Source organism: Neltuma alba, unplaced genomic scaffold (genome assembly GCF_004799145.2).
Source record: "Neltuma alba isolate B1F8T4 unplaced genomic scaffold, ASM479914v2 tig00012918_pilon, whole genome shotgun sequence".
Lineage (NCBI taxonomy): Eukaryota > Viridiplantae > Streptophyta > Magnoliopsida > Fabales > Fabaceae > Neltuma > Neltuma alba.
In genome coordinates, this window is record NW_021637285.1 from 1 (window position 1) to 118,788 (window position 118,788).

General features: G+C 37.6%; 18 protein-coding genes, 2 non-coding genes and 2 pseudogenes across 37 annotated transcripts; 13 read left to right on the plus strand and 9 right to left on the minus strand.

Moving 5' to 3' along the window:
- Positions 1–6: 6 nt before the first annotated feature.
- On the plus strand, positions 7–9,221 carry LOC114732557 (uncharacterized). 7 transcript variants are annotated; one of them, XR_003738999.1, is made up of 7 exons: positions 7–1,934; positions 2,109–2,290; positions 2,455–2,545; positions 2,687–2,736; positions 4,866–4,961; positions 8,604–8,714; positions 8,814–9,221. XR_003738999.1 is itself a non-coding variant. In XM_028919850.1 (4 exons), the coding sequence occupies exons 1-3, from the start codon at positions 45–47 to the stop codon at positions 2,534–2,536; spliced, it is 2,154 nt and encodes a 717-aa protein (XP_028775683.1). In that variant the 5' UTR covers positions 7–44; the 3' UTR covers positions 2,537–2,545; positions 2,687–3,032. The 7 variants fall into 7 exon arrangements, 3 of the variants coding, with proteins under 3 accessions (XP_028775683.1, XP_028775682.1, XP_028775681.1); XR_003738996.1 differs by having other exon boundaries at positions 2,455–2,539; XR_003738998.1 differs by having other exon boundaries at positions 2,455–2,539; positions 4,902–4,961.
- Positions 9,222–10,739: 1,518 nt separating this feature from the next.
- On the plus strand, positions 10,740–12,930 carry LOC114732559 (uncharacterized). The gene is made up of 3 exons (XM_028919852.1): positions 10,740–11,122; positions 11,221–11,263; positions 12,419–12,930. The coding sequence occupies exons 1-3, from the start codon at positions 10,853–10,855 to the stop codon at positions 12,568–12,570; spliced, it is 465 nt and encodes a 154-aa protein (XP_028775685.1). The 5' UTR covers positions 10,740–10,852; the 3' UTR covers positions 12,571–12,930.
- Positions 12,931–13,365: 435 nt separating this feature from the next.
- On the plus strand, positions 13,366–15,116 carry LOC114732560 (mitochondrial import inner membrane translocase subunit TIM10-like). Of its 5 annotated transcripts, none has more exons than XM_028919855.1 (6): positions 13,366–13,450; positions 13,690–13,740; positions 14,066–14,118; positions 14,348–14,386; positions 14,526–14,595; positions 14,820–15,116. In XM_028919855.1, the coding sequence occupies exons 2-6, from the start codon at positions 13,696–13,698 to the stop codon at positions 14,877–14,879; spliced, it is 267 nt and encodes an 88-aa protein (XP_028775688.1). In that variant the 5' UTR covers positions 13,366–13,450; positions 13,690–13,695; the 3' UTR covers positions 14,880–15,116. The 5 variants fall into 5 exon arrangements, with proteins under 5 accessions (XP_028775688.1, XP_028775690.1, XP_028775686.1 ...); XM_028919857.1 differs by lacking the exon at positions 13,366–13,450 and adding an exon at positions 13,458–13,610 and having other exon boundaries at positions 14,526–14,628; XM_028919853.1 differs by lacking the exon at positions 13,366–13,450 and adding an exon at positions 13,458–13,610.
- A 215-nt stretch (positions 15,117–15,331) lies between these two features.
- Positions 15,332–19,726, minus strand: LOC114732558 (serine/threonine-protein kinase BSK5). Its single transcript, XM_028919851.1, has 10 exons — positions 19,392–19,726; positions 19,082–19,293; positions 18,811–18,946; positions 18,316–18,449; positions 18,100–18,205; positions 17,839–17,924; positions 17,444–17,632; positions 17,129–17,293; positions 16,071–16,184; positions 15,332–15,771 (listed from the first exon to the last, which is right to left on the minus strand). The coding sequence occupies exons 1-10, from the start codon at positions 19,471–19,473 to the stop codon at positions 15,529–15,531; spliced, it is 1,467 nt and encodes a 488-aa protein (XP_028775684.1). The 5' UTR covers positions 19,474–19,726; the 3' UTR covers positions 15,332–15,528.
- A 3,812-nt stretch (positions 19,727–23,538) lies between these two features.
- Positions 23,539–27,825, minus strand: LOC114732561 (uncharacterized). The gene is made up of 3 exons (XM_028919859.1): positions 27,458–27,825; positions 24,324–26,435; positions 23,539–24,234 (listed from the first exon to the last, which is right to left on the minus strand). Exons 2-3 carry the CDS (start codon positions 26,301–26,303, stop codon positions 23,941–23,943), a joined length of 2,274 nt encoding a protein of 757 aa, XP_028775692.1. The 5' UTR covers positions 26,304–26,435; positions 27,458–27,825; the 3' UTR covers positions 23,539–23,940.
- A 5,568-nt stretch (positions 27,826–33,393) lies between these two features.
- LOC114732551 (UDP-glucose iridoid glucosyltransferase-like) lies at positions 33,394–36,071 on the minus strand. 3 transcript variants are annotated; one of them, XR_003738995.1, is made up of 3 exons: positions 35,499–36,071; positions 34,088–35,403; positions 33,394–33,987 (listed from the first exon to the last, which is right to left on the minus strand). XR_003738995.1 is itself a non-coding variant. In XM_028919836.1 (2 exons), the coding sequence occupies exons 1-2, from the start codon at positions 35,971–35,973 to the stop codon at positions 34,505–34,507; spliced, it is 1,374 nt and encodes a 457-aa protein (XP_028775669.1). In that variant the 5' UTR covers positions 35,974–36,053; the 3' UTR covers positions 34,065–34,504. The 3 variants fall into 3 exon arrangements, 2 of the variants coding, with proteins under 2 accessions (XP_028775669.1, XP_028775670.1); XM_028919836.1 differs by lacking the exon at positions 33,394–33,987 and having other exon boundaries at positions 34,065–35,403; positions 35,499–36,053; XM_028919837.1 differs by lacking the exon at positions 33,394–33,987 and having other exon boundaries at positions 34,065–35,379; positions 35,499–36,052.
- A 3,867-nt stretch (positions 36,072–39,938) lies between these two features.
- Positions 39,939–40,580, plus strand: LOC114732552 (copper transporter 6-like). The gene has a single exon (XM_028919838.1). The coding sequence runs from the start codon at positions 40,003–40,005 to the stop codon at positions 40,537–40,539; it is 537 nt and encodes a 178-aa protein (XP_028775671.1). The 5' UTR covers positions 39,939–40,002; the 3' UTR covers positions 40,540–40,580.
- A 4,995-nt stretch (positions 40,581–45,575) lies between these two features.
- On the plus strand, positions 45,576–52,972 carry LOC114732568 (uncharacterized). The gene is made up of 2 exons (XM_028919867.1): positions 45,576–45,580; positions 52,092–52,972. Exon 2 carries the CDS (start codon positions 52,143–52,145, stop codon positions 52,710–52,712), a length of 570 nt encoding a protein of 189 aa, XP_028775700.1. The 5' UTR covers positions 45,576–45,580; positions 52,092–52,142; the 3' UTR covers positions 52,713–52,972.
- On the minus strand, positions 46,419–49,340 carry LOC114732566 (uncharacterized). The gene is made up of 5 exons (XM_028919865.1): positions 48,555–49,340; positions 48,133–48,399; positions 47,716–48,031; positions 47,210–47,320; positions 46,419–47,029 (listed from the first exon to the last, which is right to left on the minus strand). The coding sequence occupies exons 1-5, from the start codon at positions 48,849–48,851 to the stop codon at positions 46,917–46,919; spliced, it is 1,104 nt and encodes a 367-aa protein (XP_028775698.1). The 5' UTR covers positions 48,852–49,340; the 3' UTR covers positions 46,419–46,916.
- Positions 51,858–51,929, plus strand: TRNAD-GUC (transfer RNA aspartic acid (anticodon GUC)). Its single transcript has one exon. It is a non-coding gene; the product is annotated as a tRNA-Asp (tRNA).
- Positions 52,973–56,896: 3,924 nt separating the features above from the next.
- On the plus strand, positions 56,897–59,130 carry LOC114732567 (ras-related protein Rab11C). The gene is made up of 3 exons (XM_028919866.1): positions 56,897–57,120; positions 57,222–57,402; positions 58,289–59,130. Exons 2-3 carry the CDS (start codon positions 57,238–57,240, stop codon positions 58,772–58,774), a joined length of 651 nt encoding a protein of 216 aa, XP_028775699.1. The 5' UTR covers positions 56,897–57,120; positions 57,222–57,237; the 3' UTR covers positions 58,775–59,130.
- A 1,226-nt stretch (positions 59,131–60,356) lies between these two features.
- LOC114732565 (metal tolerance protein B) lies at positions 60,357–62,516 on the minus strand. Of its 2 annotated transcripts, none has more exons than XM_028919864.1 (2): positions 62,323–62,516; positions 60,357–61,629 (listed from the first exon to the last, which is right to left on the minus strand). In XM_028919864.1, exon 2 carries the CDS (start codon positions 61,614–61,616, stop codon positions 60,489–60,491), a length of 1,128 nt encoding a protein of 375 aa, XP_028775697.1. In that variant the 5' UTR covers positions 61,617–61,629; positions 62,323–62,516; the 3' UTR covers positions 60,357–60,488. The 2 variants fall into 2 exon arrangements, with proteins under 2 accessions (XP_028775697.1, XP_028775695.1); XM_028919862.1 differs by having other exon boundaries at positions 60,357–61,674; positions 62,323–62,515.
- A 1,544-nt stretch (positions 62,517–64,060) lies between these two features.
- On the minus strand, positions 64,061–64,134 carry TRNAV-CAC (transfer RNA valine (anticodon CAC)). The gene has a single exon. It is a non-coding gene; the product is annotated as a tRNA-Val (tRNA).
- Positions 64,135–64,211: 77 nt separating this feature from the next.
- Positions 64,212–68,439, plus strand: LOC114732564 (chromosome partition protein Smc). The gene is made up of 15 exons (XM_028919861.1): positions 64,212–64,305; positions 64,503–64,590; positions 64,706–64,752; positions 64,838–64,927; positions 65,005–65,058; positions 65,385–65,462; positions 65,543–65,611; positions 65,747–65,902; positions 65,982–66,108; positions 66,586–66,623; positions 66,854–66,943; positions 67,056–67,160; positions 67,557–67,706; positions 67,909–68,018; positions 68,109–68,439. The coding sequence occupies exons 1-15, from the start codon at positions 64,270–64,272 to the stop codon at positions 68,182–68,184; spliced, it is 1,314 nt and encodes a 437-aa protein (XP_028775694.1). The 5' UTR covers positions 64,212–64,269; the 3' UTR covers positions 68,185–68,439.
- A 751-nt stretch (positions 68,440–69,190) lies between these two features.
- On the plus strand, positions 69,191–69,990 carry LOC114732569 (protein doublesex-like). Its single transcript, XM_028919868.1, has one exon. It carries the CDS (start codon positions 69,302–69,304, stop codon positions 69,635–69,637), a length of 336 nt encoding a protein of 111 aa, XP_028775701.1. The 5' UTR covers positions 69,191–69,301; the 3' UTR covers positions 69,638–69,990.
- Positions 69,991–73,585: 3,595 nt separating this feature from the next.
- Positions 73,586–75,844, plus strand: LOC114732550 (eukaryotic translation initiation factor 3 subunit G-like). Its single transcript, XM_028919835.1, has 2 exons — positions 73,586–74,046; positions 75,228–75,844. Exons 1-2 carry the CDS (start codon positions 73,674–73,676, stop codon positions 75,758–75,760), a joined length of 906 nt encoding a protein of 301 aa, XP_028775668.1. The 5' UTR covers positions 73,586–73,673; the 3' UTR covers positions 75,761–75,844.
- Positions 75,845–78,458: 2,614 nt separating this feature from the next.
- On the plus strand, positions 78,459–80,931 carry LOC114732563 (methylsterol monooxygenase 2-2-like; annotated as a pseudogene).
- Positions 80,932–83,151: 2,220 nt separating this feature from the next.
- Positions 83,152–84,685, minus strand: LOC114732556 (senescence-associated protein 13). Its single transcript, XM_028919846.1, has 5 exons — positions 84,570–84,685; positions 84,121–84,328; positions 83,664–83,880; positions 83,459–83,565; positions 83,152–83,370 (listed from the first exon to the last, which is right to left on the minus strand). Exons 1-5 carry the CDS (start codon positions 84,638–84,640, stop codon positions 83,194–83,196), a joined length of 780 nt encoding a protein of 259 aa, XP_028775679.1. The 5' UTR covers positions 84,641–84,685; the 3' UTR covers positions 83,152–83,193.
- Positions 84,686–88,168: 3,483 nt separating this feature from the next.
- LOC114732555 (tropinone reductase-like) lies at positions 88,169–89,852 on the minus strand (annotated as a pseudogene).
- Positions 89,853–91,893: 2,041 nt separating this feature from the next.
- LOC114732553 (probable transcriptional regulator RABBIT EARS) lies at positions 91,894–92,394 on the plus strand. The gene has a single exon (XM_028919839.1). It carries the CDS (start codon positions 91,894–91,896, stop codon positions 92,392–92,394), a length of 501 nt encoding a protein of 166 aa, XP_028775672.1.
- A 4,223-nt stretch (positions 92,395–96,617) lies between these two features.
- Positions 96,618–101,596, minus strand: LOC114732554 (serine/arginine repetitive matrix protein 1). Of its 5 annotated transcripts, XM_028919842.1 has the most exons (14): positions 101,430–101,596; positions 101,224–101,287; positions 100,952–101,041; positions 100,656–100,778; positions 100,372–100,539; positions 100,184–100,270; positions 99,918–100,045; positions 99,513–99,563; positions 99,373–99,429; positions 98,295–99,131; positions 97,959–98,141; positions 97,725–97,868; positions 97,406–97,606; positions 96,618–97,319 (listed from the first exon to the last, which is right to left on the minus strand). In XM_028919842.1, exons 2-14 carry the CDS (start codon positions 101,242–101,244, stop codon positions 96,701–96,703), a joined length of 2,709 nt encoding a protein of 902 aa, XP_028775675.1. In that variant the 5' UTR covers positions 101,245–101,287; positions 101,430–101,596; the 3' UTR covers positions 96,618–96,700. The 5 variants fall into 5 exon arrangements, with proteins under 5 accessions (XP_028775675.1, XP_028775678.1, XP_028775676.1 ...); XM_028919845.1 differs by having other exon boundaries at positions 98,295–99,125; positions 99,513–99,560; positions 101,224–101,596; XM_028919843.1 differs by having other exon boundaries at positions 99,513–99,560; positions 101,224–101,596.
- Positions 101,597–109,425: 7,829 nt separating this feature from the next.
- On the plus strand, positions 109,426–114,719 carry LOC114732562 (transcription initiation factor IIA large subunit). The gene is made up of 11 exons (XM_028919860.1): positions 109,426–109,773; positions 110,033–110,203; positions 110,319–110,471; positions 110,640–110,691; positions 110,820–110,878; positions 112,010–112,135; positions 112,660–112,803; positions 113,648–113,711; positions 113,819–113,979; positions 114,079–114,162; positions 114,270–114,719. The coding sequence occupies exons 1-11, from the start codon at positions 109,651–109,653 to the stop codon at positions 114,291–114,293; spliced, it is 1,161 nt and encodes a 386-aa protein (XP_028775693.1). The 5' UTR covers positions 109,426–109,650; the 3' UTR covers positions 114,294–114,719.
- The last annotated feature ends 4,069 nt before the right edge of the window (positions 114,720–118,788 follow it).

Sequence of the window (118,788 nt, forward strand, 5' to 3'; positions counted from 1 at the left end):
TTGCATTATCACATAACCCTCAGTCCAATCAGTCTCAAAATGCCATGGGGAGGCCTTTGTTGCCCAATCATACAGTGCCATCACAACCATTTGCACAAACTGCTAATGTCTCCCTGGTTAGGCCGACGCATGCTGGTGCTGGCCACTTGCATGGAAATCAGAATATGATTGTTGGGCCCAATAATCAAGTACAGGCCTCTTCGGATCTGCTGTCCAGATCTTCAGATCCATATGGCAAACAAGGTGCTCTCAATGAGAAAAAATCTGATTCTGCTTCTGGAATACCTGGTAAAAGCGTGAAGGATGTGGATAAAATGCCTTTATCAGAATCAGAAGTAAAAATTGGAAAAGAAATTAAGCAAGATGAAGTTGCGAATGAGCAAAATGGTGAAGGTGTGCAGCCTGGGCAGACAACAGGCATGAATGCCAGTGCACTAGGAAATGCTAATGTGTTGAACAAAAATTCTGTGAAGGAAGAGGCTGCTGGAAGTAGTTGGCAGCCTTTAAATGGAGATAAATCAGGTGATGCGGTATCTGGGGTTCAGAGCAATACTGTCAATGACCATTCTGGTGTGAAAGACAAGGAGATTCAAGATGATCATCGGCTGAATGATTCACAACCTGGTAAGCAGCAGAATGATGATATGCCCACTTCAAAACCTCCTTTGGATGCTGATAATGCTGCCTCAGCTGTCGCCCAAACCCCTGGTACTCCTCAAGGTCCTGGGGTTAATGAACACAGAAATATAACTCCACTTGGTCATGGGCAGTCTGGTGGATGTCAGCTTTCTCGCCCAGATCTCTTTGCTGATCAGGGCAAGTATCGTAGCCCTGCCGGCCAAAGTTTTCTGGCTCATTCTAGTGGAATTCCAAGTCGATACAACCAAGGTCAAGCACCTTTTCATCTTGGTGCATCCAATTTGCCAAGTGTTGAATCCGGTGTAAGGCCACAGTTTGGTACTGGAGATGTGCGTGGTGGAACAACAATTTTACCACCACATGCTTCTGAATCCTACCCGCATCCAAGGCCTGGTTACTTTAATGGTCCCCATGGTGTTGGATCAGATGAAGAAAGGTTCAAGCCTTTCCCCATTCCTGGCCAACACAATATTGAACGAAGAGAGTTTGAAGGTGATCTCAAGAGGTTCCCTGCGCCTTATGCAGATGCTGAGCCCATTTCAAAATATGGGGGCCATTCTACAGGTCCACATAATAGAGGTTCCCATGAGTTAAATTATAGCAGTGGGTCAAAGTTGAATCCTGCAGATGGTGTTACCTCAAGATTGTTTCCTCCCCCTTTTTCTTTAAATGATGTTGGAGATAGACCAATTGCTTTCCATGATGATGCCATGGTGAAATCTGATACTCATCGCAGTGATTATCTTGGAATAGGTTCAAGACATGGGATGCATCACATGGATGGTCCAACTTCGCGAAGTCCTATTGGTGAACATGCTGAAATGTATTTGGGGAGAGCTGGTGTCCATTCTGTTGGTATTGCTAGTAAGTCAAGCGTGTATGACTTTGATGGAAGAGATCCACGTCATTTTGGTGACTCATTTGGCAGTGCATTCCGTGATAGTAGATTTTCTAATTTGCCGAGCCATTTTCATAGAGGTGAGTTTGAGGGTCCTGGTAGCATGCGAGTTGGTGAACATCCAAGGGGTGAATTCATTGGTCAAGATGACTTTACTGGGCATTTTCGGAGGGGTGATCGTTTGGGTCCTCATAACATGCCAAGACATTTGCCATTTGGGGAGCCTCTTGGTTTTGGTGCCCCTGCTGGTCATGTGCGAGCTGCTGAACTTGGTGGTCGTCACAGTTTTGAATCTTTCAATAGAGGTAACAGATCGGGTCACCCGCGGCTTGGTGAGCCTGGGTTTAGGAGCAGCTTTTCCTTTCCAGGGTTTCCTAATGATGGTGGACTAATAACGGTTAAGTATTGACTCATTATATATTTATTTTCTGCCCATTGTACTTGAAGAATGATTAAGACTCGAGCTATAAAGTTGGGTCAATTTAAATTTTAATATTTTTGAAACTTTTAAGATTTCTTCCCCTTGCTATTTATATATACCTTTGTGCGTGTTTTCTTTTGTGTTTTTCAGGGAGATATTGGATCCTTTGATAATCCGAAGAGAAGGAAGGCAAGCATGGGGTGGTGTCGGATATGTAAAGTTGACTGTGAAACTGTTGAAGGGTTGGACATGCATTCTCAAACAATGGAGCACCAGAGGATGGCCGTGGATATGGTTAAAAGCATCAAACAGAATGCTAAAAAACAAAAATTGTAAGTTTATTTTCTGATTGTTAGAGTAATGACAACAATAATCTCTAACAGTTGTCATTTTGGAGACAACGATTTCTTTGATTCTTCTAGAAAACTTAAATTTTCCTTGGGAAGATAAACCCCTTTATTGCTTTGTAATGTGATTTATTCACTAATTTTTGTAGAACACCTAGTGAACAATCCTCAATTGAAGATGGGAGCAAGTCAAGAAATGCTAGCTTTGAGGGCCGTGGAAATAAGCACTGAGCTGTAGGGGTTTGCTGCAACTCTAGTCTTGTGTCTCACTTGTGCACTTCTCATCAAAAGATGTTCCTGTGGCATTATTGCATTTAGCAATACTCATCTCTCTATGCCATTTTCTAGTTGAGGTGGTTTATGTTACTTTTGTCATTTCAGGTTGCTGCCATGTTAATGGGGATGGTTTTTGGATCTGGAGTACTGTGGCAGTTAAGTTTAACGGCTTTTGAATTTGAAATCTATAATTTGAAACTAGGATAGTTTTCTCGATTTGTTATAGCAAAGAGTTTCTACCTTCTCGTTTTGCGTATGATGAGGTACAATTTTTCTAGATAGCAATTATGCCCTATCTTTATAGCTGCTCCATGATAATTTCACGTTTATTGTAACTGAATATTCTAGTCTAGATTGTCTTGTTCCTTGATGCAAAGTTTGAATCTTCAGATTTTCTATGCTTATGACTGCACCATGTGTAATTATTTGAGTAATTGGATATCTGATAATAGAATGTTACCCTGTTGTAGACTGCAGTACACTCATTCATAAAGGGTTCTTAAATTGCATCATAATTGTCAAATTAAGCCTTAGAAACCTACCAAGGAATTTGAATTTATCCACCGGATCATTTGGAGAATAAATTTGATGATGCAAATTTGCTTCGGAATTCTTACTAACAGGATTTCCATAACGAGCTGCATAATTACAAAAGTAGAATTGGTTTCATACTGTCAAGTCGTACTCTCAATTTAGTTCAATTCAGTTGTTAGCAATAGATAAAACACCTGATATTTAGCTAACGACTACTTAACACGTGTTAAAATGGAAAGGAGGAATCCAAAATTTTAAAATTTGTTTCTTTTCTACGAAGAGGGATTTCCTTGGTGACTTGAAAGGAACAGGATTTGACCGAATCCTTTAGAAACATGGTGATTGACAGCGAATTTTCCATCTAAAATCTTCCTAGATTTCAACCTATGTATACACGTGGAACCTGATAAACTTGCTTAGGTGGGGATGAACTGAAACATGGATCACCATTTCAGGAGAATCAATATTTGCCCCTGTTTTCATAGGAAAAGCATTCACTAGGTTTATCTGGAGACTTTTCCCTCCTAGTAATGAGAATTTTCTTTTTTTCCTTTGTGAGAGATGCGACTGTTTTCTTATTCCCTATATAATATGATCACACAATTCTTTAATGCCCCTCCTAATTGTTGGAGGTAAGGTGGAATTCTTTATCGTTTTAAAAACTCATAATTAACTGTTCTACACCAAACTGAATATCAGAAGTTTATGATTTATCCTGCCCTTCTATTTCTTTCCTGATTAGCCATCCAACAAGAAGTTTGTCCTTTTCCATTCCTTATTATTGGTTGCCTTTTTCTTTTCATGCCTTCCTATTCGAGGCTTTTTATACTTTGCTAGACTTTTTAAATTGGGTCGCTAGACCTTATTGTGATCCTGTGTAGTTCTTCAATTGGACTGCAATATGTAAATGAAGGTTTACAATTGTTAAACACTCCAGATTTTTAATAATTTTGGACTCTATTGTTACTTAGCCTCGATGTTGTAATTCTGCTGCCAACAATTTTGATATTTTTATCAATGACAAGACTAGTCTTAGCATTCTTGTTGCTAAGGAGAACGGTGTTGTGTGCCAGATTGGAGTGCCATGTAGTGGTACTTCCATCGGATGTGTGAGGGTTTTGGAGTAGTCATTGGTCAATTTGGAGTAAACAATAAAACAACAATAAGGATGCCTGTGATTGTTTGTTTGAAGCATGAAGTAGAAGAATTGTGTGCCTTAAGTTTTGGAGTATTTGTTGCGTTTGAGCAATATGAACTACTTTTCTTGTAAATAGTGCAATATTATATTGGTGCAGTGCTGTGTTGTTGTTGTTGTAGAGCAATGTGTTCTGATGCTTCGTTTGAAGGAGTTTAAATGGAATAGTGGCTGGGTGAATCAATTGGTTTTAACAGATGTTTGTTAACTAGGAGACTTAGGCCACATCAATCTTCGATGCAATGTGACGCAATGTGACATCAGCTGTTAGCTTTTGATGGTTCTTTGGAAAGTATAGTTGTGAGTGATGTTACAAATTACATTCATTTAGGTTAAAGCTTGGAGAAGTCATTTTTTAAAGTAATATTGGGAAGAAAATGAAACAAATATACTGGTCAAAATAGGATGCGTTCCCCAAGTAAAAGTCACCTTTAGTGCATTTCTGTCCTTTCATTAATTTGAATTGCATACCAAAATTTCTAAGTTAGCTATGCTTTTTGATGTGATGTAAGTAAATTTTTTTTTATTTGTGGTAAAATTTCTTTTCTATAATAGATTTTGAATTCATCCTATCTTTGTTCGGGGGAGCAGACAACAAAAGGCTGAAACTTCAGTGGAACAATTTACCTGGTCGTCTTTGTATGTGCTGTGGTAAGAATTTGCTGGTAGCCAACTTACAACCTAGTGTTGAATTCTATGCTTGGTGAAATTTTTTGGCGCTTTCCTTTTGCCTTTTTCAACAAGTTATTGCATAGTTCGTACTCAAGGCTAAATTGCTGGAGTTGAAAGCCTGATATTAGTATTATTTATGAAGACTGCAATAACAAAAAATACTTGTGTGGTTTTTATGTAATCTTTTACATGATTGGGATCTAAATTAGCTGAGGTGAACGCGTTTGTCTAAGCCAAACCCGAAGCCTGACAGAAACAATTGGTTTTAATGATTATAAGTGGGCTAATATCTCTGGTTTGAACTTGCTTGGGTTATTAATCAAAGAAAGGTGAGCGGGATTTTATCAGTGAAAAAAAAGAGGGGGGGGGGTTAGGGGGTGGGGATGAGTGATCTGAAAGTGTGTTGGTGTATTTTTTATGACTTGGAACTTGGAAGTAGTACAGGGTCCTTCATATAGAATGGTAAAACATACTAACAGACAAAATACTCTTAAATATTATGAAAGGACACAACAGCCTAACAGACTTGAATTCCTTCAACACCTGTCAATTCGAAGCACTCTTCTACAACTCATATGCACCTAGATGAGTTCTGAATTCATCAAGAACAGTGCTTGGGGTTCCCTTTGTGATTGTTGCATATTGTGATGCAACAACCACAGATCTTTACAAATGAGAATTTTCCAACAAATCAGTACCTTGCTTTCTTGACTTCAACCCAGAAGCCACATGATTGGAAATGCCCATCGCATTTTTCTTGTCATCCCTTTCAGAGGGTCTTTCACATACTTGATCTGTAACAGCTTAATTGAGCCATCCTTTTGAGGGCCTTCACTTCAATACCTTGAAAATAGCTAAGTGAGCCAAGATATTCGATGAAAATCCCCTTCCCAGCTTTTCAATCGTATCTTTAATTCATTGATCTGTGGAACCTGTGATGAGTATGTCATCCGCTTAAACCAAAACGTAAGTTGCATCAGTAGGTGTGACTCTAAATGAAAATTAACGGTCACGTTTGCTCAGCTGAAACTTGTATTTAATCAAGGCAGCACCCAATCTTTCAAACCAAGGGCTTGTTTCAGGCCATATATAGCCTCATTGAGTCTACCCAGTAATTGATTGTTGCTGCTTTCAAAGCCTGGGGCTTGTTGCATATAATCTTCCTCTTGCAACAGTCCTTTGAGGAAAGCATTATTCCCATCAATTTATGAAAAAGGCCATCCTCTAGTGTGAGCTATAAGGACAAGACTTTATAACTGGACCGAATGCTCCTTTGTAATCGTGCCCCCCTGAAACCCTTTTGTAACCACGTGGACGTCTAGCAATTGAGCCATCAACATTTTTCTTGATTTTGAACGCCTTTATACATCCTACTGCTTCTCTTCCAGGTGCTAAATTTACTAGTTACTGGGCATCATTGTTCATTAGTGCTTTATACTCTCCTTCCATAGCTTTCTTCAACTGAGGAGTATTGGGGGCGTCAATAACAGAGTTAGGTTCTGTTCTTCAAATACCCTTTCAATTTCCTGACATGGAGCAAGTAACAAGATTGATAAAACATTGTGAGAAGTCCCTGGGCTGCTGTGAGACAAATCTGAACTATTACAACGTTAACTTGTACACTGTACAACTCCGGAGGCTAATCTATTTGATTCCTCTCATTCATTTGTTGATTGCTGAACAGAAGAGGAGCTTTGCATGCCTGATTGGTGTGAATCATGATTTCTGGATGTCTGATTTTTTGAAAAGTCCAGAGCTGCTGCTTCTGTTAGGTTCTGATTCTGAATATTTGGAGCCTGAAAAGTTAGGATAATTTGAAAAAGGAAACTAACTATTGTACCAGGCTCTTGTTCACTGGTTGTTGAACAAGTGCTTCGATTTAATTACTTCTACACTCCTTAACAAAATTCAGCTACATACTATGAGCAAGGTTTCTATTTTTGCCTGTTGGAACTGGTGCTTCAACAACTGACCGAGTTTGTGGAGTGGGGGTGAGTCATATGCTTTCTGTTTTATGGCTGTAAATCACTGTTTTGACATGATTTTTTTTTTTATGTTGAATGATCATAATGGAATCCTTCTAGCGCAATGCTTGTGATAACCTTTGTATTGGTCTGATGTGATAGAATGTTCTAGTTTTGCTTTTCATGCTATCATGTTGGAAATAACATTTAGGGTGTCAGCTAGTTTTTTTGACTCACAAGGAGAGAATATATCCTGATGGTATAGTGGTGTTAGATAAAATGGAGTAATTAATTTGTCTCCTGTTATTCCCATGTTGTTGAATTTCACGTACTATTGCTAAAATCTCATTTTGCTAGTTAAGATTTTGTATCATCTTTCAATATTTTGATCACTGTCTTTTGGGCTCTAATTGAATCTGAGGTATGCTTATTTGCAATTATGGGCTTCAATCTGTCCCTCGCCATATATTTTTTATTCAGGTTTGCGCCTTTTAATACTTAATTTTTGTTACTAGACTCTATTTGAACTGTGAAAAATATCCTGTTGCCTTCGCGAAATATATGTTATTGGCCCATTGGTTCAAATATTTATTGAGTCTATCATTTGTTGACTGCCCAAGTTGTGTAGTCTGATGTTAGTGCCGAGTGCCCATGATTTATTTTTTTGCTGTACAACTGTGTAATATAGTAAACAAATGTCTGGATCAAAGTTCTTTCCCTTGCAATTTGCCATGATTCTACAATTAGTTTTACTCACTCAGAACTTCAGAAGCGAAGGTTATATTCTAAAATCATAGAAAAGCCTTATTTTTATATGGTTATCAAATTAAGGATTACCTCTAGTTAGGCATGCCTTTAGTTAACTGGCCTGGAAATCTGTAATCAGTCAAACAAGAGATCAACTTTTTATAAAATTGGCTAATAGCTAGAAGAATCGCTCTTACTGTTATTGCGTAGCTCCTCAAATAGACTTGGAGCGTGACATCAAACCCTTCGAGAGCCTTGCAGTAGTTACTGGAAACTTTGGAAATAGCTGGAATGCTGGTTAATTGGATGCAATGGGCTAAAGAGAAATGATTGCACCATCTGATGCTTTAGTGATGTGTTAGGGTTTTAGATGTTATACAGATAGTTGCAGGGAAATATGCGTCTAAGCTCTACCATTATCTGAGTAAGAAACAAGTTTAGGAACATCTAATTCAAAATTTTTGCATGCCTAGGTAACAATTTTTTCTTTCTCTGTGAAAAGGATGCATTTAGTAGACCAGGTCATGTTTAGCAAATATATAATCCCTTGATATGTATGAAAATCAGTAGTGTCATGAGGGTATATAGTCCGGTCCTTGGCGATGGGAAAGCAATTTAGAAGATAATTTAGCAGGATTATATCTCATTTTACACTAAAATGAATCGCTTGTGAAGTTGAAATTGATAATAGATAGGATTTTGTCAATCGTACAAGTCTACCTAAATATTGGGTTGGAACATCGGTTTAAAGAAGCATTAGCATAACTCAAGGCGGGGCCAAAGCAAGTTTTGCATGACCAAAAGAAAATTGCTCAGGTGATTGTGTGGCCCCTCATGTGCGAGGTATTATTCCATTATATATTCAGATCTAACATATTATTTTGAAGTTGGGAAAGAATTTTTTTGCAAGGAGCATGTGAATGAAGAATCTTGCTTGTTTGGGCATTCTGTGGTGTGTCGTATCATTTGTGATGTGGCCGGTGCAAATTTATCATTGTTTTATTCTGCTACCGGAATTGATGTAAGTATGCTGAACGATGGTGAATGTGATGCTTAATTGAGAGCAACGGGAGATGTGTGTTATTGTAAATTGCTGATTCCCCGTGTCTCCGACGGACAGTCATTAGCATGCCGGTGGATAAAGTTAAGCGAAGGGGTGTGAAGAGGAAACTACATAGTACATACGGAGTACTTTCGCTATGTTTCGAGTAATAAGAAGTTGAGGTGTTAAGCAACCTGCTGCCCAAGGAGTTGCCATTCTCCATCACCTGAACTTGCTACAGCCGTGTCTCCCACAATTTTCTCTTTTGCTATCAAAAATAATAGTCAGTAGTCACTTAATGCAGATTTGAATCTCCTCGAGGGACACTCAGATCAAAAAAATAAAATAAAGAAAAAATAGCGATATTTACCCTAAAGGGCCCCCTTTTTCTGTTGTAATTGTATTTTCAGTGACAAAAAACAATGGCAGTGTAATTTTCTGGCCTTGTTTAATGTTACATTACTCCATTCATGTTTTCCACCTCCACTTTCACATGCTGAATGTTAATCGTTCTTCTTTTTACCTTTTATTCCTCCGCAATGTATAATGGGCTCCAGGTGTTCTGCAGGGGCAAAATTTCTTTTTTGAAAAAAAAAAAGATCTCACGGCAACCTTGGAATTAGGGTGCAACGGTCATGCTATGGAGAAATGGAAACGTCGATTTCTCTACTATTATTTTGGGTTCTAATTATAAAAACTAATTGATTAATTTGAGGAGATTAAAAAAATAAGTTAGTTATCTGTAATAAATAGGTGTTTTTTTAAAATATTCTTGCTAATCAAATGTGTTGGTTAGAAATACTATTAGTAGAAGAATTATTTGGAAAAAAATGTATAAATACGAGAGATAAAGTGGATTAGGGTCTTATAATTATGATCAAATTAAAAGTCAAACGAGGTCTTATATTAAGGACCGGAGATAGTAGTATATTGTGGAGACATATATTGAAAATACTAGAGGCCCCACAGTGATGAATTCTAAATAATTTTGACCATTTAATTGTCAAATGTCCATCTTATCTACAAAATTTAACTACACGCGTACTTTGCGGGCAAATAAAAACTAGGTCTTGTTGTTTTAAAAAAGAAACTATGTTTAATGTGTATATATAATTGTAATATTTTATCTTTGGGGGAGCTGGACAATAAAGGATAATTTATTCTTGATTTCTTTGGTACATTTTTTTGGCCAGCAATTTCTTCCATATATACTATCTCCAATTTTTAATATAAAAGCTTATTTAATTTTTAATTTGATCTTAACTATAAAATCTCAATCTACTTTGTCTTTTATACTTATCCACTTTTTTCAAAGTAGTTCTTGTAATAGTTATACATGTTAAGGTTTCCATCAAATGATAATTCTAGCTAATATACATGATTAGCAAGGATATTTTAGACAAAACAATACTTATTTATTATAAATAACTGACTTAACTAATTTTTTTAATTTCTCCAAATTAGTCAATTAGGCCTTATATTAAGAACCAAAGATATTACATCTTAAAATTGTTAGTAGTTACTGCTTTAGGAGGAGTATTTAATCATTACAATAGAGCCTAGAGATTGCAAACCTTTTTAATAAGGAATCCTAGTAAAAGGCGGCAAAAATTGCAAAGTGATTGCTAAGGATTACGTGACAACGCAAGGTGTTAGTCCTTGATCTTGGTGTACCTATTGGTGGCAATTAAAGGATTGGAAGCTGGAGATTTTCAAGAAAAATATTTTAAAAGAAAAGGTTTGGGAGTCACATGAAAATGCTTCTTTAATAATTATTTGCTAAGGATATGGTCATACTATTTTTTAATTCAAATGAAACACGTCTGATCAAATTTACAACTTTTTTCGTTATAGGAGATTTTTTGTGCCAATAAGCTATAGGACTATTGGTGATGTGATCCTAAATTTTTCTTTTGTGGTCCTACGTTGTGCTTTGCAGCATGCAAAGCGGCCCGTTTCAGTTGCGTTTAAAACGCCGGCGTTTAGTTCTCACACCTGGTGCGTAGGCATCCACGCACGGAATCCAAATCCGGGAAAGTAAGAAGTGAGTTTGGGCAGCAGCCGCCGAAGGGAGGAGAGGAGTGATCTCAGCTTGGCAGGGAAGCGAAGGCACCAGAATGGGGACTGCTCTTGCTAGGACACCCCAATCTCTTCGAAACTCTCATTTCGTCAGATTCTCATTCAGCCTCTTCAGAAACTTGACCTCTGCTTCGTCTTCGGCTTCTTCTGCTTCTCAGAACCCTACATCCTCCAAGAAATCCAAGAAAAGAAAGAAGAACTTTTTCGAGGTCGCTCAGTTCTTGCCTAGCTGGGGAATCGGATACCACATGGCCAAGACTCACTGGACTGACGTCTCTTACGAAATCACCAAAATCAATCTCTACAAGGTCTTTTTCTCCCTTTGAACTTTACCCTTCTCCACCAAATGCACCTTTGCATTGTTTTGTTCAGTGGCTTACATTATATGTCTCTACCGCTTTTGCAGGATGGAAGGCATGGCAAGGCATGGGGCGTAGTTCATAAAAATGGTCAGTCCTAAGTTTCCTACCAGCACTTTATTCAAATAATTGTTGGTCCCCACCCCCTCTTTCGCTATTGTCATCTTAGTTTTGCCTATCATACTGGTAAAACGATTATCTCTGCCAGTACATAAGTGGATCCTGACAATCGTTGAAGTCAGTAATTATATGCTGCACTACCATCCTTCAATGGGACTATAGGTCAAGATCGCCTTTCTGATGGATGAATTGTCCCATTGTCAGTGATTATGGCTCTGCAACCTCATTTTCTCAGAGATATTGTTAGGGCTGGGGAGTTTTCCATCTCTCGTGTTCAAGAATTTAATCGCATTTGTATAATGTGTCTCGTAACTTTTTGTTCCTTATATAATCTTTCTTGCTACATGGTAGTATTTACAGTTCGTACCATTAGCAATGTCTCTCAATCTCTTTAGTGCAATCTATAAACCACAGAGAAATAACTGAATGGATGATGAGTATATAACTTTTGAACTCCTTTTGGCTAATATTACATTCGTTACTAATGCTGTTTCATTCTCCCCTGGGAAGCTTTATATTCATCCAGACTTAATCGGTTGAATTGATGCTTAGTTGAGTTTATTTCTGTTGCTTATGGGTTTGACTTTGAGTAAGGTGCTAGTTCAAGTTATTTTCTTCTTTAATTTTTTTGATAAAAAGTCAAAGTTATTTTTCTACCATAAAGTATATTACGTGAATGCTGAAGGAAAAGATGGCAAGAGTTATGTCTGGTTATTCTACCTTAAAAAGAATATTTTGTATAATTTTTTTTGGGGGGGGGGGGGGGAAGCGATGCACTTGGCTATTCAATGATCGCATTGCATTGAAGCAGGCGTGTTTTCATACAAGCGTGTTCACTTTAGTATTCAATTTCTGAAATCTTCGGCAGAATAACGAAGTGGTTAGTGTAAAGACATTTTGATTGTGATGCGCTTCTTGCTAGATAATGTCATCTTGTTTGAGAAAACTCCCGAGGTGTATTTTTGTGACTCTTTTGAAAAAATAAAATCGTTAAACTAGATCAAGAGCATCTTATCACAGGTCTCGCTCTGAAGACATAACTTTGTGATGGAAACATTCCTATGTGCGAACTTAGTTGATTGTCCGTGTTATTCAGCTTTTCTTATTCGTTACAACATATTGCAGGCTTGCCTGCGGCAGACTCGCCAAAGAAGATTAGTGGAGTTCACAAACGATGCTGGAGATACATTAAAAATGTAGTAAAATCATCGGAAAGCTGTCCAAACTCAACCGGTTCAGCAGACAATGGCCAGAAAGTTGAAACCCTAGCAAGCTGATATATTCCTTTTGCTTTACAGACTACAGCTGGGGGCATTCCTTGAATCTGCGACAATGCTTGATATTATGCATAACATGTTTAGGCATTTTATGACCTCTTGGTATCACAAAAATTTTCATTGGCTTAGTGGTGTATTGTGACGAACACAATGCAGTCAGTGCGTATGAATCTACCGAGATATGAAATTGAAGTTGTTCCTATCAATTCCATTTCGGTTCTGGGAGGTTGATATGTTTCCCAAATATTTCTCGGGGATATCAAAACGAAAAGGAATGCAGAATATTGGGCTTCAAAATTAGGCCCATGCATTTTTTTATCCTCGTACAGCTCAAAACTATATGAACTTTTTTAAAATAAATGACGTCTTATCGCCCTCGAGAATTTTGCGGCCGAAAAGAGAGTTTTGGACACTTGGCCCACTAATCCTTGGCCTGGGAGTATTTCAATTTGTTTGAAAAATAATGTGAAATTAGACCAGCAATTCAATGTCTTTGATGAAAAGCAATTCGAAAAATATTAAAAAAGACGATGGTCTCAAGACCCAGTTGATTAAGAACCCTTGCGGCCCATTACATAAACGGCCAACCCAACAACGGGTCGTTTAAAATCAGGGTCAAAATGACCAGTCACTTTGGCATAATCTCTACGGACCCCACAACCCCCTGCCCCGCAGAATGACACAGGTCATCATTTGAAGTGTCCTTTAGCTGAGGCCGAAGTGGTCTGCTAAGCGATGCGTAGCTACGTAAAATGTGTTTATTAGTGATTTTTAAATGCTAATCCAAGCATCGAATCACTGGGTTTTTGTGACACTTCGTTCATTTTAACATCGGATCTCGTCCGTTTACTGGTTAAGTGGTTATGTTACCATCTGCACTGTAATTTACTCCTTAACCCTTTGTGAATCTCTAGGGTTTTGGCGCACTTCATTTTGACCTCTGCTATCAAATTTGGGGACCCTGGACACTAGTTCTGTTAGATCCAACTCGTTCTCGAATTTCAGGCCTTTGTTTCTTATTTCGGCGTGTTCGCGTGCAAGTACTCGAAATTTCCTTTGGTCTTGCTCTACCCTTCATTCTTATCCACTGAATTTGTCTGATTTCTTGTTAATTTTTAGGGTGCGATGGCTGCCAACAACAACATGCCTTCGACTTTGGATAAAGAACAGGCAGGTTCCCCCCCCCCCCTTTTAAAACATTTTGTTGGTTTTTCCGATAGAGGAAAGAATTCCAGTGCTCCTTCCTATTCTGGTTAGCATTTTTTGTTGCCCTCATTCATAATTTGAAGTCATGTCGACAATGTGATCATTAATTATTATTTTCGTCTCTCAAGGGAATTAATAGATGTTTACGGAATCTTCTTTGTGTCTGTGGGTACAGTCTGTTGGTTTATTTGGCGCCATAGCATTTCAGATTAAAGTTTTGTTTAGCCTGGTTAATTTGTTCGATATGTTTTGCATGTACTTGAATATGTTGTATATGATATTGATGCAGATATTTGGAATGGCCGAAAAGGAGATGGAATATAGAGTTGAATTATTTAATAAGTAGGTTTCCTGCTCTATGAAACTCGGTTTTCCGCAAATTTCTGTCGCATTTTTTTCTTTAGATTAAATAAATTATCCTTCAAGGGTTTGTGGAAACCAGATTACTCATTTGTAACGGTTTTCAATTACACGAGGCGGACGTGGGCTTTTTTTCCTATGGTTAATCATTTGTTTGCGTCAGTTGCATAATTTTTCCTATGGTTAATCATGTGTTGTTTTTCCTGAGCAGGTTGACCGGTACTTGTTTCAGCAAGTGTGTTGAAAACAAGTAAGATAACTCGTAATTGAAACATCATAATCATAATGTGTCCTTAAAAGGAATTGTCATCTGCATTCTGCAGCAGCATTCTAAGGATAATGGTCTAAACTCTAATGATCTATAATGGTTTATCACTTTATCTTAATAGGTACAAGGAGTCTGAGCTAAACATGGGTGAGAATAGTTGCATTGACCGCTGTGTTTCAAAATACTGGCATGTAAGATGCTCCCTGTCTCCTTTCGGATTTTAGGTTGCTTTACCCATTAGTTATTCATTTTCCCCAGTCTTCTAATGCTGGTGATATTGTTTATATCCAAGGATAGTTCCTCGTGTTTGAGAATGCAATCCTAGTTGTGCTGTAATTGAAATTTCTCATTGTCCAAATTCCACTGGCATTGCATTTTGTTTAATACATTTATATATAAATCTGTTGCTGGTCAGGTGACTAATCTGGTTGGTCAGCTGCTTGGTTCTGGACCTTCTGGTAGGCCTCCGATGTGATCAAAGCCGGCTCTGTTATATTCTGCGATTTCTTACGCCTGAGCTGGATCAATCGACTGCCGAATATAGAAATACTGCGGATGGTCTTTATTCTTGTATCTGTCTTATTTTGAAAAGGATCCCTCTTCTGTGATGAATTTGAGATGGTTTAGCTTTGTAAACAATTCACGAGTTTGTATTTAGTTCATTTGATGGATTTTTGGCTTGATATCAGTTAGTCATACATCTTTCTTCCAAGCCTTTGGGTGATCACGAAATCATAGAAATCACGTCAAGTCAGCGGAGGCAAGCAATAATGGACCTATCAATAATTTGATAGATTTGCCTTGGTTGCAATTACTGTTTCAAACGGCTGTATCAACTGGCTTATCACTGAACTTGGAATAGAGTTGAAACTGAGGCAAAATAACTTACCTATCAATAATTTGACTGGATCCAGAAAAGGGGTTAGCTTCTGAAGAACATGAGCAATTTGAGATTCAAAGCATTTAAAGAGGGGGAAAAGCACCAATGAAATGATAATTGGCGGAGTCATGAGGGTGTTGCCAATTGTAGAAGCTACCGGAAAGATGCATACATACAATTAATACTTGTAAATTTTCCTTGATAAATAAGGGGAACATGAAGAAAGGAAAACGACTATACACTTTCAATTTTTATGCTTTCTGGTTTCCAGCATTGTGCCATCTTTAAGGCTTTCCTGTGCATCATTGTCCATTCCAAGGCTGAAGAGGGCAGCCGCTTGAAGATAAAAGGCAGTGTGCCACGTGGGTGATACTGACTGGGCTTGCATGGCGTCTCCAAGAGCTTCTTGAGCCATGTCATTCATCAAGTAACATAAGCAGCGCCTGGCATACACAGTTGGCGACACCATAGTCCCTACGTCAATGAACTACACACAAAACATGCACCAACATTTTCTGTTTTAGAACAAGGGGAAATAAAATGTGATCATATCTTAATTCATTAAATCTGATAACTAAACCTACTTTTATAAGACGCATTTTAGTAAATGATGGAAATCAGTTTTCCATGTGATTCAGTATTTCACCAGATTTCATAAACGATAATCTTGTCGAGTTTTTCCTTTTCTTTACTTTTAGTCCATTGTTAACAAAAATTAAAATCCAAAAGTTTCCATCATCTGTGAACATTGACATTTTGACTTCCTTGCATTTCTGGCTATCTTACTTGTGTATAGTAGTCAATGGCCGTAGAGAAGTCTTTGGCACGAAAAGCAGAATCTCCTTGCTTCTTAGAATTCAAAGTTTCTTGTATTTGATTCGTCCACATTTGGAATGAAAGCTGTGATACAGAAAAAAGGATAGAAAACCACTGATGTCACGGAGAAATCGAATGTCAATGGAAATCAAGCTTACAGCAACAAATTTGGGGAAGCACACAGACTTGGATGACAAATGGCAAGTCCTCATGACGAAGAAAGTTGAATCGCATTAAAGTTGTCATGAATAAGATAGTGCTCTTAAACCACATGTCATGGCTATAACCAAAGGAAGGTGATGTTGAACAATTTGTTCATCATATGAAGAAAAAATATCTGGGAATTCATCAAATATTGAAGCTGAGAAGCAATAAAATTGGGTTAAATCACGTGTTTAAGAGTTGGGATGGACAAAATGCCCAAGCCAATACCTATAGGAATTCTGAAGGGTATTTTAACTAAGGGTTCGGATTCAGTTAGTGTTATAACAGCCTCGCCTCAAGAACACCCATAATGTGCGCATGTGTGCACTAATCATCAATATAACATATTAAAATATATCAAAAAGAATAATATATTCAGAAATGCAAAATAAATACCCTACAGATAGCATTATATGGGTTTTAAATAATACTAATGGTGGTTTGAGTCATGTTCCTCTTTTTGTGCATGATTTTTCATATGAACATTTTATGTAAATGAGTCCCAACTCGAGAAACTTGAGGTAAATGGATTAGGTTTAAGGATAAAAGAATTCATTGGGGATGGGGAGTATTTTACCCATTAAATATGGTCCAAAGATGGAGACTATAGTATTCTACCCATGATCATCCCCATAAAAGAAGCACATAAAAAGTACAGTACGTAAAAATGAGTCACAAGTAGTACATTTGGCACCAAGAACACTTTTTGTTAGTGTAGCCAAAGAAGCAATCATTAACAAGGGAAAAGAAAAGAAAAGCCACTCACAGCATTCTCGTGATAGAATTATACCAAAGGAACAGAAATCATGGAAACCACTGACTACCTCATTTGCAACATCTTCATCATCCTTGTACCCAACCTTTTCCAAAATTTCATGTATTGCAGTGAGGTCTCTTCTATAACAAGCTTCGCCAAAAGGTGTCAATGAAACCGTTTCCCTTGTTGATGCAATCCCATCTGGTATACCCATCAAAACTTTTGATGGTACCTGGTAAATAGCACATGATGTAAACCATATGCATTTCCCATACGTCCACTGGCATCACTATCGTGCGCAGGTCTATATAGTAAACCTAAACATTGAATCACTTGCAATAGAACTTGAGACTGCAAAACAAGGGAAGAAGGAAACGCTTACAGAAGTTTCTTTCTGAAGAGGAGCTAGAGCAGTTACAAGTGACTTGGCATTAGGCCTCTCGCGAGGTTCATACTGTAAACAACGTGAAGCTAATCTCACTAGTTCAGTTCCATCATCACTTGAAAAATGGCCTTCCAAACATGAATCAATGAGCGGCAAAAAGTTTTTCCCTCGTATAAGATCAAGTGCCTGCATGTAAATGGATTATGTCCCCTAGTTTGGATATAAGCATTTTAACAGTAAGCTCCAATCATATACCAAATCCGACAACATATGTTGAATGAGCCACATCCATGTAATTGCAAATCCAGTAAAATTCAATCGCAGGTATGTCAAAACTAAGCAAAGAACCACATTGTATCAAAAAGAAAAGAAAATAGAAGAAGCAAGCATACATGACTTGGTGGAATATGTTTGCCACTGAGAAGATCAAGCAAAAGGGTGCCAAAACTGTATATAACACTTTCTGGGGTAATCCTTCCTGCCAAATTCAAACATATGTTTAGCTCAGTTAAATAATTATAGTCAGAATGCCTGCAAAAATTTCAATGGGCACTCCCATTATCCCCAACTAGGAATTACAAGCCCAAATGCTTAGACACCTCAAGATGACAGAGTACAAGATCAGCTATAAGCTTTTCTTTGTCAGTTATTACCTGTCCTCAAGTACTCTGGAGGGGTGAAGGCTAAGTTTGTACTATAACTCTTGCCATCTCTGCTGTTCTTCATGAGTCCAAAACAGGAGAGTCTGGGGTTGCCGTCCTGTCCACCATTGATCCCAGGTAAGAAATAGTTGACAAAACACAATGATTTAAACGATCAAGATTTTTTTAAAAAAAAAAAAAGAAAGAAAGAAAAAGAAACTTAATTACCTGATCAAACAGAATTCTATAAGCATTAAGATCGTGGTACAATGCCCTTCCTCTGCTACTGCAGTATTCCAAAGCTTGTGCTAAGTAAAAGGCCACTCTCAATCTCATTGCCCATTTCATGGGCTGGGTCTCCCCTGTCAGAGTAGTTCATTCAAATTACAAATTATGGATTTTCATCAGCGAGAATACCTAAGAAACGAAGCCAACTAGAAAGGAATAAAGGGAAGACGAAGATTACTTAAATTGGTTTCTCTCTTTGCTTCTTAAAGAAAATGCTTTATGTTAGCCAATCATTATCTCAATGCTTAACTATCTTACTAATAACTTGCATTACCTAGTTAATTATTGTTAGATTGGACTTCTCCCTACAACTGGCTTCTGATGAGCAATAATAGCAACCAATAAAACTAAATCAGCAAGCCACCTTGCATTCTAAACAACTACAAGAGAAGAGCAACTTAAGTGATGAATATGAAATAAATAATTAAAAATTACAATGAAAAAGGTGTTTGGAGAGAGTTTCATTGGGCATAAACTCAGCAACAAGCAGTCTCTCTTCCCCTTCGCAGCAACACCCAATCAAGTTGGCTAATCGCTCATTCCGCAGCTGCCCCACTGCTCGTGCTTCCTCCTGCAAGATAGACCAGCCACAGCAAACATAAATTTCCACTCGCAAAGATGGGTAGCACCATTCATATACATGCATGGTCCACCATAAGAGAAGTTCTAAACCATAAAAACATGGGTGGAAGCAGAAGGCACGAACCAGGAATTGTCGAGAATCAGGCCAAGCCGACCGGTTGAAGCGCTTCACAGCAACCCACCCGTCATCTTCAAGCTTTCCTTTATAGACAACATTGGGAGCTTTTTCGCCGTGCTCTGACACAATGTTATCGGGTGAAAATCCTAAAGTGGCACTTCTCAGCTGATCCAAGCTATATTCTATGATTCCAGGCTTCTCATTCTTGTTCCCATCATCTGCACCCCAGTTCGAAATTTCAGTGAAAGGAAAAGAGGTAAAACCAGTTAGCATTTTTGGTTTTTCCCCCAGAGAATGAACAGTGAGAAAACCTCACCATTGTCAGACAAATCATGAAGATTGGATTTGATATTAGAGGACCACCAGCATAGTGAGAATTTCGAGCAGCGACCTCCCATTGGTGAATATGCAATTCCTCAAAAACTTCGTGGAGGAGACTAGAGTGTGGAGACGAATAGGGATAAGGCGGAAATGATGAAGAGAAGGGAAGTGAACAACTAGGAACCTCGGGTATACTTGGGGGAAGAGAAAGTAGACGAGAAAGAATCCTCCTTTGAGATCCAAGGGTTTGTGCCTAAACTTAAGAATCACTCCCAGCACACCACCTCTTCATCATTCCCTTTTCTTCCAGCTTTCCTTCTCTCCTGTAGCCTGCACTGGGTTCTCTACTACTTAGTACTCTACTATATCTATTATTTTGAGAAAATATATATTCATTAATTATTTGATATTGAACTGTGTGTGTTTTTAATTCCTTCTTTTATTTTCGGCCTGATAAGCTTCCCCAAGACATCCCATCCCATTCCCACGCTTGCCTCTGAGCCCACCACTGACAACATATGCCACGAGGTGGAAGCGGTGTTGACAATCTGGCTCTCCCTGGCTTTTATTGCTATTTCTCCTCCCTAATTGTCTATTCTGTGGATCAATTGCCCCGCGAACATGGCATGTGGAGAGTTCAAATTGTCGAAATATCTTTACTTTTTTAATTTTTAAAACTACATATAAAAATTAGTGTGAATATATTAAAAAAAAAAATACTCCGCCTCAATTCTGTGAGATGTTTTATAGCACTTTCTGGTGTTTCTATTTGTGAGATGTTTTACCAAATTTATTCTGTAAAATACTTTTTTAAAAGGTCCTACATTTGAGTGCTAAAAAAAAAAAAAGGTCCCACATTTGGGTAATTAATTATCTTATTACCTAAAATACTTCAAAATCACTTACATGAACTAATTTCTTGTCTTCCAAAAAAAACAAAACAAGGTGTGTACTAAATCGATCAACTAGAGATTACAGAACTAAATTGTAATAACTGAGAACACTTGACACTTTAATTTATGAGATCAAGCTAAACTAAAAATTAGATTGTAATAATTGAGAACACTTGACACTTTAATTTATGAGACCAAGCTAAACTAAAAATCAGCTGACTGACCGTAAGCCTGTAACATTTCTATCATCTCTTTGAGCGGTTTATAATCATACTACTCCCGATCTTTAATATAAGAGTTAATTGATTGATTTGAGTATATTAAAAAAACTAATTAAGTTAGTTATTTGTAATAAATAGGTGTTGTCTTTCCTAAAATATCCTTTCTAATCAAGTATATTCGCTAGAATTATCATTATTACAAGAACTACTTTAGAAAAAAATAGATAAATATGGGAGACAAAGTGAACTGAAGTCTTATAATTGGGACCAAGGTAAAAACCAAACAAACTACTCGTCTGGTTCTAAATATAAGACTCTAATTTATACTATAAAAATAGGTTTATATTTAGAATCAGAGAAAGTATTATATTGAGTAGCGGAGTGAGTATATCAGGTCTAAAATTGATGGGGAAGGACACCCACCAGCAACACCTGTTCATTTATTGATGGAAGAAGAAAGAATAATGATAAGGTGGAAGGTGCTAATGGGGTGGTTAATTTTACAGGTATGGGATGAAGTGAATGAATTGGAATCAGGGGTGAGCTTAAAAGCATGATGAACACCAACTTGAGAAGATCCAAAGATGAAAATGAGATATCGGGTGGACCAATTATGAGGGGGGGGGGGGGGGGGGAACAAATAATGCACATCTTTTTTAGGGATCTATGTGGTGTCACGGCCAAGCCTTTCTTCATCACAGCCTTTTTTTAAAAGCCTCACTCACCTGGTGGTGGTCCTATTTCCCCCAATCATTCACACACGTCTTCTTATTCTGCGATTTAAGTTACAATACAAACCCCATCCATCCCACGTCCCTGACCCTTATTTCTCTTATTTATCACTATATCCAACCAAAAATATAAAAAGACAACAGTCTGTAGATTTGTTACTAATTAAAATTGGCCCAAGATTTGAGCAGACACTCCGGATACTGGCGGGGATCTGCCACCCAAATCTCCAACACGACTCAATCACCCATCTCAATATGTACCCTTTTCTCGCATCATTTGATTCTTCAACTTTACACATTCCCAGTTTAGTCTCTGCAAATATACTTGTTTAGTGTCGTCTGAAAGACGGAAAAAGGCCTTGTTCAGCGACTGCAAAGGTCAGAGAGATATGATATATCGACAAACTCGTATTAATAATTAGTAAAGTTTCATAAAAGGGCTAGAAGAGGAGCGGCTGATGAGGGAGAGTGGGGGAAAAGGAAACAACATTGTGAGAAGCGGAGGCAGGGGAGCAGAGGAGCTTTGAGTGTTGAAGATGAGAGTACGGAGTGGGGAAAATTTATGGTATCAGTGAAAAAGGGACCTTTTTTCCATGGGAAAGCAACCCATGGAAAGTCCCTCGTGTTACAACTACTTTTCCCATTTCATCCTTCTCAACTCATATCCCTTCGTACTCGCAGAGAATGTTAACGAAAAATAACTTCTTAAAAAATAACAATTCAGGAATCAGGACCAAAAAAATTAACGTCACATCAAAAATTTTCATTTTTAAAATTTTTTTAAAAAAACATAATTTTTTTTCAAGATGGGAGTATTAAAAACTGTAGCGTGATACATTTTTGGTTTGAGATTACTTGCGTACTAATCGAAATCTTAACTGTCATTCTGGAAAAGGCTTATTAGAGTAGAGCAGCCGCATCGTTGGTAATTAATAATTAATAATTAGCCTCGTGGTAACATCAATTGGCTCAAGTGGGCATCACGTGCCTTCATCCTCCGCTCACCTGCAATTAATGAAGTTAACAAAGAAAAGCCCAACACCCTACCAATCCTGCATAGAGGACGTGTTACGTTAAAAGAGGAAGAAAGAAACGAGACATTGGGGTTGTTTCATCACAAGGTGGGAATACACTTGTACTGCTGTGAAGATAATAGAAAAGAATTCACTCGTAGTAGTCAGTAAGCTTTGTGCGCTTTGTGCGGCTTTTTATCCCAGTGCGAGCTCATTGGATCCAGGTAAAGAGTGTGCTGGATTTGCCTTTTATTTTCCCTTTTTGCTATTTTTCTCCTCAATAAGTGTTTAGTCTGATTAGTATTATATTATGCATAGGCATAGGGGTTGCATGGATTACACAAGAACGCTGGTTTTCACTTTCTTCTAGATTCGTTGACCCTGAGTCTGTATATTTGTAAATATTAAAAGACAAAAATGCCGTAAATTTAAATTGGAAACACATCGCTTGAACTTAATAAATGCCAATCCTCTTAGCGCAGCTTTGTTCACCCTGAACTATAATGTGAGTTTATATGATAGAGAGCATTAAACTCAATGCAGCATGGTGTATTCTTTTCTCCTTCTTGGCATGTAAATAGGGTGTTTCTATTAAAATAGGGTGAAGATGGCCGTAAATATATGCTCCCTCTCTTCTATTTCATCAAAGAAAACAGTGGTAAAAAGTTGTGATCTAAGACCTGCTTTCACTTCTCGATATGGCCCACTGGGTCCATTCTAGGATAAATTGTTGTTTTTTTTCCCGGTCTGACAGTAAAAATGTGTTGTCAGTTGTCTGAGGCATGGCTCGCCTCCAAACTTGAATAAAGGATACCTAAAATATTCAAACTCCATGAATTCTCCTGAAATGCAATCGTTTACCTTAGACCTGGATAAGATTTTTCAAGGCATGGGTTTTGTTCGTTGAGACTGACATATTCGCTTCTCCTGAACTCCTCGTCTTCGTCTCTCGCGCTCTCTCCCACCGCCCCACAGCCACACTTACCGAGAGGGAGGGAGGGAGGGACGGAGTCAATTCGACTCATTAAAACGAAGAAAAAAGATCTCATTATTTTGAACTATATAACTATCAATGGTTATTTATAATATTTGATACTTTACCCTGATTTTATACAAATAGGACCATTTTAATATTTTTCGGCTAGACATATGCCTAAAAGTACAACACTATTCTGGGTAGGGAGACCTTAACGAGGGGGAACCTGACCGAAGGGCACAGATGATATGAACTTCGCACATCATGAGCCTTGCGCGGACGTATCAATGGTAACGAGCGCGAAAACATCAGGAAATGATTTTTTTTTTTTTTAAATTTATTGGTCCAATACATAAACAAATCAGAAACTGACCAGAAGTCAATACACAATAAAACCATACTATTCACACTTTAGTTAATTGATAATCACTGTTTCTCATGTTGAATACTAACGTTTCTTCTGCTGTAAAAACAACCAAAAAAAAAAAAGGAAGAGGGAGGGAAGGAAGGAAAAGTAAGAAGTACATCGATCTCGCTGCCCCCAACTCATAATTCTACCTTGTAATGGACTTCTGAGAAACTTAACTCTACGCATCAGACACGAGTAAAATATACTGATCCATGCGGGGTGGGCATGCCTAATTACAGATACTGCATAAAATTGCAAGGAGACCGGAGACGCATCTTCACTTCTATACGCTCATACTAATTTAGACCCTGCCAACCGGTGAAAGCGGTGGATACGAGATATAACTTGCAGGAATATCCTCCAATTTCCGCAAAACCTTTATCCCATCATTTTGCATTGATAGGGTTTCTCTCGGAGTTTTTCCTTCGACATAATTTCTTGATCCAGAAAGCTCATATGGCATCTTGCTGTCTACTAACGCGATGCAGATGGAGAATGCTTGCAAGAGCGAGAGAGACGAGTCAAAAGAAACTGAATATATTCCATGATTTAAGGGAGTCAAACTGAAAGCAGGCACGTGGTCTTGTCCATTCACCTGCTGGGTAGCAATGGAAGTTAAAAGACCATTAAGAAATTTATTACAGGACAATGTGAGAATCACATTAACTTAAGCTCAAGAATTACCTGGAGGAATAGCTCAAACTGTTCTGCAAAATAAGCTTTGGAGGGTTTTGAACTTTTACAAGCTTCATTTTCGTTTTCAAGGATTTTCAGTTTGCAGCCCAAGTCCCACCCACCGCAATCACATGATCCACCTGATTTCCAGCGTTCAATCAGGGACGAAGGTCCACCTCTACTCGGAAGACTATGAACCCCACTTGGAAGCACAACCGTTGCATGGACAAGTTGACTATCATTGTGGCAACTTCCCTGATGTAAATTGTTGATGAAACTGACAGTTTTTGGTATTTTGAGAACAATGGCAGCAAGCTCATGGTTTGGCTGATAATCAGAGGCCTCACCATTCTGCTTCAGTTCAACAGAAAACAATACAAACTGTTTCACAGTGGAGAAGTCCACACAATTCTGACCAGTTAAATCACACAAGTGAGAATTGGAAACCTTCATTTGGGCAACAACTTGGTGAATATAATTTGGGCCTTTGCTTTTGCCCGCTTGATTCATCCAATTGCCATTCTTCTTCTTAACTTCCTTGAAGGAAAAAAAAGTATAGATACAGCAACAGTCATCTTTCCCTGAGGCACTTAAAGTCTTAACTTTAGCTACAAGAACATTGTTGTCATTGTCAACTGCAAATGTAAACAAGGGTTGACCATTTTTCACTGCAATTCTTAGAAGAGCTCGAGATGTCGAAGATACATGCTTCTTTTCATTATAAGAATCACAGGTATTAATAGAGCTACAACTGACCCTACGGTCCCTGTCCAAATCTTTCCCTAACTGCAGATGGGGATAGGCAACATTAGCGTTATTCATCAACCCCGGATCTTTCTGAGATAACTCCAGGGAGTGACGGTAGTTGGCTTCCTTTGGCTTCAATATTGGATCCAGTAACCTCCTCAATGGGCTTGTCCTGCTTCTGCGAGCATTAATGGAATTATTTCTGCCTGAAACGCATGAGCTAGCAGAAACTCTCGCAGTTTCAGAACTAGATCTAACAGCAGCCATAGAGCTCTTATGTGGTACGTGTAAACTCTCATTGCAGTTGGAACCTTTGTTTCTATAACCCATGCTGATGCCAAATCGATCAAATGGGGAAGAGCTTCTTGACTTTTCAGACTTAACTTTCCGGCCTCGTCCCTGAGAAGGTCCATCTGCAGATGAAATTGTAGCTCCTGCTTGTTTCCTTTCTTCACCTTGGCTTTTCCCAATTACACCTTGCTCGACAGTTTTTAAATTTGGCTCTTGCAAAGTCTCCATTCTTTTCTCCAATTTACTGTCTCGAGCGCCCTTTTCAATCTTTGCACACAGTGCTCCCTCACATTTTTCGTCACTTGGCAAGATTTCACTCCCCGTACTAATGTTTGGACGCATATCCTTTTGGCCGCATGCTTTCAGGCTGCCAACATGAAGGTTTGGGGAAAGATAGTCATCTGCTCCGACTAATTTGCTCTGAGCATTAATGTTACCAAGGCTACCTCTAAGATTATGACGACTTCCAACATTTTCTCCTGAGGTCTTGTCACCGAGGGAGTGGTCTTGCAGGGTAGATGACTTGAAGTAAGACTGAAGTGATGGGCGACTTAATCTTTGACGAGAAGCAGACCGACTACGACCAGTGCTGGAATGACCAGAGAATCCTTCTGCTGGGACAGAAGAGGATGTATTGCTGTTACTGGTGGATGTTGAAGCCCTATTACCTTTCTGGGGTTGTTTATGCCTATGTTGCCATTGTTCTAGACGGGACCAATCAAGGACCCCAACATTTAAGACTTTCTCATGAATATTTTTCCCTCTCTCCAGATAACCTGGCAAATTAGACATGTGCTTGACAAGCTCATCGTCTTCACCTGCTCCACTGAAATATACTTGCTTTTGCTGATTCCTGGAATATTTTAAAGAGCAGTTTTCCACAGTTTGGAGATCAGCATATGGCAAAGCATTTTTTTCTGGTTTGGACTTGTCATACAGCTTTCTGCTCATGCTGATTGTTGATTTCCTCGAGTTCCTCTTGAGATCTAACGGCTATTCCATGGGCTGCATAGATATTCAAGGCTACAGCTCTGAAAAGGTCTACCACCTTATTTTTGAAAGAGGCTGCAATCAGGAAAACTCCTGCTTGCAGGCAGGACTGAATTACATTTAGAAAAACAAACTAAATGAATAATTGCTTGTGTAGAAAGAACAATAACAGTTCGGAAAACCTTTCAAAACTAAATGAATTAGTGCGTCCTATAACTTCTGCTAATCAGCGTGTAAGCCAAATGCAAAGCTAACAATCCGTACATAAATTGCAGGAAGATAGGCTTAGCGGTATCAAACAACACAAAAGACATTTTTCAGCCAACAGCGCCTGCCCCAATCCCTGGCATAATTGAATGATAACTGTTAAGGTTGTAGCTAAAATGTTGTTATATACGGCACTACATTATCATTTGACTTTCATCGACTCCGAATTGGATAGCATGTCAATGAGACGGCTTACACAGCTCAAGAGTATAAAAAGCAGGGGTGCTGTACAGCAGATTGAAGAAAATGAAATACACTGAGCGCGAGTGAATGAGATCTCTAGAGCAATGAAGATGACCGACTTAGAATTTTAAATCATATGCGCGGAAACAATGGGTGATGTCAAGAATGTTAGATAAGCAAGTTGGCAGGGACACAAAACTGGAAGTGGTCCATGCAAAACTGCTTTGAATGTGTAAAAGATAAGGTGTAAGGAACCGTCTTGATCCGAATCAAAATCTTTTCCCCCAACTAACGAAAGGGACAAAAATACCCAGCTACTCAAAAGCAATAGCTCCCCCGTCAGTCGTCATTCAAATTACTGAACAAGAGGGCCTTATTTCGTTTCGACCCTCACAAGAAACGATAAAATGAATTTACTGAGAGGAGGAATTTTTAAGAACATTCTCCTTGTTTACCGACTACCAAATACTAACAGGAGCAGGGGTGGAAAGGATACAATTCTAAAGAAAAGAGAATCTTAGTCCCTCCATCCAGCCCGGCTGCCAAATCCGGGTCAAACATAAAAGCGCTGAGAAGGGAAATTTTGTAGAACCTGGGACCAAAAGCTAAGATTCTAAACATATTCTTGAAAAAAGAAATGTAGAAAGAAAACAGGAAATGCGTACCAGATAGCAGGAAGCAAAATTGCATAAGCGGGAGAAGCAACAACTGAAGAAGGTCTGGCTTGGATACGAAGCAAAACGAGTGTCGGTGCCCCACCAGCAATAGAAAAAGGAAGACGGAAGGGGAGGAGGATAAATAATTAATGGCCTCGAAAACCAATTGCCTGAATTTTGGACTGCAAGGCCTGACAGAATATATGGGGGGAAAAGAGGACGCGAGCTGCAGGTGCGCACAAACTACAAAGAGAGATAGATGCAGAAGCCGCGTGTGTTTCTGGGGTGAGGTGGAAGTAAGGTAGAGCTAATTTGCTCGGTTGCTCCAAAAACTAGCAGTTCAGAGGGGAGAGAGAGGAGAGATGATGGGAGCCTATCATTTTCATCGGACGGCCAGAGAAAGAGGGGGGAAAATAACAAAGTAGGAAACGGGATGGTGACATCATAATGTGGAGGCCCACATGAATCGGTATTTTATTGGCTTTTTGTTTTGTGATACCCTACTAGTCTCGTAAGAGACGTTTGATGAAGCGGTGGACCCCCTCGAGTTGATGACCCGATCGGTCTTCTTGTCGTTTTCTGCTCTGCTGTCTGCTAACGCTCCCCGTCCCCATTAATTGGCAGCTCCATCTGGATCGATCATACTTTGCAGTCTCATTCTTCCTCTGCTTTGTTGCATCTCGATGAAAACTCCTGTATGATCATCAATTTAACGTGGTAGCTTCGAATCTCATGATTCCAAATCTGTGCTTCTCGTGGGTTCCGATGAAATGAAATTGCATGCCGTATGTATGAACATGCACGGTTGCAAACATTTACGTACAGCAAGCGGCAGTAAAAAAATAGATAATACAAAACTCTAGGGAATGTAAATATTAAAGCAGACAAGCATACATGCCCCATTGTGGCGGCAAAACATGAGAGGGAAATGAGCAAAAGATTTATAAAAGAAGTGGCGCAAAAGTTATATATCCTTTTGAGAGGGCGCGGGGGATTAAAGTGGCAACTTTAGAGCACGATCTCAGAAAAGCTAGTCAGAAAATATGGGGGGAACAGGGGATGATAAGACGGATGCATCATACGAGGAAGAAGATGTGGGGGGATAAAAGCTGAACATCATTATTAGAACTGAGATCCAAAGCCCTTGTAATTATGGTCCCCTATTTTCACTTTACTTTTCCAAAAGATAATGCGTGCCATTGCCACTTACCAGCACCAGAATCTTGCACCATCATATGTTGTTGATCAAAACAGAGATTACCCACTCATTGTCGTCCTGACTCTCTCCTAAAGCATCTTCAAGTTTCAGCTTTATGTATTTCAGGACTTCGATGATATATTTAACATTCCCATAGTTTTGCGGGGTACGTCAGGTATTTAATTACAGCTTGTTGCTCAATGTATTTTGATATTTAATTTCTTGTTGTGTTGTTGGCGGGTAGGGCCTTCTCACGTCTCAATATCAAATCATTTTGTACAATGTTTAATCAGGGCACATGCAGTGCATGTAAAAAACCTGGTCCACACAAATAAACGTTGACCAACCTGAACTGACAGTATGGAATAGCAAAATGGGAGGTATCATGAACATTATTTTTTAGCGTGTTCGGAATCACAGCTTGTTACGTCGAAAATCATGACATGTTGTAACCAATGTTTTAAAAGCTGGATCGGAAGTTGAATCGGAAAGATCAACGGGTCATAGTTCAAACAGTTGGATCGGTCGGCCGTTCGGTCGGACCAGTGACGCAATAATTAATTTAAAACAATATTATATACATATAATTAGTATATATGAAAAATATCAAATTATTAAATAATTTAGAATACATTTAAATAATCTAAAATTATAATGAAATCATTGAAAATGGACTAAAACCTTATATATTTAAATTTATGTATGTTTAAAATATTTAATGATATTACAAATTATCAATTCATTCAAATCAAAATATTGTTTTAAAAGATAGACCAAATATCGAAACAAAAAAACTAACGATTCACGATTTTAACACTACAATATATGAAATTTTTAATGAAATAATACTATATGGTTATAAATAGTCTAAAAATATATTAGGATATTTAAGGGGATCAATTTTTTATTTTTCTTCTATTTTTTAGTGTTTTTTCAGTCAGGCTAAAAAACTGTCGATTTTCTAAAAACCGTTTAGGTTCCCGGTCCAACTCTGGTTTCCGGTTTAATAACGGCTCAACTCCGGTCCAATCCGGCTCAACTATGTGAACGGTTTTTTGGTCCAAACCGAGCCGTTAACGAGTCCAGTGACGGTTCAACTGGTTCGACCGTCCGGTCCGGTTCGGTTCGGTTCTTTAATCATTGGTTGTAACCTTTTTTTCTTGTTAAACGATGTGTGTGTGTGTGTGATATTAGCATATTACACAAGTGCTATGTGCCCCTGTACTGATTTCAATCATCAACTGAGCATTATAACACAATGATTGCGTTACAGATATATAGCTAACGGAAAGGGTTCATAATTCATACTATGATTTATAATATCACATATGAATTTTGATTATGGCCACAGGGAACAGCTGTCAGACTTCGTTTCCATACCATAGAACCTGGTAGTTTTAAGCTGAACATGAAAAAAATTACAGAATACATTAATGATGTGTGCCGTTTTAGCGTGGAATTATATGATGCTAATTTTCAAGTGAACAAACAATCATAAAAAAAATAACCGGAGAGTTTCACGAAACGTGTTGGGTGTTTGATGTTTGAGACCAATCCAATTTGCCATGACTCCGGTTTAGCATTAAAGTCGAGAGTGAATTTATTATTTTTCTATCTGAAAATTAAAATTTTCATTTAAGTTCAGACTACGAAGAAAGCTAACGAGACCAAACAACACCAAACAAGATAATAAACACGAACTGGGTGAGGTTGGAATGAGCCCAGCCCAATATAGAGGGGCCCATCGAGCTCACACTTTACTTGAACACTCAGCATATTCTTCTGCTGCAAAAACAACCAAAAAAGGACGGAAAGAAGGAAGGACGAGCCAGGAGATGGGCACGTCGAGTTCGCTGCCTCCGTTTCATATTTCTACCTTAACTGAGGGAGCTTGAAATGGACTTCTGAGAAACTTAACTGCGTGAACCACAGATACTGATCTATGCGAGTGAACATGCCTAACTACAGATGCTGCGTCAAATTGCGAGGAGACACGTCTTTATTTTTATACGCTTTCAGCTAATTTAGACCCTGCCCACTGGCGAAAGCGGTGGATACGAGATATAACTTGCAGGAATATCCTCCTATTTTCGCAAAGCCTTTATCCCATCGTTTTGCATTGATGAGGTTTCTCTCCTTTTTTCCTTCAACAGAATTTCTTGATCCAGAAAGTTCCCATGGCATCTTACTGTCTATTAACGCCACGCCGATGGAGAATGCTTGCAAGGGTCAGAGTGACGGGTCAAAAGCAAGGAATATATTCCATTCTTGAAGGGGGTCAGAGTGAAAGCAGGCACGTGGTCTCCCTTCACCTGCTGGGTAGCAATGGAAGTTAAAAGAACATTAAGAAAAATTATTACAGGAATATGTGAGAGATTCACACGAACTTAAGCTCGAGAAGTACCTGGAGGAATAGCTTAATAAACTGTTCTGCAAAATAAGAATCGGAATTTTTTTTTCTTTTTTAATTTTTACAAGTTTCCATTTTCATTTTCAAGGATTTTCAGTTGGCAACACAAGTCCCACCCACTTGGAAGCACAATTGTTGCATGGACAGATCGACTATCACTACTGTGACTCCCCTGGCGTAGATTGTTGATGAAACTAATAGTCCTGGTTTTTTTTTTTTTTTAAAGAAGAATAATGGCAGCAAGCTTCTCATTTGGTTGATGATCAGAGGCCTTGCCATTCCCCTGCTTCAAATCAACACAAAACAATACGAGCTCTTTCACGGTGGATACGTGCTTCTTTTCACTATAAGAATCTGGGTTATCAATAGAGCTGCAACTGACCCTACGGTTCCTGTCCAATTCTTTCCCTGACTGACTGCCGATGGGGACAGGTAACACCACCTTTATTGATCAACCCTGGAACTTTATGAGATAACTCCGCTGCGTAAAGATAGTTCGCTTCCTTCAATAGTAGATCCAGTAACCTCCTCAAAGAGCTTGTCCTGCTTCTGCCAGCAGCAACGGAGTTATTTCTGTCTGAAACGCATGAGCTAGCAGAAACCTCATACCTGGAGCTTTTATGTGGTACATGCAAACTCTCATTGCAGTTGGAACCTTTGTTTCCATAACCCATGCCGATGTCAAATCGACCAAATGGGGACAACTTACCTTGCTGGCCTAGCCCCTGAGGAGGCCCATTTGCTGGTGAAATTGCAGCTTCTCTTTGTTTCCTTTCTTCACCTTTTTATAGATCTTGAAGGGCTTGTTCCCATTTAGATGATAGGGAGCTGAGGAGGGGCCCGTGGGAAATCTGATATTTCCTGCATCCAAGAGACCGGACCCTTCTGTCTGAGAATGATGAGCCTCCATATCGTCTGGCAGTGGGATGAGTGTAAAATATCGCGGTTGAGATCCCTGGGGAAAATTCTTTGAATTTTTCTGAAAAGCGTGTTCTTTTAGTAGTCGCTGCAGACTTTTGAGTTTTGACCAAAACTCGTTCTCGTATCAGAGACGCCATTTGACTATTTTGAGGCATCTTGATTCTTGTTTCAGGAAGATCAATAGGCTTGCTTTTCCCGATTACACCTTGCTCAGCAGCTTTTAGTTTTGGTTCTTGCAAAGTCTTCATTCTTTTCTCCAATTCACTGTCTTGAGTTCCGTTTTCTGAATTTGCACACGATGCTCCCTCACATTTTGTCACTTGGCAAGATTTCACTCTCCGTACGAATGAAGTTCTTGGTATTTTGATTTATAATGTATAATATAATTTTTAATTATGACCATGAGGAGCCACCGTCAGACTTTGTAATTCAGGTTATTGGTACTTAGCCAAAACCACGTGTTGGGTATTTGATTATTCGAATTTGAGACGAATCCGATTTCCCACCCCGCTTTATATCTGCAGTTTAGTTTTAGAGTCAAACTGATTAAAGCCGTAGTTTTAAAGTAATTTTACCTTCTATGAAGTGAAGCAAGTATATAAAAAAATTTTTATTTCAATTTACATAAAAATATTTTTTTTGGCTGAGCATAAAAACACTTTTTAAAAGTGCTTTTAGGGTGATCAAACACCCTTGTTCTCTGTTTTTTTAAATTAATCTTCCCACAAATTATAAAGTGGTTTTCTACAAAATAAACAGGGACCTGACTAAGCCCAAATTGTATTGGTAATAAAATGAACTGGATAACGTTGGGTTGAGCCCAATATAGACAAGCTGCGTTGTATTGAACTTCTCTTAAATTTTTTTGGTGGTAATAAAAATGTATACTTTCCTTGTCAAAAGCAAGCTTGAGTAAGTTAGAAGTTATATATTACTACTACTACTACTACTACTACTAGCATGCTCTTTACTGATTCTTCTAATAATAATTTCACCATAAGGAATCCGATAATATGGATAATAGAATTTTGAGCAGAAAATTTATGCTAGAAGTCAAATCGAAAGATAGAAACAAGGTTTAGATACTACCTTCAATTTTTAATATAAGATCTAATTGACTAATTTGAAAAAATGAAAAAAATTAGTTAAGCTAATAATTTATAATAAATATGTGTTGTTTTTTTTAGAATATCCTTAGTAATCATGTGTATTGGTTAAAAGTATTATTTGATTGAACTTTAAACATGTGTAACTATTATAAGGACTATTTTGAAAAAAATAGATAAATATGAAAAATAAAATGGATTAAAGCCTTATATTTAGAATCAAATCGAATGTCAAACTAACTCTTATATTAAAAATCAGATGAAATATTTCTTTTTATTTTTTTAGGAATGGGAATTGGGAATTGATCAATTAACATGTAATAAATTACCCGACTCTATATAACATCCACCGCCTTGGTCCAGCAAGGTTGAACAAAGGTACAAATCATACACTATATAAACTACATAACATATATATAAATATACATATAAATATGTATATAGAAATTGATCTAAATTACTAGTTGCAGTGAAAGCCTTTTTTCCTGGCCGAACAATGAAAGCCTGTTTGAATGTGACGATTTATTATTCTATGGGATTCATGCATGACATGGGCAACGCGAGCAACGTCGCACGAGAAATGAATCCAAGGGACTGGCCGCTAGAACTCATGCAGCCGGGGCTGCATTTTGGGAATGGTGACGGTGAGAACCCGCTGTTCCAAGCAGGACTTGACCTGCCCTGCAGAGAAGTTCGGATAGTCTGAAGAACTCTTTTTTTTGTGGGACCCCGTTACGTGCTCCATTTTATTTACTTTCAAGTCATCCTTGTCCGTCTAATGCCTAGACACGTGGAACGTTGATCTGTCAGCCGTTGGCAACGGCATTACCGGTTCCGGAATACGTACCAATTGTTTGTTTGATCGCTGCTTCATAGAAGTCGGGCAAGCTCTGTTCTCAACTTACTGTGTCATTAAATATCAATTTTCGGGTGACATAATCTTACTGTTCCAATTATTCAAAATTAACTAGCTCTACAAAATTCAACAAACCAATTTATACAACCTTTTCTAGAAGAAACTATAGATACAGAGAACAGGACCTCTGGCGATTATTTTGAAAGAGAGTGGTAGATAGGTGACGGAATAATCAAGTACATAATTCAACTACTTTAACATCATGTTTCTTGACATGCTTCTTCGCAGCAGCTGTAGTGAAGAAAAGAACCCCATTCTCCGATGATGCTCGGCCAATCTGAACCCTGTAAATAACATGCCACTGCTAGCCTTGGCGACCAACAAAGAGAGCTCTGAAGGTAGGAGAAGGACTCGAAGGTGAAGAGTATAAACAGACGGCATTTTCAAACCCAGCACAAAACAGTAGACATATCGGTGGATCCACAGTCTAGTGTGGTGTGTGATTTCATAAGTAACGTACCGGCCGGGAATCAAACCAAACAAAGACAAAATGGTGCCATTTATCTCATGAGAATGACAATATATGGTCAACCAAGTGAATTAAAGTGTTACGGGAAGAGCCGCCTTGGGTCACGGCTTGCCTAAGCTGACGCTTCAGTTGTTGTGCTCTCTGCCACATCTGCTTCCCCTGCGGATCCACCATTAGTTTCGTCACAGCTTTTTCCACGTCCCCCCTTTCCATGACGTCGCCGGACCATTCTACGCCCACCTTCCACACATGGCTCGCCAGCCTCGAGTTCACCCTCTGATCCCCAAAATGAGCTTGGCATATCATTGGCTTTCCTTCGTACATACTCTCCAACGTCGAATTCCACCCACAGTGACTCCAAAACCCTCCCACGGCTTCGTGTGCCAGAACCTCCTTTTGCGGTGCCCATCTCACCATGCATCCTCTGTCTCCTATCGCTTTTCTCACGTCCTCAGCCAATGATTCTACCCACTCCGTCACATCTATGGCCCTCGCTCGAACCACCCACAGGAATTTCTGCTTGCTACTCAGTAACCCGTAAACCATCTCTGTCAGCTCTTTTTCCTCCCATGTTATGATGCTTCCCAGACTCACGTACAACACTGATCTTGGGGCTTGCTCGTGCAGCCAAGCTATGCAGCTATGATCCTGTTCTAGAAAGCTAGAGCTTGAATCTGGAGCCATGCCGTGAAACGCGCCTATCGGGAATATAGGGACTTGGTATATTTGCCTCAGCTCATCCACCCTGTGCCCTTCAAGGCAGTCCACTGTGTTAAATATGACACCTAACGATGATTTTATGCCATGTTGTACTTTATTCAATTGATACTGCAGCACATCAGAATTTGTCGAAATGAAAGTAGGTAGATCTTTGAACCTCAACGGCTCCAGTCCTGGCACCACCCTTTCATCTGCATGCCGACATGTTTCATTCGCTTACAACATAAAAGCAAAATTGGAGCTGAAGACATATCCGATTAATTATACATGACTAAGAGTTGAGGAAAGAGCTTAATTAGGATGAGACTACCTTGCAGAGGAAGGCAACCTTCACTGAGTAGGCGATGCAGAGAATGATAGGCCAGTACATTGGTAGCACAAGTGGTTCGAAGGAGTATTGTAGGGAGGTTGAGTTGTTGAGCCACGGAATCAACGAAGTACATCAAACCATCATGGACGATGCAGGCGATGTTTTGTGTGGTCAAGCGGAGCAGTAAGTCTCTAAAAGGAGAAGCGCAGTTGGCGGAAAGAGTATCAGTGATGGCGGTAAGATTATGGGAGGAGATGGAATCAGAATGAGATAAACCATCAGAGAAAGGGAGGAAGGAGAAGTGGGGATGATTGGAAGGATCTGGAGAATTGAAGCGGGTGTGAGCTATGGTTATGGAGAAGCCATTAGAATGAAGGATGGAAGCCAGTTGAAGCATTGGGGTTAAGTGGCCTTGAAAAGGAGCTGGTACCACCACCAAGCGCCGTCGTCTATTCCCTGCTCTGTGCTTTTCCATCTGCAACTGCAACGCTCGCTTAGGCCTTTCTGTAAATGACCATATTAAAGACGCTTCTTGTCCCAGCCATTATAAATCTCATTCCTATTGCAAATGCATATGCATCTCTCTCTTTTCTTTGCCTCAACGATCTTATACCCATACCGTATAATTGGTGCTTGATAGAGACATAGTTGATCGATATTATTTTATTCTTTCTCCCGACCTTTCTTTTTCTTCAAGTTCTTGTTTTTTCAAAAACAGTAGGCGGAAAATATTTGCGTCTACAACGTCTCCATGCTAAAATAAAGATCTAGGCCTTAGGAGTCATTGTAAACTATAAAGTTAATTTAGTGTTTCTTTTACAATTAACAAATGCACAAATTAATTTTAAAACCAACAAACTCATAATCAGTCTGTCTCTTTCTTTTTACCAGTTTTTCTTGATCACTCTACAACAGAATTACCTTACAAAAATTATTTTCAAGAATTATAACTAATGCACTCACTCATTTTCAAAAATTGACGACATTACGTAAATATTACTAATTTAGAGACCGAATTATTGGTTTATTCTCTGCAACCACATTGAGAGCATACAAGTGTAATTATCTTAACAGCCAATAACAAAATTAATCCACAAATAAAAAATAAAATACTCATTTGTTGGGATCGTTAATAATTGAGTATTCTGAGGACATACATGACAGTGCTTTACTTGCCCATCACTCTCTTGTACAGACACAAGCGGAAAACAACTGACTCGACTCAATCACATGCATAAATCGCACAATAGAAAATCAATTGCATGGTGTGCGTGCGTGCGTGTGTGGGGAATTATACTTGACATGCAATTTGGACAGGTAGACGCAGTGTCCTTGCGTAATTATCGTATCTGCTCCTCTCTAAAACGTTGTTGCAGATAGAGAAATTAATAATCCGAAACTCATTCTATATACTAGCGATCGCGATATAAACCTTTTGACTACAACGTTTTTATTATGGGCAAGAATAATGTTAGTTTTTCTGAAACTGCTCCGCTGACAACGTAGTAAATGGGCAATAGCATTGTATTAGTTGAAAGGTCGTACATGACTCAAAAAATATATAGCCGCGTGACGACCAGGCTACAAAAGGCCTTCCCAAATGCTGACTTTTACCAAATCAAAATGAGAGGGCAATTCAGTTGATATTGACAGCGTCCAAATCGCTTTCCTTAGTGAGACTGCTGACTACTTGCTCGTCTACGTACCTTTACTTAATTATTCAATAATTATTCGAATTAGGAGGGAAAAGAAGCAGTTTTTAATAATTATGTCACTCTCTGAAGTGGTGCGCACTTCACCTGTCATGTGTAGATTTTGAACAAAACGCATCACTGATGGGTGATCGGCGCTTTCATAATCAACATTATTATTAAACTCGATTCCACAGGTTTTACGCCAAAAAAAAAATTATTAAACTCGGAACACGTTCCCCTTGGAATGTGATGTTCCTGTTTTTAAAGGTTATTATTTCTATGATGTTATAGAAAACTGACTTTTTGGATGAGTAAAAGTAAACCTGCCATGTATGCTTAAGGGAAATGCGTGCTTTGATTCCCTTTCGTTGACGGCGGGCCAATTCTTTGAACCTAATCTTGATGCTTCACCGAGCGTCACAGAAGTCAGCACCATTATTGCGCCCTCCTTGTTCCCTCATCAACTCTTCAATAATGTTTTCCCCCAGCAAATTATAGTTTGACGATTAACATTATGAAATGTTATTAAAGTATATAAGATCAATAATTTGTTGTTTATTAACAATGTTGATGTCATGCCATGTGATTCTATTCAACTTGGCCCTAATTAATATGTGTTTCTTTTTCCCTTTAAAGAACTGTTTCAATGTGAGATGTGAAATATGAGCTGGAATGGTTACTGCTCACTTAACTACGTCCTCTTATGGACATTTCAAAATGTGAAACAACCAGCGAGCAACTCAATAAACTGCAGGATAGAGAGAAACTATAAAATATAATGTGGGTTCCTACCTAATATACTAACCATTTAATTTTATGTGATGTATCAATACACCTACGGCCTTGTGTTGCTGTAATTGGTTGAATATGTCTAGATGCTTTTAAAGTCATATGATTGATACTTTATTTTTGGCGATTCCAGTTAATGTTTTGGCTTCAGCTGCTAGGTTTTCACATCTCACTCCTCTGTTTATAATTTTCAGGTAAAGATTCTATTATAAGGAAGGGCGAGCAACAGGAGAATCAGTCTTCCCGGTATGGTATGTCAGGAATCACGTAATGTGCATCTTAATATGCTAGTGTGACCTTTTGGGATATTTTGAGAGTTGTAATGGTTGGGCTAACCATGGAATGCAGAAAAAGCATTCTATTTTTGTGAATGATGATTTTCTGAATGAGTTTTCTAATATCTGGTAAGGATTCTGCGAAGATATTAATGTTTTCGCCATCCTATGCATGTTACTCTTTGTATCAGTTCTTTTGTTTTTTTGTTTTGTATTTTTGACTATGCAAAGCAGGGAACTCCCCAATCACTACCCTGCTTCTAAGTGACTAGAGCAATCCTGCAGCATCATATCATAACTAATAGGACGGTGTCCCATGACAGTATTCAGCGCCTGCTCGGCGAGAAAATCCGCAGCAATGTTGGCATTCCGAGGAATACAATCGATCGTTGCTGTCCAGTCTCCATCAATTGTAACTCCTTGCTTCCATGAGAATGTCTGCATCAGGATGGATGCCTATGTCAACTTCATTAAGAAGCCACTGAAATAACTCCCACTTAGTTTCCTTCCCGCATGGCTTGTGTTGTAAATGATCGAGTCGAACTTCACTTTCAAACTTCCATTGCTGCCAAAGTTGCCAGCAAATCGTGGATAATAGCTGCCCACCAGCAGCCGTCGACCTTATTTGGTCCGCTGTTCCGAGTATTATAATAGATAGCCACTCCCCTGATGAGTCTGTGTGATGAAGAACATGCTTTGCCTTGCCCCATCAACCAAATTAGGCCACAGACTGTTTTGTTGATTGTGGAAGAATGGAATAAAATGTTTACTCAGTTGAGCTCATGTGTGAATTGGTTGCATTAAGAACTCCATGGGTGGCATTTTGGATGTGGTGGGTGTGTGCGAGAGAGACTGGGAGCATGTCCTTGGGCCATTGACTTTTTGGTTGGATTGGTACTGGGTTTGATTGGATTTCGAGCCCAACTTCTTGCGTTGCTTCAGTTTGGAGCATCCCAGGTGGCGTTACTGGTTAGATGATGGCATAAACTTCACTCAAGAATTGGTTTGGTGGGAAATTAAGTTTTGCAAAAATTTATTATGTTTATTTGAAAATTAAAAAAATAAACCATTTAATAATTAAAAATATTTAAAACTCCTCACCGTTAACCCCTTGTTAGAAGGTTTTTCAATTTCTTCGACTGGTGTTTTTCATTTCCATATAACCCATATTTTGCACAATGCCATTGATTTTGAAACAGCTCATTATTTCGTTGTTAAGGTCCAACTGTTGGGTCGTTAAGCTCCCACGTACATTCACAATGTCTGTGGTGCATATAGTGCGTGTGTGTGTATTTCGATGTTCCTATTGATAAAGTAATAAAAAAAAATTGTCATATTTATAGGTTATTACTATATATTTTATATGAATTTACAATTATACTTTTCATTTATTATTCATAAAAACAAGTCATTAAAATATAAAGGATATATTCAGCATTGGCTTGACATTGACACCGCCAGATATGTATTTTGAGTTGCTCTCCGTTGTTGTTGAATTTGAAAAAGGAAGTAAATTTTTTAGGTGAAACAGATTTAATTGTATGTTTATTAAATGCAGAATTTAACTGAGAGCATATTGTATAATTTATTTAGATAATATTTTTTTATGAGTACTTTTATATATTTTAATTAGACATGACCGATTTCAACTCACGCAGCTACGTGGAGAGAGGGGAGAGACACAAGAAAGTGATAAGGGTTTATTGGGATTTGGGAGTGAGTGCCCTCTTATGTTGCCACCGCACTATGTCCCCAGTTGAAGCTCTCTCTTCATATTTCTACTTCCAACGAGCGTTCTCTTCACCCACCCTCAACACCGATATGGAAGGCATGTCAAAGACGCCCCCTCCATCTCCCTCATCAATGTCCGCCTCCATGAATGGCACCACGAGCACGCGACACAAGATGATGATGCACATGACCTTTTACTGGGGCAATAAGGCTGAAATTCTCTTCACCTATTGGCCTGGGGACAACACTGCCATGTTCCTCTTCGCCTTGCTCATTGTGTTTTCCATGGCCATTCTTGTGGAGTGCCTTTCCCATTGCCGCTTCCTGAAGCCTGGTTCCAACCGCTTCGCCTGCGCCTTGGTTCAGACCCTTGTCCACACCTTCAGGACTGCCCTCTCTTATTTGGTGATGTTGGCACTCATGTCTTTCAATGTCCCTGTGTTTTTGGTTGTTGTTGCTGGCCACGCCATCGGCTTTTTCTTCTTTGCTAGCGCGGCTTTTCATGAATCCGACCGCCAAAAACAGTTTGATCTTCCTCCCATCACTTGTTAACCACAGTATGTTCTATATATTACAAATGTCTTTCGTTTCCTGGTAATGATGTGTAACTACTTTACGAATTAAGTATGAGGTCTATCATTCCTCTACAATTAAAATGAAGTACTCTTTTCGAGAATTTGGTAATTAGATATATATGGTTGAGTCTATTCTGTGCCGATGGAACTCAGTTTGGGTGTTTGGGTTATGTACGTTTAACTGGGAGAGAAATGAATATAATGAAGAAGAAAAAAATCGAAGTGAGAGACATACATGAAGGGGTGGGGTTGGTAAGCACGAGGCGAGGAAGAAGGCGATGGGGAGGGAGTAATTGAATCGTGGGGAGATAGATACGGCCTTATGGAGAAAGAAGGCAGATGTGTGAGTCATGGAGGCTCCAAGCGGCAAAACGAGAATCATTCCAAATGAAGCCCCGTGAGTAAGGCCATTTATTGAGCAGCAGGAGCATTCCAATTTTGACCTTTTACGTTGCCCCTCATTTCAAAATAAATGTGTTGTTTAAGGTTCATATCGAGAATGCTGTTAAATGGTTTAAATTTTAATTCTATTTTATTAAAATGCTCTTATTTGTTTTATTCCCCCCCCCCCAAAAAGATACATGGGCTCCATTGTGTTAGCCCTCCATGTATACGCTCCGAATCATTCAATAACAGCTTTAATTGGTTCAATGTACATGACTCATACTGATATTATTCAGAATCAAAGCATTCCTAATGTGTTTTATTAAAGTGCGCGTTTCATGCATTTAATAAGTTGAATTTATTAATTGAAAGAAAAAAGTTAATAAGATTTTTGTGTGTACATAATGAGACGCGTGATTCGTCAGGAACCTTTTAATTTCCAAAAGCATGGATGTATTTACAAAATATAATAATGTCTACGGCATGGAACTAATTTTACCTGAAGAGATTATGTGCCAGATGGCTGCTGCTCCCTTTTTATCTTTTAATTAATTAAGTAATTAACCACTGTGTAAGTTTGTCGGGTTAAAACCCAAATGTGTTTGGGCTTCGGCTTTTTTTTGTTGCGGGCCACATCCATCCCCATTCCTATGCGTCATTTTTCCCAACTTATCTTTCGTTCCAACGTCATCCATTCGTGCCCTCCGAATTACCATACTGCCATTTTCAATTCAACTTATCAGGTTGCCCAAATCATAGCCGAACACGTAATCCAAGTGGAATCGATGAAGCAGCACGCCGTGACGCGGATTTGGGAGGTTTTATATTTTTATTCAAGAGTTATGCAAATTTTTTGTCCTTCGAATTTATTTTTATTTTAATTTTAATTCTTTGAGTTTTAAAATAGAGGTTTTAGTCACTCAAGTTTTGTTCATTTAAAATATTGATTCCTCTAATTTAATAAAAATCTTCATAATTTGCCTTTTAAAAGAACAAAACCCATATTAAAATTAAAACTAAGGGAAAATATTATATTAACCATTATTCAAACATGAAAGGTCGTTATAAAAAAAGCAATGTTATATTCAGATCCATTCTAAATTGTGCTAGTTAAAGGTTTTTGGTTTCTAATCCTCCACCACTAAACACATTAAATAACTAATTTATAAAATTAATAGAATTAGTTAAGTTAGTATTTATTAAAAATGTGTGTTAATTTTTTGAAAAAAAGTACCCCTTCGCATACTTTAAAATTGTTTTCAGATGAAAAATCTTCTAATATTTACTGTTTGTAGAAAGAGTTTAGAAGAGAAAAAAAAAGTAGAGTATTATTTATTTCATTCGTTGAAGAAGGAAAGCGATTATATATTCTCCCGGATGACAAGTTAAATATTTACTTTTTGTTCCAAGATTAGTTTGCTTTGGAAGGAGATAATGAAGGAATCATCCATATATCTCATCAAGTGCAAGATTTAGCATGCCAAGCATCAAAATACTCATCACTGTAATGAAATCTAAACTATTCAAAATCACTCTTAATAGTCTAGTTTTAAAATTTTCAACTAGTGATTTTTAAGTAAAAAATTTGTCTTAAAAAACTTATAGTTAAAAGATTATACTTATTTTAGATTATGCACCTATTAAAGGAAGAACACTTTTCATAAAACAAAAATATTAAATGCACTTAAACTGATTTCTCGAGAATCTACAAATTATATCATCAGATCAATTCCATATGGGCAACTTCTTGGAAAATCCAGCTCTGGCTGCTTCTAAATTCTAATAATTGCCTTTCGTTTTCTTGCAATTCACGTTGGCGCCACAAGACCCAGTTATTATTGCGATAATCATTCCATGCAATATTATTATTAATGCAGTCACCCATCTTTAATTTGATTCTTGATGATTCCATTCTGAGATCAAATCAGTCCCTTCCGGGGTCATGATCGGCCCTGTGTGAATGTCTTAAGTATTGGCGGAATCTCTCCCAAAAGATACTGCCCCAACTCACCAGACCTGCAAAAGGATCTCTGTCATCCTGTCAAGTGATGGTGCAATTTGATTCAATTATTATATATAAACCCGCCTTTTCTTCAAAGAAAAAAAAACAAAGAAAAGAAAAGAAAAGAAGAAAAAGCTAGTTAACATTTACGCGTGACTTTGACATTCATACAAGAGGGTATTAGATAGATTGGAGCATTTTAATCGTAAAGTGAGAGGCCCATAACGACGTGATTCCGATCCAGCATCGAATATGAGTGTTGACGTAGCAAATGAATTGCTCATTAATTATATTCCTTCCGTCACTCTCATTCTCATCTTCAAACGTAACATGAAAGATAGATCAACACTCAACTTTTATGAGAATTAATCAATCACTCCCTAAATGTTGTTATCCACCTCGCCAGGGATGATGTGCCCATTTCTGCTCACATTCTTTCACAAAAATACATACAAAATGCATGTATTTACTAAGAGACCAATTCCTTTGCCACAAAAGAGGTGTAAGAAAATTAGGTCTAACGAAAAGGACTTGTTCTTTACAATGCAAGGAACCAAGATTTAAATACCTATTGGGAGAAATGCTCATATTTAGTAAGTATCTTAAATACAATTGTCTTAAATATATATATATATATATATATGCCTAGAAGAGAGAGAGAAAGAGGCAAAGGGTGTATTTTAAATACACTCCATTTATAAGGCTGATGATAATATTTTAAAAGAATATTTTAGGGTATTGAAAAAAAAATATTTAAGTATATTTGATGAATCATAAAATAGTTTAAAATATTAGACGCGGCTATGAAAATATGTTAAGCTGCTTGACCTTTATATGTATATTACTGCATCAAACAGCTTCACATGCCTCTCACACAATATTAATTATAATGTCTCTCTTCACTAAATAGAAGAAACAAGTGTTTTTTTTTTTTTTAACAATGAAATACTACTAGAAGAAACAAGTTAAAGCTTCCTCCATCTTTAACTCGAAGGCTGTGCCTCTATTTTTATTCTTCTGTTTTTTTTTTTTTAAAACTCAGCATACAGATACACGTGCCTACGGCATCAGAAGCTCAGGGCCCGTGCTCGTCCAATTTCAAGCCATGTTCATCCAAGCCCCCTTCTTAAAATAATCGACCAAAAGTTTATTCGGCTCGAATAGGTTTCTCGCTGATGAATGAAGTTATTTAATAGGTGAAAAATCATTTATTAAGAGCTTTAAAAAATACATATTTTTCAACCTTGGTTCTTTTTTTTTTTTTTTAGCCGCATCGAGATTAGTTTAGACCTAAATGATGAATCTTTACCCAAACTTCGCCGCTTGGTAAAGTTAATTAGTTAGGTATACGAAAAAATTAATGATTTTTTTTCCCCAGCAAGGGGAAAAAAAAAAAAGCAGTGCTATTCATTTACCTTCTTCACAAGGAGGAGCAGTCTTTTTCTTTGCATATATTAAACTCAAGAGCATGCATGGTTGCAAGCTTTGTTAGCACCTCTCATTATGCACTCCTGCCTGGTATTAATTAATAGTAAATTATACCATTTGAAATGTGTTAGGGCTGTTTCTTCTATGGTGGGCCTAAATTACGGTGAAAGCTAGCAAGCTACAATGAGTTGCAGTAAGAAAATTAAATACTCGTAATCAGGATTATTAGTGAAAGAATATCACATAAACAGGAGGGGTGAGATTATTATTAATCGCATTTTGGAGTGAAAGCTTAGTTTAACAGAATATTTATTAGGTAATAATTAGTTGGCAGAGTGAGGGCCTGTCAAGAAAGTTTGTTACTGTTTTCTTGATTTATTACAGCTCCTCTTAACTGCGGGGTAACCCAAATTAAATGGTTTTCGTCACCAATTATTTACTGGCAGTCTGGCACCTTCATTGTCATTTTCATCAGAATACGGTTCCTGCTAACGAATGAAGTTATTTAATAGATCAAAACCTTCAATTTTCTTTTCCCTTATTTTTTTCATTAATTTTCTACTTCTTCTCACGCTTTAATGGATGAAGAGGAGTATTTTAGGAAAAATAGAGCACAATTTCTACATAAAAATAATAAATAACCAAAATCTTTGTGAATCACTTAATTAATTACGTTGAAAAGATTAGCCTACATCAACAAACAATTACAGATTTCAAGCAACTCTTTTTGCATTTGCAACTACTCTTATAATTTTACTCTTATAATTTTACTTATAAGACACTCACAACATATTTCATTAGACTAAAAATTCTTAAATCTTATTAATTATGATTTAAAATTTAATAATTTTTAACTTTATTCATATTAATATGTATTTTATTTTAATGTTTTGTTCTTATAAATAATAAATAAAGGGTGTGATGAAGTAATTTATAAATAAGATAAAAAAATTCTTGTTTTGCCTTATAAATAAAACAAGAAGAGCATATTATGGTGACAAACAATGTATGGAAGTTTATAATTATTTTATTAATAGGTATACTTAAAATATCAATTTACGATGCGCATGATTAGACTAATTCTTAAAGGTTATGAACTAATTGAAATTTGTTTTGGGCAAGTAGCTATATTTAATTGTATTATTTGGGCACATCAAGAAAACTTAAGGGTTTCAAACACTTTTTATGCAGCAGTAAAAAGTGTGTGTGTGTGTGTATTTTAAAAAGTCATACAGATGTGAATTGTGACATATAACTAATGATTTTTTAATTTATTGGAACATATTTATTCAGAATCTTTTCAATACATTCGCAACCCCCCCCCCCCAAATTTTTTTTTTTCATGGTACTGGAATGTTCTAAATATTTAAAAGTAAATATGAATATTTTAAATGAATTTTTTGAGTTATCGCGCGATGCACTGGATGGCCTCAAAACAATGATGGATACAGCCATAGATACAGGTAGGGAAGCGTCCCCTTGTCTAGCCACACCCACTTCCCTCCCATTCCCCTCCCCCTCCCCCAACCCTTTGACTTCAACCCACCCTATTTATTGTATCCTTTTTTATATATCTAAAAAACAAGAATTGATACCCACTTGCTGTTACTCAGAACAAAATTTCTCTTAAAAGAAGTCAATAAAAATAAGAACACAAACCTCAACTTGCTATCAACATTCCAACAACAGCTGTTTGGTAATTTATAAATACTTTTATTGTTTTCTTAACTTATGGAGCTTAGCTTGATTCTAATAAATTTTTGGAAACCCAACCACTTCAAATATTTAAATAAAAATTAAAATGAAAAGTAAAGATTGAAGCTATAGTTGAGGAGAAAGCAACTGATCTTCATCCCACCCACACGCACAAAATTTTCGCCTCTTGGTGTCATTTTTATTTTTGGTTAAAGAAATTATGCCTTTATTCTGCATGCTAAATGAGTTCCGTTGTCTTTTTGCCAAGTCCACCCTCACCAAGATTCATGCTTTGCGATTAACATAAAGTCATGTGAACGGCTTATGCATACCAGCAAGTAGCAACACAGAAGAACAGCCAAAGTTAACATTGCTAGGCTCAGCATATTTATTTATGTATTCCAATACAAAGGATTATTAAAATGCATCCTCAATACTAAAGTCACTATCTTTACCCCCAATCCCACCCAGCTTAGCAGCGATGCCACTGCCCTGTGATGCACTGGTCTCTTGTTCTGTTTCATCTTTATACAAAAGCTTTATTATCATCCTGTAACTGTGAAAAAAAAAAAAAATCATTCCACCGCTTGTTCTCTCCCATCTTCACGTGTCTGACTGAAGAGTCTAACCCCACCAAACAAAAACACAACACAGACGAATCTACAGAATATTCTCAATCTGGTACTATTCACCTTGATTCTTACTAACGACCCTCTAAAAAGATTCCCCTCTCTCTTCTTCAACTTTGCTGTTGATTCCTCTCGGGCCCTTCTATTTTCTTTCTGCTTTGGTTCTAAAACTGCCAAAACAGCATCATGAAATCCTTCACATGACCACGCCCCTCCTCAATAAGTCCATTCCGGAGGCAGCCTCGTCTCGTTCTGCAAATTTGCTGGCTCCTTCCGTGATTGTCGCTTCTGCAGCGAATACATGCCGTCCTTGTCACTCACCAGAACTTCTGCAATTAACCACTATTGTTAGTCAAATGGCGGTAGTAGTATCACACCACTCTCCAACTGCTACGCTATTTTCTATACCCAGCTGGCTTCTTCCTCAAGCCACTTTCAATCAAAGCCAACTTATGTGGTTGAATAATAAATATCAGAGTGTGATGGGGCAGGTTCAGAAATGGGGATACCTCGCAGAGGAGGGAAGCCGCTGGCTTTGGGCCCAGACGTGGCAGCCATTTGGTCAAAGTGGAGTTGTAATGCCTGCACCACTCTGGCCGGTATCAATACAGTGGAGCAACCTGACAAGCACACATCAACTTTTTAGACGGAAATATCCGAACCCCCATCTTATATTTCTGCCACCAAATTAAATTAAAAAAAAATCTTTTTATGTTTTTCTTCTCTTATCATGCTCAAAGAATCTAACTTTTTGGATCGAGCGGTCATGTGCTGCATTTAATAGAATATTCGACCGCCCGCAGGCTGAGGGGATTCCACATTCCGGGTTAAAACGCATCTTTCAAAGGGGAAGACAACAAATTCGGACACTAACTCGCAATGAATCGTTAAATTAAGATTTAAGATGGTTGATATTCCATTTCAGAGCCAACTACTTCAACGACTCCCGAACTAGAAGAATAGACAACCAAATCTTGAAGCAACTTAACGAACCGAATTCATATCTTCGTATTACCTGGCTTCTTGCGTGATTCAGACGGAGCAGTGTTCACGCGAGGCAGGAACACGCCGGTCCCACAAGACGCGGTTTTCGAACCAGACCCTCCAGGAAAAACCGCTCCCATGCCCGACCCAGCTGGGGTGCTTGAAGTGAACAGGGGTGGCGGATGATTCCTGCGCGCATTACCCGACCCGACGCTGCTACCTTTACCTTTCTTCTGAACTTGTTGAATCTGTTGGCTGAGTTCGGACTGATGCGGCATCTGGGCTTGGCTTTCAGGATATGCAGCGAGCTTTTGCTTCACAATCTGCTGTTGATTTAGGCGAGATAACTGCTTCATGTAAATAAAATGTCCGACAAAGTGAGTAATTATATAAAGCTGAGTAATTTTCACTATTCCCAAGAAGACGAGGATATCACGGTTTATCTTACCTGAACAGCTCGAATTTGTTGGTCAATGAGAGCTTGGTTGAAGCTGTGATTCCCATAACCGTGGAGATATTTTGAATGCCCTCTTTCGTCGTTGTTCATCTTCTCAAACATCCCAACGACGTCGCAAGCGGTGTCCGGCCAAGAGTTTTTGCCGTCACAGGGCGTAGCTGGCGGCGTTGGTTCCAGAGAAGGGCCTTCTGGGCTCCCTTGGATTGAGCCCAACGGCGACCAGAGAGTGGATTGGGACGAATCAGTTGAATCCCATGACTTGGCGATAAGGAAAAACACGACGGGACAAAACAGGAAAAAAATTACTAACTTCTAGCGATTACGGTAAAGAACGAACATGAAAACAACAAAATTTTTTTTCCTATTGAATTTATGAGCATAGAGATAAATTTAAAACAAAAAAAAAGTAGTACCATCTCCAAATCGCTAGAGCCAATGCCCGACAAGCGGAATTGGTCGTCATCCTCAAACATGAAGTGAGCCATCTCGCGAGTAAGCTCAGAGATGAAATCGTCGTCCTTGTCGCTGTTGCTCTGTGCCTCGGCCGTAGGAACGAGAGAAGCTCTATGGGATCCAAACTCGTGGGGGTTTAAAGCGGAGGCTTTTTGGTTGGAGAAATTGTGGTACTCAGAGAGAACATGATCGTCCTTGTCAAGAACAAACTGAGACGGAAGCGTGGATTCACCAGTCTGTAGGTCAACAGCCATCATGAAAAGGGAAGCAGGGTTATGGTTGAAGCCAGATGGGATAGATGATTGGCAATAATGGCAGTTACTGGTCGGAGAAGCTACAATAATTAGTAGAGAGAGGGTGGAGAGAAGACGGAGAGAACTTGAAAGTAGCAAGTGAAGACGAGAGGGGCCGGGGAATTAGAGAAGGTTCAGTTTTAAAGGGAGGCAATTGAGCACAAACAGAGAGAAACATAAATGAATTTCAAAGGAGACGAAGGGGGTGGGGGGCCTTAAAGGCTTAAAGCCGAAGGAGGAGGAGGAGTCGGTGATGAAGGGGTGAGGGTAGGGTGGGGCCAGCGGTAATGTCTGAGAGAGAGAAAGAGAGAATGAGTCAGCTCGAGAGATGCAGAGATCGGCTTTAGTAGTTGGGCCGTACGGTTCACACAGCTGTCCGACTCACCTCAACTGCCATTTGTTGACGACTTGGCAGCAGAAGTGGCATCCAAAGGCTACCCGGGGAAACCGCTCCAGACTCCACCACTCTCAATTCCAGACATATTTCCTTCAAAATACCCCACCAACTCAAATATACAAATACGAGGCTCAGTTATACTGACTGGAGTCGAAACTAATACCACTATCTAAACTTCCTAGTGGATTTATATGGGGTAGATGGGCGACAATAATGCATGGTTGAAATCAAGACGTTTGTTGGCCCAGAAAAAGAAATACGTTTATGTTCCAATTTCTTTTTTTAATGGGATAAAAGTAAGGGAAGTTCTTTCGCCGACACTAGTGTGCCAGAGTTATTCCTTTGGGTTAAATCAAATCTTTTATATGAATCAAGTCATAGTTTGAGGGGGGAAGCAGACAGGAAAGTTTAGGTCTTTTGCAAGAAGTCTCATGGTATGTAAACATATCTATGCTGTTTAGCCAATACATTATAGGTTTGTTTAGATTGACTTATAAGTAATTTTTTAAATGTGATTTATGAAATATGAACTAAGTTGAAAAGAGTTTTATCTTGATTTATGTAAACTTACTTAAAAGTGCTTTTAAACGGAGTTCCAAGTAAATTTTATGTTTGCGTTGGATGGGGGTCGAATTGTGGAAAAAAATGGAGTTGAGCAGGGAGGGTGGGTCCCAATTAACAAGAAGACATTACAGGGGGTATGGGGTGTGTGTACTATTTGCGTAGTAACCAGAAATTAATGGGGTTTTGTCTCTAGTTTTAATGGTTTAGCTGTTAAATTTGGCGTTCATGTGTGTCCTTTAAAGTCAATAAAGTCCGCTGATTGTTGTTTAGGTGTGAGTCACTGAATGCATATTGCCTTCCCACTCTAATGCCGAGCTCGTGAGACAGCATCATCACACAGTTATTATAAACAATTGTCCCATAGCACCCCCAAAGCCGTGTGATTGATTGAGTCTTTAAAAGCAGAGATGGGAACATGTATAACAACAAGATTTTCCTGGACATCATCTCATGGATCTCGTCAAGCCTTCACAACTAATTTCTAATTGCCCACTTTCCCCAACAGCACACCCGCCGAGTCATTCTTAAAACCATATCGACGGATGACTCATTCGGTGGCGTACTTGATAACCACAAAAAGGTTAAATTAAGCAAAGACATATTTAACAATTGATCATGTACTATAATACAGATAACTAGGTTTCAAAAGTGAGATTCGTGACTTTATTATATGGTTTAGTAGTAGCTGATAGAATGATTCAAGCGAGTGGTGACGGATACCCGGCCGCAGGAGAAAAAGACGGTAGTTATGATAAGACTGGTGAAGCCCCATCTAACTTTCAACAAAATCCCAAGCAACCAAAACTCCGCTTCAATTATTCAATTTCTTCTGTATCGTCTTCCCCTTGTGAACATCCTGCTTTCTATTTCACAGTTGTAACTACAAGTTTACAACTTTCTCTCTGACTATACATCTTATTCGTTTTATTTTAAATATATTTGTTCAATTTGATAAGAAAGTTACGCGACTTCTCATAGATAAATGCCAGAACCACCCAACCAAAGTCAAAGTTAAACACTCAAAGTGGTGTTGACGGAAGAGCATGATAGGGATCCGTAGTGGGTGGACTGAGTGGATAAAGGTTAAGACTGGAGCTTCAATTCACGGACTTAATTTCGCTTCTTGTATGATAAAGTCAATATGAAATGACCACCCCGGTAAACTTCGATGGGAAAATTTATTCACCAATAGCAAACAACTCAGCATCAAATAAGGATATGTATCTAAATGTAAATGATTTTCAGATAAGGCATCTGCACTAATCCGAGACTCAAAACTCGAGCTTGAAACTTAACTCATGAATTGATTCATTGATTGGGATGGCTGAGTCCAGAATCTGCCTTTTTGCCCAGTGCTCGAAACCTCTGTTTGGATGCAGCTTTGGAGGCCTGTGAGCAAGATGTGCTTTTGGATGAGAGTACTGGTTGAAGATGTCAAATTAGGAGTACTCTGTATTGCAGATCATTCGGAGAAGAAGGGGAGCAGTACAACGATTTCCAAATAACCAGTAAAATCATTTCCTATACATTCTTTTCCCTGTCTCGCATTTTCAACAATTCATTTTCTGCGTCAAACATGGCTTTCTTTACAGTAATAAACCAGCCACAACCCCAAAATAAAAATAGATGGCATCGAATCTTGATTCTTGTTCATCCGAACGAAGTGCTCAAGACCGTGGTCCGCCTTATGCATGCAGGGGTTGGGCCCAAAAGGAGGACTCGGCTTCGTCCTGAGGATCCTGTGGCGACAGGGGATTGTTTTCCCATGTCTCGTCTGCCCATTCAAGAATGATGAGAGACTCTGCGATTGACTCCGATCCCCATGTGGTCAAGCACGAGCGGGTTTTTGATGAACCGTTTTGCACCTCAATCCTCAGGAGCAATGGACACCTTTTCCTGAGGCACACTTCACTGCATTCATATTAGATCCCTCCAGTTTCAGTGGGGGCTCACTGCTCACCAAAATTGTTGCCTCTTGTTAATATTCAAGTCTTCAGCAGCTCAACATGGTCGTTGTAGTATAGTGGTGAGTATTCCCGCCTGTCACGCGGGCGACCCGGGTTCGATCCCCGGCAACGGCGTTTTAGTGTTTTGCATTTTACTCTTTCCCCTTCAGCGCGATTCCTTGCCACAGCAAGCAAGTTATTATTGGATCCTAAATTCAATCTTCTACGCCACCATCACACTCGTTACAAGGAAACACTCATCAAAAAGCAAATTCGCCTTCTGAAAACAAACAAAAGGATGACCCTCCAGCTCCTGCTTCCACCTCTTCATCCACCGGCTCACAAGAAATGTCTGCCGTGTTACGCCGCCGAGTAACCACGACGAGCATCCACATCATGGCTTTAGATGGCATAGTCAACGTAAACTCACTCTTCACCTTGGCGCTCTTCCTCGGTATCACTTCTACCAATACCTATTCCACCCTCGTGGACGCCGGCACCACCTGCGTCGCCGGGCCCTCTGTCGCCGAAGGTCTCATCACCTACCACGTCTACTCCTTCAGCTTCTTCCTCTTCTCGAGCCTCATCGCCTTGGCTCTCAAACAAGCCATCAACATCAGTAAGGGTGTGGAGGAAGCCGATGCTCTGGGTGTTGCTGGCGTGCGCAATGACGCCTTGAGTCTCGTGATGAAGGTTGACATTTTGGCTCTCCGGATGGGGATTCTCGTTTCGGCTATTGGATCGGTTTTTGGATGTGGGTTCTTGGTCATGGCTCTGATGAATCTTGTGCAGATCAAGTTGGGAACTTTGGCTTGTGGAAGTCACTACACTTTTGCAGCTGTTGGTCCCCTGCTTTTTCTCGTTCCCTTGGCACTCGTCATCTACATTGTTCTCGTGCTCTACGCCTTTTCTCGCTGAGGCTTTCCAGAAATTCCGTCGATGTTTGTGGGGCCTGTGTGCGATGTTCTGGCGCAAGTTTCCAAACTTAAAGACAAGAACATTTGACGTCCGACGAATGTTGTCGATTATGTATATAAATTTCAACTGGTAATTACAACCAAAAGTCCAAAAACAGAGGCCGGGTTTAAATTAATATTGAATTTTGGGGTGGTTCTAAGGTTCAGGATTTATAAGTGCACATGGCGACTCAGAATTTGATGTCTCTGCTGCATTATCTGCTTCCCGTTCATCTCTATCTTATTTGTCAGTCAGTGCTGCTGTTGTGGTCAATGCGTTTATATTGAAAACCGGACATCAAGCTGAATTCAACTAATCAACCACCTCATACATTGAAATGAATTTAATTTTGTCATATATGTCGACAAATACCTTGAATATTTTTTTCCCGAAGGGGCAAAATATTCCAATTAGTGTACATCATATATCTCTGCTGCTGGATCAGATGCGTTGTTATCTGGAAAGAGGTTTTGAGAAATATTTTTTTTCCTTTTGCTACTCAAAAGAGGATATGCTCGAAGTCATTTCAACAAAATTCTGACTGTTCATTTCATCTGATGACTTGGGTACATATCTGAGAATCAGGGGAAGGCGCTATCTTTTCTCAATTGTTCATGGCATCCATCAGTTTAAATCTTGCCATTGACGATTGTAATAGTAAAGTCCTTGTATGAAGAGACATGGCGCTGGAACCAACCGTGGCTGTTGCATCACCCGAAATATCCGAAATGGATTACTATCACTCCCGAATCCTCAAGTGTAGTTTTAGTGACACTCAAGGAATCCAAGCATCATCAGAGAATAGCAAATGAATCACTTCATTGAAATTATAGCGGAATAATAATAAAAGTTTGCATAAAAACTTTATTTTTTCAACAGTTTTGGCAAGAGAACCGCTTCCGCAACATGGCCTCACTGGTGACCCTGTTCATTGACAGTGGATGCCATGGGATTATCAGATAAAAGATAGCAGTTAAGGAAGGGAATGGGATTCTCTGCCAAGTTTCCCACCCCTAGACAAGGTCATCGGTGCATGACGGTTCAGGCAAGCAAACTTCGGCAAAAATTGTGGTCAATGGACGGAAAACTTAGACCACGCTTGGGTTACAGAAAGTAGATATGAAGAAATGAGAAGGAAAGTGCACCGGAGAGAAATAATAAAATTGATTACAGGATGCTGGTAACTTTGTGAGTGTATTAACTAGTACAAGAACAAGCTTCAATCTACATCTGCTTTAACAAACCAAGACTTACAGGATGACAAACTGCTACGCAAGAACTCCGTTCTAGCTAACAAACGTATTTGATGTTTTTATATATCCTTGCTTAGAGGTTAGGTTTATCTTGATTGCTGATAAAAGTCTTGCAAGCTTGGCATCATGGTATGGACATGAAGTATTCCATCTGAAAGGTCAGCGTATGAGCCCGTGCTGCCATTTTGAAACTGGAACCAGATGTGAACCACAGTACGTGAAAAATTGAATTGGTGTAAAAGACCAAGCGAATTAAGTGAAAAGAGAAAAATGAAAGGGAAAACAAAAGCGAGACGCCAAGCCATGAGGCTCAATGCAACTCCCTATTGGTGCTCATCAGGTTCGTTGAAAAGTGAAAACAGCAATCATTTTCATCTTCAAGCGTCTCTCCCAATTAAGACCAATGCTTTCTAATTACTGTTCAAGCTTCTTATGCCTATGCCACCATCTCGTCATCTCGCCCATGTAGCCGCGGAGAGGAACTCTGATATATTTGGAGTTCGAATACCTGCATTGTGCGGAGCAGCGCTGTCTTGTCCAAAGAAGTTCCTGGAATTAGTCGTGCAAATATCTGGAAAAGCGTTCTGAATGGAGTTGTGCTAAACCCCAATTATTTTTTTGTGCACCTTGCCTAGAGGATTGAAGGATTTGAGTGTCATGTTTAATTATTTATTATTTCTTTTTGATATGCTGTCATGTATTATACATAATCAATAGATAATCCAGAAGATGCCAAATTATTGAGAAAGCAGGAATAATATAGCTCATTTTCCAAATTTCACGCAAGCATGTTCCCCCCGTCTAGTTTTCTATTAATAAAATGGAAGGTGAATAAATGTCATGATAAAGAGTCACTAATAAAGGATAATAATTGCGAGCATTGTTTTTTTTATCAAAATAAAACATTTGCCTAAATTCAAAACGTATAATAGGAAAGAATATAAATGTGGAAATGAATCTTTTCTGTTGTGGGGCGTTGTTTTCACCATGTCAGGGTTCAAATGTCATTTTTTGAAAAAGATATTTGTTGAATGTGTGTTTTAAAATTTAAAAGGAAAAAAAAATCAAAGAGGATATGCTTTGAGATTACAAATCGCATTGAGTGTTGAGAAAGAAACTCTCCTTGCAAGATATGGAAATACAATCATATATCCAAACTATGCGTGCTCCTCAATCTTTTAACCAAAAATGAAGGGACAATAATCCACCCACCTTAATCGATTGTGCATTGATTGTAGACAGGAACTGAACAGCATAATGCCAAGAATACACGAATCAGCCGGCTGAATTTCGCATTATATGTAAACAGTAAGCAGGAGCAATTTAATTAGAAAAACAAGCGAAAAACTGATATAATGTTCCGAATGATGAACCTCACAAAAATAGGGCCCAAATTGAAAGCAATACTTGGGTTTAAATTTAAAATGGACAAAATGAAAGGACTAGTTACTTGCGAGCGAATGAAGATTCAATACCCTCTTAAAGGAAATATATGTATTTAATACTTGACAGTGTCTAAAATAGAATTATTTTTAATAAGAGAATATCTGTGATTAATAATAAAAAAAAAGAAGAAAAAAATCACAAGACAGAAGATCATAACCCAGAGCACAATACAGGATCATGGAGGCGGCCTCTGAAGCGCACAGGCATGCTCCCACAGGGGGCATATGATGGCCTTTCATCCCCAGTCCTCATCCAGTGTGTTCACTCTCACACCAATGCTTCATCATGTTCATGTCGGTTGAAGCCTCTAAACATGCATCTCCCTACTGAATCCTTCTGAGGATAATATCCTTCAACGTTTCAGACGACCAACCTGTTGTCACATGCTGGAGTTATTTGATCACCGTCCACTATTATTTGGGCTTATCTTATTTGATGTTGAGATCATTTTTTTCCTTCCTCTGTTGATCAGATTCCTCAGAAGATTCATTACCTCTTGCTTCTGTCTAAGTGCAATTGTTGGCACAATAATCCCAATTTGCAGTTTTTCTCCTGAAATGTATTCTGATTTCGTTATATCATCGATATCCTTCATAGAATAAGAGTTCTGACTTTTTCTGGGAGATGCAGCATCCAGTTATTCATTTTCTGACAAGAACGGCAGACAAACCCCCAAAAAATAATAATAATCATTAAAAAAAAAAAAGTGATACCGAGTTCTGACAGAAAGGTATGCGAATTGAGTTTGAACTTTTCAAATACTGAAAATTACAATATTATAAACAATCAATTTCGGATAACCATAATTTCCTCACCAACGTTGGTAGAGTCGTTAGTAGAGCTTCCCAACTGCCTAAATTTTAATATATACTGTACCATCTGTGAATAGTGGGATTGAATACGCTCATAAATTAACATGACAGCTTAGAAGAGCCTGTATTATTCCCAAGGTCATGTAATTAAAAATACTATTTTTTTGGGTTAAATAATTAAAAATAGATTCTGTTTCAATGATTTAATTGAATTACAATGAATTTTAAAAGCACGGGCTACTCCCCACCAGGCTGCGTGTGTGGAACAGTAAGAGCCAGCTCAAAGCCTGACAAGAGGTCTTGTCCCAGTTACCAATGCGACCGTGTTCCTCCACCAAAAAAAAAATATATAAGTTTGGTGCTTAATATAAAACCCGTTTAACTTTTTATTTGGTCTTAATTATAAGACCCCAATTCATTTCGTCTCTTATATTTATGCATTTTTTTCTAAGATAGTCCTTCTAATAATAATAGTTCTTGCCAATACACTTAATTAGCAAGGATATTTTAGGAATGACAACACTTATTTATTACAAATAACTAACTTAACTTATTTCTTTAATCTCCTCAAATAATTCAACTGGATTTTATAATTAGGATATATAAAATACGGAATCCTTTTTATCATGCATTTCCTCTCCCTTTCGTTTCTTTTTCTGTCATTGGTATTTCTGTCTTCTCCCATTGGCCTCCTTTCTCCTCAAGTCGCCTGATCTCTTCTTCTTCTGATACTCCGCGCGGTTCGTTCGGTGACCCAACCTTTCCCTCATTTTTCTTATTCATCTTACCTCAAGACTAACGACACGCCCAAAGCCCGAAACACACCACCATCTATTTTCTCGATCAATCCGCCTCCCGGTAAGTTGTTTCGTCCCATTCGTGTTTCCCTCTTTTCGATTTGATGCTCGATTTTTGTTCGAGATTGATCCGGGTTCGATCTGATGTGTTTGAGACGCCAGGGACGACACTAAGACTATGGCACATAGGGTAGACCAAGAGTATGACTACCTGTTCAAGATCGTTTTGATCGGCGACTCTGGTGTGGGCAAATCCAACATTCTTTCCAGGTTTACTCGGAATGAATTTTGCTTGGACTCCAAATCTACAATCGGGGTTGAGTTCGCCACCCGCACTCTTCAGGTGCTTCCTCTGTCCCCCATTTATAACTCTGAACTCTCTAATACTGTACCCCATGCGGTTGGACTCAGATGTATGTCTGTTGCTGTTTATTGATGAGGATTTCGTGATGAATTATTTATGGCTTGTACTCTCGAATAAATAAATCACACATGCTTTGCAGTAGTTGGCCAAGATTTCATTTAAATGAACTCAGCGACCTTGGTCTTTATGCTAATAACCAGGTGACAAGCGTCAACTGAAGTGGAAGCAACAATACAGGATTACGGATCTTGTTTACCTTTACAACTTTGTGAATATAGAATAAACAGGAAGAGTCCGTTACCATTTGCGAAAGCAGTAGAAATAGCTTCAATGCGGCCCTATTTTTTTCGTAATTTTTTAGCGCGCGTTTTCCTCGTTAGTGGGAGTTAATGAAAAGGGACTGTGTATCATGTATGGTAATTGGTAAAGTTTCAGGTGAATTCTACAGGTAAAAGGTTTGGATTCTTTGCCCAACAACCTTTTTTATGGGTTAGAAATATTATAGAGTGGTTCGTTTTGGGGGTGTTGGAACGTACTACTCTGCTCTCACTATGTTATTGTGAATGTGCGGGGGTGGGAGTGATAACGAAGAAAGCCTGTAGGTGTAGTCCAGTAACGACAGATTTGAGTAGTTTGGTGGATATCTTAGGCTAAGTTTTATTTTTTTAATGGGATCATACATTTCCGAAGAGGGTCAAAAAAGGATGAAATGGTCTCAAACTAGTATTGCGGAGCCATTGGTCAACTGCTATGTCATATTGAATCATTGATCATTCGAACACCACGATGAGAAAGCATTTTAGGACTCCCTCTTTGATATACTGATTCTATTGCTTTATTTTACTCCATCCTGTTTCCTCAACAGGTGGAAGGAAAGACTGTCAAGGCACAAATCTGGGATACAGCGGGTCAGGAGCGGTACCGTGCCATCACCAGTGCTTATTATAGAGGGGCTGTTGGTGCACTCCTCGTATATGACATAACCAAGAGGCAAACATTCGATAATGTTCAAAGGTGGCTCCGTGAATTGAGGGACCATGCAGATTCTAATATAGTAATCATGATGGCCGGAAACAAATCCGATTTAAACAACCTTAGAGCTGTTTCAGAGGATGATGGTCAAGCATTGGCAGAGAAGGAAGGTCTTTCATTTCTCGAGACATCTGCTCTGGACGCAACCAACGTCGAAAAGGCATTCCAAACCATTTTGACAGAGATCTATCATATTGTGAGCAAAAAAGCACTGGCGGCTCAGGAAGCGGCGGCGAGTACCACCCTTCCTGGACAAGGAACTACGATCAATGTTGCAGATGCGTCGGGGGCTACCAAAAGAAGTTGCTGTTCCACCTAATGCACTATTTGAGGACTGAAAGAAGTTGCTAGTAGATATTTTTCCCCCCTCCGGTTCAATTCTATTTTCACATCTTTCTCGTTTATTTTTCCTTCTAAATAGGCGAGAAACATGAGTACATTTATTACTATATTGAGTTGCCTTGAGGAAGTCAGTGATTTTCCCCCTCTTAAACGTTAGTGTTGCTAGTTTCTTTGGATGTTTACTTCGAGGTTAAGCTAGTTTCCCATGTATTCATAGGAAATGGGAGCCAACTGATATAAATGATATAGTGTGGTCAATGGGAATCGCGACAATGTTAGATTGTATTTGCTTCTTGGGTTTGGTTGAGTTATTTGCCATGGTATTTCTGCTTTGAAACTATTTGACGTATACCATGTGATCGTCTCTATCGCACTGTTCCCGAATCTAGCGGCAACTTGTGGAGGGGAGCATGGAGCAACCTAAGGCTGTCTTTGGAATGTGAAAATTGAATTGAGGAACGTCAAAGGTGAAGAAAGTTATTTTAAGACTTGGTAAATGACAAAGCAATTTTATTTATTAGAAGAAGAGTTGTTATTGTTTTCAAGTGAGAGTCCTCCCATTCTCGTTCTCTTTTTCATTATCATGTTGTAATAAATGAATCTTAAATGTAAACAAATAATTCTTTTTTTGTCAAAAGTTATGAAATTGACCTTCTATGCCCTGTTTTTATGGATCTCTTCAGTTCTATGACATATATAGGCTTTGTTTAGTTCAACCAAGGGGATGGGAAAATGAAGGCCGAGTCACATCGACGAACCTTAGCTTCGTTGGGGGGGGGGGATTGAATATAACTTCTAAAATGATTCGGTCCCCTGAAAAAGCAAGGTCTTCATCTTGTATCCTAATATCCAACCAAAATGTTAAACAGCAATAGGAAAAAATTATATATATCCCGAAAAGGGGGGAAAAAGTAATTAGGTTTCTTGTGAGGGGACGATGAATGCAGTAAATATAAGCTCTTCATACATGTCTAAAAGAAATCGAAGTAGAAAAAGAAGGGCCTTCCCCTTTCAGCCTGGTTCATTTTTTGCCCATCAGTTCAAGATGGTTAAACGTAAACTACTTCCAATAGACCTCTTGCTTCCTTAAGATGTCGTAAAATTGCCGTGTCAATGGGATCCTACTTGATAAAGCAAAAATACATTGCACATCAGTTCATCTTGAACGATTTTTTCCTTTACTGATGTTATCGAATCGGCATGCAGATCGTACTAATAGGATGATTTGAAAGTAGTCATGAAGAAAGTTAAAAAAAAATGAAGGTGAAGAAGCTTAAACACAATACATGAGCAAGAAAACACGCAGCTATGTGTCATCTTCTTGATGGCCTAAAAATTTTGTCATCTTTCTTATTAGCGTTTTACTTTGTTGTAGCTGAGTCGCAGAAAACAATATGATGCATAAATCATCCATCCTTTCGGGCACTAGGTTGTGGAGACGGGAAACTGACTGACTTTGAAAGGTCGTGTGTATGTGGTCCTCTTAGCCGGGTGAGATGCCACATAGACATGGACTTGCTAATGTCGAAGGAGTGGAGACTGCCGGAGGCTTCGAATCGTGCAAAATCCATAGTTAGGGAGGTCAGTGACCGGCTTATTGCACATGCTGCTAAGTTAAAAATTCTGTACATGTGAACTTTTGTCTAAATAACCACAATCCTAATAAAAATAGAAAGGGAAATGCCCCATCCTTACTCAATTTGTATGGTTACATGATGAATCTTGTGTGTTTTTTCACAATAATGCCTAATCCTATTGAGCAAATCAGGGAAGCTGATCCCAGGCTCGGCTACTACATGACAAGAAAGAACATTTTTCCCAACAGTTATGGCCCAAATGTGCAAGTCGTGAATATCTTGCACTCCCTTGATGCCCTTGAGGTCATTTTCCAGCTTCATGATATCGATGTCACTTGGCGTCCTCTCCATCAGAATGCCGTAAATATTATTGAGCGTTGACACTGTAGTTCCCAGAGATATGACACAGAATATTAGAGTACACAGCAGGTCAACGACTAACCAATCTGGTTTAGCCCATATCACAGCTCCAGCAATCATCACCCCGACAGATTGAATCAGATCAGCCATGACATGCAGATAGGCCCCCTGCAAATTTATGTTCAGGACATTTCCTTTTCTAGGACTACTTGAAACTAGACTAAGCTCCTCTTCATCTGTTATGTTATTATGTTGCTCCTCCTTTCCATGATCATGATTAGAGTCTCCGCAGCCATGATGATGGTGGTGATGACTGTGATCATGACCAAGCCATAAAACCATGATTAAGTTAAGAACGAATCCAAATGCTGCAATTGAAAGCATGAGCATGCCATTCACCCTGGCCTTTCTGTAAAGAAGTCTCCCAAGTGCTTCATATATTAAAAAGCCAGATATTAGCCAGATCAACTGCACAGATAAGAGAGCACCCAAAACTTCAAGTCGATTGTATCCAAAAGACTGATGTGGAGTTGCCTCCCAACCTGAGGCCCATACTGCAAAGAGAGAGATAGAGAATCCAGCAATATCCGAAAGCAAGTGCGCAGCATCACTGATAACAGCTAGGCTGTTGGCTTTCAAACCACCAACAATTTCCACAAGCATAACCATTGCATAGAATACTATGAGTCCACAAAGTTTCTTTGCCGACTTTGATGACTCTTCTGATGCCACAAGACTATGTTCTTGTCTGGAAAAAGGGCAACCAGAAATGCAAGATGATTCTGTTGCCACAGGAAGAATATCAATTCTTTCGGAGTCAACTGTCATCTCTATTTCCCGCATGGAACTCGCTTCTAGGACAGGAGTTTTTTCATGCTCCATTTGCTTCAACAAACTGGTCATTCACTCAGGAAAACGAATACACAATAGTCATCAGAACCTAGCATTTATATAACAGCATCATCTATTAGAGCATTGAGAATCAATTTTCACAGATTAGACTGAGTTTAGAAAGATTAAATCAATGATGGATGGCGGAATGTGGACAAGTTTGACAGTGTCAACTTGACGAAGCAGTGTAAAAATGTTTTAAGTTTTGGTGGATAAATTACCGAGGGGGTTGACAATTTCAGATTGAACGAACGAGAAGGCGGCTAACAGTAACACCCCAAAAAAAAAAAAGCCGTTGAATCATGGCTGTATAGTTCGAAGCAACATGGTCATCAGCTAAAATCATTCGAAAGAGGAGGAAAAAGAAGTAATCAGAACTGACAAGATTAAAGATTAGGAGGTGTTTATCTGGTTTTAACTATGTTTGACAAAATTCGTAGGTCATTAACTGATATCAGAGACTGACGTGATCACCAGATTAGAATCGATAAAGGTCACTTATTAGAGCTTTGTCCTTAACTAACCGGCCGGGAGAAAAAAAAAAAGAATGAAACTTCTAGGTTAATAACAAGAGTGCAGCCCCAAAAAAAAGGAAGAAAATTATTCAGAGACCCTAATAAAGTCAAAAAAAGTAATCTGAAGACTGCAGAGGACAAAGAAGAAATCAAACAAATTAGTTGGCAATGGAAAAAGGTACCTGGGGATGAGAGCAGGAGAAAGAAATGGAAAGAATGGAGAGGATTGTGAAATCTAGCTGATATCAGGAGTAAGAAAAAGGGGGATTAGGGTTTGAGAGAGCAGGAGTGTCGATCTCCCATGAGTAAAAGAGCGACGACCCCATGATCGCGGACGTAAAGAGTTGATATATCTCGTACTCAAGCAAAGGGATCGGCCGGCAGCAAATTGTTCCCAAAAATAGCAAATTTTTTTTTTAAAAAAAAAGGGCAAAAAAAGCCTTCGCAAATGATATTTTAGTAGGATCCCCAGAAAAAAATTCACCTGTTGATCTTGGTGTGCCTGTAATTCCTCTGGCAAAAGCAATGCTTACGAATTGACGACATCTTGGCATAGGCAATAGACAGATGTGCCGTCTTCATCTTCAATCTTCGAATAACAAAATATCAATAAAATTTATTTCTTCTGAAAAAAAAAATAAAACCACACCAAAAGGATTGGGCTTATGAATCTCTTGAGAGATTCATAGTCAGAAATTAAATTACTTAACAGCCAATAAGACATTAAGATAGCAAGTGGCTTTACCTCCATAGAAAAAGAGAACATAAATTTAAATCTTAAGAAACAATTAAGAAAGGTGAAAACTCTTTACATTTCAAGTTTCGAAAAGAGAAACTCTTGATTAAATAAAAAAAATTACTTAACAACAAATCGTAAAACCTTCGTGGTACTATGTTTAACTACTAATTATTTAGATATAAAACCCAAGAAATTCTATTCATTCACTCACGTGTATTTTTAGTCTTGCTTTTTTCCCATTTTTAATATGCTGAAACTATTTAAAACAATTTTTCTTATCATTTTTTTTGCTAACAAATAGCAGTCCAACTTTTCCATGTATGGCAATTAAGCCTCATCACCCGTGCCATCTCTTTTTCGGTTACTTTATTGACACTAACGCCTCACGCTTGCTACTACTATATATATTGTTGATGTGATGGAAATTTGATAAGTTGTCTTTCATTGCTTTTGCGAATCAAATGCCAACATTTATCAAAATTGGGGGGAGAACGAGGAAAAAGAATCCTGATATGGTCGTTTAATGAGTCATGTTCCCGATAGAATCAAATTCTAGCCTTCTGGCAAGCAACTATTTTGGGTTTCCACTTTCCAAAGCTGTTGCTCTTATAAAATTATGTATTGACAATTCTGCTGCTGGACACACACACACGCCCAGGCTCAAGCCTCAAGAGCTCTCCTTTTTTGAGCGAAAATAAATTTCATCCAAAAGAATCAACTGTACATCAGAGATCAGATCAGTTTAATGCGAAACATCCAGATTGCAAAAGAGAAGGACAGTGAGAGTGCATGTGTGTCTGGTGTTCTAATAGTATGATTAAGTAGGTGAAAGGCACTAACACAACATTTTCTTGGTTGAACAGTCTCCTATTTCTTCCTTCGCGGAGCTTTCCAACAAGGATTGCGCGAGGGGGCATTTTCATAGCACATGACATAATTCACATGTGCCTTGAACATTTCATATGCTGTTTTAACTTTTAATTGATAAGAATGAGAGTCCAGCTATGCGTTGCCTTGCTTTAGAAGGACTTGGAGGGAGAAATAGCTTCTATCTATCTGATGAATGATAAATAAGCTGGGTGGGGAGTAAATGATGGAACAAATTTAAATTCCAGTTTCCCTCTGATGTAAAATAATCTGTTATGGGATTGCGTTTAATAAAATAAAATAAAAAAGTAAAGTGTCTGAGCCCGGGTTCGAACCGGGGACCTCTAGTGTGTGAGACTAGCGTGATAACCAACTACACCACCCAGACGTTGACGACCCCGATATCCGCTATTACTTATTTCATGCCAGATTCAGTGGTTTTGTCTTTCCCACCTGGTCGTTGGAAAGAAAACCGCCGGGGCTGAGAGCCTGGACGAAGATCGGCATCTGAAAATCTGAAACAATGGAAGCACGTCATGCGTCCCTTGGTCGACGGACGGTAAATACTTCATCCTTGTCTTTCTCGACATCCACGCTGCGATTTTACTCATCGCCTTCGGCATGCTAGAAATTGATCCCCTGTCCTTTTCAATTCGTTATCAATTTGTATTTTTCACATTGTCAGTTTCAGCATGGTGATTTCTATCAATTTATGCATATTGGTCAACTTAATTGAATTGTATGTCAATCCTACAGTTGGAAGAGATTCGTCAGAAAAGGGCCACTGATAGATTAAGCAAAACCCCATCCGGACCTGATCTGAGCAAAGTCCCGAACCCCGCCGGTCTGTGTTGTTGTGCAAAAGAATCTCTTTCGTCTATCATTCGATGTGTATCTTTTACCATTTCCTTTTACAATTTCTGGAATGAAAACGTTTTCCTTTCTCTTTTTGTCCTTAGAAATTGCGGGAATGAAGAAGTCGGAGAGCGCAAATAAACTGTCTGATGTAATAAACATTTCTATCAGCATATCTTCATCCCATCGTCTTTATTTGCTATTCTTTAATTGTCTATATTGAAAATTGCATACAGACGGATATTAGTTCTTTACTATCACAACTAAACGACCTGCAGAAGAAGAACGTAGATTTGGAGGAAGAAAACAAGAAAGTAACTTTAAAGGTAAACTTCTTGAATTACAACTATAATTGCACCAAAAGACGAACGCCTTTGCTTGATATATTCGTCTCATTTTGCAGCTACAAACAATGGAAATTGACCACAGTGCAATGCAAAAGCAGCTGAATGAATTAGTAAGTCAGAATGGTTTGATGATATTTTATTTCATTTACGTGTTTGATACTGCAGATTTCCTCCTAAACCCAAACCTACCATGCAGTTTTGTTGGTTTGATTGACTGCATTGCATTGTACACAATCTGGAGATTTGGAAAATGGCTAAGCCACATTGTATCACCCTGCTAATATTATCAGAAACTATGCATTATGCTTTATTTGTGATGTTACCTGTCTTTGGGAGTTGGTACTTTGAACTTCTGTTTTATGTGTTTTGGTTACATAGATATTTTGCCATTCACTGGTTCTGTATTTTAGTTCTGACGCCAATATTTGTTCATCAGGAGCAAAGCACTGTGCCATCTCTAAGGAAAGCTCTCAAGGACGTTGCAATGGAGAAAGATGCTGCAGTTGTTGCGCGGGTAACTATGTTCAATGTTATGTTGCCTCTCCCTCCTTACTTTTAATCTTTAGATATGTTTCATGTGATTATATATTGCAGGAGGATCTTTCAGCTCAGCTTCGTACACTGAAGAAACGTTTAAAGGAAGCAGAAGATGAACAATATCGTGTATGGGAACCTTGCTTTCCTAGAGAACTATGAAATGCTGGACATTTCTTCTTAATATTTTTACTTTTTTTACAGGATGTGCAAGAACTCATCATAGCTCTTCTTATTTATATTTTATTGCTTATCTTGTTATAGGCAGAGGAAGATGCAGCTGCTCTGAGAGCAGAATTAAACTTGATTCAGCAACAAGCAATGACTAGTACTGTTGGTACAATTTCGCTACCTGGAATCCCACCAGAACAAATTCAAAGATTAGAAAACGAGCTAGCAAGTTTAAGATCAGAACTGCAGGTTACTTTATGTTATTGACATCTTCTCATCTTTTTCTTGAGTTTCTTTTTGTTTTTCTAATAGTGTTTACAATCTATAGCGAGAATCACTGTTGAGGCAGCAGGAACAGCAACAACTAGCCATGGAGCAAGCCCGCATTGCGGCACTGCTCTCTGAAAAGCAGGAGATGGAAGAGAAATTGAACTCCTTGTCTAGAAAGGCCGCAGGTTCTTTCCTTGAAACTTAATATAAAATCTATGATGAGTTTGTAATTATTGCAGATTTCAACCAAACTGTGGATGCTGTTCCATTTATGTAATTGTTTAGTATGTGGCTGCAATTGGATGTTTTCTGCTGTTTCTTCATTTTTATTTCCTCAGAAGAGCTACAGATGAGATTGACCAAAGCACTGTGTTCTTTTGCTTATCAATTTTTTAGTACTGCCACTATGTTGTTTCGTAAAGATGGGGAGGGTTGGGGGTGCTTATCAATAGAAGTTCCTTTCTTTTCTTTTTTCCCACTCTAAATTATGTAGATTCATATTATCCTCATGTAAATCTCTTAAATTCTTCATCGGTCATAATTGCTAGTCCCTTAAAGAGTTCACTACTGTCATGATCTCTTTTTCAATCTTAATATTTCTTATTGGATTGGCAGTTTGGCACACCATAAGCTGATGCTGACCCTAATTTGTTTTGATGCAGATGGCCCGGAAAAAATGGGGGACAAGAAATTTTCTGTGGTGAGTGAACTTCTTTAGTCCTTGGTAGTGACCTGTTGGTGGATTTATTTTTTGAGACTTATTCTTGCTGTGATTATGTATGGCCAGTATTTGGTCTGTTTTTATGGGAAATCTCATGGCGTTAACCTGAGGAACTTCATTGAAATCTTGTCCTTCTCATAATTATTGTGTGTTGCTCATCTGATCTCTTTCTGATATCGATCAAATGATGAGTGAATTGGGAATTTCAGGAAGACAGGCTGAAACTGGAGAATCAGCTGCATGATATGGCTTTAGCTGTTGAGAGGTTGGAAGGCAGTAGGCAGAAGCTCTTAATGGAGGTAATTTCTATCTGGAGATAGATTAGCTACTTTATCAAGTATGTTCCATCCAATGAAGTTGTTCCGATTTTGTTAATAATCTGATGAGGTCGCTGGTTTGTCATGTTGGCAGATTGACTCACAATCTACTGAAATCGAGAGGCTTTTTGAGGAAAACTCTAGCATCTCAACTTCGTACGAGGAAGCGATTGGAGCTGCAATGAGATGGGAAAATCAGGTAACAATCAGTGGCAAGGCATTTGACGAGATTTGGTGTGTATAGTTACTGGTTTAGGGTATCATCTATCCTTTGTTTAGTTGTAAGTTTTTTAATTTTCAGGTTTTTACAGGACATAGGCTGAGCCTGTTAATCTCTTCACTATCTAAAATTGTTGAACAAATTTGATTATGAACTGGAGACCATCCCCTACGCTTTTTTCCCCTTTATGTAGAGAATCATATAGTTATCAGATAATAATCACTGACTAGATTCGAGCCAAGTATTTCATTTCATATACTGGTATCTCTTACATGTTTAGTCCGTGGTGACCTGTACTTTAAGATTTTGATGGTGCCAGACCATAAATGCTTTTTTTCCTCTTAAATGACTGTGTGCTCACATGCAATCCCTTAGGTGAAGGATTGTCTTAAGCAAAATGAAGAGCTCCGTGGGATTCTAGATAAATTGAGAATGGAACAGGCTAGGGGCTTCCCTGACTCATCCAGCGATGGGGCACATGTGGCCGTTTCCTCAGCATCTACATCAGAAATGGTGTCCTTGAAGGTTGGTTAGCTTAAGCTGCGCGTGGCATATTTGTTCCTCCATGTTGTCATCTTGTCCAATACGACAATGGGACTAAATAAACTATTGAGATTACAAGAGTAATCTATTTTTTTATCCTTTTTAAAGGGGTATTACTGGATTGCAGTTATCTTCTCTAAGCTTTGACGTAATTTCACCCCCCCTTTTTTTTTTCCTTTGAAAGGGTCAACTTGTGAATGAACAGAGCAGAGCAGAGGCACTATCCGCACAAGTCATGCAGCTTTCTGTGCAACTCGAACAAGCCAAACAAGCATATGATGGTCTTTCACGCTTGTAAGTTCCTTTCTTCCCAGGTATTAGATTGAGGCCTGCTCTTTGTTGTCCGAGTATATCTTTTTTAAATATGACCTTTGAATATTGCAGCTACAAGCCCGTGCTGCGCAACATTGAAAGTAGTCTCATTAAAATGAAGCTGGATGGTTCTTTAGCTGTGCGGTGATGCCAGTGAGCCTTTCTTGTGATGATACTGGGGATGAGAACCATTCGCCAGGGAGAGTCGCGCGTGAGAGCCATCCCTCACACAGCCGTAGACCTGTATTTATAAAGCGTGTAACATTTTTTTTCCTGTGTACCATCATTAACGGGTAAAGAACAAGTATCAAAGTATTGAGGTTTATCAAAGATGATGATGATAATTTTGTATTAACCACATTGTTGGTCGAGAGATTCATTTTATAAAACATAACTCCGGACATCTTAGGTAGGCTATTTCACCTAAACGAGGAGGTAAATATAATGAAATTCAGTAATCTCAAAGACGACGACTACCTTCAGTCTTTTTTCTTTTAAAAATGAAAAATAAAAGCTTCCTGCTGAATGTATCATCCGAGTTATATTATGTGACGTACGAGATAAAATAACTATGTGATCACCATATTAATACTACGAGTAATTCGTTTTAAAATAGTATTAAAACATAACTGTTTTCACAGTGAAAAGCGAATTAACTCATTTATAAATATTACGGAGCAGCTACAAATATAAGTACTGTGGGCTGCACTAGTGACCTCAAACGCCCTGTCGATGAGAATATAATGCGATGGAAACCATCTGTCACGGGCCATATGTCGCTTATAATTAGCTTCCAGCTGTTTCTCCCCAACGCATGCCACAGCTAATGGTCATGCCTTTGATTTACAATAATTATATGTGCCATTTCAATATTTTAATTAAAGCATCATCCCTTCTGCTTATTCCTGCCCGCACAGGTTAAACCTTAAAAAATTCAAACCAAACTTATGCTCCACTGCAGGTCGGTCGTGGCATATCACTTTTACTACTTTGGACCAGTCTGGTGAAGAATCGGTGAGGCTCAAAGTTCTGAAACATCGGGCGACGATGGTAAAAATCCATAACTAACGATTAGGATACTTATCAACTAAGCAATTATACGCTTAGTGACTACTACCTTGGAAAGAAAGGAGAAAAGTAAACATGATAGGACTTCATCAACCATACCTCTTCTTTTTCCGCTCTTTTCTAGTGTCGCCACAATATATAAGAGCGAAATCAAGCCCATCAATGTGCGGAGTTCAGTGACCTTTCCATTTTCAGTCATGAAAAGCAAAAACATCTGTTTCTGCATCCGGATTGGAAACCAAAAGAGTAAGGAAAACATGCCGGGAAATGCAGAGAAGCTTTCCAAGCAAAAAACATCCGATCATCATCACAAGTCTCGGAAGAAGGGAAAAAGTAGAGGATATGCCTCTGCTACTCCGGTCGATGATGCTGATGGCGGCGTTCCCGGAGCTACCAGTACCGGTGGCACTGCTAATGCCGGAGTGACTGCTGCTGTGGTGACTGCGGTACATATGTCAGCAATGAGTGCGAATGAAGGTGGCAGTTCTCATGGTCACGGCGGCGATTCTGGTGGCGGTGATGGCGGTGGGTGATCGTGGAATTATGTTATTTACTTGTTTCCCCGACGTTGTTCCCCTGTTCTAATTTGTGTTCATGTCAAGGGAGGCATGTTCTTAATGTTTCCGTCGATCCCCTTACTCCGACCAAGACCGAGATTTTTTGGGAATTCACAAGCTATTAAAGCTTGACGGCATCCCATGGTTTTGTTGGATAAGTGAAGAGCAGAATATCATAAAACACCAGAGTTTTGCATTCCTATAGTCTTCCTTCTGTTGCTCAGTTCTGTGTGTGTGACAGTGCATAATATATGTTCATTCATAGTCTGTCGTGGTACTGTTATTGTGGCTTCTCTTCTCACTGAATCCTATTTGGTCATATTTCCTTATTTCCTGTGTCGCGAAGCAGTTTTGAATCTGGAACCTACGGATCAAAAATCAAAAGAACAAAGATAAACAGATTTTTGAACTTGTAGGAGCAGACCGCCAGAATCTTACCGAATCAAATATTGATGGTGCTGGCATAAGAAGCATTGAAAGCCGCACAGCGTTTCGATACGTTGACGAGTGCTAGCTTGCTGAGCTTGAATCAAATATTAGTCTTGATTTTAAGATAACCATTTCTTGAGTAGTTGAAAGAAAAGGATACAGAAATAAACCAAGAGTATTAAGAGCTCATGTCGGCCTCCATCGGAGATTTGCGCTTCGCTACTGCTCCCTCAACAACTTGGAAGTCAGAGCTTGAACCAAACGTGTGCTGCTTTTGCAAAGCCATCCAACCTTGAAGCCATGAAGCATAACTTGAGTGTTTGAATCATAATTTCAAGAAGGGAAAATTAATTTGAAAGTCCTTGCGGTTTTGCTCCATTTTGAATCAGGTTCCTAAATTTATTTATTTTTCATTGGATCCCTTAATTTTCTTACTGATAAATCCATTACTCCCTCCTGTTAAATATGAAGCAACACCTTCAGTCGAAAAATAAAATAAAATGAATTAACACCGTTACAATTTTCTGTCGGTGACTTTCAAACATCTCCTTCTCTTTCCTTCTGCCATAACCTCAGGTCGACCCAACTCTTCTTTCTCCTTCACCCATTCCTCACCGTGGTACCTTCCTCTAGGATTTCTTTCTTCACTGTCTAAAACTCTCTCTCTCTTTTACATATGATGAAAGCCGAGAAACATGGTGTAATCAAAGTGACAGCAACGAGAATTAACAAAAGAAAGAAAACCCATCAATGTCAAAACTTCAAGTGATCAACCCAAAAAAGCTATCAGGCTCTCGTCATCGTCATCAGAACATCCATAGAGCTTTTAGGAAGATCGATCGTCAACTCCACCATTCAGCAGCACCCAATATAGGTGAACACATATGCTCAAATCTTAAATTCTACTTCTCAGGAGCTCATCAAGATTCTATTTACGCCACAAAATTGAGTTCAAGAGGGGCGTAGATGGATGGGGATGGTAATGGTGGGTTTTGGTGTGATCAAAAGGATCAAATTTGCTTAGAGGGAATTTAATGGCTTTGGATGAGTCAGGCAGTGATCAAAAGTTCCTTCTTGACTTACTCGCAACAAACAATTTTCTTTAGAAGATGATCTTGATATATGTGTTCATATATATATACATATATTACCACCACTCTTAATTATAAGATCTCGTTTATAGACTATAAATAAAGTTTTATAATTAGGATTAGAGGTAGTATATGACTTGTTCTTCTGTTTTGGAATTGGAGATCTACTTGGAGAGGGGGAAGAAGAAGAAGCAGTCGACCGCGCAGTGGCATCAGACTCGGAGGACTCGCATGGCAGCAGTGGACCTTTCAGATGTCATTAACAAAAAAATTGCAACACTGATAATTGATATTTAATGGTAGAGATTAACTGATTTAACAGTAGAAAGTTAAAAGATTCAATAAAAAGAGAAAAAAAAAAGGTTCGGGAACCTAATTGAAAATCAAATCAAACGATAAGGATTTGGAAATTAATTTTTCCTTTCAAGAAAAACAGTCCTCACTTGAGAAAAGAAATTAGGAAAAACGCATGATTTTTTTTTACCCGAAAAAAACACACATGAATTTTTAATATGTATTAGTTAATTAATTAATTAATTAATTAACCCTAACAATTAAGGGGACACAAATACTTAAATACTACCTCTCCTCCTGAATATAAAAACTAGTTTGAGTTTTAATTTGATCTTAAATATATAACTTCTGTCTATTTTGTCTCTCATATTTATATTTTTTTAAAATAGTTTCTGTAATTATTATACATGTTAAAATTTTCATTAACTAGTAGTTTTAACTAGTACACATGATTAACAAGATTATTTTAAGAAAGACAACATCTATTTATGACAAATAACTAATTTCACAAATTTTTTTAATCTACTCAAATTAGTCAGTTAACTTTTATATTAAAGACCAAAAGCACTATTTAAGAAGTAATTAAATATTTCTTAATCAATAATTTCAAACAATATATTTGAATATGTGTTTAATGACATAATTGAGTTTTTAAAATGTTTGAATTATAATTTTTGAACTTAAACAATCTTTTATGCCAACTTATTTAATTCAAGCTAAAAAAACTACCATTTTTTCAACGTCAAATGAATTTCTCTAAATTTTCAAAATTTGAAAATATAAATTTGATGAAATTGAAAACTAATAATATTAATGCATTATTTGTAACGAATCTGCAAATTAGATAATATAAGAGATGTTTAGATTAACTCGAAAAATAATATATGGTTTGTAATGAGTTTCCAAATTAGATTTATCAAACAATATTTAAATTGTCTAATTATCTTAACTGAAACAAAAGTGATCCTAGGAGATGCCAATGGGTAGAAGATGTTTGCCCTAATAATTGTTACCTTACGCGGTCTGGTTTTAGACTGTATCATATGAATAGACAACAATTTTGACAATCAACAAGTTCAAAACAATCTTCGATTATCTTGTAAACTTTTATTCTATTTTATTTTTAGATACTGTTCGGTACGAAGCATTAAAAATAAGGGATAAAAATTGAGACTAAAATTGAGAAAATAGTGTTTAGCATGAAAGATTGCTTGTTACATAAGATTAGACGAATTCATGTATGTGGGATTGAGAAATACTAAGAGAAAAAGTAGTATTCCCCAATGCTAATTTCAAGAGTTTGCTTAATTCCATATAACAAGCCATTACTCATACTAAAGGCTTTTTTAATGATTTTTTTTCAATTATAATCCTAGTCTTTATTTCTTATTTTTAATGCTTCGTACCAAATAGTACCTTAGACCTTACTTAGTGTTAGATCACAGTACCTACTCAGACTTGCATTGTCTCAAGGTTAAATCCATGTTCATATATTGACCTCCGAAAAATAATCTATGTTAATGTATCTTGCGTTTTTTTCGTACATCAAGAGGCTAAAAATCCAATTAGTTAAAAAAAAAGAAATAAAAAGAAACAAAAAAGACGTTAACTTTTTTTAATTCAAACGCATGTATGTTTTACATTACACTCCACCAATTCTATTTTATAAAATTACAAATTTTTTGAATAAGTATGTTTTTTATAAGTTACAATTTCTATCTAAACACTTAATATATTTTTTTCTTTTTATCATGAATTAATTACATGTCTTTTTTATATTATTTTTACTTGTTTTTCTCTCCTACCCTGCTTTTTTTTTAATATATAAGAGTAATTTTTTTCAAAAAAAAAAAGGTCACTTTTGTAATATATTTATTGGTTTTAATTAATTTTAACTAACTTTTTATCCGTATAATTTGGTTATTTGGTTCTTGGAGTACTTAGCCGACTTAGGATCAATCTGCTACGTGGAAGAGGATGGTTAGCCGTAGGAGTGCGTATCCCATCTTAGTCCGTTAGATGAATTGGACGGTCTAGATCAACCTAATACCTTTTCTGTTTTTAAGCGAAATAGATAAACCCAAGATCACAAATGATGTTTCCCACTCCGACCTGGAGGATCTCGACGGATCGTCAATTTGTTATTTAAGCTGTAAGCCCTAGCCCCCGAATCTCCCGTCCCTGTGTTGCTGTAGAGTATGGCTTTCACCAAAACGACCGGTGCCGTCCAGGCGGCCCAAAACCCTTCGCAACCGGCGAAACTACGGTGGGGCGAACTAGATGAGGATGACGGCGAGGATCTTGATTTTTTGCTGCCGCCGCGACAGGTGATAGGTCCCGATGAGAACGGCATAAAGAAGGTGATCGAGTACAAATTCAACGAAGATGGCAATAAGGTGAAGATCACGACAACCACTCGTACTCGCAAGCTTGCTAACGCTCGCCTCAGTAAGCGGGCCGTTGAGCGGCGATCGTGGGCCAAGTTCGGCGATGCGGTTCACGAGGATGTTAGCAGCAGGCTTACTATGGTGTCCACGGAAGAGATCCTTCTTGAGCGACCTAGGGCTCCGGGTTTGTTTCTGCCATCATTTGCTTGGTTTTGTTCGTTGAATAAATTTCTTCTCTTTTCCTTTTTGGTCGAATTCTGAAATAATCGGTCTGGAACTTCTGCCGTGCTTTCCTTTTATCCTCCTCTGGGGCTTTTAATGTTGGAGTTCGACTCTAGTGTTGGAGTTCGAAACATTTTTAGGCTCCAAAACGGGCGCCCTCCCGCTGATTTCTTTTTGTCTTTTGTCCTCAAAGATTTTATTTAGCTTTAGCTTTTGTGTTTTTTTGTTTTTTTGTTTTTCTGGGTGAGCGCAGCAGAGTCCCATTAGATAAAAGTGCAGCTAATAATCTAAGTTCGGAAGAAAAAAAAATCATTCCAGGCACTGCATCGCCATTGATTTCATTCTGTATTGCGAAGCTTTTATTACGCTCCTGTGTCCATGCGTTTTCTCCTAATTGTTGAAACTTGAGCTGGGCCTATATGATATGTAGTTACTCTTAGTTCGTAATGAGATCTAGATGAATTTGGCTGGATAATTCGAAAATACAATGCTGATACATTTATGATGTGTATCATTATTTTTTTCCCTTACTTCTGTTGGGGTTTTGGGGGAGGTTGCTAAGTCTTCAAAAACAAATATGTGGCTGTGCATCAACGGCTTAACTTTATCCTAAAACTTGGGAACTGCTCAGGGGGGACTTCTCTCTACATAAATAACGTGTGTGCTTGATTCAGTTCACAGTTTGATATCAGTTGAACTGGGGAATCCCTTGCAATATCAAGGTCTCTGTGAGCATATAACCTGATATAGTGATATATAGTCATTAGCTTCTGCTTCTCTTGGCATTGATAGTTTTTGGCCGCGCATGCAAAATGGTATCTGTGAGCATATAACCTGACATATAGAGCCCTGGAGACTCTGTAAATTTTAACGTGCCTGCAACCGCAAGCGACCACAGGTGAGGTGGGCTCCTATATATTCTCTTGGTTCAAAGAAAAGGGCACAATTGTAAATGTGCGAACTTTGTTGGCCTTGAATTTTGGCATCTAATATATTATTTTTGCATGAAATTGATGCATTTGAGAAGTGGTGTTTCACTGAACTCATTGACTGTTTATGTCGTTATTGCTTACTGTTTGGATAATTATCCTGCTTTCTTTGAGCTTTGATCCATCATGTCTCTAACATTTCCGTTCTTAACAGGTAGCAAGCCAGAAGAACCGAAGGCTGCTGGAGACCCATTGGCTCAGTTCCAAAAAGGTGCTGTTCTTATGGTTTGTAGAACTTGTGGGAAGAAGGGAGACCATTGGACGTCAAGGTGTCCATACAAGGATCTAGCCCAACCAATGGAAGCATTCATTGATAAGCCTGCTGCATCAGAAGCTGCCACTGCCACTTCTGGTCCAACCAAGGGAGCATATGTTCCTCCTGGTCTGAGAGCAGGTGCAGAGAGAACTGGATCAGATATGCGGCGAAGGAATGATGAAAATTCTGTACGGGTCACTAATCTCTCTGAGGACACAAGAGAGCCGGACTTGCTTGAACTGTTCCGTCCTTTTGGTGCTGTAAGCAGAGTCTATGTTGCTGTTGATCAGAAGACTGGTATTAGCAGAGGATTTGGCTTTGTTAACTTTGTGAACAGGGAAGATGCCCAGAGAGCAATTAACAAACTGAATGGATATGGTTATGACAGTCTAATCCTTAGAGTTGAATGGGCCACTCCAAGAACGAACTAAATTTTGCGGTACTGCCCGTTGTTTCTAAACTATACTGAGAGGCCTATCTAATTTTGCTACCAGCATTGTATTTCTATTTTCTTCAAATTTGAGATTTTTATAATTACGTGTTTTAAATAAGTGTTAGTAAATTTGCTTGATTAATTACTACTATGTTAGTTGATTTCGTGCTTCAGAAGTACTATACGGCCATTGTTGTTACGTTTCATGGTCACCTGAAAGCTGTGAGTGAAGGCTTTCAAATGTTTGTGCTGAATTCAGGCATGTTCTTCTAGATAAAACCAGAGCACGAAAGTGTGGCAGAACAAAGAGATGGGAAGAGATAGTCCGTTAATGAGGTTTTCGGTATTATATGCATTGCGATTGGCTAATAAGCTGCGCAACTTCGCAACTAATGACTGGCTATGACTAACTAACTGGCTATCACTAGCTAAGGGCATAACTGATTAACTTAACAAATGGGAAATTAACCGTTTTCCGTTGAGTATGCACTAATACCAAGTACAAGAGGCGGGTCCTTGTTCCCAGTGGGGAAACTGGCGCTGCTGCTTCGGACTTGGATTCTCTCCACTTCCTTCCCATCATCTTCCCCTCCACTACCCTTCTTTTCTCTTCACAACCATTGGATTAAAATTCCAATGGTCCAGATTTAACATCTTATAAAAATAATATTATTAAAAAAATAAATAAATAAATTTAAACTGTTAAAATCTGGTCTGAACAGTTTACAATTGTAATAAAAAATTAAAAAAAATTTGCTCTATATAACAGTCTGTAGTTATGAACTGTTCAGATTAGATTTTAACAGTTTAAATTTATTTATCTATTTTTTATCATAATATTTATCTTTATAAAATGTTATAAAATATTAAATCTGGACCATTGGAGTTTTGATCTAATGGTTGTGAAGAAAAAAAGATGGTAGTGGAGGGGAAGAGGATGGGAAGGGTAGTGGAGAGAATCTGATTCCCTGCTGCTTCTGTTCTTTCTTCCTCCGCTTCCCCACTCATCTTCGCAGCAAGATGAAAGTTGGATAGGTGAGGTTTTTAGTAGTTTACAAAATTATTTTTTTATTTATTTTTCCTTCAACATAAGTATAGTCTAATATTTCAATAATAATCTTATACAATATTAAATTTGAACTATTGAAATTTTATCTAAGGATAAAAATGATAAGGAGAGAAAGCTAAGGGAAAGTAAATTTAATTTCAAAAACTTTATTGATTATAATTGAAATGCAACCCCTCGCTTATAAAGATTTTTCTTTTATGTTATTAGACTGCAAGACCAGGGCATTGACCTGGATGTTCAAAGGAAGGCATCTGGATTTGCACACACGAGGTATCCATGCAAAACATCGCGCGTATTTTTGTTGTGGATATATGTTATACACGACTATAAATGCCCATAATTTCCGAAAAAGAGGATCTACAATAATTATTCAACTTAGAGACAATGACGTGTTGTCTCTGCCATCTTATTTTTTGAAACTCTTCCCAGGTACACTACCTCTATAATCGTACGCCAAATTTTTAATGTATAATAGTTAATTTAACTTTTAATTTAGTTATAAATATAAGATTTTAATATTTTTTTTGGTACTTAATCATTTTTTAAAAAGTAATATTGTAGTAGTTGCACATATTAAAAATTTCATCAAATGTAGCTAATACAGATGATTAGTAAAGATATTTTAAAGAAGATAATACATATTTATTACAAATAACTAACTTAATAAACTTTTTTAATGTACTCAAATTAGTCAATTAGTTTTTATATTAAATATCAAAAGTAGTATGTAAATTAAATTATATTTAGCTTAATCTAATTATTAATAATATTAAATCCATTTCAAATACAATTGAGACAAAACTATGGATGTTGCAGTGAAGAATCGAATATCAATAAACCGGATTTGCTAGATAACTAGACACGAATGGATGAATATTAAGGAATGAAATATATTGATGAAAATTTGTGAATAGTATAGAATCTTAAGATTTGTTCGAGATATACGGATGGCATGAATGGTTTGGAGTTACGTGGAAATATAGAGGCAATGAGAAGGACATCGCGTAGATGAAGAAGTGCATCGATAGGTAGGTAGGTGGATGCAATATGGTAGCATACATCAATGAATGAGGCAGTGACATTGGTTAAGTAATTAAAAACTGAAGGGGTGATGCGTGCAAGGTCACCACAACACAAAGCGACAAGTGATGAGGTATCCGCGCACCTCTTTTCACAGGGACACCTTCCCCCAGCCCCCGGGTTCAGACTTGGCACCTTGTATTCCTCAGCAACCCGCCCGTGAAATTATTCTCCCCAGTCTTTCTTATTTTTGGTTTTACCATATATCTTATTTTATCTATATATAGTATTTTATATAATTAAACACCTACGCACATATTTATTATTTTAAAATTCTTACTTAATAATATTAGAGATTAACATTAAAATCGATATTAAGCATTATCCAATAAATTTTTATAAAAAAGTTTTCTTTAAAATTTGAAATATATAACTGAGAAGCAAGAGCCATATTTTCTTTTCAGTTTTCCCAACTTCTGGTTTAGAGACAGAAAAAAAAAAAGGGCGGGGGACGGGGGAGGTCCAGAGGAGCTGGGGTTTGGCCCTTGCCTTGTCTTTTTCTTCATAACCATCACTTTGCTCTCTTCTTGTCGTCTCCCTGTCACATATCTCGTTCTCTCAAATTGCTCTGTGGCCAAGACCTCCTCAACTATGGCTTCTCTATTCGAATCTGGCTGGCAGGTTCTCTTCTACTTCCTCTTTCTGTTTCTTTCTTGGCGCCCTCTTGCTCATTTTTCCCTGATTTCTTTGCTTCCAACAGTCCGTTTGTCATTGGGCTACGTAACACTTCTTTGTCATAAAATGTCTCGCATTTCTCCTCACTTCCGTTCTAATGTTCGCCTTCAAGAAATGAAATCTTGAATTCTAGTCATTGCTTTCGAGCTTGTTTTCTGGTATCGTCTCGAGAATTTTCTCGAGCTTTCTAATTTCTCACCATGGGAAAGATTGAAAGTATGATGTTGGTTATCGATTCATGCTCGCATTATATGAGTAGCAGATTTCGAGGCTGCCAACCAGCGATAGCTAGCCTTCTTTGTTATTCTTGACTGGAGCCAACTCATTGATTTTTGTTTTCAAGAAAAGTATTTGCTATTATATTTCAGTTGCTGGTTGGCTAGTTGGGTTCTGATGTGCTTATTATATTTGCAACGCATCAACGGATCCTTTCAGTAGTTTGACTTACACAATAGATATTTTTTTCCCCCGATGATGCAGTATTTGATCACGAATTTCAGTGATTTTCAACTGGCATGTCTGGGAACTTTCTTTCTTCATGAGAGCGTCTTCTTCTTATCTGGACTTCCTTTCGTATGCTTGAGAGGGTGGGATGGCTGAGCAATTACAAGATTCAGTTTTAGCTCTATTGTTTTCTTAAAACTGTACTTCCTTTATTTTAACTCAAAATAAACTATTTTTTTCTTTTCTGCTTTTACCCTCCTAGGCTTTTTTATGAGCCATATTAATTGATAAAATGAATTTATTTTAACATTAATCTACCTAAAGAAAGAGGATATCTAACCTTCTTTTCTTCAGTTACGAAAAATTAAATTATCCTTCACTCGTACTGTATGACACCTGCATGTTTCGTATCATTTTTCTCACTGTAGCTCCATTTTGTTTCCTTGTTGGACGCTTCTATTTTGCTTATTTTGCTCAGTCCCGGCCCGTGTGATTGACTGTGTGATTGATAATGCTGACTTCAATATAGGCAAAAATTAACAGCCGTTCAGCTCAGGAAAAATGTATCAGTCGCTTATTGCTGTATCATCTCGGTGTCAATCTTCCAGTTATGATACTTTCATACCCTGTCTTCAAATACATGGGCATGCGAAGTAGTCTTCCCCTGCCGTCCTGGTACTTTCAGGTTTTTTAAGAGTGCTGTCATTAGTCTGGACGTATGAGCTCCATGATTAGAGATTTTGCTTTTAACACTCATATTTCTTCCCGTTGCTCTTGGCAAATGAAATTTCTTTAATTTTCTCAGGAGAACAGTTTTATCTCAAATAATCTTCTACTTCATTTTGGAGGATTTTGTATTCTACTGGGGCCACAGGATGTTGCACACAAAATGGCTGTACAAGCATGTACACAGTGTTCATCATGAGTAAGCGTTGCTTAAGTGTAATGTTGGGTTTTGGTTTTCGGGCAATATAATATGATTATTATGTATAAAGTAATTAAAGATAAAATCCCATGATGTGTTTCACTGTACGTATTTAGGTATGCTACACCGTTTGGACTTACCTCTGAATATGCTCATCCTGCCGAGATACTTTTCCTTGGATTTGCTACCATTCTTGGTCCCGCCATCACAGGGCCCCACTTGATGACTCTGTGGTTGTGGGTGGTTCTGAGAGTCCTGGAAACAGTTGAGGCACATTGCGGGTATCATTTTCCCTGTAGTCCATCAAACTTCTTACCCTTGTACGGAGGGTGAGTATTGAGTTCCTCCTCCTCCTTCACAACAGACGCTTGATTTATCCTGCTTTTCTTTGTTCTTTAATTCTGTATCCCAACTTCCAGAGCTGATTTTCATGACTATCATCACCGCCAGTTGTACACCAAGTCTGGAAATTACTCGTCAACCTTCACTTACATGGACTGGTATGTATTGGATGCATTCTGCTACTTTAACGTGTTTAGTCATGGATGATCCAACTCACATATTATCTTATATTTACGGTTTTGGTTCTTATTCCATGTGCCCAAATCATAGTTCTCTCCCAATGGTTAATACTGACAGTGCGCGCGATTGTTTTGTTGCCTATCGTATTAGGATATTCAGAACTGATGTTGGTTACAGAAAGCTGAAGGCATTGAAGAACGCAGTCTGTGAAGACAATAGCGAGCAAAAGAAACAATGATAGCGAATTTGATCGGGGGAAGCTCAGAAAATAGATACTCATTTTCAGGGCATATTCGAAAACTTGTGTCCCATCATTGCCTTGTGTGTTTTTGCGTCTAGTAGCTGTTATTGTCCTTCAGGCTACAGCATGCAATGCAGAAGCCTTTATTCGGACAACTATGCCCTGTTATTCAGACTAAGTAAGTGTTCTACTAGGATGATTTCAGCCCCCTCATCCTGAAGGCATTGAAGAACGCAGTCTGTGAAGACAATAGCGAGCAAAAGAAACAATGATAGCGAATTTGATCGGGGGAAGCTCAGAAAATAGATACTCATTTTCAGGGCATATTCGAAAACTTGTGTCCCATCATTGCCTTGTGTGTTTTTTGCGTCTAGTAGCTGTTATTGTCCTTCAGGCTACAGCATGCAATGCAGAAGCCTTTATTCGGACAACTATGCCCTGTTATTCAGACTAAGTAAGTGTTCTACTAGGATGATTTCAGCCCCCTCATCTAATTCATCACACTCTGTCTCTCTCTCACACATACATCTACATATATGATTATTTATTATATATATATATATATATATGAATATAAGAGAGATATTTATAATATAAGCCAATTTTTTTGTAAATTATGAACGATGTTTATTTTAAATCTCGTATAGTATAATATTTTGTTAAAAAAATCATATCTGGTGATATACATATACAGAGAGAGAGAGAGAGGGAGAGATTTTGGCCATCACCCGATAGAAAGGGTTTATATCTATTCTCACCTTGCAATAATTTGTCAAAACAAGAATGACATAAAAAATTGATTATAAATGAAGGTTCATTTATATATATATATATATATATATATATAACTAGAGCCTTTTCCCCATGCCATGCATGGGTTGGTTGATGCAGCTATATGTCATATTCTAATGATATCAATTCTAATTGTTTTCTTTTCTTTTTAAGAATCATGTTAATGATGACCAAATATCATGCACAAATTAAAAATATATATTAATTTGGCATGAGCATAAATGCAGGGTTAAGTAAATGATTTATAATTCGATGTATATGAAAAAATTGCTGGCAAATCATTAATCTTCCTCTAGTAATAACAATAGTGAAACGCAATCAATACATAATATTATAATGTGTAAATCAATATTGTATTAATAAAGGTTCTATAAGGAAAAAAAATATTATGACATGAAAAACATTTGTTAGTATGATTGAATTAATGATTAAATAGGTAATTGGACGGAATAATAACACCTGTTAATGTGTGTGTAACTTAGCCATGATTGTTTCTTTGCGTTACGGTATAATTGATAACGTTATATTTAATTGAAAGGTAAAAACACCTCACTTTTATTGAAAATATTACACACAAAATCATCAAAAGGTAAAACAAATAAAGGTCATATACTATATATCTATATATATAGAGTTACCACATCGCAACTTCCTCGTCTGTACTTATCATCTTCAATCATCGTATTAAAGAGAAACCCAATACTTGCACTACCTTTGAGTTCAGTGAATGATTTGGATCGATTTTGACATATACTTGAGGAGATCTCTACCACAAAAGCATCTCTATATAGAGAAAAACAACTTGTACTACTCCGGTCATAAATATAAAACTCCTTTTATAGTATAAATTATACTATAAAAAGGGTCTTATATTTAGAACTGGAGAAATAGTTTGTAATCCAGCCTTGCCTGTTCACCAACAAAAATAGGATAAGAACTTGAAACACCACAAGATAAATAGAGATTGGATTAGATTTGCAAACATAATTAGGAATATTGAGCTACAAGGGGTTTTTTTATATTTATATTTAAGAAAGCTTAACAGCCAAAGATTAACAATCATTCTAGATTTAATGCAAAGAAAGGAACGATAGAATGATAAAAGCGAAATGAAGTTAAAAAAATGATTCTTTTTCTAGAAAAGAAAATGATTCAACAAATCAACCACTATTTGAAATTCCAAGAGAAGACACAACTACTATTCACAGGTGATTAGAAGGGACCTCAAAAAAATACAAGAGATGACCATGTTTTCTCACCATGGAGTAAAGTTGCTTCACGTCATCATGGGGATGGCTCGAATTGAGTGACAAAGCAAATGAAAAACGTCTGGATATTGGAGGGGCTCCATGATTATTCTAAGGTGGCCGTTTAATCATATTTATTTGGAAACATAATTATATTGAAAAGGAAAAGCCGCTGTAATCAATGCGGAAGGGGATTCATTTTGAACGGATATATTGAAGACTTGGTAAACGGAACATGATAAGTAACGAATTTATTGAGAGTTGAAGACAAACCAATCCATTTTAACTCAAACGGGTATTACAAAAACCGATCCAAACTCAAACGGGTTTACAAGGATTTCATACATAAGAAGGAACTAATTTGGATTTATTCAACCACAAAAAAAAAAAAAAACTAAAAAAACTTTGATTATTTGTTTCCAAGACCGCCCCGAGCTCACAAACCAAACACTGTAAATCCTCCGTCGATGCAAATGGTCTGTCCCGTTATGTAGGAGGCACTTGGCAAGCAGAGGAATGCCACCATGGAAGACACCTCGCTTGGCTCCCCTACTCGTTGCAAAGGGATTCTTCTGATGAAATTCTCACGTGCCTTTTCATCCTTTTCGAAAAACTACAATAAAATGATTCTTAATAAGCCCCTTGGTTCACGTAACAACAATAAAATGAGAAAAGAATTAAGGGCAGAATAGAATTGTTACTTCTTCAACGAGGCTTGTCTTAATGGGGCCCGGTGCAATGCAGTTGGTCCTTATATTGTCTTTTGCCCACTCACACGCCAGGTTCTTGGTTAGCTGGTTCATTGCTCCTGCATTAATTTCACATTCTCTTAACCAAATTGATTCCCTCCTAACGCATCTTCTTGTTCATCTTTTTGATCATAAATCAGATAAAGAGATTAATTACCTTTCGTTGCACTATATATTGATATTCCATTTATAGCTGTCACACCAGCGACGGAGGATATGAAAACAATGCTTGCAGCTTTTGAAGCTTTTAGAAGAGGGTGTGCAAGTTGGCTTATGTGATATGCCGATTCCAAATTGGTACTGATTATGAAAGAGAAGTCTTCCGCTGTAAAGTCTAGAGTTGGTTTTGTTACGTTTGTTCCCACATTGTTCACCTAATTCAAAGCATGATGGGCATCACACATTAGTTTACCAGAAAACAGATAACATTAGGACCCAAAATATTTCACAACTTAATCTGCAAAAAGATAGATAAACTACCTAATGGTAAACCATAAGCATGGATTTTACTTTTAATCTTAAAAAAAAGGATGTACCGGTCATGTTCCATGTTTTATGGTATATAATTTGGTCTATCATGGTCAAGTGTAAATTTTATGAGTTCAGTTACCGACAAGGATATCAAGTTTGCCATGAAACACACGGGAGACTTTAGCTATAAGATCTTGTCTCTGTGCAGAGGACACCATATCGCAAACAGAACCAGTAACTTGAAATCCCTTAGCATTCCATCGTTGCAAGCATTCATTAAGCTCAGATTCATTCCTAGAGCAAGTGTGTACGGCAGCCCCTAACTGTGCCAACTCCTCCACAATAGCATACCTAACAATAGCATATGAACAACTGATTAACCAAAAATTTAATACTTAAACAGACTGATGCAGTGAAAAATCTCCCCCACAGTTCTTATGGGTTTAGGGTTTTTAACTAGCCTAGCCATGTGATTGTTGATGGGAGCGGTGACAATACTTTTATGAATAAATCAAGAGGATAGAACAACGAGTGTGTGTGTGTGTGTGAGTGAGTGAGTGAGTGAGTGAGAGAGAGAGAGAGAGAGAGAGACCCAATTCCTTTGCTTCCTCCAGTAACAAGAGCGGTCATGCCCTGAAGAGACCACCTGTTTGCCTCTGCCATTTTCTGCTTTTCTTTCTCTCTGCTTTCTTTCTACCACCTAACTTTCACGAATGCTATCTGCTATAGTTTACCGTTCGGAGTTAGCTTATAATCAATATGATCATCACTGAGGGCCTCGGATAAGAGAGGATGCATTCTGAGGCCCAAAACGACCTTCTTGTTCACAGAGAGATCTGATCCGTTCGTTTCATCGGATAGCTCAAAACTTGTCACTTGTCAACAACCTAACGATAAAACAATTTAACGGGTACGCTCAACAATTTTTTAAAAAGAAAAATTAAAACAATAGAGACAGGAACAGTTACATGTCAGCAGACACCTAACGTAAGAATTGATTGAGCTGTCAAAATTTTATTGGCCAGTACATAAATGAGTGGTGTGTGCAAGAATTTCTCGGGCATAATGAGCTTATTAAGGCAATATTGTTACGTTGCGTAGGCTTTCAGGGCGACATTGCGTCAAAAAAAATTTTCTAGATACTTCTCCTCGATGAATACTTTCGGGGTAAAAATGAACCTTCTCCCTTCCAAAATTTTGAATGCTGAGCTGTGACAAGTTTGATTGTATATCCGAATTCCGAAATTATGTTGGACGGCAGAAAATACAATATTAATTTGTGGACTGTTTCAGTCTTATTTAGTCGTTGCGGTCAAAAATGCCAATATTATTTCCACCACTCGTTAAGCCATACCCGAATTTTGAAAGCTTGCCATTGTTCCAATTTAAACCTGTCGCGTATGCCAAAATTTCCACTCTCTATAAAGATTCACGCGAGAAATATAGTCAGAAAAAATATTAAATATTCATAAAGCTCTCTAAATGCTTACTGTTGGTAATTAAATTGTTAGGATTTTTATATTAAAAAAATTGCAAGGATTTAACATAGAGTAAAATACACCGATTATCTTTTTATTTTATCTCAATTACAGAGACCTCCTAGTTATTTTGAAAACATACATAGACCTCTCTTACATTTAAAACATACATTACACAAACCTCCCTCATATATCTAAGATTTTATTTTTATCTACACAAAAACTATTAGTTGACTATTAAGCTTGACTTTAAATTATTTTTTCACCAAAATGCCCCTTTTTAAATTAATAATTATCTAAACATTTATATTTTCCAAAAAATATTTTTATAAAATCAAAAAATAAGTATCTTTAAAATTTCTAATATGTTATAAAATTTATTAATTTTGATATAAATCATAAAATTTATAATTTTAATATTTTATCACATTCATTAGAAATTATTTACTTTGATTCATTTTAAATTATAAAAACATATTTCAAATACATAATTTTTGCTTATCGTAAAATTTAAATGATATAAGTTTAAAAGATTTTATAAATTATTTAAATTTATAATTCAAAACTTTTATAAAAATTTATAAACATATTTAGTTAAGTTTATATATATTTATTAAAATAATTAGTTAAATTTTTAATCAAATCTTTTATCTTTGTTTTAACTAAATAAAATTGATGTAACTATAAAAATATAATCTAGGAATAAATTTTATTTTAATATAAATTTAGGTAAAAATAACATTTTTAGAATCTTTTTAGAATATTCCTAACTGTGTTAACTAATTGGACTAAACTGTATGTTTTTAAAATAGAAAAAAAGTCCATGTAATTGATGCAAAACTAAAAAAAATAGAGAGAGTATTTTACTCTTTAATATAATTACCCACTATTTCCTCCAAAAGAGAAGAGTGTTGCCACACTCCCAGGCATGCACGTGCATAGGACCATCGCATCATATTTCAAATTCCTTGTAATAATCATGAGACTTATCCTTCTTTCTGTAGCAGTGGCTTCCACGTGGACTGTTGTTCTTGCTGCGCGCGTGTGAGGTTGGCACATTAAGGTCTCCTTCCTTTTCCGGTTGCAAACTCTAATCTCGTTTCCTTCTTATGCATAAATGACATTCATTTACATTACCTACCCAGCCAACTGCTAGCTCGTTGTTGATCTGAGTACGGCTTGACCCCCTTATTTTATTTTTCCTTCATGACATCGAAGAAGAAATAGCTCCACAATTTTCTCTTCTCTTTTTTCCCTAACTACGTAATTAAAGGATATATATGTATATATGGGGCTACGAACTGAAAAACATATATACATACATGTATGTATGTATATCTGAAATATGCAGAAGCAGAACTCAAGTTCCGATCTTGTTGTTGCTTGTTTTAGAAACAAAAACCCTTTATTTATGGTTTTGGTGCTTATTCCATGTGCCCATCTCACAGTTCTCTGCCAATATAATGTTGGTTACAGAAAGTTGAAGGCATTGAAGAACGCAGTCGTTGAAGACAACAGCGAGCAAAATGAAACAACGACAGCGAATTTGACTGGGGGTATCTATACGGAAGCTCAGAAAGTAGATTCTCATTTTAAGGGCATATTCCAAAACTTGTGTGCCATCACTGCCTTGTGTGTTTTTGTGTCTAGTGGCTGTTATTGTCCTACAGGCTACAGCATGCAATGCAGAAGCCTTTATTCGGACAACTATGCCCTGTTATTCAGACTAAATAAGTGTTCTACCAGGATGATTTCAACCCTTTTCTCATCTAATTCACCAACACTCACCCGCATATCTACCTATCTATCCATCTCTCTCTCTCTCTATATATATATAAAAGGTATATCTACCTATCTATCCATCTATATAAGTCGGAATTTTTATAAATTATGAACAATGTTTATTTTTAATCTCGTATAGTATACTATTTGTAAAACAAGTTATGTCTGGTGATATATACATCCCTGATTCAGAGTTGAAGGATAATTCTCGTGCCTAGTTCACTTTCTTCTTGAAAGCACTTCGCTAATAGTTAAGCTCATCATGTAGATGCCCATAGGAGATTCATCAGTATAGCTTTTTTTTTGTTGGTCATCTATTCAAACAATTTTTGGTTGCAGACGAGGTGGTAATAGAAACTATATTTTTATTATGTACGATCAATTACACACACACACATATGAACGTTCGTTTACAATCAATATTTGATGTTATTCTTGTTTTGACAAATTCGTGTAAGGCGGTTTCATCAAACAGGTGGCTGATTCTTTTTGGGATGTGATAAGAACTTGGGAGCTAATATTTTTGGAGATTATTCAATTTGAATGGCCGACGCATCTTCAATTATTCATGTTTGACAGCGATTGATTGCGTCGGGAAGAATTTTTTAACCTAAATTCCTTCTTTCTGATTGTGCATAATTGTAGTGTTTCTAGAAAGCATATTGTGAATAATTATCCTCCAAACGTGGACAGCGTAAAATATTTTAATAGCTAGTGCAAAAGCAAATTTGAACTTTGCCTTCCATATAATTGTGAATTTACGTGCACTGGGGCCACGAACTGGGCAACTGATATATGACTGCAAAAGACGGTTATTTTTAATTTTTTACTCTGTCGTGAAATTTATGAGAACTCAATTGTACAACCGCCATTCAAACAATAGTTTCTGTATAAATTAAAACAAGAATTATTGAGTGGTCACTAGGATATGTAACATAAGAAGGAACTAATTTTTATTTATTTGTTTCCAAGACTGCCCAAAGCTCACAAACCAAACACTGTAAATAATCCTCCGTCGATGCAAATGGCCTGTCCCGTTATGTATGAGGCGGGTAAGCAGAGGAATGCCACCATGGAAGACACCTCGTTTGGCTCCCCTATTCGTTGCAAAGGAATTCTTCTGATGAAATTCTCATGTCCCTTTTCATCTTTGAAAAACTACAATAGGAAAAGCCATAATATGATTCTTAATAAGCCCCCTACCTCACATAGAAATTCCACAACAACCAAATGAGAAGAGAATTAAGGATAGAACAGAACTATTACTTCGTCAGCGAGGCGAGTCTTAATGGGGCCTGGTGGAACGCAATTGGTCCTTATATTGTCTTTTGCCCACTCGCATGCCAGTTGCTTGGTTAGCCGGTTCATTGCTCCTGCATTAATTTCACATCCTCTTAACCAAATTAATTCCCTTCTAACGCATCTTCTTGTTCATCTTTTTAATCATAAATCAGATAAAGAGATTATTTACCTTTCGTTGCACTATATATTGATATTCCATTTACAGCTGTCACCCCAGCAACGGAGGATATGAAAACAATGCTTGCAGCGTTTGAAGCTTTTAGAAGAGGGTGTGCAAGTTGGCGTATATGATATGCCGATTCCAAATTGGTACTGATTATGAATGAGAAGTTCTCTGCTGTATAGCCTAGGGTTGGTTTTGTTATGATTTTTCCCGCATTGTTCACCTAATTCAAAGCATGGTGAGTATCACACATTACTAGAAAACAGATAACCTTGGTAACCAAAATAATTTCGAACTTAATCTACAAAAAAGATAGGTACACTAGTTAATGATAAACCATGCAAACACATGGATTTTACTTTTTCTTTGAAAAGACGATGCGTATCTAGTCTAAATTTTACTAGTTGAGTTACTAACAAGGATATCGAGTTTGCCGTGAAACACACAGGAAACTTCGGTTATAAGATCTTGTCTTTGTGCAGAGGACACCATGTCGCCAAAAGAACCAGTAACTTGAAATCCCTCAGCATTCCATCGTTGTAAGCATCCATTAAGCCCAGATTCATTCGTAGAGCAAGTTTGTACGGCCGCTCCTAACTGTGCCAACTCCTCCACAATAGCACACCTAACAACAGCATATGAACAACTGATTCACTAAAAATTTAATAATTAAGCAGAGTGATGAAAACTCTCCCACAAAGTTCTCACGGCTAATGGCTTTAACTAGCCCATAGCTATGTGATTGTTGATGGAAGCGGGAAAAAGTTGCGATATTTTTATGAATAAATCAAGAAGATAGAACAAAGAGAGTGTGTGTGTGTGTGAGAGAGAGAGAGACTCAATTCCTTTGGTTCCACCAGTGACACGTCATGCCCTGAAGAGACCACCTGTTGCTAAAGCTAGTGTTTGCCTCCGCCATTGTCTGCTTCTTTCTCTCTACTTCCTACCACCCAACCCTCACTAATGCCGTCTGCGATACTTTACCATCCTTAGCTTATATATAATATAATCATCCCCGAGGGACTTGAATAAGAAAGGGTGGAGATCGCATCCTGAGGCCCCAAAATTGACCTCCATGCTCACGAGCACTGATCTTATCCGTTCGTTTCATTAGATGGCTCAAAACTTGTCAGACCTTCAACCTAAAGATGAACAATTCAACGGGTATGATGCTCAGCATTATGGTCGTTTATCCCGACCCGATTAAAAGTACCGGGATATATACGAATACAAGATTTACTGCAGGACAACAGAAAATTTTCAAAAGTTGGTTACGTGTTGGAAAAGTAAAGTCCAAAATTTGAGTGCTGAGCTGTGACTGAGTTTGATTATATAATCCGAAATGGTGTCGGACGACAGAAAATAGAATTTGTGTGCTGTTTTAGTCTTATTTAGTCATTACTTTCAGAGAATGACAATATTCTTTCCGCCTCTCATTACTTGGTCCCCTCCATATTAAGCCGTATATGAATTTTGAAGCTTGTCATTGGTACAGCTTGCGGCGTATGCCAAAATATTAATGAAGCTCTCCAAATTTTACTGTGGTATTAAATGGTTAGGATTTAATATTCTACAAAATTATGATTAAAATGTGAAATTATGAAAAGCAAATGAATAAATTCAAAGTGTGAAAATTTTATCTAAATAATTTAGAACTGGAATTTTAAAAAAAATGCTAAATCCTAACCATTCAAAATTTGATTTTAAGAGTCGAGATCTGGAAGGTAGAAAGAAAGTGAAGGAAAAAAGAAATGAAGAGAAGATTATTACCTACGCTATTTCCTTCAAAAAGAGTATTGCCACATTCCCATGCATGCACGTGTATAGGACGTATCATATGATTTCAAATTTCTTGTAATAATCTTGAGACTTCACCATTCTTTCTGCACCAGTGGCTTCCAAGTGGACTGTTGTTGCTGCTGCTGTGTGTGCGTGTGTGTGAGGTTGGCACATGAAGGTCTCCTTCCTTTTCCAGCTGCAAACTCTGTAATCTTGTTTCCTTCTTATGCATATATGATACTCCTCCGGTCTTAAATATAAGACCTTTATACTAGTGTGTATAAAGGTCTTACATTTAGGACCGGAGGAGTATTTATTTACATTACGTACGTACCCAGCCAACTCCCAGTTCGTTGTTGAGGGCGGCTTGACGCCATTCGCTATTTTATTTTTCTTTCATGACATCGAAGAAGGAATAATAGCTTCACAATTTTTCTCTTTTCTTTTTTCCCCTAACTACGTAAATAAAGGAAAGAGATATACGTCTAGGAACTGAAAAACATATATACATATATTTATTATTTATATCTGAAATATGCAGAAGCAGACCTCAAGTTTCGATCTTGTTTTTGCTTGCTTCTGTAGTCAAAAGTCAAAACATCATTCATAATTTCGCATAATTAACAACTTACGACAACTGCCGTCTTATTTTAAACTATCCTTTAGCTTCACTTTATGGTCATTTACGGAGGATATGCCCATGAGTACAACTTTAATTTTGGGGGGTCATTGGAAAATTCTTTTCAAAAATTAAAAATCTGTGGCTATTTTATATATTATCTACTTCCATGGTTCATTTTTAAATTTTTCATGGTGGCCAAATGGGGTCGTCTAAAGAATTTCGTGATTCTGAAGATGACCTTTTCTATCTGCGAACGAACCAAAACCGATCTGCTTCTTTTCTTTTTTTCATATTTTTCTAATTCCACGCTAGACTTTGTTATCAATTGGTGACTTGGTCCTGACAAGTATCAACTTTTGAGTCTTCTAGCTATCTGTCTCCCCATAGACTATATAGAGACAGCAAGCCCCAAGAAAACACTTGATAGTGAGGTGTGATGAGATCAGATCATGAGATTAGACCAGAGCATAGGGCCAGCGGGCAAGCTGTGGACAAACATGCTATTCTCACGAACAAATTAAACTTAATTAACAAGGTCAAAGCGTAACATAGGTAATATTAAATTAATTGATACATCAAAAGCATGACCAACCAGGTCTCACTATTTATCGGTGGATACAACTGAAGCTTACGTCCCGTGCAAGTTACATGCCAGAATGAAGGCAGGCCTTGCAGCCCCATTATAGTTGGTATTATATATTGACACCCACAAAGTTGCCATTTGACCAAATATTCCCTCTCTTTCTATGGTCTCTTGGCATCATCATCTCAACTAAAGAGCTTGTGATTAATGGAGTCTGAAGATCAGGCAACATCGTCAGAAACAAACCCAAGCGATGAGCAAGGAGGAAGTCAAGTGACAAGGTCGTACGAATGCACCTTCTGTAAAAGGGGATTTTCCAATGCGCAAGCATTGGGAGGCCACATGAACATTCACAGGAAAGATAAAGCCAAGCTGAAGCAATCTTCCAACCAAGCTCATCGTCACCGTCATCATCGTCAGCCATCTTTGGATGTTCACAGTAAGGTTGAAGACAGAACTCACTGGCCTACCTGCAATATGGAAGATTCCTCTTCCAGAGACGAAAACTGCTCCGAACTTCGCCTGAAGCAGCTTCCTTTATTTGCAGAAACACCCTGTGGTGAAACAGAAAAGCCAGAAGAATTAGGTCATATTCATGATAGAGGAATTGCTGAAGAAATCAAGGGTTCGCCCTCGGATTTGGACCTTGAACTCAGACTAGGGCCTGACCCACCCTCCCCCACTATTGGCACCCGAAAATTCTTTTGATCTCAATGCACAAATCTACATGTCTTTAATTCTTCCCCCAAATTTTTTCATGATCAATAAGCAATCCCCCCTTCTTTTGTCTAAAATTTATCATTATTTTTTATTTGCATTGGAAAATATTTGTACCTTTTTTCCTAGACAGTCAATTTTAATTATTACAATCTAATTACTTCAACAATGATTTTTGTTTTAGTATTAACTAGATAGATGGCAAGTCCTGTATATTGCTTGAAGTTTGAGCAATGAATGGGATCATTTACACACACACACCCCCCCCCACACACACAAATTATTATAAATTTTATATTTTCATTAATTTACTTACCCTTTGTTCGGATTTGCATGTTATTTGTCTTATGCTTGAGTGGACAAGAGAAACGCTTGCAGGACGCAATCAAACCTGCACATAATTTCCCCGATGAAGAGTGAATTAGGTGCCACTAAGTTATAATAAGTACTTTGTGATTTGTCTTATGGAAGTTTTCTTTATTTTTGTACAATAAAATTAAATCTATATTTTGATTTGTTACATGCATGCCGCATTCCAAATGAAATAGTTGATATTAATGTAAATTAAGGAATAAAATAGAATTCTCTCTGTAAAATTCTAGAGAATTTAAGTAGGGAATGCAAAGGGTGAAAATATATATTAAGATTAATTTGGATATTCATTCATTTCCATTTTAATTAGGAGTGATATATTAAGGCCTGCAGAATTAATTAATAAAGGAATAGCGTCCATGTTGCCGAATCCAGTAATCCTCATGTTCAACTCCAAAAGAGGATCGATGAAACCGGGAACCGCAGCATGCATGACCACTTTTGTCGTTAAGAGCTAGAATGTTTCTCGATGAGAGCGAAAAAATTTGAACCCATATATGTGATTGGTTATATTGGCAACAACGTTCGTAACAAGGTAACTTGCTTTTTGCCTCTGTCTTTTATGTATTTCATCGGACGACAACTTCTAATCACCAAACCATCTAATTTTTAGCTCGTCGTCAACACAGTAAGGAATTGCGTGCAGCGGCTTCAACCCAATTTGCATCTCCCATTTCCATTAAACAAGTTTTAAGGAATTGTAATTGTGCGGTAGATGTCGACGTGGCGAGGAGGAAAATATTCTTTCTTTTGTATTATTATTATTATTCGGCCATAACCATTATATTGGATCAATATCTTTATCAATTAAATTCGTACCCTTTCTTCTCGCAAGAAGTTTGCTTTCAAGAGGCTTTTCCATTGAAGCCCAGTCAGCCCCACAGCTTGTTATTCTCGGAGACATTTTGACCTCTTCGTCAAGCTTTCTTCTGCTTTAGCTTTGCGGAGTACTTGGGCATGTAGGCTTCTCTTCTACCATCATCAAGAAGATCGTTGCTTTTAAGCAGATTCATTTCAAACAAAACAAGCACCCATTGCTGACGGCCGTCACGATCAATCTCTGCAAGAACTCGCAAGTTCATGGGCTAAGCTGTGGCCTGTAAGAAAACACAGATGTGGAGCCTATTGATTCTGCAGGTGTATTTGGATGAAACCAAACCGTGGTTTGAAAAAGTGATTTTGGAGAATAGATTCTGGAAAGAATAGATTTTATGAAAAAGTGATTTTGAGAAATGAGAGTGTTTGGATAGTTGTTATTAGAAGCACTTTTTATATATATATAAATTACTAAAAAAAAGACATAAATTAATATGATAATTACAGAAAAAATAGATTTTATGATATCTTTTAATTTGAAGGAATAAAATTGTTAATAATATTTTTTATTAACATAATTAATAATACATAAGATAATATAATTAATAAATAATTAATATGTATATATATTTATAAAATATAAGATTAAATATGTTTATAAAAAAATATGTTTATAAAAAAAATAACAAGATACATATCCTATAGGCTCTCACACTCTCTCTTTTTTCTCCAAAAGCAAAAAAATTTTACTTTTTCCAAAACCATGGTTTTGGTTTTTGGGTGGGTGTTTGGGTGATTTATTCCCCAAACCATGGTTTGGGAAGTCACCCAAACACAGCCTACATCGTGAAATGCCACCATACCTGTGCGAGGCAACCAAAAAAATAATAATAATAAAAGGGCATGGTTTTGTTTTTCCTTTTCTATTTTCGGCTTTTTGGCTTTCTAGTTTTGTTTTTCCCCTTTTAGTAAAAATAAAATATATTTTATCTGTATTTACACTCGACGCGGGACATGCCATACGCAATCGACGGCATGGTTGGAGCCCGTGGCCCGTGGGTACTGGGTAACACCAAAGTTTAAGATTCACGTCTTATGATCATTTTCAACAACAAATCCTACCTTTACAGCAACACCCGTGATTACTTGGATTCTTAGCCCATTTGGAATTCCAGTAAATTCATTGCTTTAGTTTAAATCCTCGAATATTTTAAAGTTCCTTCCCTGACCTTGGTCAGATTTAATCCCTGGATCAATGAGAATCTGTGTTTTTGTGGGGCGTATTAGGAACACCTTCCACCTCTTGAACTCTCAACGTATCACGTGGTTTTCCTATTTGATACTGTATTTATGAAGGGGGGAAAAAATGTCCGCGCATGCAAAGTTTTCTTTAAAAACTTCCGTGAAAGCAAGCACGGTGCTAGGACCTATGCACTCCCAAAGGTGGGGTTTAGTCTTTATATCAATAAAATGGAGGAAACCATTCCGTCAGCGTATTTTGAATGTCATTTTAGTTGTAAGTTTCACCTTATTACTATATACTACTCATCAAATTTTTTCAACTAAAGGAGTGTTTGTATTAGCCTTTGAGAAATAATTTTACAGATTCTGAAATAAACATATGAAAGAAATTGTCTCCGCTCTGCATAAAAACACTTTTTTAAGTGCTTTTTGGGGATTCTAAACACCGAATTAACATTTCCTTTTGGAATGGAAAGGAAGTTCACACAATCATAGGAAGCTTGGAAGTTGAACCGTTTCGCAGTCAAATGAGTTTAAAAGACAATAAAAGGACGGACTGGAAAGTAAGTTCACAATTTCACATATAAATCATTATTCACTTTCACAGGCAACCTTCATATAAATAAAGAAAAAGAGAGATGCCCCATTAAAAAAAAAAAAACACACGCACGCACACATTAAAGACTAGTTTAGAATAGGTAGAAGAATGCACGCCAAATTCAGTAAAACAAGAGTCTATTATTGAGATCATCAAATCCCATACGCCCATTTAGGTATATAGGGCTAAAAAACCGAAAGTCCTAATGTTTCTACACAACCGGTGAGCATTCCCAGAATAGATACTTGTTCGCATTCCCAAAATAGTAGATATCAAAATGATATATAGTAACTGTAGAGGGTTGCACTCTTCACTATCCATACAAATGAATGGATTTAGCATAGACTTGACATATGGAAACAAGAGACTGAAAACAAAAAACAAGAGAGAACAAGGGCAGGAGGGGAAGGTATTTGTGTCAGAATAAGGCATGGAAGTCAGAACAAGTACTAAATATGAAGCTACAAGCAGCGCCAAAATTCTACAATGATGTAAACATATTTACATAAAATTAGTATATGCACAATAACACGTCTACGTAAATCTTACAAAAATATATCAAACCCAGAATGGGTCCAAGAATCATAGCACCATGTAGAATTCCAGAAAACACAGTCCAGGACACTGTCAACCTCACATGGAGCTTTGGACAACAAACAGGGAGAAAGGACAGCCTATATAAACACAGCAGATTACTTATCTAAAGACGAGTTCTATTTAAAACAGCCTGTAAAAGTTGTAGAAGAACGAAGCACTTCACCTGAATGGAAGTTCAAAATGTAAATCCGCACATGGTCTGCTCACCAAATCATCTAGAGTTGACATTAAATTCATCTACCAATTGACCAGAAAGCCAATTCAGTCCCAATGTTGTTAATAACATTAACAAGACCTTAGAATATATTGTCTCAATAACAAAATCAATCAACACTACTAACACCTTAAAACTATAAAATACGAAACAAAAATCAGCAGAAAGCAACCAGAAACCCCTAAATAGGCTACCTGAGAAAACAATACGTAAAATCCCCAACTATGGGAAAACATTACCAGTAAAAATTGGGCAATATTGCACTCAACAGATTTGCTCAGAAATCCTCATTTATCCATTTCCGCTGCCAGCAGTAAAGGTAGACTACATCAAACATTTACCAATTAATAAGAGAACAAATACATTTGAAAAGCCGCAAGTTTCCTAAATAAGGTAAACAGAAAATTCGCAACAAGGTCTTAAAGGATATAACAACTTCAAAATCAAAAGCAACATATTTAATTATTCAAGCCCTTCTTTGCTTTAAGTGATTCAAGAGCCTTATTCCGTAATTCAATCTCAAGCTTCTTCTGGTCAGATGGTGTCTCTTCATCATCACTTCGACGAAAATCCTTTCTTTCAGCTTCCTCCTCATCTGAAGTATAGCCATCTGTTCTACTTTTCATTTTCAGCTTCTCTGCACGCCGCTCTTCCTTTCTACGCCGTCTCTCCTCACGTCTTCGACGTTTCTCCTCCTTCCGCAATTTCCTCTCCTCCTTTTTCCTTCTCTTAGCCTCTTTCCTGTTCTCTAACTCAGAATCATAGCTGGATTCTTCATCTGAAGCAACCTTTCTCTCAGATCTCTTGTGCTTTCTTTTATCCTTTCCTTCTCTTCTATGCCTACCGCTTTCCTCAGAACCAGAATCACATGAAACACTCTGTTTAACTTCAGCATTTTCTGATTTGCCATGCTTATCACTACCCTTGGCAAAACTTGAATGTGAGTGGTACTTCTCACCAGACTTCTTGCTATCCACATCATATGATTCAATAAGCTTCTCACCAGAAAAAGATTCCTTATAAATCCGTGACTTGGGTTGAGTAGGAGTTTCAGCAACCCTTCGAGAAGATTTATCACTGCCAAGAAAGTTTTTACAGCATAAGATAAAGTTGTGCAAGGTGACAGATTAGTAAGAATATCAGCAGTATGCCAACCAAACTACCTCCTTGTTTCCCGGCCTTTCTTGCTCAAATCAATACTATCATTACGTCCCTGAGATTCAGAACCTGGACGCCCAGCTGCCCTTTCGGGAGAGTACATATCCTCAGTACGAGTCTTTGCAGGTGAAACTTTCCACTTACTGTCAGGGGACAAATATTTCATTTTCCTTTGGGAAGACGTTGATTTGTGATCCCTGCTCTCTCTACCAAAGGCAGAGAAAAGAATAAAGTAATAACAGTAAGAAGGCAATTGAACAAAGGAATTTAAATACTATGTGGACAAACAAGACCAAGTAGAAGATATCCAATTAATATTAAAACCTAGAATAGTATGTTCCTTCTCTTCCTTCACTCGTTTCTGGGCTATCACGCCTAGGCTTCTGGATTCTTGATTTCTGAGGAGGGCTCAAACTTCCCTCTCGGGTCAGCATCTCCCCTTTTTGCTTCCGAGGGCTCTCATGTGGACTATATGGCCATAACAAAATACACATAAATATACCAATTTTACAAATAATTGAGTTGATTAGAGCATTAAATGAGGAGACAAGAAATTACCTGCTGTCTTCACTGAAAGTCTTATTCCTCGCTTGCGGAGATAATGACATGGTTGGAGACTTCTCAGGTGTGGATAATGAACCTTGTGATTTATAATGCAAAGAGTTGCGATCCTTATCTCTCTGAACATTCCTAACCGGACTTGAGGATTGATGAGCAGCAGGTGACAATCTGTCTTGTGTTCTGTAATACAGTTATATTCTTGGTCAAGTATACTTGTTAAATGTATAAATAATTATATGATATTTAAACTTTACAGTTTTACTCATTAAATAAAATCACGTATACCCTAGACAAAACAAAATTATCCAAGCATCCTGCTAGGCATCGTTATACCTGACCCTTCCTTCAGAAGACTGCACAGGACTTCTTGCGGGTCTTGGAGCATTTCTCCTCACCGGGGAGGAAGATGCATGTCCTGGAGGAGACTTGGAACTCCAATCACCTGAAGAGAGAGACCTCCTTGAGGAAGGACTTGGAGACCATTTACGATCAGAAACAGGAGATCTATGCATCACAGGAGATGGAGACCTGCGTTGTGGGGTTCTACTTCTATACCTTCTACGCACAGGAGAGTGGGATGGCATGGGAGAGGGAGATCTTTGACGTACAGGTCTTGGTGACATTTTGCGTATAGGAGAAGGTGACCTTCGTCGTTGTATGGGTGACGGTGATCTGCGATGATGTAGTGGAGAGGGTGATCTGCGTCTTCTCACAGGAGAAGGTGATCTGCGTCTTCTAACAGGAGAGGGTGATCTGCGTCTTCTAACAGGAGAGGGTGATCTGCGTCTTCTCATAGGAGGAGGAGGTGATCTGCGTCTTCGCACAGGAGAGGGTGACCTCAAAGGAGAGGGTGATCTACGTCTTCTCACGGGAGATGGCGATCTGCGTCTTCTTGCAGGAGAGGGTGATCTACGTCTTCTAACAGGAGAGGGTGACCTATGACGTAATGGTGAACGCACTCTTCGTCGCAAAGATGGTGATCTGTAATGTGAACGAGACGTAGATCTTCGCCTAGAATAAGATGACCTTCTGCGGGGAGATCGCCATGGTGAATGCCTCCGAGGAGGAGAAATAGATCGTCTTCGTGGTGAATGACGAGTCCTTTCAGATGAAAGGGAGCGTCCACGTGCTTCTGGCAACCTGGATGTACTTCTTGACCTTTGTCTGTCACTGAATAACAAACTTATTAATACAACTTGAATCCAGAAAAAGGAAGACAAAAAGGTACTCCTGTTCTCGGAACCAAAAGAGTGCACTTGTTATGTAGTTGAGGACTGTTTACATGAAAGGAATAGGCAGGGAATGAAACAAACACCCACCCGCTGGTCAAGTTGCATATCATAATAGGACTTCTAACCACTAAAAGTGACGTGTACAAATCAAGTTAAAGCAAGCAAATTTAAAAGCATACCCAGAATAACTTCGGGAATTCGAAAATGATCTACTCATTGATCTAGAAGGTGAGTCTCTGCCAACATGTAACATTAATTTATGAGCTTCAAAGTTAGAACACAGAAATATATTAAGCATACAATTCCGTAAAAGCATTACCGGTTAGGTGAACCAGAAACCGCAGGTGAATGGGGAGATCTTGAGTACCTATTACAAAGTAACAGCTAATTAGTAATCCATAACTCAATAAGAGCTTTGAGATGCTGAGTCGAATTCATCAGGATTCTCCCCACCAAGACACCTATTTTTCAGTTAAAGGAAATCCGGATATTCATCTTAAATTTAAGCATGACAAATTCAGATATCAATATGTATGGTTTTAATCAAGAAACTCCAACAAATATACCCAACATATGAGAAATGACTTCGAATGACGACTTAATAGTGACACAATTCCACCTACAAGTAAGATCAAAAGTTCAAAACCCCATCCCATTCCCTACTTCAAAATTTGACTGACTATCATCATATTAGTGCTTATAAAGAACAAATCATCCGATTTACCTGTTCCTTGATCTCACACCATTCCTTTTGTCAGTTTCTCTTCCATCTTGACCGTAATCTACTGAATCCCGGGGCTTCAAGACTTGGTCTGATGCAGTATCAGTACCCTTGGCATCAAATCCACCATCCTACAGTAGTTTGAGGTAAAGGACATGAACCCAAATAATTGCGGAAGCTAGCTGAATACCATGAAAACATAAACCGAAGTTAAAACCAAAAAAGCAGCTCTATGAAGTGCAAGTCCAGCATGAATAAAGTAGTATTACCATCTTCTTCACCCTCTCCTGCAAGAACTCTCTACCTTCTTTATCTCTTTTCTTCTGAAGTTCACTAGTTATTTTATCATTTTCAACCTAAATCATTCATGTGGAGTAGCTTCGTTAGAGCAAATAAAAATTGCGGGAAACAAATAAACAAGAGAGTTAAGTGTTTGCTTAGCAAGACTGAAATGCACCTTCTTCTTCCTGAGTTCTTCTTCTTTGGCATCTAAGAACTGCTGTGGAACCCCGCTGGCATTTTTCTGTGCACTGAGAAGAAGTGACCAAAGCTCCTTCATAAACTTTCCAGTGTTCTTCTCCATAAATCCAGTAATTTGTATTTGGACCTCCTTCCCGTTTACTTCCTACCTCACAACAATTGACATGACAAAAACATTAGCAACTGCACATATTTCGCAACATCGTCGAATATCAGAAGCAAAGGGACAGTGCTGCAAATATAATAAATAGAGCATTATACCTTCGCATCCAGAAGACCATGAATGAAATTGATGAGCACCTCATCCTCGAAGCCAAGAAGTTCAGTCACCCTTATCGTGATCCACGGCTTTATTACGTCCATATTCACCTTAGTCATATCGACCTTAAACCAATTTTTCAAGCAAAATTCAAGAAATGATAAAGTAAGAAAGACAACAACGTATATTATAATTTATCAAGATCTTGCATGTCGCAATTCGCTCCCACAAATTCCAGAGGCAGATTACAATTGTAAATCTGAGCTATAAAACGAACAGCTTAGTCACAGGAACGTACCAGGTGGTCCAGCTCAGGAGCGAACTTCTGAGATTTCAGCAGTTTCGCCTGCTTGTTTGAAAAGCGAGTGTCTTGATCCGCAGACGTACCCTGAATACGGAATTCAGCAGATGCAATTCGTAAACAAAGTGATCAGTACCCATAACACATATCCTTGCAGAGTAAATTCAATAGAAGGTTTAAAGTTAATTTTTTCAAGGGTGCCCTTTATGCAAATTATCCCAATCTCAAATCTAAATAATTAGAGGTTCAAACATTGCATATCAACTCACTCTAAAGAACCCGCCCGACATTTTCTGATATCTAGAACTTCTGAACGAAGAGGAAAATGAGCAGCTGAGACTAAGAATACAATTCAATATGCGAAGAAAGTGGAAATCCGAAGGAGCACTCAGGTTCTACGCCATGCGCATGAACAGGTGGAGATGAAGGGATAAATAGTGGAAGAAATAGGCGTTGAAAAAACGCTGAAACCAACTCCTATAAGGCGCGAGCAAGGGAGTGCTTCCACGCGGGGCCGTAGCTAGGTTCAGTCCTCGGGTTCTGCTGTTCTGCAGCCTGCACTAGGCGAACTCGCGAAGAATGCCCTAATTCCGCGGATTCATCCCTGGCAGATGTAAGTTCCGCTTTTGCCCTTGGAAGCAAACTGCACTCTTGTGTGCCGGCTTGGCTATGCTTCTCAGTTAGGCATCAACTCTCTTATCGTCGTCGGGATCAGGATCAACGCATCATATCATATCGGGATAAAATATACAATGTCCAGTAAGGGTAAATAATAAACAGTATGATTATTTTATTTTTTAACATAAGATCTATTTAACTAATTTGATTAGATTAAAAAAATTAGATAAGTTAGTTGATTATAAAAAATATGATATATTTTTCCTAAAACACCATAATCATCTTCTTTAATATCCTTTCTCCCTCTTCTACTTGATTATGATTGAGAAAATCCATAGGGTTAATTTACAAAAAAAATTAATAAATATAATAAATAGATTTTATATTTAAGACCAAAAATAACTCAATAATTATATCTTATATCAAGGACTAGAGGAGTATTTTGCATGATTTTATATAAATAACAATGACTATTATATATTTCATTTATTGAATCTTAAGGTTGGCAAAAAAATTTTATTGAATCTTAAGAATAGCTGTATTATTTATGATTCATTAAAATATGCATGGTTAGAATGTTTATACCATATGCAGACATGGATATAGGTAAAAGTGTGCTTTATTTTTTATCAATGATGTTTTTAAAAAAAAAAGTAAAAAGCGGTATGAAAAAAATTGTCACCTAACAATATGAAAATACTACTCGTATATTAGTGTGTGTGAGAGAGAGGGAGAGAGAGAGAATCTCATTCTAGGCATTGTGAATTTTATGGTGATATTATCTCATTTTAAATAATTTTATATCATATGAGATAAATATATAGAAGAAATTTTGCGTCGTAAAGTTTAAAAAGAGAGAGAGAGAGAGATTTTTTTACCGATGACATTATTTGTCAAACTAATGATTAATCATCATCGGCTTAACATAGTTTTTCTAACATATTTCTTTGATTTTTTGTTCAATTCAGCTTTTCCCCTGTCTAGTTTAAGCAAAATACCTGACTCTCCTATTATCATTTTTCTCCTCTCTCTTCTTTGTGGGAGCCAGCATAGGTGCCTCTTAGATTTTCATTTTCACTTTTCTTTTCCCCTGGACATCTTAGAAAAGCACGCGCGCACTATCCACCTCTCCATTTTTTAAGTTCTATTTACTCTCTGATTCATTCTCATTGTTTGTTTGATGATTGATGGTGTTCCGTGTCCGAAGATCACACACACAGGGGAAGCATCGAATTATTGATGACAACAAACCCCGAAGAAAATCTCGTTCATGATTAGAACAACAACTACGGACATGAAGAAATGCAAACTACTGAAAATCAAACTTGCTTTGTCATAGTGGCGGCATCAGGTTCTTTACCAAGGACAAATTTTGCTATATCAATGCATTTACGACATTGTTATTAGCTTGTGTGCAGGGGGGAATGTTCAAACGGTAAAAGGAGAATAATTATGATATAAAGCTTCTATCGGGGAGTTAGCCACTTAATTTGAACATATTTGAAGATATAATAAGCAGACTGCCCGTGGGAGAATATGAGAGGCGTTGATGTACGTTTTGGTTTACCGCGCAATCAATAGGCGTGCAATTATCGGGAGAAGAATGAGACTAGTGCCTTCTTTCTTATCTAAACACACTCATCGCCATCCACCAAAACCAAAGGTCCACAGCAGGACATAGCTCTTTCACATTTGACGCCAAAATAATCACCAACCACTATGCAATCATCGTCTAAAAGCAGTGATTTGGGAAAGATGAGTTTTCTTCGATGTTCGCGTGGCTGTAGATAACGGAGGCGTCATATTGCCAGAGGAGGAGAGCTACACATATAGGTTGATCGAACTCGGAAGAGGCGACAAGAATAGTGACTTTTCACTAACTAGTATAAAGGCCTCTTTTTTTGGTTTGATGTTTGATTGTTTGGCTTGAGACGTTTTGTTCATAATGTGTTTCGTCTTCCTGATTATTGATTTTAAATGCCTTGTTCTTGGTTTTTCCCTTTTTTTTTTTCTAGGCATAACAATCTTGTTTAAGGTACTAGTCACCTCTACCGACAGAATTTCAAATATTATTTTGCTATGTTGTAATAAACTAGTTCTTTTAATTAGATATAATTCTCTCTTTGGTTTTTTCTTGACAAATTGTTTTTGGAGATATTTAAATAGTGTTCTTTTGGGTAAGAAGAAAAGCCAAAGGCCCGTGAAGGAAAATTACATTAAAGGGAACTAATTCCCATTTTATCTCTCTCTCTTGCAGTAGGCTTCTCGAGCTGCGGCAAGCAAATATCCCTTCCAGAGAGGAGACGCAACATTCCTACTCCTGCAGGTGCACCAGCAACCATATTACAATCTCTTGGCACATAACTGTAAATAGGAGTGATAATACAGGTCAATTTGTGGGTTACAAATTGACTAGTGATGGCTTAGAATTAAGCATTACAGGTTAAAAATATCCTGTATAATGTTAGGTAGGTTGAAAGCCAACTCTAACCCACCATGTTGGGTTGACGAGTTGGTTAGACAACTCACCAACTATTATCTTTCTCTTTTTTATTTTTAAATATTTTTTATACAATATAAATAAATTATAATAAAATTTCTATTTTTCCTTTAAATACATGATTGAAAATACCAAATAAAACATAATAATATAATTATAATAATTAAGAAAATTGAAAAAAATAAATGCGTGGTAAGCTATGAGTTTGGCGGTATAAGTTAAAAAGTTTTGTTCACTCCCACTAATAAAAAAAAAGAGAAAAAGACAGTAAAATAACCTCAAAATTATTAAATAACAAATTAGGGTAGGTAAATTTCAAAATCCCAATTCAAACTCTAGGTACCATTTTGGAATTTTCAAATCTTGTAAAATTACACAAATGCCCTTTACCTCTTCTTTTTTACTTTTTTTTTTAAATACTGCCACATCAGCAATTCTGGCCGCCGGCGACCCTGCCGGCAACCAACCACCGAGCTCCGGTGACCGGTTGTCGGAGCTCCGATAACTACTCTTTCTCATATATTAACTGCTCTTTTTTAGCCATTGACTACATTTATTTTTGAACTTTGATGACATGTTACCGAAACTCCGGTGACTAGTCAGAGGTACTCTAGTGATTACTCTTTCTTATATATTGACTACTCTTTTTTAGCTATTGACTACATTTATTTTTAAATTATGATGACTACTCTTACTTATGTATTGACTACTCTTTTTTAGCTATTGACTACATTTATTTTTAAATTCTGATGACTACTCTTGCTAAGCTATTGACTACTCCAGTAATGCAATTTACTACTCTTGTGTAGTCAATAACTATATAAAAATATTCATTGGAATTTTGAAAACAAAGGTTGTCAATAGTTAAAACAGAGTAGTCAATAGCTATATGGAAGTAGTCACCGACAGTAAGGACAATGTTGTCATTTTACAAGATTTGAAAATTCCAAAATAGTACCTAGGGTCTGAATTGGGATTTTGAAATTTACCTCTCCTAATTTGTCATTTAGTAATTTTGAGGGTATTTTACTGTCTTTTTCCCAAAAAAAATGATGACTGTTTATTTTTAAATGGAAATGTACATATTTATAATCACTTTTTTTTTTTGGTTAGAAAGTGCGTTGTGAATTTAACTTCTGAAGGGAGGAATATCAGGACGAAGGCATGCCATGGTAAGATTATTGGACAAATGAAATCATTCGCCATTTGATTATTTTTCAAAATAGAATAGTAAAATTATACCTGTACAGTTCTATTTATATGACAGAAAGAAAATATATTTTTTAATCGTATTTATAGGGTATTGAGAGAAAATTTTATATAGATGTATAATTTTACTCTTTATTTATTATTGTGTTGACTTTGTTTACATACAGTATAATGTATATTAAATAGAGATAAAGTTAGAAAGTTATTGAATTTTAAATAATAATTAATGAAATTTAAGGTTTTTCTTAGTTTATGTGAAACACATTAAAAGTAGTTTATAAATAAAATCAAAAGAATAATACTTATTGATGTCTGTTTTTGGGAGGCAACTCGAGTGAATATTTGATGCTACTCATAATTAATGTTTCTATTTTGGATGATTTATAATTATTAATTAGCAGCATACATAGATAACTTATTCGCTATAGTCTAACAAACGTGTTAATCATTCTAAAGAAATTAAATTTAAAAAAATGAGAATTAACTTTAAAAAAAACAACTATGCATTAAATAAATAAGAAATCCGAAACAAATATACACAAATATAAAGAATAAAGGCTATTTCACAAGCACCGTTGAAAGATAACAATTCAATATATGAAGAGTAATATACTGCTTAACCCAATAAGAATTGGTCTAGTTAGTAAGTAATCGGCTCATAATATATAAAGTTAAGTTCGAATCTCACTATCAATGACAATCTGTAAATATATATGTAAGTACTTTCTAAACTTGAAGACATGTCAAACAGACCCATCTCACCTAAGTTTTTGAAACAGACAGGTTATTAATTAAGACAGTAAATGGTCTCATCCCTGTAAGGAAAAGAATACAAATTCAAATCTTGGAAGCCCACTTGTTAAAATGACTTTAATTTTAATGCTCCCAACACGACAGATATTGGTTTGAAGCAGCTTGAGGGTACGCTAAGTTATATATATAAATATATATATAAACTGCCTTACATAAGCTAGAGAATACCACTCTACGTATTAGCAAGTCTTTCTCACGTTCATGTCCCGATAATGCCCGGAGGGATATGCTTCGCGCCTTGGAACCTCTTGTTCATTGTATTTTTTATTCATTGCTCACATTATGCTTGTTTACGAGAGATCGGACCGGGATAAGCTCGTCTTGATCTTGTCCTGGTGAATAGAAACGGGACATATATTTTTTTTTTTAACAAACCAATATAATCTGGACTGGATCTTTTTTTTTTTTTTTTTATGTTGTAATCTTTGTTTGCTATTGGGTTTTTGAAGATAAAAATATTAAGAAAATATACCATGTAAAAAGCCTAATCATATGATATGAAAAACGTATAAAAATAACACTATAAAAAAGAAACTACTATAAGAGAAGTACTATATGATGACTTCACAAATTATCTTATTAAAGAAAGAGATTTTATTGAGATAATATTATAATTTAATAGCTAAAATTTATGATAGAAAATAATTATTCTTCAAAAACAATTGAATATTCTAATAAAAATTATTAACAAGTAATTAAACAAAAAACTTTGTGATAAAATAATCCCGTCCTGTGCCCCGTCTCGATTACTGTAGTTATCCTGTCTCAAAACTTTTTTGGTTCCATTTTATCCCGAATTGATTAGAATAGGACAAATTGAACGCCACTACTTCTCATACATTAGAATTATTAAAGAAATTTTATATTATCAAAGTCACTATCCTTAAATAAAGAAATTTCTTAAAAAAGGTCGAATACTAATTAGATAAATACAAGGACCTTGAGATTTTACTAACATTTTCAAAGAAGACAGCAACAAAAGGTATGTTTGGATTTCCATTTCAAATTGTAAAAGTAATTTAGAACCTGTGAAACTGAGATTTTGAGCTTATTTGAATGTATTTTATTGTTTGGGTGGTTTTTAGTCTAACCACCTTCTGTCGCAAAAGTTAGTTGCGTTCTAAGGTTAAGGAAAGCTATTTTTGAGCTTTTAATAAGCTCATCTATCGTTAAAAAGAGCATTTAATGCTCATTCAAAAATATTTGCCCTTCTCTCTCTCTTCTTCCTTGCTCTTCCTGCTCACAAGCACACATCTCTCTTCCGTAGACTCTTCTCCCTTTCTCTTCTGTGAATATATCCCTTTCATCCTCAGTTGCTTGGTCTTCGCAGGTTCTCCACCCCAGTTCGCACTATCGTTCTTGGCCATTGCATGCGTTAGATCAGCCAGAGGTAAGTTTTCAGTGTGGCGTTCGATCTGGTCAATTGTGGTGTACCCTACAACCATCAAGTTCTTCTGCACTTCTTCCTAGCTTGTTCTACGATTTTGGAAGCAAAGCTTAGTCGAAGATCACAATATTTTCAGACTTGGAACAGTGACCCATCAAACCAGAGGCCATGTGCTTATCATAGATCTGGGCATTTTTCTTTGCCTCTGTTCCAGTTCACTTGTGCCTGCCTTGATTCCGGCTGAATTTCTTCTGTTGCGGTGAACACTCACAGCTATGTCTTCACATCTGGCATGTATTTTGAAATCATTTTTACACGATTTTCGGATGGACCTTGCTGATATTGATTTGCTACTTGTTCTACACAATCTGTTCATTCTCTGACTTGACTCTTTTTGGATACTTTTGTCCACACGTGCCTTGAATTCTAGATCATGTCATTCAACGAATCTAGCTCTGTTTGTGCTCGTAAACTGGTGGAAGAATGATTGAGTGAATGTTTGGAGGAGGGGTTTGAAGGTAAGACTCAGAGAAAGAAGGAAGATACTCGAGAATTGGAATGATACAAGTGACGTGAAGATCTAGGTGAAGTTAAAAGAGACTTTGAGAATTCGATTACTGGAAAAACATGGGTGAACCCATCATTGGAAATGAAGGCGATGTGAGGTGTTTTTGCCGTGAAAACTCCAATCAATAAGGTGTAATGTGATATTTGGATTTTGGTTCATATGAAGATTGGTTGATTTTTTTTTTTCCGATTTGTTTAGATGGGTGGATTAATTTATACGATAATTTTTCTCATATTGGCATTTAAAGCAGATTTTGCAAATGGTCTATCATAAGTTCCTTTGATCCGCAACATATATAAGATTACAGACGTAAATTAAACAGCAAGACAGAGAAGAGCTTGGTTCAAAAAATTTTAATTTTAATTAATTTTAATTTATATTCATGTTTATCCCTTATACATATTTAATTATCTACAATGTGTTTTTAAATTTGTCTCACTAACAAATATTTTTATTTTATAATTATAATATTTTATATCTAAACTTACTTTTTTATTAATCATTCAAACAAGTTTCAACTTTTTTAACTGATTTTTTATAAATACAAATCCAAACGCAAATCACATTATATTAACTGATTTTTACTCTAACTTCAATTTGTAAAAAATCAATTGAAATAAAAGTCAATTTTATCACCGCATCCAAACACATTCAAAAATGCCCTCGTAGGTTTAAGTTAAACATCTTGAAGTATCAGAAAAATACTCAGAAATAATAATCAATCAAGCACTTTTGTAGCCCTTTCAGCTTGTGTGTGTATTATATTTTTCAACCTAGCTCCTCATATTGTTAAAATTAAAAATGAATATGAGAAAATAATAAATTAAATTTTAATAATAAATATAGTTAATCAGATATTCCTACCCTGGTCATTTTTATTCTGTTATTTGACCCAGAGGGAGCCTGTCATTTCACGTGGGCATGGAAGAACGTACCTCCGCCTGGATTGAAAACACTAGAAGGAAAAAGACGGTGCGGTATGTACCAAAAAAGAAACAGGAAAAAAAGGGGGTGCAGTCGGGCCGAGGCCCATCCGATCCATTACCCGCTAACGGACGGCAGAGACTCGTCACAGTTATTGGCGGTGATCCGGTAGCAAAGCAGGGTCCTCATTTGTGATCTTTGGAAGTATTTGGGTCAAACTAAATTATAATTTTAAAATATATAAAAAAATATTTTTAAAAAACACTTCGGCGTACACGGACACCTTTTATTTCCCATAAAAAGTTTAGAGCGGGAGATCATCGGCGTTGTGGGCTAGCCAAATCAGAGAGATCAGGGCACATCAGATTTGGACACGTGGACCCATGCTTATAATCGGATGCAAACCTATTTATATTCCACTCTTTATTCGGTGTTTCTGGTCCGCCTCTTAACCTCCTCATCTCTCTCTTTCTGTCTCTCTCCCGCCCGCCGTTTTCCTCAGCTCTCACTGCACACCCTCGCAAACCCTAGACGCCTTCTCCGCAACCTCACAATTTTTTCATGCTCCTTCTGGATCTCGCTTACTGAAGTATCTCTTTTCTTTTTCTTCGGAAACCTTTTGAATCGGTGTTCGAGGAGGATATTTGGAGATACGCCACGCTTCGGAATTGTCGGCGATGGCCGCTTCCACCACAAGCCAGGTCTATGTTCAGGTAATCGAAGATGTCATGAACAAGGTTCGCGATGAGTTCATCAACAACGGTGGTCCTGGCGAGGAAGTTCTCAAGGAGCTTCAAGCTGTAATATTTCTTCATTTCTCTTCGCGCTCCAATTTTATTCATTTCCTCTTGCTATTCTTCATGTATTGACTGATTGGTAGTATTGTGTTAATAGATATACCATGAAATCTGCGTGGATTTGTTTGGGAATGTATTTTCCTTATCGGCTGATTGACTTAGGGCTCGGATCTGATCTGACCATTTATTGGATTTATATTCTTACCAAAGCTCCATGGTTTTATGCTTACGCTCTTTCGTTTTGCCTTTGTTGGTCACCTAGACGTGGGAAACAAAAATGATCCACGCTGGTGTTATTCTCGGGCCAATAGAAAGGTCCAGTGCAGCTAAGCCTACGCCCGGTGGTCCAATAACTCCGGTTCACGATCTAAACGTCCCATATGAGGGGACTGAGGAATATGAAACTCCTACCGCTGAGATACTTTTCCCTCCTGTGAGATTTATTCCATATTTGTAAATTTGCGTTTAGTGATTGTCTTAAACTCATTTATTACATTTTTACTGTCAATCATGGTATTGTTTGTTGTTGCGGGATTTTGTTTGTACAGACGCCTTTGCAAACTCCAATTCAGACACCTTTACCGGGAACCGCTGATAACTCCATGTATAACATTCCTACTGGACCTAGTGACTACTCAACCCCTGGAAATGATTCTAGCGGAAATACTGAGGTGAAAGGTGGAAGACCTGGCCCATACATGGTAAGCTCATTTTGTCGGCCAACTTGATGATGATTCATCAATGAATTATGCTACTGTAAGATCGCTGGTTCATATTTTATTCTCCTTCTATATAAAACACGTGTACGGTTGCTGAAATGTTTTCCCTTGAGGGTGACCAACGATCTGATTCATGTATTTTTCTTGTAGCAACCTTCTTCTCCTTGGATGAACCAGAGGCCTCCACTTGATGTCAATATTGGTGAGGCCCTGTTTATTTTGAAACCCTTGTCTAATAAAAATGACTTTACATTGATATATATATATATATATATATATTTTTGGTGAATGACTTTACATTGATATTAATTACGGTATATATTGCTCTAGCTTATGTCGAAGGACGGGAAGAAGCAGACAGAGGAAATTCTAATCAACCTCTGACACAGGTAAGCAAGTCCGTGAGGTATTTTGGTGTCTGTTGCATAACTTGAAGTTGTCTCGTGATGTTGTTGCTATGGATAATTTTATAACCAACCGTTGATTATCAGTTAAACATACATTATTTTTTATGCTAAAATTTATTTAATATAACTATAACAAGCCAAAATTGATGATTAATCTTTAAATTAAATATTTTACAACTGATAAAGTATTAAAACAAAGGCAACCGTGACATAATATCTAAGTTTGCAATTTAAATGATTTATCCGCCTGTAATTATAACCATTGGGTATTCTTTTATCAATGTAAGAGAAGGCAAGGTTATATGAGAATCAATCGTTTAATTTTCCATAAAAAACTCTTTAATGGATAAGAAAAATTAATTGGTCTTTGGGTTAATAATACTTGATAGATGCACACTGTAGGATAGGCAATGTAAGGTTGTTACACTAAGGTCCCGTTTAGTATGAAGCATTGAGAATGAGAAGTAAAGATTAAGATTGGGATTGAGAAAACTATGGTATTCTTCAATTCCACCTGCATGAGTTTGCCTAATTTTAAGTAACAAGCAATCCCTCATAGTAAACACTCTTTTAATAGGTTTTCTCAATTCTTATCTCAACACTTGCCTCTCATTCTTAATGCTTCATACCAAACAGAAGCTATGTTTGTAAGTTTAATTATGGCCACTAAGCAAGAAGAACACATTCTGGTTGTTTAGATGAGGCACTGGACGTATACGTCGGAGGCCTCAAGCTTGAATTGCACATTAGCTATTTTTGAAGCTAAGAGGAAAAGTTTTAGTGGGGACCACCCCAGGGCTTGAATCAGCGCAGGTTTTCATAAAAACGGCACAGTTCAACCCTTTTTTAATCAATTTTAATTGGTTATATGATACAGTAATTTACAGTCTCTTCTGGACCAGACGAGGCTGGTTTCCCAGTTGAATTGGCTGGTCTAGTTTGGTTCAATTAACATTGCTTGTTATTAAGACATCAAGCAGATTTCCTTTCTTGTTGCAACATTTTATTGATGCTTATTCCTGAAACATTCACTCCTATCCCATAAAATGAGTAACACGGGACCAAAATCACATTTGGAATTTTACTTGTTATTGACTTGTGAGAAACATCCAGGACTTCTTCACGGCATCTTCAGGAAAGCGAAAACGTGATGATTTTCCTTCACAGTATAATTCTGGTGGATATATACCTCAGCAAGATGGAGCTGGAGATGCTGCATCTGGAGTTTTTCAAGTTGAGGTATACTTTTTTTTTTTTTTTTAATACAATCAGCCCAAGTAGAAAATGGATTTCAAATAGTTTGGTGCTCACTTGTGAATTTGCAACTTGGATGTTGTATCACATTAATATGTTCCATGATGTTGTTGTTGTTATCATTTATATCATCATTATTGTATAGTGGCTTTTCATGCATGAGTTGACGCTGACCATTGATTAAAATTTCAGTTACAGAACACTTTAGTGGTATTTATCGGATACCCTGTGATTCTTACTTCAAGAAACCAGAATCTTTACCTCTCTCTCTCTCTCTCTAAAATAACCTTGACTTCTCTATGATGGTTATTGCTGTTGACGAACATTACTGTAAACTACGCAGGTTTTCTGTCAACAAACCCATGTAGCTTCACTCTTTTAAGTTGCTCTCTAGGTTTTTATAATACGTATCATACATGCATTTCTGTCTGTTGGTCCACTGACTGACTTGCTTGAATTGACAGAAGGGTTTATTTAGCTTTGAAACTGTTTAACATCACGCTTTTCAGGTGCATGGAGGGAGCATCTCTGTTGGTGCATCTCACAGTACTTCTAAAGGGAAGTTAGCAGTGTGTTCCGAGAGGCCAGCTTCAAGGATTCCTCAACTTGATGGACCAATTCCTTATGATGATGATGTGCTTTCTACTCCAAATGTGAGTAGTGATACCGATACTTTTTTTCCTTTCTTTTTAAAGCATGTGATGGATACCTTTATTTTCTTATTTCCCCATGCACAGAGTATTTGCTCATCTTCCGTTCTGCGTATTATGATTAATTGTATTTTTCCTTCGATGTCTTTTTCTTTAACCATCTGATGTTGTTGGGGCTTATGCTATCTTGTGCAGATTTTTTCATCAACTCGTTCATAATATTATTAGTTCTGTATTTGTTGGCATTTCATTTGTAATTTGAATTATTTCTTGTTGCTTAGTTTAAAAGAAAAGGACCTCTAAACATGTGGGGATCATTTTGGTAATTGGCCAGTAAATTCAAAGATTTTTGTACTCATGTTGGCTAGTTATCTGTTTAATTCCGTGTTGGGTTCATGTCAAGAGTAGTGTTTTCATTTTTCACATGATTTGGTAACTGAACTAGTTTATATTTAATAATGTTAGTTCTATCAATTATTTTTTCTTGCTAATCACTGAGGGTTTATTGGTTTTTTTTTTTGGGGGGGGGATAAGGGAAGGAATTGTTAGGATAAAGAGAGAAAGAAAGGAGGATGGGAGATGATAATGATTTAAACGATGACTTTCCTTGGGAAAAATTAACAAGGAAAATGAAAGGGGATGTTGAATGGAGAAATGGATTATTTTTTTTACTGGTTCTAACTGTAACAGAGCCTTATAGGACCTTTTAAGTATGATACTTCTGACTGATCCCATCCCTCCCTCCCCAACCACCCCCCCTCAAAATTTTTTTTTTTTTTTTTATTTTTTAAGTATACATAACAGTCTTCTCATGTCTTGCATTCCACCATCTTCCTGTTTATTTCAGATATACAATTATGGAGGAGTGTTCAATGAAGACTACAACATTGCAAATACACCAGCTCCTCCTGGTAAAAAATGGGCATGATGTTACTATATTTTGGTGATATCTACTGCTCACCACATGTGCATCCGTCTCTAATTTTAATGGTGCATCATTTGTTTTCTCAATTTTTAGAAGTACCGGCAAGTACCCCTGCTCTTGTTGCTCAAAATGAGGCTGGAGATGATGATGATGAAGAACCCCCATTGAATGAAAATGATGATGATGAGTTGGATGATGTGGATCAAGGAGAGGATCACAATACCCAGCATCTTGTTCTGGCTCAGTTTGACAAGGTAACAACACGAAGTGCACTGTAGTGCTATATGTTATATGGTTGCATTCTGAATATCTCCACTTTTTGAGAACTAATGGTAGTCTTGCCCCTAATGTAGGTGACGCGTACCAAGAGCAGGTGGAAATGCACATTAAAGGATGGGATCATGCGCATAAACAATAGGGACGTTCTCTTCAATAAGGTGTGTTGCTCACGATTGAGGAGATTGGTCTTACCTCATTATTTCAGTTATCAGTTTGACATGTTTATTTGATTTGCCGGTTATTATGCACTTTTTTTTTTTTGCAGGCGACAGGAGAATTTGACTTCTGATTTTTGTCATTTATCACGATTTGGTGGATGTATGTGAAGCATAAGGCAGGGTGTCATGGGGTGTTTCAAGTCTTCTTGTTTGATTATAAAAATATTAAGTGAAAGCTTAAGGAGGGGAGATATCCTTAATATTAAGTGAAAGCTTAAGGAGGAGAGATATCCTTAATACTTTCGGCTTTCGAGACTGTTATTGGTGTTGGGCCTTTACATGAATAGATGGTATTCTGAGGCATATTTTCTGAAGGTTACCATTTGTCAAGTGCGATGTACTTAGTTCCGTTAGCGCTGTATACTCGGACATTTTGGTTAATTGAGAATCGCTTTGTATGATAACGATATTATTTATGTCATCTCGGTCATCTTTCATGTAGTTATACGCAATAATGTTAATTAATCTTTGGATTTGAGCTTTGAATAAAGCAGGAAGGGAGTCCCTGAGTTGAAATTACGAATGGGATCATGTAATGCCACGCTTTGGAACCGACTTTTTACTTTTTTGGCTCGAGAGCGATTATTCGGAGTTGGATTCTAAAACCTTGGCCATAGCATTTGGGGAATGCTTTGTAGCAAGCGCGATGTTTTCGTTTTGGCCTGGGCTTCTGTTGTACATTTTCTTTTTGAGTGGAAACCGAATATATTTACTACTAAAATGTTACTTTCCGTCATAAGGGTTAGTTGGGGATTTGATTTGCTTTTAAATGTAAGATTTTAATTTATTTCTCTCTTTTTTTTTTTTGTAAAACAAATATCCATTAAAATAATTTTAATCGTCTAATACACATGATTGAAATACATATTGTAGAGAGATAAACACATATTTGTGATAAATAATTAATTTAATTAATTTTTTTAATATCTTTAAATTAGTTATTTAGTGTTTATATTAGGGACTTGAGGTGGTTGAATCTTTCATCATCCACCATCTTTAATCTTTCACATAAGAAGCAGTGGTTGATCAAAGCTCGAAAATGATCGCCATCAATACTAATAATAGCTTGAAGGATTTTTTTTCCCCCCTTGACCGAAGCATCCTGTCGCTATGAATGTGATAAAAAATAACAGACCCAGACCAATCTTGATAAAAAACCTTCTGACTTCGTCAATAATATCTTGATGACTCTGAAAGTCAGATAAGTCCTTAAAGAAAGCATTTTAATTTTGAGCATTGCCTGTGAAAACTTCACGTCGCATATCCTTTCCCAACAGTATTCCAGAACCAAAGCTATGGCTTTCAGTTTCGCTGTGTAGTGTGGGGCGATTTTTTACCTTCCTAGAGAAGCCATATCTCCATGCGCTCTTTGCATCCCACACTGCTCCTCCGCTTATGAACGTACCGTTCTTTGTAACAGATGCCGCGGCCTCCAACTTTTGAGGCTCCGAATTTTCTTCCACTTGTCTCCTCCAACTTCGCTGTTGCTGGTTCAAAACATAATAAGAATTTCTGGCCTTTTTAGCCTTTATCGCAATAGCTTTCTGCGTTGCTTCTGGTGCTATGTTTTCGTTGGTACGAGTCTTGCCCTTTACAAGCAACCCCTCCTCCCCCCTCCCAGAAAAAAGAAAAAGGTTAAGGGGGACAAAAACCTTTTCTGTTCGCCTGGACCTTTCGTTTTCATATATATGATACGACGTTGGGCTCACAACCCTTCCCAATTCAGGATTTTTCAAGTCATTTAATTTAAAAAAACAAACCATGATATTAGGTACTTCCCCTTTCCCCTTTGTCTACCTCATATGTTGGTTTGCTCCTAATGCCTGATGATCGGAGGATTTGTCAAAACATCTAATAAACAACGACAAGAAGCACACTTGATATCTATTTCTCAGATCTCAATTATTGCCCTTTAATTTATAAAAGGGCTAATGTCCTTTTAAATATCCTTAGGCTCAACTCTTGAAATTAGTATCATTAATACAGACCTCTATTTAGGAGAGGCAGGAGATTGCTCTACAAACACAATTTGCGTCTGCGTTGCCGCTGAAATTGAAAGGATTGCAATTGATGTGCAAGCTGATCCTGAAGAAGATAAATTATAATCTCACAAAGAAAAAAGAAATGAAAAAGGACACAGAAGGATGGGGAAAAGAGGCATCCCTCCAATCCAACCCGGTTACAACAGGTAAGAAAAATACTAGATTTCTCCTAACTGGAACCCATAAGGTGCAGACATGGAGAGGCATCAAAAGCAAGGGGCGATTCTCACTTCACTGCGCTTGATTAACAATCACACATTGTTTCTGGGAAAAAGATAAACAAAGACGAAGGCTCAGGAATGGAGTCATCATAGCTGGATGCTGCCACCCGGAGGATGAAGCCAGACCACCTTGTACACTGCCACACCGTTTGTTGTCATTTCCACTGTGTGGAGTCTCTATCAATGATGGCGGCGGAGATAAGATGAGTGGGGATAGTAATGGGATTGCATCGGAAGATTCATTAGAAGCTCCAAAAGGGAAGCCACTGCTGATCTTATCAAGCTCAAGTGAACCGGGAGCACGCTTCTGTAACCTGGTGGCATTTCCCCCTGCTTTTGTTGTGCCCTTGTTTTCTTCCATTTCCTCAATCAAATCCAATCCTGGGATTTTGCAGGAGCCTTATACGGAGCATCGATGTTTAATGTTGCTCTGCTGTGTTATGGACCGTATCGGATCTAAAGGGTGCTGCGGAAAAGAGGGGTAGGAGTTATGTTTGACGGTCCATTACAGAACAATCAAGGGGTTTTACAGAAATGATCGTACGTTTGGTTGGTTAATTGGGTTTGTAGGAGGACCTGTCAGTTAATGCCAGGTTTACTGCAAGTCAGAGCATGCCAATAATAAGATTCTCTTTTATTTGCATCCACTTCTTTCCGCCATGAGAGGAGCAAACATAAGTGCATAAACGTTTCCTGCTCCATTATGGTTTTCTCGTTTTACCGATTTGTACATTTATTAATTAATTCTTCTTTATCCATGTTAAAACAACTTCACTAGTAATTTTCTTTCTTTTTTTCTTTCATATTCTTCAGTTCTAAAATACTTTTTTTCCTTTTTTTTTTTTGAGATGCATCTCAAGAACTAAAAATATACATATGAAAAATGAAAATAAAAAAAAAAAAATTAAAAATTAACAAACGTAACAAAATGCTTACTCGGTCAATGGCTTTATTTATGACCCGGTGCTATTGCATGCTTTTAAATTCATTGATGTGGCCTGATCATGTATGGGCCTGTTTTTTTACTTTTTTGTGGTGAATGTATGGGCCTTTTTTTTTATTAATTGATTGATCCTATGGGTTGATATGTAAAAATGATAGATGCGATGGCCTCAACAAAAGATTTTTATTAATTGATTGATCCTATGGGCTACGACGATCATTGTTGAATCTGATTCTAAAGGAGTTGATTGAGAGATCATCCAAAACACCCAGTTGAAAGAGGGAACTTCTCTTCGGTTTGGACTTTGATTGTCGAGATGAGGAAAAGGAACTGGAGTATAACAGTTTCAAATACACCAAGAGATACCAACAAAGTTGCTGATAGGCTTGCGAAGGATGGCCTCAGTAGGGTAACATAGTTTTGTTTTTATTGATACGCGTCCCAACTCGCTGAGGCCCTTGTGCACCAAGATTATGGGGATCTCTACCCTCATGTTAGCTTTTCTTTGTTATAATGGGCTAAGCCCTCCTCTTTACCAAAAAAAAAAAAGATTTTCCGCGAACCCCGTGGGCGGGGAAAGAGAAGAAGATGCATAACTCATTTTTTTTTTCCCCCCCCCTTACAAACATGATTCTTTAAGCAATGGATAGGTAGAAAATTGATGAGTTAGCGTAAACTCATAAATTTGCAAAAGTGCGGACAAGAGATAACGAAACCTAGCTATCAAGCAACTGATTCCACTCACTGATTCCTGTCTTTTTTGGGGATCGCATGGCTTGCTCTGCCTCAACTCCTCCGCCCCTCAACTTGATCAACCTGTCGCTCCATCACCGGCAACAAAACTGCCGAAGGCTCCATTTTCCAACACTCATATTAATCATCGTCTGGCTTCATCATATAACGATCTTCTCGCTCCCAGCTGCGCCTATTACCCGATTGCTCCTTCCTACTCTGGTCGCAGACTCAGATTCTATGTGAGACCCGAAAGCCTACAATCTTATCAAAGTTTCATGCTTTTTATAATATAATCATTTAATCATGCACTTTTGTCTTCTGGGCAGGCTGGAGCGCAGAGGGATTTTTCTTCGGGGGAACCACCCGAGTCGCTTGCGTCTGACGCAACATCCCGAGAAGAATTTTCTGGTCTTCTGTAATTTTTTCCGTACGTTTCTGTCACTCCTCCTTCATTCCGACTATGTCAATCTCATGTTAAAGTCAGACAATAGGAAGCTTGGCTGGGTGTGAAGGCTTTTTCACAGCAACTTCACTGGGAAAGCTGGCTTCACTCGCTCATTGTTACTTTAGAACTAAAACTTCGCTTATAAAACAAGACGCACTGATTTGTCGAAATTATGCCTCT

Excerpts from the sequence above, each read along its gene's own strand:
- LOC114732569 (XM_028919868.1), top strand. The coding sequence starts at position 69,302 with ATGAAAAGCAAAAACATCTGTTTCTGCATCCGGATTGGAAACCAAAAG.
- LOC114732556 (XM_028919846.1), bottom strand. The coding sequence starts at position 84,640 with ATGGCAGAGGCAAACAGGTGGTCTCTTCAGGGCATGACCGCTCTTGTT. Across the intron at positions 84,329-84,569 it reads GGAGGAAGCAAAGGAATTGG|GTATGCTATTGTGGAGGAGT; the intron begins GTCTCTCTCTCT and ends TGCTATTGTTAG. Across the intron at positions 83,566-83,663 it reads AATATATAGTGCAACGAAAG|GAGCAATGAACCAGCTAACC; the intron begins GTAATTAATCTC and ends AAATTAATGCAG.
- LOC114732566 (XM_028919865.1), bottom strand. The coding sequence starts at position 48,851 with ATGATGGCTGTTGACCTACAGACTGGTGAATCCACGCTTCCGTCTCAG. Across the intron at positions 48,400-48,554 it reads GCTCTAGCGATTTGGAGATG|TCATGGGATTCAACTGATTC; the intron begins GTACTACTTTTT and ends CTTATCGCCAAG. Across the intron at positions 47,321-47,715 it reads TGAATCACGCAAGAAGCCAG|GTTGCTCCACTGTATTGATA; the intron begins GTAATACGAAGA and ends TGTGCTTGTCAG.
- LOC114732558 (XM_028919851.1), bottom strand. The coding sequence starts at position 19,473 with ATGGGAGGTCGCTGCTCGAAATTCTCACTATGCTGGTGGTCCTCTAAT. Across the intron at positions 19,294-19,391 it reads TCATGATTTGTCTGACAATG|ATGATGGGAACAAGAATGAG; the intron begins GTGAGGTTTTCT and ends ACTGGGGTGCAG. Across the intron at positions 17,925-18,099 it reads TCCAGAGTACTTGAGGACAG|GAAGGATTACCCCAGAAAGT; the intron begins GTAATAACTGAC and ends TGAATTTGGCAG.
- LOC114732564 (XM_028919861.1), top strand. The coding sequence starts at position 64,270 with ATGGAAGCACGTCATGCGTCCCTTGGTCGACGGACG. Across the intron at positions 64,591-64,705 it reads CAAAGTCCCGAACCCCGCCG|AAATTGCGGGAATGAAGAAG; the intron begins GTCTGTGTTGTT and ends TTTTGTCCTTAG. Across the intron at positions 66,109-66,585 it reads CTTGTCTAGAAAGGCCGCAG|ATGGCCCGGAAAAAATGGGG; the intron begins GTTCTTTCCTTG and ends GTTTTGATGCAG.
- LOC114732559 (XM_028919852.1), top strand. The coding sequence starts at position 10,853 with ATGGGGACTGCTCTTGCTAGGACACCCCAATCTCTTCGAAACTCTCAT. Across the intron at positions 11,123-11,220 it reads CCAAAATCAATCTCTACAAG|GATGGAAGGCATGGCAAGGC; the intron begins GTCTTTTTCTCC and ends CCGCTTTTGCAG. Across the intron at positions 11,264-12,418 it reads GGGCGTAGTTCATAAAAATG|GCTTGCCTGCGGCAGACTCG; the intron begins GTCAGTCCTAAG and ends AACATATTGCAG.
- LOC114732567 (XM_028919866.1), top strand. The coding sequence starts at position 57,238 with ATGGCACATAGGGTAGACCAAGAGTATGACTACCTGTTCAAGATCGTT. Across the intron at positions 57,403-58,288 it reads TCGCCACCCGCACTCTTCAG|GTGGAAGGAAAGACTGTCAA; the intron begins GTGCTTCCTCTG and ends TTTCCTCAACAG.
- LOC114732550 (XM_028919835.1), top strand. The coding sequence starts at position 73,674 with ATGGCTTTCACCAAAACGACCGGTGCCGTCCAGGCGGCCCAAAACCCT. Across the intron at positions 74,047-75,227 it reads TGAGCGACCTAGGGCTCCGG|GTAGCAAGCCAGAAGAACCG; the intron begins GTTTGTTTCTGC and ends CGTTCTTAACAG.
- LOC114732568 (XM_028919867.1), top strand. The coding sequence starts at position 52,143 with ATGTCTGCCGTGTTACGCCGCCGAGTAACCACGACGAGCATCCACATC.
- LOC114732560 (XM_028919855.1), top strand. The coding sequence starts at position 13,696 with ATGGCTGCCAACAACAACATGCCTTCGACTTTGGATAAAGAACAG. Across the intron at positions 14,119-14,347 it reads AGAGTTGAATTATTTAATAA|GTTGACCGGTACTTGTTTCA; the intron begins GTAGGTTTCCTG and ends TTTCCTGAGCAG. Across the intron at positions 14,596-14,819 it reads GTGTTTCAAAATACTGGCAT|GTGACTAATCTGGTTGGTCA; the intron begins GTAAGATGCTCC and ends GTTGCTGGTCAG.
- LOC114732561 (XM_028919859.1), bottom strand. The coding sequence starts at position 26,303 with ATGAGCAGAAAGCTGTATGACAAGTCCAAACCAGAAAAAAATGCTTTG. Across the intron at positions 24,235-24,323 it reads AGTTTGAGCTATTCCTCCAG|GTGAATGGACAAGACCACGT; the intron begins GTAATTCTTGAG and ends GCTACCCAGCAG.
- LOC114732562 (XM_028919860.1), top strand. The coding sequence starts at position 109,651 with ATGGCCGCTTCCACCACAAGCCAGGTCTATGTTCAGGTAATCGAAGAT. Across the intron at positions 112,136-112,659 it reads CTGGAGTTTTTCAAGTTGAG|GTGCATGGAGGGAGCATCTC; the intron begins GTATACTTTTTT and ends CACGCTTTTCAG. Across the intron at positions 114,163-114,269 it reads GGGACGTTCTCTTCAATAAG|GCGACAGGAGAATTTGACTT; the intron begins GTGTGTTGCTCA and ends TTTTTTTTGCAG.
- LOC114732554 (XM_028919842.1), bottom strand. The coding sequence starts at position 101,244 with ATGTCGGGCGGGTTCTTTAGA. Across the intron at positions 99,564-99,917 it reads GGTGTGAGATCAAGGAACAG|TAGGTACTCAAGATCTCCCC; the intron begins GTAAATCGGATG and ends GTTACTTTGTAA. Across the intron at positions 97,607-97,724 it reads GAAGGAACATACTATTCTAG|AGAGAGCAGGGATCACAAAT; the intron begins GTTTTAATATTA and ends TGCCTTTGGTAG.
- LOC114732565 (XM_028919862.1), bottom strand. The coding sequence starts at position 61,637 with ATGACCAGTTTGTTGAAGCAAATGGAGCATGAAAAAACTCCTGTCCTA.
- LOC114732557 (XM_028919848.1), top strand. The coding sequence starts at position 45 with ATGGGGAGGCCTTTGTTGCCCAATCATACAGTGCCATCACAACCATTT. Across the intron at positions 1,935-2,108 it reads ATGATGGTGGACTAATAACG|GGAGATATTGGATCCTTTGA; the intron begins GTTAAGTATTGA and ends TGTGTTTTTCAG. Across the intron at positions 2,291-2,454 it reads AATGCTAAAAAACAAAAATT|AACACCTAGTGAACAATCCT; the intron begins GTAAGTTTATTT and ends TAATTTTTGTAG.
- LOC114732551 (XM_028919836.1), bottom strand. The coding sequence starts at position 35,973 with ATGGAAAAGCACAGAGCAGGGAATAGACGACGGCGCTTGGTGGTGGTA. Across the intron at positions 35,404-35,498 it reads AGGTTGCCTTCCTCTGCAAG|CGAATGAAACATGTCGGCAT; the intron begins GTAGTCTCATCC and ends TTATGTTGTAAG.
- LOC114732553 (XM_028919839.1), top strand. The coding sequence starts at position 91,894 with ATGGAGTCTGAAGATCAGGCAACATCGTCAGAAACAAACCCAAGCGAT.
- LOC114732552 (XM_028919838.1), top strand. The coding sequence starts at position 40,003 with ATGTCCCCAGTTGAAGCTCTCTCTTCATATTTCTACTTCCAACGAGCG.